The sequence below is a fragment of the Phodopus roborovskii genome, unplaced genomic scaffold (genome assembly GCF_943737965.1).
Source record: "Phodopus roborovskii unplaced genomic scaffold, PHOROB, whole genome shotgun sequence".
Lineage (NCBI taxonomy): Eukaryota > Metazoa > Chordata > Mammalia > Rodentia > Cricetidae > Phodopus > Phodopus roborovskii.
Window position 1 is genome coordinate 87,531 of NW_026125804.1, and position 144,179 is coordinate 231,709.

Consider the following 144,179-nt stretch of genomic DNA (forward strand, 5'->3'; position numbering starts at 1 on the left):
AAGTGTTTAAAAAAGAAATAGAATAGCTGGGTGTGGTGGTACATACCTTTAATCCCAGAACTTGGGAGCAAGCAGATCTCTGTGAGTTCAAGGCCAGCCTGGTATATAGAGTAAATTCCAGGACAAGCAAAAGTACACAGAGAAACCCTGTCTCAATAAATGAAAAAATAAAAGTAAAAGAAATAGAGTAATAAAAAAGCCACAGAGTCTGGATACTGTAGCTTATTGTGTTGTCTTTGAATCGTTTAATTGCTGAGGAAGGAGCAACAACTGCTAAAAGACATTTGATTATAAAAGCTGCTGGTTTAATCTAACTTATATGTTTTAAAAATGCTTTGACTTCAAAATTTAAGTCTAAGAACATGTTACTTTGGAAAAGAGATTTTTTTTTTTCTTGTTTCCACAGAAAATAAAAAGCTGTGGATTCCTTCCAGATTTATATGGTTTGATGAAGCAAGACTCCCTTGAAGCAATGGCCCAGGTGATCCAACATCTAAAACAGCTGAGACAAGGCAGCCTTGCAGATTACTACAGCCAGGATTTGGCCAGGTTTCTGGGTTTTCTTAGGATCCCATAGTATTAACAGCACCCCCAAACAGCAGGAAGCAGTTTGGAATGACATCCAAATTCCCAAATATTGTTTATAAATGTTTATTTTCATTTAAATGGGGTTGGTTATAAATGGTTAATGATCACAGCCGATCTCTTTATTTCAAAAAAGTGATTATGAGAAACTCTGTCTCCAAAAAACAAAAACAAAAAAGGGGGGGGATATGATATAGAGACGAATACTTTTGTAATGGTTTGGGTTTTGATTTATTGATACAAATATAAGGGCAAATTTGTTATAGATATATTTCTGCTCTTGTTTAGGTATAATGTTTATACAGCTCTTTTAAAAATGTAATGTATAATTAAATACAGATTGTAGTCACATATATGAGTCAAAACTTATGTTAATAAGTTTTCTAGATAAAAAAGAGATATATTTCAAATAGATATCTCCCAAACCTTTCAAAGACCTTCAGAATATGGCAGTTAAAATACTTGGTTAGGGTTTTTCATGATGGTGAGACACAACTGCTCTTTGCAAAACCAATTACTTCAGAGAGGAAGATCGGCATTGAAGAAACTGGTTATGGAGATCACATTTGATACAGCAACACTAGCCATTTGGGCAAGAAACTGCTCTTGCCTGGAACCTTTGACTGTATGTTAGTCATCTGAGAAGGAACTTCAATTAATAAATTGCCTTCATCAGATTAGCCTGTGGGGGAGACTTAGGGCATTTTCTTGATTAATGTGTAAGTAAGCCACGAGGAGCAAGCTAGTAAGCAGCACTACTCCATAGCCTCTGCTTCATCAGTCTTATAATGTGTGCTTATCAGGGTTGAGATCCTGGGTTTATCCCTAGCGCGCGCGCACACACACACACACACACCAAAATCAAAAACAAAAACAAAAACAAAACAAAAAACTCCATGGCACTGGCATATTGCTCTTTCAGGGAACCCGAGTTTAATTCCCAACAAACACATTAGATAGTTCACAACCACCTATAAGTTCAACTGTGGGGGGAGCTCTGACACCTCTGACCATTGCAGGCACCTGCACTCATAAGCATATACACAAAGACATAATTAAAATTTTTAAAAAAAATCTTAAATATTCCAAATATGACTTTTGATATTCAGCCAGTGTTGAGCACCATTGGAATAATAATAATGATTTTAGCAATCTGTAATGACCATACACAACAGAGAGAAGAAAGGGTTTTTATCTGATAACGTGTAGTTCATTATCCAGGGAAGACAGGGCAGGAACCTGGAGCGAGGAGCTGACATGGTGGCCATGGGAGAGTGCTGTTTACTCACTTGCTCTCCATGGCATGCTCAGCCAGCTTTCTTAGAGTATGCACCACCACCATCCCTGGTGTGGCACCAGCTATAATGGGCTGAGCCTGCCCACATCAACCATCAATCAAGAAAATGCACCACAGGCATGCCCACAAACCAATCTAGTGGGTGCATTTTATCAAATAAGGTTCCCTCTTCCAAAATGACTCTGGCCTCTGCCAAGTTGACATAAAACTAGCAGCACACCATCATCTACTCATTCAATCTTAAATAGTGTAGAAAAACATACTGATTGAAATAATTATTTAGATGGAAATCTTAATGTTAAGACAACTAGCTCTCCTTTCAGACAAAACTAGTTATATGTCTGTATCACATTTGTATTAGACGTTCATTGACACTAGACATTTCATTAGACGTTCATGACAAAATACTCAACATAAACAACTTATGAGAAAGATTTGTTTGGCTCATGGTTCAGGTTTCGCACATGGTCAGCTGGCCCCACTGCTTCTAGGTTCATGATGAGGTTGAACATCATGATGGAGAGCATGAGGTGGAGCAAAGCTGCTCACATCACACTAGCCAGGAAAGATAAACCCTTGATCAGGAGGCAGAGGTAGGCAGATAACTGTGAGTTCGAGGCCAGCCTGGTGTACGGTGTGAGTTCCACAACAGCCAAGGCTATTATACAGAGAAACCTTGTCTCAAAAAAAGAGGATAAACCCTTGAAAAGTAAATATCCAAGGACTTACTTCCTACTAGATCCTACCTCTTACTATCCACGACCATTCAACAATGCCATCAAATTATATGTGATAAATCAGTGGATTGATACACTGACTTTGTTAATATCCTCATGAACCAGAAATCCTCATGGGCAAACAAGCTCTCAAAGGCCTTTTCAAACTCAAACTGTAACAATATTAAATTCACTAAAGTAAACTTGAGAGATGATCCCTGATGAAAATAAATCTGAGTAATAAAATACAACACATCCTAGAGCAGTATGAGGATGCATGGTGTCCAGAACATGACCCCAATACACAAACAGACACATACCACCCAGCAAAAAAACAGAGTTAATCTGTGAAGTTAGTAGCTATAAGAAGATCTAGGGGATGCCGGGCAGAGGTGGCTCACACTTTTAACACTCAGGAGGCAGGTGGATCTCTGTGAGTTCGAGGCCAGCCTGGTCTACAGCTCAAATTCCAGGACAACCGCCAAAGCAATACAGAGAAACCCTGTCTCGAAAAACCAAAAAATAAATAAAATAAAATAACAACAAAAAAGGAGAAGATCTAGTGGAAGAGAATACCAGAAATGAAAGAGGGAAAAGGTGAGTTTAAGATTAATATTAAACCAGAAAGCAATGGCACATGCCTATAATCCCAACACTCAGGAAGCAGATGTGGGTGGATGTCTGTGAATTAGAGGCCAGCCTGGTCTACAGAGCAAGTTCCAGGAAGTCAGCACTACACAGAGAATCCCCGTCTTGAAAAGTCCCCACCACCACCCCCAAAAAGAGTAAAGATTTAAATAGAAGGCACTATAACAGGAGAAAAATGATAATATAGTTGTTACTTGGGAGAAAGGAGATTTTAAAAAACAATAATCTCTATCCATTGTCTAAGACACCAGTGTACCTAAGCAGCAGACAGAACCTTTGGGGCTCTCCTGTCACCCCAAAGGCTAGCATGCATGCACAACAGAGACTCTGGGACTTACCCATTGCCCCAGAGGTCAGTACTCCTTCAACACAGAGAGCTTGGCCCCTACCTGTTGACCCAGAGGTCAGCACACCCCAAGCTATTGCTCCAGATGTTAAAATCCACCCATCATCCTGCCATTATCTAGCCAAGGCTGGAGTTCTTCACCCACCCTAATTAGGAATCAACTTCAGTAGTTTCATTTCCACAGCTTAACTTCACACATACCAGAATCCCCTCCTGCTATATGGATGCACATCCCCTCCTACTTCGAGCACACAGTCATGCCAAATTGCATTCATTCTAGCTTGTGAAAACAGAGACCATGTGCCCCCAATCCCAGCACAAACTCTGCTTTGCTGCTAAGACCTAGTTCATGAGAATGCTCAACTACTAATTGCTGTTCTTGGCCCACACTCCAGCCTTGTGTGCAAAGAGGTTCATGAGGTGAGAGGGCACCCCTCGACTTGCTACAAGCTCATGAGACCCGAGAATGAGCAACTCCTCAACCCCACCTCCTGCACACTTCCTTGCTGTACTGTGTAATCAGAAACCATGCCACCCCCTAGCCGTGTGGAGATAATCTTAGCTATCTCATCCACAGATCAGCAACAAGTCTCTCCACAATTGAAGTTCAAGCATCACCAAGCTGAGAGAATACCAAACATCAATCAAAAGGCTCACGCAACACAGGAGTGACAGAGTTAACAAACAACTTACTCCAGATGTGCAAGTCCCAGTGCAAAAACAAGTTCATGAAAAGCCAAGACAACTTGTCTCCCTCAAAAATTACCAGTACCGCCAGGTGGTGGTGGCACGTGTCTTTAATTCCAGCTCTCGGGAGGCAGAGGCAGGCAGATCTTAGTGAGTTCCAGGCCAGCCTATTCTACAGAGTGAGTTCCAGTAGAGCCAGGGCTGTTATACAGAGAAACCCTGTCTCAAAAAATAAAACAACAACAAAAAAATTACCATTACTGTAGTAATGGCCACCAATGAGAGTGACTTAGACAAAATTGCAAAAAAATAATTAAGAAAAAATGATTACAAATATGTTCAGAGAACTCAAAGAAATCAGTAATAAATTCATGAATGAATTAAAAGACTATACCAATAATCTCCTGAGTGAATTCTATAACACAAATAGCTGAATGAAATTAGGAAGCCGATTCTGGATACAAAAAGGTATTCAATACTGAGATAGAATTCCTGGAGAAAAACTAAACAGAAAGAAATCTATAAGTGAAAAATGTAATTAAATAAAATTAAAAGTGCAATCGAGCCAGACAGTGGTAAATACATGCCTTCTTTAATCCCAGCACTAGGGAAGCAGAGGCAGGTGCATCTCTATGAGTTTGAGGCCAGCCTGGTCTACAGAGCAAGTTCCAGGAGAGCCAGAGCTATACAAATAAACCACGCCTTTAAAAAGCCAAAATCTTAGAAGTTCCCTCTCCCTCCCATGCTCCCCGACCCCCCATCCAATCCCATCCCCCCCCCCCATACTCCACAGGGATGGTGATGCCTCCCAGGAGGGATCGACAAAATCTGTCAAGTCATTTGGAGTAGAGACTAGGCCCTCCCTCCTGCCCCTAGGTTAAGGGAGTATCCCTCCATGGAAAATGTTCTCCCAAAGTCCTTTTGTGCACCAGGAATACATCCTGGTTCCACTGTCAAAGGTTCCTTAGACTGCCCAGGCCTTCTAACTGAGACCCATATTCAGGGTGTCTGAGTTGGTCCAATGCTGGTTCCCCAGCTATCAGTTGGGGCCCCTGAGCTCCCACTTGTTCAGATCAGCTGTCTCTGTGGATTTCTGTAGCCTGGTCTTGCCCCCATTTTCTTATCACTCCTCCCTCTCTGCGTCTGCATTCCAGGAGTTCGGTTCAGTGTTTAGCTGTGGGTGTATGTCAAAAGCAAACCAAACCAAAATATCAAACAAAACCCAAAAAACAAACAAACAAACAAAACCCTCAGTGGAAAACCTTACTAATAGAATGGAACATGTAGAGATAGAATATCAAGGCCTTAAGGTAAAGAAAGTGGATTGAGCTGTGCAGTGGGGGTAAATACCTTTAAGGCCAGCACTTAGAAGGCAGAGGTAGGCACTCTTTAAAGATTGAGAGAGAGAGACAGAGACAGAAAGAGAGAGAGAAAGAGAGAGAGAGAAGAAGAAAAGGAAGGAAGGAAGGAAGGAAGGAAAGAAGGAGGAGAAGAAAGAAACTGGTGGCTCAAAGTCAGTGATACATTTAAGAAAACATGTGAGACACCTTTGGCAGTTGGGTGCTGTGGGAAAAAGAGTCAGTTTTACTCCACAGTGTAGAAGGTGGTGGTTACCCATGTTCCAGCGGATGGTGCTCTACACTCGTGCACATATAGGAAGCACTAATTGAACTCAGTGAATTATTACAATTCTAGACAGAAATGCACTGAACACCCAATTTCATAAAACAAAGACTACTAAATCACTGATTAATCTCAACACAGATGTTGAAGTGGGTGACTTCAATATGTCACCCTCACCACCCAAACATAAAAACAAGAAACACTAGTGTTAAATGATACACATAAATCAAATGCACCTAACACACATCTACTGAACATTCTACAGAATACACATCCTAAATTAGATCATATATTAAGAAGCAAAGCAACTTCCAAGAAATACAAGAAAATAGAAATAATTCCTCATATTCTGTCTGATCACACTGGAATAAATATAGAATCACCAGCAAATGAAACAACAGGCATACCCACACCGATGGATATTAAGCAACTCACTTGAATAGCATGTGGGAGCAATTACTTCTCTGGCAAGATGAATGAGTGGATAAAACCACTTCCCCAACTAGCCAGGACATATGAGTTTGATCCCCCAGAACTCACAATGGAAGGAGAGAACCAACTTCTGAAAATTGTCTTCTGACCTCCACACATGCACTATGGCACACAAGGGCCTGTATTTTGTTTGCCCCCCACAACACACACACACACACACACACACACACACACACACACAGAGAGAGAGAGAGAGAGAGAGAGAGAGAGAGAGAGAGAGAGAGAAGCACAGTAATCACAGCAAGAAAGTGATGGTAAAATAATAATAATGGGGCTAGAGAGATGGCTCAGAGATTATAAAAGCACTGGCTGTTTTTCCTGAGGTGCTCATTTCTAGTCCCAGCAACCACATGATGGCTCACAACCATCTATAATGATATCTGGTGCCTTCTTCCAGTGTATAGGCATACATGCAGGCAGAACACTATACATATAAGTAAATAACTTTTAAATAATAATTATAGATGGAACCAATAAATAAACAAATGAGGAAATAAAAATTTTCTGGAAGTGAATGAAAGTGAAAATAAACCCTACCTAAATCCATACATTGGACATAATGAAGGCAGACACAAGTGTGAATGATATAGCTCTAAATGAATGCACTACAGAATAGCTAACTTGAAGATTCATCTTAAGAAATTGCACAAACGATAACCAAAGGGCCCTAAGAGAGACATACATGGATTTGCCTAGGAAGGGGAAAATGACAAGATTTTCTGAGTAAATTGGGATTGTGAGGGGCAGGGAGGAAAGTAGAAAGGGAAAGGGGTAAAGGGAAGGGGAGTGGGGAAAAATGTATAGCTCAATAAAATTGGCAAGGAAAAGAACATGAACCAAAAAAAAAAAAAAAAAAAAAAAAAAAAAAAACAGTACCCAAACTAGTAGTAGAAAGAAAAATTAAAGTCAGAGCAGAAATCAATGAAATAGAAATAAACAACAAAAAATAAGTAACAAAAACTAATGAAATGAACGGCTGGCTCTTTGAAAAGATAAACAAACTGACAAACTCTTACCCAAATTCACGAGAGAGAGAGAGAGAGAGGGGGGGGGGAGAGACAGAGAGACAGAGGGAGAAAAGACCAAATCAATAAGATTAGAGATGTAAAGGGAGAGATTACAACAGATATCAATGAAATTTAGAACATATCATTACACCTTAAAAACATATATTCCTTCAAATTAGAAAGTCCAAAAGAAGTAGATGAATTCATAAATACTTATTATATACCAAAGTTAAGCCAAGATGAGATCATTTAAATTACTCCATAATGAGCAACAAGATTGATGCAGTAGTTAAAAAAAAAAAAAAACAAAACAAAACAAAAAACTCTCAGCTTACAAAAAAGAAGCCTACATACAGATGGATTCAAAGCAAAGTTCTAACCAAGCCTTTAACAAAGAATGAAATACAATACTTGTCAAATTATTTCATAAAATAGAAAAGAAGGAATGTGTCCCAATTCTTTTTAATGAAGCCAATAAAAAAAAAAAAAGGAGTAATTTCAAGCTGTGGTGGCGCACACCTTTAATCTCAACACTGAGGGAGGCAGAGGCAGGTGGATCTCTGTGAGTTTGAGGCCAACCTGGTCTAGAAAGAAAGTTCCAAGACAGGCTCCAAAGATACACAAAAAAAAAAATTAAAAATAAAAAGGAATGATTTCTCTGATTAAACATTTCTCAATAATAGATGTAAACATTTCTCAATAATAAAATACAACAATTCTAATCCTAGAATACCTCAAAAAGAACCATGACCAAGTTGACTTCATTCCAGAGGTTCAGGGATTATTTCCATATGTAAATCAATAAATGTAATTCATTATACAAATGGAATCAAAGACAAAAGTCACATATTCAACTCAATAAATGTAGAAAAGGCCTTTGACAAAACATAATGTTCCTTCATGATAAAAGCTCTAAAGAGACTAAGGATGGGGAGGAGGAAGGGATATGGGGAGAAGAAGAAGGTCTGAGTATGTGAAGACTTTAGTGAATGAGTGTTGTTAGCCTGTGCACAGCCAAGTCAAGGCCCAGAGCCTCAGACCCATGAGAAAGTAGCAATGCCTTCCTCCCACAGTGAGGCTCAGAGAGATGGCAAAGCTGCCTTCTGGCCCATGTGTGAACGTAGATAGTGTGTACAGAAAATGTCCACCAAACATTTATATTTATATTTATATTTATATTTCCCCTGAAGATTGCTCCCCTAAAGAAACTGCTCCTATCAAAATAAATTAAGCCTGACTCCTTTTCCAGCCATATATAATAGCCTTGCCTCCTTGTTTATTTGCATATAACCCCACCCCTTGTTCACCTGTATGCAATAACCCCGCCTCTCTGTTTAACTGTATAATAAACACTCTGAGATTCTGGGGTGCTGTTGTTTCTCCATCAGAGAGCCCAGTCCACCTGATTCCAACTTTACTGCGTGCCTGTGTATGTCTTTCATCCCTTCACTGCCCTGATCCTGGAGCTATGCAAACGTATTTCATCATAACAAAGGCTATGTATGACAAAACTATAGCCAAAATTATGCTAAAGTCAAAGAACAAGGGTGATCACTCCTATTCAATATAGTGCTTGAAGTCTTAGCAACAGGAGTAAGAAAAGAGAAGGAAATAAAAAGATAACAAATAAAAAAAGAACTTAAAATACTCAAAGCTTGTACCAGAAAACTCCTGGGGCCGATAAACACCTTTAGGAATGTGGCAGGCCACAAAATTAACATAAAAATCAGTAATTGAAGAAATCAGAGAAACAGCCCCACTCACAGTAACATTTAAAAAAAATCTTCAAATAAACCCAAACAGGAATCGAAAGACTTCTACAATGAAATTTTTAAAACACTGAAGAAATTGAGGAAGATCTCTGTATTGACTAGCTTTTATTTATTTATTTTTCTTTCAACTTGACACAAGCCTGGGCCATCTGGGAAATTTGGGAAGAGGGACACGCAATTAAGAAAAAAAAGTCTCCATCAGATGTGCCTGTAGGCAAGACAGTTAGGCATTTTCTTGAGTAGTTATTCATATTGGGAGGACCCAGCCCACTGTTATCAGTGCTACTCCTGGGCAGGTGGTCTTGAGTTGTATAAAAGGCTAGATGAGTGAGCCATGGGAAACAGTCCAGAGCTCAGCATTCCTCTGTGGTCTTTACTTCAGTTCCTGACTCCAGGTTTCTGTCTTGACTTCCCTCAGTGGTGGACTGAGATGTGACAATGTAAGCTAAAACAAACACTTTCTTCCTCGAGTTGCTTTTGGTCATGGTCTTTATCACAGAAAAAAAAAAAAAAGCCCAGACACCCTCCAATGTTCACATAGTGAGACAATTGATGTTGTGAAAATGGCCATCCTACCAAAAACAATCTACAAATGTAATAGAAACTCAATAAAAGAATTCCAGCTGCATTCTTCACAGAAATAGAACAAAAATCTGAAAAATTCATATGGGAGCACAAAAGACCCAGATAGCCAAAGCAATCCTGAACAAAAAGAATATTGCACAATGCCTGATTTTAAGTTAAACAACAGAGGCATAGTCATCACCAGAACAGCGTGGTACTGTACAAAACCAAACATAGAGATCAATGGAATAGACAACCCAGAGCCAGGTGTGATGGCACACACCTTTAATCCCAGCAGGCAGATCTCTGTGAGCTTGAGGCCAGTTTGGTCTACAGATTGAGTTCCAGGACAGCCAGGGCTGTTACACAAATAAATCCTGTCTTGAAAAACAAACAAAAACAAAACAAAACAAACAAAAAACCCAGACAGCCCACATAGCAGCTCACACAACCATAGCCCCTTTATCTTTGCCAGAGACCAAAACATATGCACCATAGAAATGACAACATATTCACCAAAGAGTGCTGCGAAAACTGGATATCAAGGAACAGAAGTACGAAATAGAGCCTTATGTCTCACCCTGGATAAAAATCAACTCCAAATGGATCAGGACCTTAACAATTTAGTCTGATTCCCTGAAACTATTAGAGGAGAGAGCAGAGATTAAGCATCAATTTACAAGGCACTGGTAAAGACTTTCTGAACAGGACTCTGGCCGCTCAGGAAATAATATCAACAATCAATAAATAGGAATAAACAAAAAGGCTCCTGTACATCAGAAGAAACATTCAGCTGGGTGAAGGGGCAGGCTACAGAATAGGAGAAAACCTTTGCAGCCTATACATTGGGAAGGAGATTCATATCTATAATATACAAAGGACACCCTAAGTGGTCAGCACTGAAATCATATACTTACAGGTAACATATGGTCTATACATGGATTTACATACTTAGGTATATACACACATATAAATATCAAAAATTTTTTTAAAAAAGACTGAATCTGGGAGAGAGCGATGGAGCACATGAGACGGTTTGGGGGAGGGAAGGAAGGGGGAAATAATACAATTATTACTTGGAAAACTGAATTATGATAGAAAAGAACTGAACAATGATAGAAAAACTGAACATCAAGAAAACAACCTAGTTTTATAAAATGTACTCTTGGGCTGGGTGGTGGTGGTGCACAACATGAAAATGAATAGAAGTGAATGGAATTCCTTGTAGAAATATAAAGATTTGGGGAATCATTTTGTTTTTGGGTTTTTTTTTTTTTTTTTTTTTTTTTTGAGCGGGTTTTTCTCTGTGTAGCTTTGGAGTCTGTCCTGGAACTTGCTCTGTAGACCAGGCTGGCCTTGAACTCATAGAGATCTGCCTTTCTCTGCCTCCTGTGTACTGAGATGAAAGGTGTGCACAACCTCCACCATCACCACCCCTATCCCCACCCAGCTTTGGGAATCGTTTTTATTAAAAGGTCTCTGAGTAATTTTGTCAAGTGATAAAAGCAGCTGGCCACATAACCCAATATAATTCTGTTTGTAAAATTGACAAACAGCCACATTAGTCTCCTCATTTGTGTTATTATACTGCATCCAGTCTCCCCCACACCCACTCTCAGTGGAGGGTGTTTGGTTAGAAGAGGGAAGCTATCTGGATCACTATAATCTAACTCACAAGAACCATCAAGCATGAGTGGGAACCACTAATTTTGTGGGGGCATGAGCAAATTGAAAATGAAGTACTTCTCATTCAAAAGGCAGGGAAACAGAAAGGAAGTGCATTCAAGATTCTTAAATAAGACATTTTTAAAGAATATTTTATTACCTATACAACATATTAGCAGCAATAATGATAAATAACAATGCACAAACCAACCAATACTAAAACATTTCGTCATAATTTTGCATAATAAAATGTTATTAATCTGACTTCTTAATCACAAGATATTTTCGCTTGATTTTCTACAGATTCAATAATTTTGTCACCGACATGTATACTTTTAGCAACTTTTGCTTTTTGTTTCTTTGCAGTGCTGGGTAAATAAATGCTCTACTACTGAGCTACACCCTCAGTCCACAACTTCAATTTTTATGTAATTGAAAACAATATCAGCTATAAAACCACAATAATATTTTATGATTTTCACTTTTATTACTTCCCTGTTAGTATCATTATTACTAAGAGAAGTTTGTTCACCTGCCCCAGACCTGCACAGAAAATCAAGCCAAGAACATCTGTCCTGGGGCGGTGGTGGCACTGGGGAACCAGAGGCAGGCGGATCTCTGTGAATTCGAGGCCATCCTGGTCTATAGAGTGAGTTCCAGAACAGCCAGGGTTACATAGTGAGACCCTGTCTCAAAAAACCAAAAGAAGAAGGAGGAGGAAGAAGAAAAGAGTGGTTTATAGGGCTAGGGATGTTATTTAATGACAGAGTGCATGACCAATATGTACCAGGCTGTGGCTTCCATCATATGACAACATTTTGATATGCTCCTCCTTTCCCAACACTTCCCCTCTTACTCTTTAGATGCTGGAATGAAACCCAGGACCTTGTACATGCTTGGCAAGTCTCTACAACTGAGCCACATTTGCCAGTGCAGTCCATTGGGATCCATTTCTGTTTTTTTTTTTTTTTTTTTTTTTTTTTTGTGTTTTTTTTTTTAAAGCAGGGTTTCACTGTATGACCTTGACTGGCCTGGAACTTGCAGCAGCAACCTTCTTCTACCTCTTAAAAGCTGGGATTACAAGTGTGAACCACCAATTCTAGCCTAAATAAACCTGTCTTTTTTCAGTGCTGGAAATTGAATCTAAAGCCTATTGTATGCTAATTAAGTATTTAGCCATTGAGCTACCCCCCCCCAGTTTATTGGGTTGATGTTTTGATACATTATTTCAAAATGTAAAACTTCAGTATATCTACATCTGATGATTCTTAGACATCTTTCCCCCAAGGACTGAATTCTTCATACAAATCAGTTTCCATTGGATTCAGTATGAGTTAAGTTTTAAATATAAACCCATACAATGTTATTTTACCATTTCCCCTGTCTGCTGGTGGGAATGCAAACTTGTACAGCCACTTTGGAAATCAGTATGGCTACCTCTCAAAAAAATTTGGAATTAACCTACCTCAAGATCCACTCTTGGGCATTTACCCAAAGGACGCTCAATCATACCACAAGGACACTTGTTCAACTATGTTCATAGCAGCATTATTCATAATACAAAGAACTTGGAAACAACATAGATGCTCCTCAATTGAAAAATGGATAAAGAAAATATGGTACATTTACACAATGGACTATTACTCAGCTGTAAAAAAAAATAATGACATCATGAAATTAGTAGGCGAATGGATGGAACTAGAATAAAAAATCATCCTGAGTGAGGTAACTCGGACTCAGAAATACAATCACAGCGTGTTCTCACTCATAAGTGGATACTAGGTGTACTCATGAACTCTAGACAGACAGTTATGGAGCTTGTATGGGACCGAGATGGAGCCACACAACTTGCTCTGTCTGGAGGACCCCTGGCAGTGGGACCAGGATTTGTCCCTGGTGCATGAGTTGGCTTTTCAGAGCCCATTACCTATGGTGGGATGTCCTGGATGCAGGGCGAAAGGGCTTGGTCCTGCTTCAATTTGATGTACCAGGCTTTGTTGACTCCCCACGGGAGGCCTTACCCTTTTGGAGGGGTTGATGAGGGGTGGGCTTGGGGGAGGATGAAGCTAGAGGAGGGGGGAGGCAAAACTGTGGTTGGTATGTAAGATAAGAATATAAATAAAATTAAGAAAATCCAAAAAACATTTTCCTTGTCATATCCTGTAAAATACAGAGATCATATAATGAATTGGGAAGTGGCTTTATTAATTCTATATAATTTAAAAATTCAGCCTATGTTTTCCTAGCTGTCTGGTCTGGTAATTGGGCCATTATCCTGAAGGTTTTATATTCCCCAAGAGTGTGGAAACCATACTTGATCTCTGTGACTTAAATTATGCAAGCAACTGCTGATTACCCTTTTTCATTACATCTATACACAAGTTGCTGTTATAGCCACACCAGTGACTGCGTGTTGGTGGTACATGCCTTTAATCCCAGCACCCAGGAGTCAGAGGCAGGTGGATGTCTGTAAGTTCAAGGCCAACCTGGTGTACAGAGCGAGTTCCAGGATGGGGGCGGGGCAGGGTACACAGTGAAACTCTTGTTTCATAAAACCAAAAAAAAGAAAATCCACACAAGTGGTACAGCTGAGTAGATAAGAACCTGGAGCTGTGTGTTGGTTAATTTTTCTCATCACTGTGACAAAATACTTGGAAACAGCTACTTTAGGAAGGGTGGGTTGCTCTTGACTCACGGTTTGAGGGTACACTCTATAATTGCTGGGAAGTCATGGCAAATGTAATGTGAGGTGGCTGATCACATTTCATCCATTGTCTGAAGCTGATGCTCAGTTTGTAATGCCCTTGTTTACCCTAGAACCCCGGGCCATGGAATGGCAATACCCACAATTCAGAATGGTCTTCACACCTCAATTAATTCAGTCTAGAAATTCCCTCACAGGCATGGCTAGAGGTTTATTCTTAATTGATTCTAGTTATTGTCACATTGATAATCAATATTAACCATTACAACCTAATCATAAGGAAAGTCAGCTTGTTGGATACATACTAGTTATGTGACCTTGAGTAAGTGAATTAGAAAGTGGTTATAGTCAGTTTCCCCATCCATAAAATGGAAATGCCACTGGTACCTACCACAAGGGGTTGCTGTGAGAACTAGATTAATATTTGAAGTGTTTATATGATTGCTTATTCATTTACTTCTTTATTATGGACTGGGAATTGATTACAGGGCCTTTCACATGCTGGTCAAACAACGTACAAGAGCTACGTCCACTGACCTTTATATGTTTTATTTTGAAGCATGGTGATTTTGAGGCATCTTGGTCTACATAGGGAGTTCCAGGACAGCTAGGACTACATAGAGAGACCCTGTCCCAAAAAAGTAGTTTTGAGGGACTTCCAGAGGACCCAGATTCAACTCCCAACACCTACATGGCAGCTCACAACTGTCTGTAACTCCAGTTCCAGGGGATCTGACATCTTCATACAGGCATGCATGTAGGCAAAATACCAATGTATATAAAATAAAATATAAATGTAAAAGTAGTTCTGAGACAGGGTCTCACTAAGTTGTCCCAGCTGGCCTTAAACTCATTCTGTTAAGCCTTAAACATATAACCCTCCTTCATCAGCCTCCTAAGAAACTGGGGTTACAGAACAGTACCACCCTGCTGGGGCTATATGCAAGCCTATGGTTTGGAGCAGTGCTAATCACATAGTAATTCTCAGCTAATGTCATTATTTGCTCTTTTGTATTCATCATGCTTTTAAGTCTGTTTTGAAACAAAACCAGTCTTTCTTATCTTATCCTTTTCTTTTCTTCCATTCTGTCCCTGTCTCTTTTCATGTATTTTGTAGTTCACTTTAGCTCTCCTCACTTTTTTGTCTCAACAGTTACATGTATATTTATGAAGAGAAATGAGTTGGAAAGATCCCATTGAGGTTCTCCCTAGCAGGGTATTAATAGATGGATGAATCACCTAGGTTAGCAGTGGTATGATTGAATGCATTCAATTATCTGGTTGATTAAGTGTATAGTGGACATGTATGTGTGGGAGGAAGGCTTCCAGAGCAACCTTGGGCTATAAGAGCCAACTCAAATCACATATTGATTTTGAGAGAGACCAGACCACACACTTCCTGGGCAGTAGCAGGCTGACTCCCAACTTTGATAGCGACAAGAGTCCTTTATCAGCAACCCAGACTTGCCTTGGGTTCAGTTTCTTACAAACAGATTCTTTAATTAATTAATATCCTTTAGCTTCCCCTTCCCACTTCTCAAGAACAATGCAGAGGAATTTTCTGGGGAGAGGAATTGCATACCACTGTAAGTTAACTATGATTCTTTGTTATTGCACAAGTTGCTCACACCTCTAGGTAGCACTTGGGCTTTGTCATATTCCACCCTTTATTTTGTTAATGTTGACCCACATTACTCCTGGAGAGTACATGTATGGTATTCAGGTCTACAGATTCTACCCTAATCCTTACCTGTACCACACCAGGTCGTCCCACTATCATCTTAGGGTCTTTAGATTTTGATTCTGTCTTGTTTTTAGTTAGGTCTTATTATTTATGTCTAAACTCACAAGTCACATTCTCAGAGATGCCTTTTTCAGCTCCACTATCTAAAGTAGCTTTCTCTCTGGATCATTCTCTATTTTGTACCTTGTCATGTTTTCCTGATAGCATACACTACAATTAGCAACTGTCTTACTTGACTCTATGGTCTGTCTCCCTTACTGGAATGTGAGTCACAAGAGGACATGGATTTTGTCTGTTTTATCCATTCTAGAATCCCTGGTGTCTAGAACAGCAGGTGCTGTTTTTATTTTTTTATTTTATTTTACTCTTCACTAACATCCCCAGCACCCAGTACAGTGCCTGGTGCTGGTTAATAAAGAATTGTTGGTTGTGTCCTATAACAATACTTGACGGAAAGTAGGAGCATGGGTTTGAAGCTAGCCTGGGCTACAAGTGAGTTTGAGGCTATGATGGTTATGCAATGAAACCCTGTGTCAAAACAAACAAACAAACAAAAAACCAAAAAAAAAAAAACCCCAAAAACAAAAACAAAGCAAAACAATAGAATGGAAGAAGGGTTAAAAATAAAGGAAGAAGAGAATGATCATTGGATGAGTTTTTGTCTCATATAATGTCTTAATATACTCTAAGTTAAAACTATATTTTATTTTCCCCACAAAAGCTGTTTTCCTGTATACACTGGCTGATACACTCTGACACTCAACTCAGATATGAACTCCTATCTCTTTCCCTCATTCACCTAAGGATTTCAATTAATCTTAAGGGGTCCTGGGTGGTGGTGGCACACACTTTTAGTCCCAGCCCTTGGGAGGCCGAGGCAGGTGGATCTCTGTGAGTTTGAGACCAGCCTGGTCTTCAAGACCTAGTTCCAGGACAAGCTCCAAAGCAAACAGAGAAACCCTGTTTTGAAAAAAAAAATTAGTCTTAAAGGTCTGCCTATTCAGCTTCCCAAATATCCAGATTAGCAGATGATTTTCTGGCCTCATTCACTCCCTTTATTCCCCTTTTTTTCTCCAGCCTAGTGCAACATTATGTCCCTTACTGATTCTTTGTAAAGAAAAAAAAACCAACAACAACTTAATCCGCAAATATTGTCATCTTGCTATACTATCACATACTAATATGTTTTATAAAGCCGACACTTGATTTAAACTGCTGTTTGTTTTCACAGAGAGCCTTGTCACAATTTTCCTTATGTTAAGGGGATATTAGAGCTATCTTAGAAATTTTGAGGTACAGCTGGGCATAGTGGTCTACACCTTTAATCCCAGATCTTAGGAGATAGAGGCAGGCAGATCTCTGAATTTCAGGACAGCCAGAGTTACAAAATGAGATCCTGTCTCCAAACAAACAAAAGAAAATTTCAGGTTCACCTAGTAAGTTCATTTGGGGGTTATGCTTAGTTTGTGTTTCACAGGACTTTTTTATTTGTAGTTTGTATTATTTCTAGCCAGTTATTACCCAGCTGCTGAATTTATTACTAAAAAATATTCTAACTGTACTTCTTTGAAGCTAATTTTAGTATTTATTGGTCTATAGTCTTTTCTAAGAAGTCCTTCAGTTCCTTCATCTAGAAGTATGTAAACTTCAGGTTTCAATAAAGTTTCACACTACTCTGGCTAAGATAAATATGACTCATATGACTCAGTTATTAGAGAGAAGATTCAGTGGTTAAGAGTGCTTACTGCTGTTGCAGAGGATCCAGGTTCAATTGCCAGGAACCATGGCAGTTCATATCCTCCTATAACTGGGATCCAGTGCCCACTTCTGACCTTCATAAAGTCCTGCACACATGTGCTTCACATACATACACTCAGGCACACACACACACACACACACACACACACACACACACACACACACATTTTGTAAAACAGTCAGTAGTTTCTTATTAAAGAACACAATTGAAACTTTTGCATTTTTGTATTGTAATATCTCTTGATCTAATTCCTTACAGTCCGACTCCCCACGTGCCTCTATGCATTTGTGCATCTTATTTTTGTGTACAATGTTATTAAACTTTTTTTGAGCAGTGATCTCATGTACCTGAGGCTGGGCTGGAACTTATGTAGCTAAGGATGACTTTGAACTTCTGATCTTCCTGAGTACAAAGGCTACTAGGTTTATGAAGTGCTGGGGATTGAACACTGGGGCTTTGTGTATGCTAAACAAGTATTCTACCAACCAAGATGCATCCTATGCCTTAGTAACTCTATACATTCACTTAGTGTACCTGAAGTACATCTTACAATAGTGAGCAGCCCTTGAGGCTCTTAGGTTATTTTACTCTCCTTTTTTTTTCTATTTCTCTTTCTTTTCATCTTAAACTTGTGATTCTCCTGCTCAATCCTCTCAGATTCTTTTAGAGTTCTCCACCAGCTGGTAATCACAACACTCAAGAACCAGGGACTGAGGTGGAGAGGAGAAATGGGGGAGCAAGGAGAGGTAAATTATTTTTCAGTTGTGAGGATCTTTTCGTCTTTATATTTCTGTTCACCAGTCAGAAAAAAACATTGTACACACATTCTCTTTTCCATTCCACTTTCCCTCTTTTATTAAGAAAACAATTTTTAACACACTTTCTTTTATAAAGTAATGAGATTCTCTAGGAAAGTGATAACCGTAAAAGAACTAGAGCTATTTCGTTAATGTTTGAGGGGGAAAAAAAGAAAGAAAGAAAACAGCGCCATCTTGAAACATAGTACATTCAGTCAGGAAAATCCTGGTATAGGTGTATGGAAATCCTTGAACTGCATCCACTCCTTACGGATTGAACCTGCAGGGTCGGTGAAGAGAACTTGGGAAGAGAAAGGGAGACTGACAACTCGATGTGGGGGGAAATGAGAAGCTGTTTTCAATTTTCAGGCTCTCAAATCATTTGCTTTCTCTAAACCTGTTTTTTCATTCGGTTGCAATCACCGACTTTCCTCTCACAGACCGAAGATGAAACGATACACCGGCCATGGGAAAAAGACCCAGCCGGCTAAAAGCGCTGGGTGGACGGGAGCTGCAGGGAGTATTCCGCCCCTTCCAAGGCTCAAGCCCGCCCCCGCAGCCCTACCTATCAATTCTGCAGTTTGGAGTCAGAGTTCACCTCCCCTCATAGGAGGAGACGAGGGAGGGGCAGTGTGTGTTAGGAGGGAGGGAGGAGGAAGGTGCCGGGTTTCTTTAACTCCCAGTTTGCCCAGGGGTAGGGAAGACTTGGGTTCCAGGCCCCACTCAAAATGGAGCCAAACTACTGCCTCGCCTAAGATGGCGGCTTCTCCGCCTATCAACTCAAGGTCTCGAGCGGCAATTGGGCCACCCCGAGGAGGAGCAAGGCCTCGGACTTACTGGGCACCGCCCCGCTCTCTCAAGGTGTCGCCCCGCCCCATGACGTCACGCGAGAGCCGCCGGCTTGACGCTCTGGGCTCCACCTTCACCTCGCATGCCCGGGCCTCATAAGATGGCGGCGAGCTTGTCTCCTCACGGCACGCCGCCACTCTCAATATGGTAGCTGTTTACCATATCTCTCCTCCCCTCTCCGCCTCAACTTCCTCGTTATTTTGAATAAACTTTATTGATTGCTTTGGATTTACTGCCACTATTGCTGGCTTCTCCTGGCGACGTCTCTGGCAATCTATTCCAGACCTGGCGGCCGGTTCATCACATCAAAGCTAGCGCCCGACGGCCGCGCGACAAAGCCACTAGCCAGTTCGCCCGGCGTTCCCCACCCCCGGATTTGGCCTCGGTCTCAGCAAGGCCCTAAACCGGCCAGACTGTGGGAGTGCGGAGATGAACATGGCTCTAAAGCCCCGTCAGACTACAGGCACTGCGTGACGCGGCATGTGGTTTCTAGGAGAAGGCAAGTAAGGTTCCCACTTTTACAGCGGCAATCCCAGAATGCCTCGCGCGCTGCCTCCGGGGCCGGAACTGCCCGAATAGCCTCTGCTTAGCATAGCGCTGTGTTGCCCCGGAGCGAGCCCAGCCGCTGGCGAGTCTCTGGGGCTGAGCTCTGCGTCTCGAGGAGTCCGTGCAGCCTTGGACATGAAGAGGTTCCTGTAGGGTTTGGGACCGAGGACATTCTTGTCAGGTTTGGGGCGTGAAAAGGTTCCTGTCAGTCGGGGAGGCGCCAAGAGATCCTCGTAAGTTTTGGGGGCTACAGACGAGATAATCTTGTCTAAGATGAAACCTCTGTCAGCTGAGAGGTACGGCAGAGCTCTCGGGCGTTCTGAGGGGACCGCAAGGAAATGCCTGCCGTTTGGAATTGGTGGGAAACAAAATCTTTGCTTAGTTTTCCCGGTGTGAGGAAATTCTAGTCTGTTTACGGGGGCTTCCAAGAGATCCTTTTTAGTGTCAGGGGCGAGAGGAGATTCCTGTCAGCTTTGAAGTAGAGGACAACATTGCGATTAATTTTATTTTGGACCATAATGAGACCCTTCGCTGGTCGGGAAGGGATGATATTGAGAATGACGAAAAGGAGGAGCATTTGAACTCTGCAAATGCACCCCCAGAACTGTGATTTGAGTTGGGTGTCTAGTCTTGTTCCTGAAGGCTTTGGGGGTAATTTGGGGATAACCTGCGCAGACTTTGAGGGGTTTCTGCATCTCTGGTGCTTCCTATTTGGGGGGCTAGAGAGGGTCTCTCCCTCAGCCTCCCTCCTCCCAGCCTCATCCTTTATGTCGTGGTTTGCGTCATAATAAAAGGAGCTGGGAGTCCTGGGAAGCAAGAGGCCAGCGAAGAGAGGGTTCGGTAAGGGATTAAAGAAGCTTCCCGAAAGCTTTCAGATATTTACATGAAACCCGGAAAGAAGTTGTCACTGACTTCAGGGCCAAAGAAGGTACAGGGCTGGGGAAGGTGTTTGAAGCAAGGCAGAGCAGAACGGAGCGCAGTACGTTCTTTCTGTTCTTTCCAAGTGAAAGAAATGCCTAAGGGTGGGTGGGTGGGTGGACTTTCTCCACTTAACTCCTTTGCACTCTCACCAGCTGTGTTGAGTCCTGGCTTGGTTACTCCCTATTTCAGAACTGGAGGTTGGTACCCAGGGGGTGGAGTGGGGGCGGGGACACGGGACGATTTGGAAACCCGGGCTGGATTCACCTTGTAACAAGTGTTGTTTGTGTCCAGCCTTCGTCTAGGGAAGGTGCTTGCCGCTGCCTTCTGACCCCTTAAAGCCCCAAACCTGGCACGACGCAAAACGATCCACCCCCCAGTGAAGATGGCCTCGGTGCCTGTGTATTGCCTCTGCCGACTGCCTTATGATGTGACCCGCTTCATGATCGAGTGTGACATGTGCCAGGACTGGTTTCACGGCAGGTAAGAAGGGCCGGCCAGGCTGGTTAGGGTGCACTGGCCAAGTGTGTAGTGTGTGTATTCACTTGCCCTCTCTTCTCAGCCTGGTTTTCCACTCTTGCACAGAAACTAACCCCTCCCTCAGTTTACTTTCAGTTCCCCACTACTAGACCCCACTACTAGTCTTAGGTTTTTCTATCCTTCCTTGCAGTCTAGAGCCGTGCATGCATATTTGATTTTGTAGCTGCCTTCTAGCCACGAAGAAAGTTATCAGCTTTGTATCCTGGCTGCTGTGTTTTCCCTCATACTCTGGCTTTGGGGGAGGCAGTACTGCATTTTTGAGATATCTGAGTCCAAGAACATGGGTTTCTTTGTAACTTACTATCAGTGGCCTTGGACTAGTTGCTTTTGCTTCTGTGAGCCTCCCTTACAAATCAATACCCCTTTCATAGCTGTAAAGCAGTTTGCATGCATTCAATTAATGGAGGAAGAACTGAAATAGTATTTTATTTCTGTGCTGTCTGCAGGACAAGCTAACTAAATTAAATTTCAGAGATACAGGGCAAAACAATAGACTGAATAGAATGCACCTGTCATGAGTTTCTAGTGAGGTTAGTGTATGTAATAAAAAACTCATAATTTTATCCTATTACTTACTGGGAGGATTTGCATACTGGATTATAATAAAAGCAGTATATGGTACCTTTCTGGTATATTATATAATACATTATATTTGATTCTAGAATTTTTAGTTGTCATCTTAACTTTCAGAGGAGCTGTTCCTATTATGCTCAAAAGCAAAGTAAAGGCACTGGTGTTATCAAAATTCTGACCTAAGGTGGGACTGCCTTGATGCAGTAATCCAGGTTCACATTTAATTTACTTTTACTGATTATTATATCCTGAGAGTTCTATGTTCTGCCTCATGTTATTTTGTGTAATGGGGAGAAACTTAGGGGTGTGGCCTTTTTCCTTCACTCTGGAAATGTGAGAATTAAGATGTATTTCATAAGGGCTGGGAAATGTAGTTCACTTTTTAAAATGTTTGTCTGGCACACAGGAAGATCTGAGTTCAGTCCCTATCACTGCATAGACTGTGTGTGATGTAATGTCATTACTTGGGAGTGACATAGTTCCATGCCAGCTTGGCACACATGAGATCTTGTCTCAAAAAAAAAAAAAATCTTTCATAGCCATGCATGGTGGTACATACTTGTAATCCCAGTCCTGTCTAATTTGGAATCCTATATAATGTACTGGCTGAGGCTACTGGGTCTCATGATCAAGACCTGCCTGAGCTATAAAGCCAGTTCAAGGCCAGCATAGCCAATTTAGCAAAATGAATAATGTAAAGAGCTTGGGGTATACTTTAGTGGTAAGCTCGTATCTAGCATATGTAAGGGACTGGGCTCAATTCCCAGTATCACACGCACCTAAAGGAAGTCAACTTCCCTGGTTGTTTTTAACAGTGTTAATCAGGTGTCACTCCTCAGCTTAAATTATTCTCTCAATGGTTCCCCTACAAAGTAAACTTCAATTTTTTTCTGTGATAGACAAACATATTTTGATCTACTTAATCTAATTTCTTGCCATACCTGTCCCCCTGTTTTTTAGATATAGGGTTTAATTACTTAGCCTGGCTGGTCTGGAACTTGAAATGTAAGTCAGGCTGGCCTTGGCTTCACAGAGATCCACATGCCTCTAATTCTCAAGTGTGAGAATTAAAAGTGTGAGCCTCTATGCCAGCCTTGTTTTTATGACCCAGCAAAGCTAAATTATCTCCAATTCTGGGACACTATCCTCCTTTATGCTTTTGTTTTTGCACATACTATTCCTTTTGATGCTACTCCTGTACAGCTCACAGAATTCTGCTTTATAAAATGCCTTCTTTGTCTGGCTTCCTCTTGTCCTTTGTATACATCTTTATTAAAAAATAGCTATTTCATCTTATAGTTATACTATGTCTGTGTCACTGTGCCTAGTATTTCTAGAGTCCGGTTCAATGCTAAATATGCAATAGATGGTGAGTATATTTTGAATAAATGAAGGAGTCTTCATGAAAAAAAGCTATTGCACTGTGGCCCTTAGTTTGTATCGGTAGTGCGTAAGTTTAGTATCTGGAAAACCTCTTTTGCTCACAGTTTAGAGATCTTGGAGCAGAGAACAGGGATGAATGCTTCCTAAGTACTTACTCTGTGTCCAACTCCATAACTGACATTCCATAAATTATTTTGTCTATACCTAGGTCTGAAAGTTAAATTTTTTCTGCTTGTGTGTGTGTTTATGTATGTGGGTGGGTACACATGGGTGTGTGCGTGGAGGCCAGAGGTCAAGCTCAGGCTTCTTAGCTTAGGAGCCACCCACCTTGTTTTTTTGAGATAAGATTTCCCACTGGTCTGGTATGTTATAAGTAGGGTAGGCTGGCTGACCAGAGAGCCAGAGAGCTCCAGGAATCTTCCCATCTCTGTCTCCCCACCACTGGGATTACATGTACGGATTACATGTACTCCAAGCTTTTTTACATATCTTCTGGAGGTTGAACTGAGGTCCTTGTGTTTTTCTAGTAAGCATTTTGCTCACTGAGCCTTGTCCCCAGCCTGAAAGTTGAGTTGTAAGATTGTGATCCTCTGAGTATGGTGTATATTCATCCATGTGTGCACATGCAGGGGCTTGAAGAGGATGTCAACCGAAAACTTGGTTTAGACTAGCTGGCTAGTGAGCTCCAGAAATCCACTTGTCTGTTTCCCCTCAGTGTTAAGTAATGCAGCTTGTGGTCATACACAGTTTTATGTTGGCTTGGGGGGGGGGGATTTAAACTTAGGTCCTCTTGCTTTTCATAGCAAACATTCCTTACTCACTGAGCCAGCATCACTCTAATTCTTGAAAGTTATATTTTAAAATTACCTTATTTTTCATGTGTACAAGGCTTGCTTGTGCACACATGTGGCATGATAAACATGTGGAAATCGCAGGAGTCAATTTTCTCCTTCCACCAAGTGAGACCAGGAATGAACTCAGGTTGTCAGGCTTGATGACAAGTACCACCTGCTGAGCCATCTCATCAGCCCCAACCCACATTTTTAAAAGAATGATATTTTTTAAACTGGGTTTTGGGACACATCCCTGTAATTACAGCTACTTTGGAGACTGAGAAAGAGATATTGCAAGTTCAACACTGGCCTTCGGAAAAAAATATTTTTTTTTTCTGATTGTATAGGTGAGACATGTCCTTTATAGAAAATACTAGAAGGAAATAAAAAAATCATCTGTAAGTCTGTTTATTTTGTTGCTATTACATTGATTCTTGTCTTTTGATTTATAACATGTTTTTATAGGTTAGGATTATATCGTAAATACCATTTTGTAACCCCCCCACACACACACCTAACATTATAATGTGAGTATTTACCAGGGTGTAAAATATTCATCTAAAACCTGTTTCTGATATCTTGTAGTGTATATGTTTGGTACCAGTTACTTGGTCATTCCCTTTATGTTTGTAAACTTAAATTATTTGGGTTTTTTGTTTGTTTGTTTGAGATATGATTTCTCTGTGTTATAACCCTAGCTGTCCTAGAACTAGCTCTGTAGATGAGGCTGGCTTCAAACTCACTGAGATCCGCCTGCCTCTGACTCCTGACTGCTGGGACTAAAGGCGTGTGCTACAACCACCCACCTGAAACTTAAGAACTTTAAACTTAGAAATGTTTATGGGTTTATGGGTCAGATCTATCCTTAATCACAATTCTAAGGTGTATTCTGGTTTTGTTTGTACATTCTGACACATGTTTCATGAAAGCATCCAGTTTTAAAAATCTCTTCTGCTGCTTTCTATGGGCTGCCAAAGAACAAGGAACCTAACTGAAAACCAGATCCTTTATGGGTGGCTGGCAGCTCTTGCTTACTCAGTATACTCTTATCCCACCATGCTCACTGTACTCTTAAGTTTTTATTTTAGCTCAATTGGAAATTACTTATTGTGGTGTTTTCATGATTGCTTATAATAGTTGTGTGTGTTGTACAATTATGTGTGTGCTTGTATGGGTATGAGTATGAGCATATACTTGTGAACTCACAGAAACCAGAGGAGGACATTTAAGTATTTCGCTGTGTCCTTCTCTATTTTATTTCCTTGAGACAGTCTCTCACTGAATTTTGAGTTAATCTGGTGGCTAGAAAGTCCCAGTGATTTTTTTTTTCTGCCTTTGCCCCTCACAGGACTGGGGTTACTGGTCACACCTGACTTTCACATGGGTGCTAGGATCTGTGTCCTAAGGTCCTCAAACTTGCAAAGCAAGGCCTTTTACCACTGAGACATTTCTCATGCCTCAATCTCACAGGTTTATTTTCTACAAATGCCTACCTTCATTCCCAGCATTTGTGAGGCAGAGGCAGAGGCAGGCAGGTCTCAGAGTTTGAGTCCAGCCTGGTCTATGGAATGGTTTCCAAGATAGCCAAGGCTACACAGAGAAACCCCATGTCCAGAAGCCAAAAAAAAAAAAAAAAAAAAAAAAAGAGAAGAATCCTGTGGAGGTTAAAGGTTAAGTGACTTTCTGAGTGTGGACTTTCTGACTTTAGAGACAATGTTCTCAAAATTAGAAAAAATGCCAAATAATGTCATTCTTTTTGTTAGGTAGTTGAGTTGTGCAGTGCCCTTTAAACTTTAGTTAAACTTTAAACTTTATTTGAAAGACCCATTAAAAAAAGATTTCCATCTCAGTTTCTGATTTAGTAAGTAAATGGGACCTATATTTGAGAAACATACATTTAAAGCAGACTCAATTTCTTCTCCTTGCATAGAGTATATAACATCTGATATTGGAGGATGGATGAGATAACATTATCTTTACTATATACCAATTATTCTCAAAGTATTTCATCTCTGTGAGGCCTTAGTTTTCCTGATAATAGTTATGATACTTTAAATAGAAATGAAATATACATGCTAATTTTTGTTTTTATTAGTATGTAATAATGGATCTTATGACATTTATTTATTTACTTATTTATTTTGGTTTTTTGAGGAAGGATTTTTCTGTGTAGTCTTGGCTGTCCTGGAACAAACTAGCTGGTTGTGATCTTCTGGGCAACACTCCTTTTTCCACCTTCCATATTTTTGTAGGAGAGCTGGGTTACAGATGTGAACCACTGCATCTGATTTTTATGTGGGTTCCAGGGATTGAATTTGCATCTTAAATGGCAAGCAATTTTTACCATTGAGCCATATCACCAGGAAAACCTATTCATACATGTATTTTGATCATCCTCATCACCTATTATCCTGTCACCTCCCTCCAAATGATCTCCTTCTTGACAACTACTTTCTTCTACTTTTATGTCTTTTTTTGAATTTAGGGATGCTTACTTACGCACAGGATTATTTACCAGGGTGTGAGCACTTACCAGTGGCTGTACCACTGAAGAAGATCCCCCCCACTTCCCTATTAATATTAACTGCCTATATATCCTCAGGGATGGTTGGAGCCTTGTGAACACCTCCCTTTTCCAGGACAGAATGTTAGCAAACTCAGTCTTGTGCAAATATACAGATAATCAGCTGCTGTACATTCAGGAGTTTAACAGCTATGTCATTCCCAGAACTTGGTGCTCCCCTACCTTCTGTTTCTTCTTCCATGATGTTCTAAGGGCCTTGGAGGGAATGCTATGTAGATGTTCTATTTATGGATAGTAAATAATCATTTATTCTTTGTTCTTTGACCTGTTATGAGTCTGGATTCACCACCACTAACCACTACAAAGAAAAGTGTTTTTTTTTTTCCAGACAGGATCTGGCTGTCCTGGAACTCACTATAGACCAGGCTGGCCTTGACTTCACAGAGATCTGCCTGCCACTGCTTCTTGAGTGCTAGAATTAAAGGCATGTGCACAGTTGTTTTGTTTTCTAACTATGTAGCCTTGGATGACCTGGAATTTATTCTATAAACCAGGCTGAACTCAAACACAGATATCCTCTTATCTCTGCCTCCCAAGTACTGAGATTAAAAGCAATAAAGGCATTAAATTAACCATGATCTTCAAGGGAAGTTGCTTTTGCTAAATCTAAGAGCAGTAATATTCTATAGTCAGGAATATAGTTGTTTAGATGGCATTTTTTTTGAGACAGGATTTCCCTGTCTAGCCTTGGCTGTCTTGGAGCTCTGTAGACCAGGCTGGCCTTGACCTCACAGAGATCTGCCTGCCTCTGCCTCTCGAGTGCTGGCTTGATCTAATGCAGGTTTTATGCTGTGCTGACTACCATATCTGTTGTGTGTTTATAAGTACAATGACTCCATCCTGTCCAGAAGACATTGTTTCACAGCAGTCTTCACCATTCTTAAAATTTTTCTGTCCCTTCTTCCACAATGCTTTTTAAGCCTTTAGGGGCAAGGGTGTGATCCCTATTCTTACAATCTTTCTCCCCCTCCCACTGCGTTTCCTGAGCCTCAGGTATGTGTGTGATATAGATGTCTCATTTAAGGCTGAACACTCCACAGTTGACTTATTCTCTGCATTTTGATCAGTTGTGAGTCTCTGTATTAAACATCATCCACTATGTAAAGAAACTTCTCTGATGAGGGACATTTAGAAACATTTAGAAGGCTGTATAATGGAGGAAAAGGTTTAAGTGGGGACTGGGACATGAGGGTAGAGTTTGGGAGGTAGAGGAATAACCAACACTAAATATATTTTTAAAAGCCACATAAAAATGCTGTTTTATAAGCTTCCTAGTATATATTCGTGTATGCATACAGATATGTTTAATTGACGTTACCCTACATAGAGGGATAATGCTCCTCCCCAGAGCTATAGATTATTTTAAAAAACCCAGTGCCAGGTGTGAAATATCCCATTTTGGTCCTAGAACTCCCCCCCTCCAAAGTCCAATACAAGGTATTGTCATTGCTCTTGTTTACTCATTACAACTTGCTGGTAAGAGCCTATTGCTTGATCATAGGACATGGAAAATTCAAGCTGCCTCTGACCTGAGAGCAGTTATCCTACTAGCTCGCTTGCAGAGCATCAGAAGGTGTTTTTGTAGTCTTCTGGGGGAATAAAAACCATCAACAGTTTTTGCCAGCTGTGAATCCCGTTAGCTGTGTTGCCCGTTGTTCTGGCAAAACCTAAGCTCATTGGTTCAGTAGTAGTATGAATGCTGTGGAGGTAACCAACAGCTTTCTAATTGGACTTAAGGCCTGATCCACAATGAGAAACTCATGCCTTGTTTTATAAACTTGGCCAAGAACCTGTAGCTAAGGAAATTATAGGCCCTGTTAGTATTATTTTGCTAAAGGGACATGCCTTCTGAATTCATCTTTAATATTTTTTTTGTTTTATTCCTTCTTTCCCTCTCCCTGCCTCCTCTCCTTTCCCCCTCTTTCCCTCCCTCTGTGTGTGTTCATTTGTGCATGTGTGTGCCATGGTACTCATGTGGCGGTCAAAGGACAACTTGCTCGAGTCAGTTCACTCTTTCTACCATGTGGGTCCCTGGGATCAAACTCAGGTCATCAGGTTTGCAGAACAAACACTTTTACCCTGTTTAGCTGTTTGCCAATCCTTTTTTTTTTTTTTTTTTTGTTTCTCCATTTTTAAAAATTTTACTTTTATTAGTGTGTCCATATTTTGATGTATATGTAATGGTGAGGACATACATGTGTCTTGCATATGTGTGTAGGTCAGAGGACAACTTTCAGAAGATAATTCTCTCCTTCAGCCATGTTGAGGCAGGGTGTCTCTTGTTTCTGTCTTGCTGTGTACTCTGGGCTACCTGGCCTGTGAACTTCTAGGCAATTCTACCATCCCCACTTCATCTCCCTGTAGGAGACACTGCTAGTATTACAGATGTGTACCACTTTAAACCCGATTTTTACATTGAATCTGGAGGTCAGACTCAGGTTGTCAGGCTTGCATGGCAAGTACTTTTAAGTCACTGACCAATCTTGCTGGTCTCCTTTCATAGGTTTTTATTTGATATTAATATACCCAGTCCTATTTTCTTTTGATTAAGGGTAACATTGTATATATTTCATCCCCTTTTCTTTTTGCAGTCCTCAAACCCAGGCAATACAATGCAAGCAAGCATTCTGTTATTGAACTATTCCCAGCCTTCTTTCAGCCTGCATGTACATGAAATGAGATTTTGTTTTTAAATTTTTAGTGTGTAGCTCATGTCATATATTGTGGGCAGGGAGGCATGCATGTGGAGGTTAGAGAACAACTTTATAAAGTTGATTCTCCTGCCTCTACATGAATTCTAGGGACTGAACTCAGGTCTTCAGGCACACTTTTACCTGCTGAGTCATCTTGCCAGCCCTTGTTTTGGTTTTGGAGAGAGGGTCTTACATAGCTCAACTGGCCTCAAACTTGACTGTGTAGCTGAGGGTGACCTTGAACTCCTGATCCACCTGCCACAACCTAACTCTTGAGCTCTGATTATGGGCCTGAGATAACATACCTGGTTTTATTCAGTGCTGGAAATTGAACCCAGGGCTTTGTGTGTGCTAGGCAATCATGGTACCAACTGAACTATATCTTCAGTCTTTCCTCTGATCTGCATGCCTCTTTATATTCTCCTGTTTTTCTGTGGGTCACTAGTATATGTTTTATAATTTAATTTTGGTTTTTTTCTATAGTATATTTGAATGTATACACTCTGTGTGTGTATACATGTATATATTATATAAATATATATTTTAACATCTATATGTGTGTATATATGTAAACACACACATACATACATACATATCACCTGGTATTTATATTTTCTGAGTGAGGAGTAAAACTTTCTCTTTTAACTTCCTTTTACATTTCCTTGTATAAGTCACCTTTAATATGTGTTCTGTGTACATTGAGGACCATATCAGAGTGCCCTAATTTTTGTTTCTGTATTTTAACAGGCCCCCTAGATGTTTCTAATGTTGCTTAAAAATTGAGAAACATGAGTTGGGGGTGTAACTCAGTTGCTAGAGTTAGCCTAGCATTTGTGAAAACTAGTGTTGGATCCCAGCATTTAATAAACCTGGCATGGTTATACATGTTTGTAATCCCAACACTCAGGATGTGGAAGCAAGAAGATCAGAAATTCATGGTCATCCTTGCTACATAGTGAGTTCGAGGCCAGCCTGGGATATATGAGATCCTGTCTCAAAAACAAACAAAAAACCTTGGGAAATACTTGATTAGTTAGTGATTTACACCAGAGTCTGTGTTGATGAGAAGTGGTTTTATTTTGACTATATAAGATTTAGTGATAGATTGGATTGTGTGGTTGTGAAAGAAAGAGGTCAGGAATTACTTCACTTTGAGTTTTAATGCAAATGGTATAGAGTAATGGGGCAGTGACTGAGAATCTCACAAGAGATGCAAAGAATGACCTATTTTGTCTGTAACATCAAATTATTCTTCAATGTAGTGAGGTCTTTTAAATGACAAACTCATGTGCCAGGTACTAAACAGATAAAGCAGGAACTTCTCAGGTACATGGGAGCTGTTTAGTTTTTTTACACTAACCCAAGTCCTTTGTTCCTGGAGGCACTGGAGCCAGTGGTGGGAACTTTGCTTCTGATTTGTAGATTATGTTATGTCTGATAAAGGTTGTTGCAAGAAACCAAAAATTGGATTTTTTTTTCTGAAAATAAATTTTGAATGAAGGTAAAATATGCTCTTTCCCATCTTCATTTATGGATGAAGATGTTGGTTTTCCATGGTACAGGTTGGTGACAAGACCTGGCTCCTTGGGCAACCCCAGAGACCAGAGGCTAAGTAGATAGGAAATAAGGTAAAATCTTGGACAAAACTTGCTACTACTGTTCTGGCACCTCTGATATTGAGTCCCACTTGGTTTCATAGCCCTGAATGAAGCAATCAAGTGCCTGATTTTGTATTCTTGAAGCATTTGGTTCTTCTAACTAGCCCATTCTAGCTATATACTTGGTTATATATTATAGTCTCATAACAATCAAAAAATTTATATCTGCTACTTAAATAATTTTGTAATTGATTCATATTTCCCATCTGATATAGATATTTATCATGTATTGACACTTGAGTACTTTATTTAAGTTCATTGAATTCTTACAACAACTCTATAAGGTATACTAATTTTTCTGTTTCAGAGTATAGAAACTGGAGCACAAAGAATTTATATAAAATGCCTATGTTCACAGAGCTGTATATGGAAGAGGTGAAATTCAAACCCAGATAGTTTGGCTCCCATATCTTTATATCTTTTAACCTCTGTGTTTTAGTGTCTCAATGCTGTACAGATTGACCTGATTTGTTATAGGGATCAAATATAATATATTTAAAGTCTGTAGCTCATTTTTCTTCTTGGTTACTTTTATGTAGGCTTTACATTTACTAATCCACTTAGCAATCATTATTCTACTTTACTTAATTTATAGCACTTAATGAAACTGTTCTGACACTGCCCGTATCTTTCCCTCTATAATGAGCATTTTATAGGTGTCTATATACAATTAATATTTATTTATGTACTCATTCATTCAGTAAATATTTGTTGAGTGTCTGTAGTGAGCCCAGCTTAATTTCTATGCTGCGTACTGTAGTTATTCTCTTTACCAAGGAAGCTACCCAGAGCAATACAACGTTTACTATCCTTGGCATCAGTGATAATTATTGAGAGAGTGCATCTAAGATTAATTTTGGTTTATCTGCCTCCCTTGTCTGAGGAGTTTTCTAGGCCATTGGATGTTTGCTGAATTAGGCTGGATAGTAAGTAAATGAAGCAAGATTGGGAGATGGAGGAGCTGAGGACTTTTGGTGAATACCAGAATTTCTATGTGCTAAATGTAGTAGGCACAAATGGCAAGTAAATGAACAATTGCTGTAGGTCAGTATAGGTAGAGCTGAAATAGTAGGGAAGAGGAAGAGCAGTAGAGGACATCATTGGCTGGCACTAAGAATCTAGTGGGCTTTTTATTCTTTTTTCTTTTGCTCATTTTTGTGGTACCTTAGATCAAACACTTATGGACTCACTCATGTTAGGCAAGTGTTCAACCTCTAAGCCATATCCCTAGCCTATTTTTTAGATAAAGGGTGACTTCATGAGCATGTGAATGCTGTTGTTACATGGAGCTCCACAGTTAAGGTTAAATGCACTGCTTCTGTTATACCAAAAGTCTTAATATATTGTACTTTGGAATATTTGTATGTGATATGTGTGGGATGTGTGCTGAGAACTTAGAACTTTGAATTCTTTGGTTCTAAATCTTCCTTCTTGCCTCCCTAAGTAGGTTCCTGGCTAATTGCCTGGGACCGTGTGCCTAGGTGGAGATATGGAGAATCTCAGGGTTCAGAGCATGTACTCTGTTTACTGAGTGATGTGCCCTCACACCTAGGGGAGTGTGACAGAAAAAAATAAAGAAAAAATCTCATATTGACAAGTTTTGTGTGTGAACTTGACATAAACTAGAGTCATCAGAGAAGAAGGGGCCTCAGTTGAGGAAATAACCTTGATGAGATCTAGCTATAAGGTATTTTCTTAATTAGTGATTGATGTGGGGAGGGCCCAGCTCATGGTGGGTGGTGCCATGCCTGGGCTGGTGGTCCTGGGTTCTATAAGAATGCAGGCTGAGCAAGCCATGGGGAGAAGGCTAGTAAGCAACACCCCTCCATAGCCTCTGCATCAGCTCCTGCTTCCAGGATCCTGTCCTTTTTGAGTTCCTTCAGTGATGAACAGCAATGTGGAAATATAAACCAAATAAACCCTTTCCTCCCCAACTTGGTTTTTGCTCATGGTGTTTTATCAAATCAATAGAAACCCTAACTAAGGCAGTCATTATAGTTACTCAGTAAGCTGAGGCAGGAGAATCATGAAGCCAGCTTAGTGAGACCCTATTTTAAGGATTTTTGTTTGTTTTGAGACAGGATCTCACTGTGTATAACTGTGGCTGTCCTGGAACTCACTCTGCAGACCAGCCTAGCCTTGAATTCACAGAGATCCAGCTGCCTCTGTCTCCTAAGTGCTAGGATTAAAGACATGCACCACCATGTCTTTAATGGTGGACTGGAGACTCTACCTCAAGAAGTAGAAATAGACCTAGAGTTTTAACTAAGTGACAGAGCATTTTGCCTAGCATGTATGACCCTGGGTTCAGTCTTTAGCCACAAAACAAACGAAACTCATGTGTATTAGTTACTTTTCTGTTTTCTGTGATAAAACACCATGACTGAAGCAACTTATAGAAGGCAGGGTTTATTTCAGATTATGGTTCCAGAGGGATAAGAATCCATTACCATCATGATAGGGAGGCATGGAAGAAAGCACCATGAATGGTAGCAGGAATAGCAGCAAGCAGAAAAAGCACTTGACTTTTGAAATCTCAGAGCCCACTCCCAGTGACATAATTTCTCCAGCCAGACCACACCTCCTAAGCTTACCCAAGCAGTGTAACCAATTGTGGACTAAGTATTTAGATGCTCAGGAACATGGATTCAGATCACCACACTATGGTAACATGAGTGGGCACAGAAAGGCTAAAGCTCTTTTTTATGTTTCTGAAGAAGGAATACTTACTTTTCATTTGCACTAAACATTTTCATTTATATAACTGGTGCTATGTGTTAGGGATAAAAGGTGAGGCCAAAGAGGTGAGGCCTTTATAGGCCATGGTCAATTCTTTTTTGTTTGTTTGTTTGTTTTGTTTTTAAGCAGGGTTTCTTATGTTTCTGACTGTTCTGGAATTCATTTTGTAGACCAGGCTGGCCTTGAACACACAGGGATCTGTCTGCCTCTGCCTCCCAAGCACTGGGATTAATGATGTGTGCCATTATCACTTAGCTTGGTCAATTCATTATTTAAGAAAAATAGAGAGGTACTAGAGAGATGGCTCAGTGGCTAAGAGCATTTGCCACTGCTATTTCAGAGGACCTGGGTTCAAATCCCAGGACCCATTTCAGGCACTTCACAACTACTTGTAACTTCAGCTTCAGGGTTCCAATGCCAATGCCCTCTTCTAGCTTCCAAGGGCAGCCTCCAACACATACACTTGTACATAAAAAGTTAAAAAAAGAAAAACAGGGAGTTTTTAAAGGGTTTTAGGTATGCAATAATAAGCTCACATTTGTGTTTTTAACTAATTAATTGATTTTTATGTGATTTTTATGTGTGTCTGAGTGTATGTATGTACACCATATGTGTGCAGTGGCCAGAGGTGGTCAGAAGAGGGTGTTGGATCTTGAATTGGAGTTTCTGGATTCTCTGCAAAAGCAGTAAGCACTCTTAATTGCTGAGCCATCTCTCTAACTCGCACTTTTTTTTAAAATTGCTGTTTTAATATGTAGAATCATTTTGTGTGGAGACAGAGCAAAGGCTTGGAATCTAGTTGGGTGAGTAGGACAATACTTCTAGTTAGAGATTATAACAACCTTTATTAGTGCAGTAACAATAGGAATGACAGAAGAACATAACTGATAGGTAAAAATTTAGGATCTTTTGAGTTTTGTACCTTGTTTAACTGTCACCTATTCAAAGAAAGTGGTCATTTTGAACTATATAAGGTATATAAGTGTAGAAAGATCTTTGGCTTTGAACTTTCAGAGAGGGCCAGACAAGAGGGGATGAAAGAAAAGTAGAAGAATGAGGGTTTTTTGTTGTTGCTCATTGAGTTCAGTGTACTTGTTTAAATGGCACTGCAAAGAAAGGGGAGAAAGCAACAGGGTGAGAGATTGAAGATACTTTAGAAAGAAGGAACAATTAACCGAGAAAGTTAAAAAAAAGTGACCTAGATGCAAACACTTGACTTTAGGGGGAAGGAAAGATAGCACTTTTGTTGTAATAGGAGGAAAGGATGGGTGAAGGAAATACAGTTGGTACTAGGAAGTCAAATTAGTTCTTGTCTGATTATTTGTTTTTTTCCCAAGAAGGAAGTGAGTCATTTGCATGGAGAAAAGGAAGAGATCAAAGATTTAATGTTTACTTTGCATTGTGGAAGGAAAGAGCGAAATAGGAAATTGTAGGGTGATTATCAAGCAATATAATCTATGTACTTTAGACAGTGAATTTATTTTGCCACCAGCCCAATGGGTGATTATGTTTTCTCTAGCACTCCCAGTGGTCTAATGTTAGGTAGTAGGATTGAGCTAGGAATAGGTTTGTAAATGTGATGAAAGGTAATAGGGCAAGTGAAGAATGCTGAAATTTAAGCTAGATAATAAATAGGTTGAAGTCAAGAATAGTGGATTTGGCAGGAGTTTGGTGTCACAGGCCTATAATCCCAGTGCTTGTTTGTAATCCCATTATTTTGGAGGCTGAGGCATAAGGATTATGAGTACAAGGTCAGCCTAAACTACACAGTAAAACCTTGCCTGAAAACAAAGCATAAAGTTAAAGAATGCGCAGAATGTAATGTGATGGCACAGGCCTTTAATTCTGGTGCTGGAGGCAGAAAGTTAGATCTCTGAGTTTCAGGCCAGTTAGCACTACACAGTGCGATATTGTTTTAAGCAACAACAAAACAAATTAAAGAATGGGTGAAAAATAGGAGCGGCTAGGGTTTTTTGAGAGCAGGTGTTGTGAGAGCTGGATGGATATACTTATGGTCAAAGAAATGGTGCATGTATTTCATATTCCAGAAGTGAAACAATGCTGGACAGAGTCTAGGGGGTGATCATGAGTGTAGCTGAAATGAGAGTGAGCTGACTATTTGAAGATGATACAATCAAAGAAGAGTGAACCTAGGAAGTTGGATCCTCATGTTAATACTTTATACCATGAAGAATATTGAAAAGCCTTGGGGTGGAGAAGAATTTGTGAACAGGTTCTTAGATGAGTGAAGGGAAGTGTTGGCGAGAAGGGTAACTGGAAGTAAAGAGGAGCAGGAAGTGGTATATCTGCATGGTATGAAACTCAAAGAGGAATGAGTCATCATCGCACACAAGGCCTGATGGCTAATGTCAGTTGTTAACTTGATGAAATCTAGAATCACTGGGAGTTGGGCCTTTGAGCATGCCTGTGGGAAATTATCTTAATTGTATTTTAATTGAGGTGGGAAGACCCACCCACTGTGAGTGGCACTTTTCTGAATTGTGTAAACAGAAAAGGAACTGAGCAGCAGCAGATTTCTTCTTCCTGACTGTGGACTCAGTGTGACCAGATGTTTCAGGTACCTGCTGCCTTGATTTTCCTACTGAGATGTACCTTTTTGGATTGTGAACTATGGGCTAAAATAAACACCTCTATCCTTAAGTTGCTTTTGTTTTTGACATTCTATTATGGCAATAGGAAAATAAACTAAGTCACAGAGTAGAGATAATCTCAAATCCACACTGGAGAATTAAAAGTGTCATCTACTGAACTTGAGTTGTCAGTGCCTGGAAATATTCGAGGCTTCTATCTGATAGAACTCTTAATACAGTGCTCCTTAGACTCTATGGTAAAGAACAAGGACATAGTTTTCTTTATTTTTAGTCTATAATGGATTTTATAAAAAGTGACTAGAAAAATAATGTGAATAAAAAGCAATATAACAAACCCTAGTTTTTCATTATTAGATTCAATGGCAATTAAAACATCCTGCCAGGCAGTGCTAGTGTACACCTTTAATCCCAGTACTTAGGAGTACTTAGGAGGTAGAGGCAGGCAGATCTCTGTCAGTTTGAGGCCAGCTTGGTCTACAGAGCTATTTCCAGAACAGTTAGGGCTGTTACACAGAGAAACCCTGTCTTGAAAAACAAACACACAAACAAACTTCCTGCCAGATTGCTGAGAAGTAATACCTATTCTCATTTTCTGTATTTAACATAGGTCTGAAAGCAACAGTTCACATATCAGTCTTAGACTATGGATTACACCTTGAATGGTACTAGTATAGAAAAAAATAGTTAACCTTGTAGAGAAACTGTATCTGGTTAAACTTGGAAAGTAAAGCAGGGTTCTTTTTGCATTATATTATTTTTAAATGGGTTTCATCTAGCCAAAGCTGGCCTCCTGATCCCCTGCTTCCATCTCTGAAGTTCTGAGATTACTGGTTAGTTACTTTTCTATTACTGTAATAAAATACCATGACCAAATCAATTTATAAAAGAAAGCATTGAATTGGATTAATGGTTCCAGAGGATTAGCATCATTGATGGCAAAGAGAAGGCCTGGCAGCAGAAATACCTGAGAGCTCACATCTTGAACATTAAGTAAGAGTTAGTGAGCACACTGGGGATAATAGGAGTCTGTTGAAACATCAAAGTCTGCCCCCAGAGACATACCCCATCCAACAAGGTCACACCCCATCCTTCCTAAATAGTTCCACCATCTGGGGAACAAGTATCCAAACATATGAGCCTATGGGGGGCATTCTTATTCAAACCACCACAGAATGCATGTACCACCAAGCCTGGTTAGTGTTTCTTAAAGGAGAAAAACAACAAAAAGCTTTAGGCTAGTGAGGGGCGATATCTGGATTTGGCAAAAAACAGTATAATTTATTCTATACCAGTCTCTATTTTCATTGTTCTATATCCTTTATATATATATTATCTGCTTGACTCCTTTAACCTCTACAAAGTTGATAATGATGTTCTGATTTCTTGACATGCTACAGGTTTATAGACAGAGTTGTTGGAAAGATGAAAGTAAGGGAGGGGCTTAATTTCAGGAAATTTATTAACATAATCTTGGGTGAAATAATTTGAGTTCTACCATGTTTTTATGCACCTTGCTATATGTGGTTTCTGAAAAAATTTTTAAACATTTCACCATATTTGAAGGGAGGGTTTAATATGTAAAATTACTGCTTTATACACACACATACAAAATTAAATCTCTTTTAAACTTTAAAATATAAAAACACATGGTCATTGAAGCAAGTAGAAAATACAATGAAGCTGCAAAAAAAATGATTGCCTATAATTGTTCACACAGTAGTTATTGGCTATAAAATATTCCTAGTAATTTTATTTAATAAAAAGTATCTCACAAAGTTCTAAGTTTGGGTTCTATATTGAAATAGTTTGGAGCCAGGTGTGGTTGTGTACACCTTTAATCCCAGCACTCAGAAAACAGAGGCAGGTAGATCTCTGTGAGTTCAAGGCCAGCCTGGTCTACAGTGTGAGTTCAAGGACAGGATGGTTACACCGAAACCCTGTCTTGGAAAAAAAACACAGAAAGAGATAGTATTTCGGATGTGTAAAGCAAAATAAAATGTCATTAAATAAGACCTGTCTTCCCTATATAGCCCAGGCTGGTCTAATACTTGAGGGTAACCAGAAACACATGGTAATCCTCCTGCCTCTGCCTCTAGAATGCTAGAATTAGAAGTATGGACTAGAACATTGGCTTTTTTTGCCTTTTAAATGTGGATATTTGGAACATTTAATATTACTTAATTTGGTTTACATATTTCTATTCATTCACACATATGAATGTTCTAGGTTCTTTCAGCTTTGACCATTCCGAATCCTAATGAAGATTTTGTTTATTTGTTTTCAAAACAAGCTTTCTCTGTGTAATAGCTCTGGCTGTCCTAGAACTGACTTTGTAGAACAGGCTGGTCTGGAACTCACAGAGATCCACCTGCCTCTACCTCCTGAGTGCTGGGATTAAAGGTGTGTGTCATCACTGCCCAGCCCTAATGAAGTTTTAATGACATTTTCGTCATCATTGTTTTAGACTAGTAGAATTTGCATTGATGAAAATGTTTTATAATCTACATAATATGGTAAACTGCATGTGGCTGATGAAATATAGCTAGTGTGATAGAGGAACTACATTTAAATTTTACTTAACAATTAAAAATATTATTTTTGTATGTATGAATGTTTTGCCCACATGTATGTATGTCTGTGTACCATGTACCTGGTGTTGGTGGAGGCCAGAAGAGGGAATCAGATTCCCTGAAATTTGAGTTAGAGAGGATTGTGAATTGTCCTCTGGGTGCTAGGAATCAAACCCAGGTATTTTGGAAGAGCAGCCAGTGCTCTTTACTGATGAGCTGTCTATCCAGCCCCCAATTGTACTTAATTTTAATTAATATAAATATAAATAACCACATGCATTGTTCTAGAACTTTTAAAAGTAAAAATCTTATAAACCCTGACTTTTTTTTCTTTTCCAGTTGTGTTGGTGTTGAAGAGGAGAAGGCTGCTGATATCGACCTATACCATTGCCCCAACTGTGAGGTCTTACATGGGCCCTCAATTAGTAAGTAGATTTTAGGGTTTTCATCAGGAAGTGATCAAGGAGAGAAATAAGTCAAAGGTAGTTTTGGAGAGCCTTTGCCTTTGTGCAGATTGCCTTTGCCTAAGTGCCTCAGATGCGTCTTCCTTAGGAAACAGCAGAAGCTTACGCAAGTTCAGCAGCCTGCAGCTATTGCACTGAGAGGGCAGAAGTGCATAGCTTTATCTTCCTCCCTTTTTTAGCAACTGCCTGGAGGAAGCACACTCTTCTTCACCAGGAACTTTTCTGAGTGTAAGATAGTCTCTTTAACTCTAGATGCCCCCTGGTGTTTTTAGATTAGAAAATAAGAGTATTGAAAATAACTATTGAGTATTGAGGACTTTGTTCTTGGAATCTTTGCTCTTGGCTATTCTAACTCATGACCTCTTTTTTTTTCTCCCCCTGGTTTAGTGAAAAAACGCCGTGGATCTTCCAAAGGGCATGATACTCACAAGGGGAAACCAGTGAAGACTGGGAGCTCCATGTTTATCCGAGAACTCCGGAGTAGGACTTTTGACAGGTGAGGACTCATAGTCCAAAGAAATTTTAAGCATGAGGGCTATGGGAATCTGGACATAATTCCCTTCAGTTTCTCCATTGACTGTGTCTCTTTCTCACGCCTGGATATCTTCTAAGGCCCTGCAAAATCTCCTCTGGGTGGGAACTTCTGTTTTGGTCAGTTTCTAAATAACAGTGGCCAGAGTTTTACTTGATGTTTAGAGTACATTATGACCTATTTACAAAAATATGCAGTACTTGGGAAGCAGCATTTGTCTTAGTGAATTTATAAGCATCTAAGTAATGCTAGAATTGGGAGAATTCATTTTGTTTTTCCCTGTGTATACTAATTATGCAAAGTAATACATTTTGTTAGGACATTTTATATATATTCTAAAATGTACTTTGATCATAGTTACCTATTCTATGACCTCTTCTTATTTCCTCCCCTTTCCTCTTCCATATTCATAACAGTCTTCCATTTAATGTCTGAAAGATTTTGTTTTATTTTGTCATTTGTTTTTTTTGGGGGGGGGGTTCGAGGTAGGGTTTCTCTGTATTGCTTTGGTGCCTGTTCTGGAACTACCTCTGTAGACCAGGCTGGCCCCAAACTCCCAGAAACCCAGGCAGATTAAAGGCGTATGCCACCAATGCCCAGCTGTCTGAAAGATTTTTAATGATCAGCAAATTTAATTCTCTCATTGTAGAAGAGAGAAAACTTTAAAATTAAAAAGAAATTCTTTTTCAGTCAAAAAATATGTTTTCTCTGTTTCTTTCAGTTAACCTGGATTTATTAAAAAATCAAGTTAGGCACTTTCTGAACTGAACAAAAATAATGAGTTGGAAATTAACAAGTATTATGTGGTTTTAAATTCAGTGTTTTCAGGTTTCTTATACTTCAAGTGTTATTTGGTTGATTTTTCCAATTTATTGGTTTTAAAAGTTTTTAAAGGCTGTCAGTTCCCTTTCTACATAAGACCCCCTCAGATCCTTTCTTCTACCTATGTTAGCTATTTTCTTTCATATTCTTTCAAAAATATCTTTGTATCCATATATATGTATTTGTGTATCCTTTTTATTTTTTGAAGCAAGTGGAAACACTATATTTTATATATATATTACTTTTGTTTTTACATGCTATTGTGGATTGATGTCTTAGAAATCAATCCACAATAGCATATACAGATTATTCTTTATTCCTATTTATGGTCATTTAGCATTTCATTGAATGGATACACATTTTATTTAACCAGTTTTCTATTGATGACTATTTAAATTGATTCCAGTATTTTTCTGTTATTAAGAAAATTCTTTATTTTCTAGTGATGAGTATTGAACCTAGGCCTTTATAACCATGCTAGGCAAGTACTCTACTACTGGACTATATTTGAAGCCTCAGTGAATATCTTTTTGTATTTAAGTTATTGCATATGTGATAAATACAGTTGTAGATTTAATTGTAAAAGTGAAATTGTTAGGGCAAAGGATTTTGTCTTGACAATCTGTAAATATTGCCAATTGTTTACATAAAGGTTGTACAATTTTACATACATTTTGTCAAGGCTCTGATTTTACTATATTCTCACCAATAATTTTTTTATTATTAAACTTTTCGTTCTAATCAAAATTTAGTGAGATCTTTTAATTTTAACTTTTATTATGTTTTTAACTTTTATTACTTTAATTATGAAAGAGATTGATTTTTGTATATAAGTTTTTCTTCTGGTTTTGGGTTTTTGAGACAGGGCTTCTGAATGTTGCCCTGGCTATTAGAAAGCAAACATAATGCAAAAACAAGCAACCCCATAAGAAACTCTCTCTTTCTCTCTCATTCTTTCCCCTCTCTCTCTCTCTCTCTCTCTCGCTCTCTCTCTCTCTCTCTCTCTTACACACACACACACACAAATACCACAAAACATCAAATCAAAAAAAGCCAAGTAAGACCAATGAAAAAGCCCTAACAAAGCAATGTGAAACAAAATGCCTGCAAAAATATCTTTGGATTTATTTGGTGTTGACCATATACTGCTGGGCATGGAGCTTACCTGCCCTTAAGTGTGGTTAGTACACCCAGTGAGAGTCTGTTGTAGAAAACTGATATTTAACAGCTTTTCTTGCAATTTTAGTTTTTAATGCAAATCAGTTCTTTTATTAACCATTTTAGTAACAACTGGGTCTTATCTCTTAAAAGTTTTTTTTTCCCTAGTACCTTTTTGCAGTTTAATTTTTGGGCTATCTAGAACTACATAAAGAGTGAAACAGATACTGAGTTGAATAAGTTTGTTTTAATTCAACTCATTTTCTTCATAATCCATTTTTTTGATTCTAGAGATTGAAATCATAGCCAATGCAAGCTAAGCAAATGCTCTGGTATTATCTATACCTTCATCTATCTACTCTCTTGTCTCCATCATGACTAGGAGTTAAGAGAAGGGAAAGAATATGATCAAAATTTTATTATATGAAAAATTTAAAAATTCTATTCCCATTTTATAAAAGTACATGTATTGAGGAAGTAGTATATACTGTTTTTTTTTTTTTTAAACTCAATCTTTGCTCTCTTCACTAACATTTTAAATTGGATGTTGCTATTCTAGGTTAGAACAAATGAGTCAAAATAATTAGTTATATCTCCTCCTAGGTAAGCTATTGACTAGTTTCCTTTGTTGTTCAGAGAAGAGCAGTCTGTTCACTATACATTCCCACCTTTGTAAGTGACCTTGTCTCCTACTTTGGAGAGGCTATTTCTTTCCTGAGGTTTATGTCATAAGACTCCCTCAGGACTATGTGCCTTGAGTGAGAGGCCATTAGGCCTTCAGTGAGCAAAATCTCAAAGTCAGGGTTCCTCTCTTATGACTCACACAGCTCAGATGAAGTGATTCTGAAGCCCACTGGAAGTCAGCTGACGGTGGAATTCCTGGAAGAGAACAGTTTCAGTGTGCCTATCCTCGTCTTGAAGAAGGATGGGTTGGGGATGACTCTACCCTCTCCATCATTTACTGTGAGGGATGTGGAACACTATGTTGGTAAGACATCACAGATCCTTTTAACTGTAACATTACCTATTCCCATCAAGACTTGAGTCATGCTTGGTGTGGTGGCATACACTACCTATGATCCCAACACTCAGAAAGCAGAGTTAGTCATATCTTTGTGAATCTGATGCCAGCCACATAATTTTCAGGAATACCTAAGGCTACATGGAGAGATTCTGTCTCACATAAAACAGAAACAAAAAGACAAGAGTCACTTTTCTAATCTACTTTTTTATATTTACTTTCTAGCTTTTTTGAGAATATGATGTGAAGTACCTTACCCAAAGTCATTCTTTGGCAAGGCAAAGAGACAAAATACTAATCTTTCCTTCTTAATTTGTGAGGGATGGGAGGGGTGTGGTTAATGACAGTATTTGTTTGACTCTCTTAATATACCACACAAAACTAAGTTGACCCTTCCCTCCCCCCTCCTTTAACCTGGCAGATTTTCTCTGACACATGCTGTTACATACTATGTCTTACTGGAGCATGAGTTGTGGGGAGAGTGGAAGAGAAGAAATAAAGAAGCAGATCCATGGCAGATAGACTATATGAGAATCTCTGTCAGGTAGCTTCAGAGCTCTAACAGGCCTCCATCCAGATCTTGAGAGGGTGTGATAGATTCCTACTCTGTGCCCTGAACACTAACAGTATCTGAAGACAGAATTCCTGAGTAAAAGGCCATTCATTCTAAGTACTAGTGAGGGGACAAGATTTTTTTTTCCCTGACATCGATTGGTACAGAACTTGTTTCTTTACTTCAGGTTCTGACAAAGAGATCGATGTTATTGATGTGGCTCGCCAGGCTGACTGCAAGATGAAACTCGGAGATTTCGTGAAATATTATTACAGTGGAAAGAGAGAAAAAGTCCTCAATGTCATTAGTTTGGAATTCTCTGATACCAGGTAGGAGGGGAAGGTAACAAAAAAGCCTGACCACATGTCTAAAACTTGTAGATATACTTGAATTTTTATTTTGGTTTGTTTTCTTCTAATGGTTTCTTCCTTTGTAGTAGAGAGGTGGTGTATACTTTGTAGGGTATTGATTCAACTTTATAATAACTTAACTTAGCCAATTTCTTCTTTAGTTTCTTTCCTTTGCTGTTTTTTTGTTACGTAGTTTTGTTTGCTTATTTTTTTGTTTGTTTGAGGCAGGGTTTCTCTGTGTAACAATCCTGGCTGTACTGGAATTCACTCTGTAGACCAGGCTGGCCTTGAACTCACAGAGATTTGCTTGCCTCTGCCTCCTGAGTGCTGGGATTAAAGATGTGTGCCACCACCACCTGGCTCTTCTCCAGTTTCTAACATCAGGTGGATTGTGCAGTATCTATTTTACTTAATTTGCCTCCTTCATTCTAGGGTGTCTTTCTTTGAACTTTTCCTAGTATTTACATTTTTACCTCATAACTGTCCTCAGTCTCTGGAAGTAGATTCTAAAATTAAGCATAAGTAGTTTTTCTAAAGGTAGGTTCACTATGATTTTAAAGAGAAAGAATATATTTAAAATATTCTATCTATGCTTATATACTTAGAACTGTGGTGAATAGCAAGGAATCATAACATATCCTTTTGTTATTAGTATACCTACTGATTATTGGCATTTTAAGCTGTGAAATAATTAATAAAAAGTTAGATTTTCAAAAAGATGCAAAAACAGTGTACAGCAAGGTCCTGTGAATTTTTCAGTTTCCCACATAGTAATAAGATTATAATGTTAAAACCCTTGCTGATGCTTTTAAGATTAAAGACCCTAAGGGTATTTAAAAGATATAGTTGCTTTATATATCACTTTATCCAGAAAGCCTGTGAGATAGCTTTGAGACATGCAGAAAAGAGAAAAAGACTGGAATAGGAAATAAAAGTGGGGGACTAGGATGCATATGAATAGGTACTATACACATGAATGCATAATTCTTTGTTTAAATTGTTGATAGAGATGGACCATAGAGTTTTCATTGAATTTCCTGAAAGTTAAAACAAAGAGGAGAGTATATTGTAATAAGATTTGTGGGTTTATATGGTATAAAAAAAGATAGATATATGGAACTGATCTTCTGGAGGTTATCATAAAGAAGATATCAAGATAGGGATAAGACAACTGTTATAAACTACATGCTGAATGAGTAGACAGGAAATTATAGTTACGATAATTTAGTAGGAGAAATGATCACTTCCTACTGGGGAAGGACTTGGAGCTAGGATTTAGAACTTTGGAAGCTGGGTGGAAGAAGGCTCCTGATCAGGACTGGAGAGATGGCTTAGCCGTTAAGAGCACTGGCTGCTCTTGCAGAGGACCCAGGTTCAATTCCCAGCACCTACATGGTAGCTCACAAGTGTCTGCAATTCTAGTTCTAGGGGACCTGACACCCTCACCTAGACATACATGCAGGTGAAACACCAATGTACATAAAATAAAAATAAAAAATAAATATTCATCAAACTTGTAGGAATAAGTGTTGTATATATTTCTGTGGAGAAAATGATATTTTTAAATTGTCTTATCTGATTAGAGTATTTTATTCAGACTTAAACTTTCAATTTTCAGTCAGCTTACATTTCTTTTTACCTTCTTTACTAGGCTTTCAAACCTTGTAGAAACACCCAAGATTGTTCGAAAGTTGTCATGGGTGGAGAACTTGTGGCCAGAGGAATGTGTCTTTGAGAGACCCAATGTACAGAAGTACTGCCTCATGAGCGTGCGGGATAGCTATACAGATTTTCACATTGACTTTGGTGGGACCTCAGTCTGGTACCATGTGCTTAAGGTAGGAATGAATATGACTTCTTGGGGTAGCCAGACATATCTGCCTCTCATATTCTGTTTGTCATACTTTGACATAATTAACTCCATTGAAGGTTCTTACTTAGGGTCTCTATGTTGATGCTTAAGCAAAAAGTTTTAGAACGTAGGCATGGTGGCTTATGCTTATAATCCCAACACTTGGAAGGTTGAGCCAGGAAGGTTACAAAGAGTTAGAGCTCAGCCTCAGCTACATGATAAGTTTCAGATCAGCTTGAGCTAAAGAATGAGACACTGTCTCAAAAAACCTAAACAAAGACCAAAAAATAGATACATGGGGAGGGAGGCATGCATAAGAAGGCCCTAGGCAAGCCTAGTATTGGTGGTAGCACACACCTTTAATCCCACCACTCACAGGAGGCAGAGACAGGTGGATCTCTGTGAGTCCAAGAACAGCCAGGACTGTTATACAGAGAAACTATTTCTCAAAAAAAGCAAGCAAAACATCTCTAGGCTGTACCCTAGCACTAACACAATTCTTTTTTGAGGCTTGGGAATATAACTCAATGGTATAGTTTTTACTTAGCATGTGGGAGTCCCTGGTTTTTATGTATCTCTAGCACAGCAGAAGTTTTTTTTATTATAATAGATCTGATTTATTATAATCTGTTAACTTCTTCAATAAACTGATTTCTATTTTTTATTATTTGACATTTCTAATACTTCTATCAGTATGTATGAAAATGCCAATATTTATTGTAGAAATTCTTGATAACTTTAATATAATATATACCACAGAATTATTTATATGTGTAAATTTTGACAATTATAGTCACTTAATTGTCACCACAGATAAAACAGATATATTACAATTCCTTTCAAATTAATAATTCCTATGATTGTCTGTTAGTGGCTGTTATAATTTTGTAATTACTATATGGTGGCGATTAAGGATTTTTTTTTCAGTTGGAAAACAATTTCTTAAGTAATATTGATTGTCTTCACCACTGTTTGTCTTATCAGAAGTACTGAGGAAGGAACAGAAAACTAGCTTTATGGTTGTTGTGCAAATTGATCATACATCTTCAATTATTTATTTTCATTGGTTTATCATGGGGAATTGGAGCGTGTAAATGAAAATGCTGTTATGCAAATGCATGCTTTAATATTTTTATGGAAAAAAGGGAAGAATAATGAGATGATTTTCTGTATGTTCTTTATTCAGATTCATAAATGCTTCCTTTTTTTCTCCAAAGCAAACAAAATAAAGTGTGTTTATTTTTTTCCCTAAGACATTTGGGAAGAGTTCTAGACATAGTGTCTCCTTATCTCTAATCATTCATCATATAGTTCTTAATGACAAAGGTATTAGACAGAAACAAGTCCTCTGCATGTGGGTGCCGGTTAGGAGGCCAGGGCAGTCTATGGGGCCTCTAACAGTGGAACCCGTGTTTATCCCTAGTGCACAAATGGAATTTGCAAGCCCATTCCCTATAGAAGGATGCCATTTCAGTCCAAATACACGGAGGACCTCCTCCAAATGATGTAACAGACTTTGATGATCCCCCATGGAAGGCCTCAATATCTGTGGGGAGAGAGTGGGGATGGGTTGGGGGGGGGTCAGTGGAGAGCATGGGGGGGAGAAGGAAGAAGGGGGAACTGATATGTAAAATAATATTGTTTCTAAACTAAATTTATAAAAGGGAATGAAGGTATTCTCTTAAGATACTATAGAACAGTTGTCAAAATCAGGAAATTGATATAATACTATTGTTAGCTAATCTATGAAGGCTGTCAGTTTCTTCCAGCTGTACAGTATGCATATTTAGTTTTGTAATACATATTATAGTTTTCTATGTTTAAATTTATAATATATTAGCTAAGCTACCAGAGTTATCCTTATGTTAGTGTATGGTTCTTTTTCACTAAATTGTCTATCAGATGATTATCCAATCAAAACACAATTAAGAAATATTCTTCTAAAAGATAATCATCTAATGAAAAGTAAACTTCTAGAAGTCCTTGGGCAGTTACTGAACTTTTAAAGTTAATTAACTTTGATTGCAGGTGTGAAAAGGAACACTGTGTAGCTGGCATTTAAAGGCAGATTTAATTTTCTTCTCATTAGTAACATGGCCTTAAATTCTATGGCCTAGTATTATTTCTCTTAGCTATAGAGGTCATTTCTCATTTGGTATTACATCTAAAATCAGAGCATTTGGTATATATTTCTCCTAATTTAAACAGTTTTAATTTAAATACCTCCTTCAAGTTATTTTTGTAAAATTTGAAGAAAATTTTAGTAGTTGATTAAAAAAATGATATAAAATTTGGGAAACAGCTCTGACACACTGCTCTAGTTGTGGAGCATGGGAAAGAGGTTTGGTCCTTTGGAACACCCCTTTCCTCAGAAGGACATTTTTTGAAACCTTTGGTATGGTATCCTTTTTCTTTCAGGGTGAGAAGATCTTCTACTTGATCCGCCCAACCAATGCTAATCTGACTCTCTTTGAATGCTGGAGCAGCTCCTCTAATCAGAACGAGATGTTCTTTGGTGACCAGGTGGAAAAATGCTACAAGTGTTCTGTGAAGCAAGGACAAACACTTTTCATTCCTACAGGTTATTCCTGAGTCCCTCTAGAGGGAAGGATGGGAGGATGGGAAAGGCAAAAAGAAGGGAGATAGTATCACTGAACCAGATTCTGCCTATAATTTATTAATTTCCTTATGTGACATCTCTTTATTATCAGCTGAGAGGTTAAGAACTAGACCTCAAGAAAATGTATATGGTGGCCAGTAGGTAGTATGGTTGTTTGTGGAGGCTGCAGATGGCAGAGCAGGCAGGAGGAGGCTGACTGACCAGTTTATACTGGGTTGATGTCAACTGGTATACAGATAGAGGACAGGAATTAGTTCCATGACTCTAAGGATAATAACTGGGAGGCTGATGTTCTAGTCTTATGATGTTGAATGACCCAGGATGGAAACATTCTTTCTTAATGGTTCATGCTTGGGTTTTACTTCTAGAATTCTTAGGTCTCATGTAGAGTCTGAATTTGTGTATTTTGCTAGGCTAGTGTTCTTCCACTGAGCTATATCCTGAACTGAGTATGTGCATTTTTAAAAAAAGAACCCTGTTGTCTCAATCTGAGAAGGGTTGATATCTGGAATCTAATTGAGCCTCCTCTAAACAAGGTATCTTCTATCCAATTTAAATATTCCTTGATTATTTAATCAAAATTAACATTAAATTTTCTTGAAATGTATAGTGAAATAATCTTATTGAATGTGGCATAGTGAAACACCTGGAATCTTAGGTACTAAGGCAGGAGGATTGTGTTTTCAGGGCCAGCCTGGGCAACTTGGTGAAACTGCATTTAATAACAAAACAAAATAAAGATTTTAAATATTTTCTGAAACAAGGTCTCACTGTGTAGATATGGTTGACCTTGAACTTGCAGAGCTCTACTTGCATCTGCCTCCCAGCTGTTGGGATTAAAAGCATGAGCCAGCTCAGCTCAAAAATAAGCAAATAAATAAATAAATAAATAAATAAATAAATAAATAAATAAATAAATAAATGGGTTTATCTTGTGAAGTCACATGGACCTGAAAAGTTGGGGGAAGGTCAAAACAAGCAAACAAATAAATGGAATTCTCTTGTGAAATCATGTAAACCTGAAAACTTGGGGGGAGTTTTAATTTAGCATTCAGTTTCCTTAATCTTTGTAAGGTTCTTTGCATTATTTAGCCCATGTTGCTTTTACCAACAAGGCTATCTTGCCAGCCCATCTATTCTATATTAGATGGGTTGTTGTCTTCTATTTTCAAAGAATTCCTTTATGTCCATTTATTCTCATTTATTTTTATTTTCTCTTTCCCCCCTTCCCCTTCTATTTCATTCCTGATGCTAATTACCTGTGTCTTTCACTTCTGTCAGTTTTACTAGAGATTTATGAATTATACTGATCTTTTACAAGAAGTATTTTTGTCTAGTTTTTTCTCTTTATATTTTCAATTTTGATTTCTGTTTTTATTTTGAGTTCATTTTATTCTGAGTTCATTTTATATTTTTCTAGTCTTGAGAAGGATTTTAGATTATTGATTTCAGACATTTCTTTCTTTTGTAATGTGAGTATTTAGTGCTAAAAATTCCAGCACTAGGGGCTGCAGAGATGGTTTAGTGGTAAAAAGCACTGGCTGCTCTTCCTAGAGGCCCTATGTTTAATTCCTAGCACCCACATAGTAGCTCACAATTGTCTATAACTCCAGTTCCAGAGTACCTGACACCCTCATGCAGACATACAGGCAAAACACCAGTGCACATAAATAAAAAAATTATAAAAATTTCCAGCACCAATTTAGTTCTTAGATTTTTATGTTATCTTTTTCTTTTGGTTAAGTGTACCTTTGTAGAAAATGAGATGGAATTTACATATTGTAAAAATTATCAGTTTAACTTTTTTTTAGTATATTTATAAGGCAGTGTAATCAGGGATATGATCATCACTTTAAAAAGAAACACTTTCCCATTAACAGTTAGTTTTTACTCTGCTCTCCTCCTAGCCTGTGAAAATGAATGTTTTACCTCTTTTTTTGAGTATTCCATAAAATTTACTTGTGTTCCATATAAATGTTGTTGTCTTTTGCTTCTGTTTTTCCCCCACTCAGCAGGTTTTCAGAGTTCATCCATGTCACAGCATTTGTTGTCACTTTAATAGTTTATGAAATAGGATCTCATGAAGCCCAGGCTGGCCTTGAACTCAACTGTGTAGCTGAAGTTGGCCCAGTACTATTGATCCTCCTGCCTCCACCTTCTGAGTGGAGCAATTACTAGTGTGCACCACCTCACTTTGTTTTCTCTTTCAACAGATTCATGTGATCTTGGAATTTGCTCTGTAGCTCAGCCTTGCCTCAAACTTGCAATATTTTGTCAGCTTCATGAGCATGTGGTTACAAGCATGTGACACCTTATTTACTTTGTTCTTTCTAAATGACAAAATAGTCCCTCCCACCCCACCCCTTGTAACAGGGTATAAGGTACTGATATTTGCTGTGTAGTTAACGATAATCTTGAACTTCTACTCCTCCTGCCTCCATCTCCTGAGTACTATAGTTAAGGTTTGCACCACCATGCCTAATTTTTGTGTTTATCAAGCATAAGAAATCAAACATGTTGATTATGCTAAGCAAGCCCTCTACCAGCTTAGCTACAACTCCAGCCCCTGCAAAATAGTATTTCATAATGTAAATATGCCACATACTTCCCTTTTCTCTCTTTCTTTCTTTTCCTTCCTTCCTTCCTTCCTTCCTTCCTTCCTTCCTTCCTTCCTTCCTTCCTTCCTTCCTTCTGTCTTTTCTTCTCTCTCTCTCTCTTGTATTTCTAGACAGTTTGTTTAATAACTCTGGCTGTTTTGACTTGACTTGCTTTGTAGTCCTGGAACTCACAGAGCTCCGCCTGCCTCTTCCTCCTGAGTGCTGGAATTAAAGGTGTGCATTACCACCGCCCATCTTAAAAGTGTTTTATTAGCATATATTATCCATAATAGTGGATCTCAATATGACATTTCTATGTATGTATATAATATATTTCATATTCACTACTCCCTTCTGTCCCCCACCATACCTACTAACTAACCTTCTTAATCATCTAGCTCCCTTTCTACTTTCATATCTTTTTTTTTTTTTTTTTTTTTTTTGGTTTCTTTTTTTTTTTTGGAGACAGGATTTCTTTATATAGCCCTGGCTGTCCTGGAACTCACTCTGTAGACCAGGGGCTAGCCTCAAACCCACAGAAATTAGACTCCCTCTGTCTCCTGATTGCTGGACTTAAAGGTATGCACCACCAATGCTCAGCTTACTTTTCTTAAGAGTTGTGAGTAGGAGCATATTAGGAACCTTACCAGTGGCTATACTGCTGAAGAAAATCTCATCTTCCCTATCAACCATTAATTGCATATTAACCTTCAGAGAAGGATGGCCCCATGAACCCTTGATCCTTCTATGACTGGGTGTTGGAGAGTTCAGTCATATGATCACAGCTTCTGTGAGTTGGAGTAGGGGGAAAAAATAAAACAGCCATGTCATACCTTGACATACCATTTCACACTGCTTCCTCCAGCCACATTTGGTTTGATTTTACTTGAAAGCTGATAGACATTTGACTTGTTTCTATTTTTTTTTTCTTGATACTGGGGATTGAATGCAAAGTCTTGTGAATGCTGTGTAAGTGCACCACCAGTGAGCTATTTCTACAGCCCCTATTATTTATTTTATCTTGCTAATTTAATCATGTTTGTTTTGAGACAGGTTCTCACAAAATTGCCCAAGTTGGCATTGAGTTCACTATGTATTCCAGTCAGACCTTAGCTTCTCGAGTAGCTGGGGTTATACAAACAATACAAGCATATCAGACAACTTAGGTTGGAATAATTTTTGGCTATTATGAAAAATGCTACTATGAGTATTCAATACAAGTTATTGTACCAGCATAATGATTTGAATATTCTTAATTAAAAATCTGGAATCCAGCTGGGCGGTGATGGCACACACTTTTAATTCCAGCACTCAGAGTTAGAGACAGGTGGATTTCTATGAGTTTAAGGCCAGCTTGGTCTACAGAGCAAGTTCCAGGACAGCTAGGCCTGTTACACAGTCTTGAAAAAGAAACAAACAAAAATAAATTTCTGGAATCTAGAAGTATCTAATAATCTGAATCCTTTTCTCCCAAATCATGTTTTATTGAGTTTATTTCCTATGGGCAGTCCATATACATAGTTCTCTGTATGTGCACATGTGCGTCTTGGTGTGTATACACATGGAAATCTAGAATTTGACATGATATGTCTTCTGTAGTTCTTCACCCTATTTTTTTAATTTGTGTTTTTCATATAAGTAAATATATGCATCAAGTGCTTTCCTTGTTCCCCTGGAGGCCCCAAAAAAGCAATTGAATCAGTTGTGAGCTGCAATGTGGGTATTGGAGATCAAAGCCGGATCCCCTGGAAGAGCAGACAATGCTCTTAATCCTCAAGCCATGTATCTCTAGCCCATCACCTTATTTTTTTATATATAATTTCTCATTAAACTTGACCAGCTGTATCAACCCTGATCCTCCTTTCTCTAAGCTCCGCAGTACTGGAGTTACAGATACATGTTGCCATGATCAGATCTTACATAGGTGATGGCAAGTAGTTTATTGACTGAGACCTTTTAAGAGTCAAAGCAACTCTGCAAATAGAGAATTTCACATCTGACTAATGTGATGGGAACATGCTCAAAGACATAAGTGCACTGAAGTATGTAAAATTTCCTTCAGGCTGTTTGTATAAAGTACATTTGAATCATAAATGAGTGCTTTATTTAGACTTGGATTCCATTCCCAGAATAACTCTTTTTCTCAAGATATCTGTGTATTTGCAAATATTACAAAATTTTAAAAATGTCTTGCATCTGAAATACTTCTGATCTGAAGTATTTTAGATAAGGGGTATTCAGCTTGTATTTTCAATTTTTTGTTTATCTGTTTGGGTGAGGAATGCCTCTATCATGCGCTAACTCCATAGTTTGCCCTGTTGAGCAACTGCCAAGCTGTTATCAAAGTACATATGTGCACTATTTTACATTCCAGATAGCAAAGTATAAGGGTTCCAATTTCTTCATATTTTCTCCAGTACTTGTCATTTCTGTCTTTATGATGATAGTAATCCTTGCGTGAGTAAAGTGGTATAACACTTAGGTTCTAGTTTGTGTTTTCCCTAATGACTATTACTATTGACCATTTTGAAAAAACTTTCTGCACTTTATAGATCTGTGTTCTTTGTTATTTTTGTAAAATCCTTACTTATTTAATTAAATAGTATTTTTATTACAAGAGTTCATTATGTTTTTGTGCTATGTCTTTATCAGATATAGTGTTCAAAAATACTTTTCTCAGTTTTGAATTTGTCTTTTGACATTATTTTCAATACATAAAACTGATTGACAGTTATATATATATGTACCTTATTCATGTCCCCCATTATCTTCTCTTATCCTTCTCTCCCTGCTGCTGAAACCTTCTTCCAAACAAGTATCCCTGCTACTTTCACATCTGTGTGTGCTCCACTGTGTTTATTAGGTTGCTTACATGAGCATAGATGGGGATTATCTTACTATTGACCATGACTCCCTCTTTCCCAGCACCCCTTAACTGTAACTCCTCAGAGAGAGTTTTCTTTTGACATTCTTTGATAGTGTATCGTAAAACATGAAACTTATTAATTCTGTCCAATTTAATTTGTTTTTCTTGTCCCATTTGTCTGTTTTTCTTTGATTGCTTGTGTTACTGGTATCCTATGTATTGTCATAATGTTTTACAGGATTTGGGTTTTTTTTTCTTTCTTTTTTGTTTGTCTCACTCAGCCTGTGTTCAATCTTACTGTATAGATTGAACCACCAGGCCTCAAACCTGTGACCTTGCTGCCTTAGTTTTTTTTATAGATAGGATTATAGATATTTCTGTAAGTATTGGTAAGTCAAGGTCATGAATACTTATATTTTATAGAGTTCTTTTTGAGACATTGTCTTACTCAGACTATTCTCTGCCTTACTTTGTTGTCCAGATAGCCTCAAACCTGTCATCCTCCTGCTTAGCTTTCTGAGAATGTGTCAGTCTCCAGTTTAGTTTTGGCTTTTATATTTAGATCTTTCATTAATTCTTAGTTCTGTTTTTATATATAGCTTGAGGTGAGGACCCAGTTTCGTTTTTCAGCATGTTGACATCTAATTGTTCCAAACTATCCTGATACATGATTCCTTCACTGAATTGTCTTGATATCTCTCTCAAAAATTGGTTGATCTGAGATTAATTTGTAGTTCAGTGGTAGAGTGCTTGCCTAGTATATCCAAGGCCCTGGGCATGCTTTACAGTATTGAAAAACCAATAATCAAATGGAAAAAAAAAAACAGGAAAAGTCAGCTGACCATGTGAGTTATTTTTTTTGGATCTTATATCTTCCATTGATTTATATGTCTGTCCTTATTATAATGCACACTTTTTTATTACTATACATTTGTAATACATTTTGAAGTTTGGAATTGTCATTCCTCTCACTTTGTACATCTTTTACAAGGATTGTTTATTAGGATCCTTTGAATTTTCTTATGAATTTTTAGGTTTAGAATTTGTGTTGGTTTTTGGTGGTTCTAGTTGTTTATCTGTTCTAGTTTTTTGTTTGTTCTAGTGGTTGTTATATATGGAACATATCACAGATTATTAGTGTTGATGTTTTACCAGTTTGAAGGGTTTTAGTCTTACCTAGAGGTATAAAAGAACAAGTTTGAATCCAATGGCTCTCCGCTGACAACTAGGGTAGTCATCAATCCAATCACAGAGGATGGCCAGTTCAGGCTGTGCATCCACTACTGCTGGGGCCATCTTTGTAGACTCATGAGAGTTTCTCTTGCATCAGGCTTCTACTCAATCCTGAAAAGCCTCCCTTTCCAGTCATCTGTCTCAGCACTCTCTTCCTTCAACCCCCCCCCCCAAACTAACCCTTCAAGTTCCCATGTCCACTTGCCCTCAGTCAACCCAGCAGATCATCTATTTACCCTTCCCAGGGAGATCCATGTATTCCTCCACCCCCATTCTCCACTCTTGAGCCCTCTTTGTTACCTAGCCTCTCTGGAACTGTGGATTATAGAATAGTTAACCTTTACTTTATAGTTAATATTCACGTTTGAATGAATACATACTGTTTGTCTTTCTGGGTCTGGGTTACCTCATTCAAGATGATTTTTTTTGTAGTTCTATCCATTTGCCTTCAAATTTTGTGATATCATTTTTTTAACAGCTCAGTAATACTCCATTGTGTTAAATGTACCACATTTTCTTTATCCATTCTTTGATTGAGGGACATCTAGGTTGTTTTCAGGATCTGGCTATTAAAAATAAGCTGTTTTGAACATAGTTGAGTCCTTGTGGTATAATTGAGCATCCTTTTGAGTATATGCCCAAGATTATTATAACTGGATCTTGAGGTAGATTGATTTCCTATTTCCTAAGAAACCACTATATTGATTTCCAAAATGGCTGTACAAATTTGAACTCCCACCAGCAATGAGGGAATGTTCTGCTTGTGCCACATTCTATATACCATAAGCTATTATTGGTGTTTTTTATCTTATCTATTCTGAGAGGTATCAGATGGAATCTTGGAATAATTTTGATTTGCACTTCCCTGGTAGCTAAGGATAAGTGTTTCTCTGCTATTTGAGATTCTGCTGTTGAGAATTTTCTGTTTAGATGTATACCCCATTTTTTATTTTTGGTTTTTTGTTTGTTTAGTTGGTTTGTTTTTTCCAAGACAGGGTTTCTCTGTTTAACAACTCTGGTTGTCCTGGAACTAGCTTTGTAGACCATGATGGCCTCAAACTTAAAGAAATTCCCCATCTCTGACTCCTAAGTGCTGGGGTTAAAGGCATGCACTACCATCGACTGGTTATGCCCTATATTTTAATTGGGTTATTTATATTTTGATGTCTTATTTCTTGAGTTCTTTTTATATTTTGGAGTTTAGACTTCTGTCTGATGTGGGATTTGGTGAAGATCTTTTCCCATTCTGTAGGTTGCCATTTTGTCCTATTAATGGTGTATTTTTTCCACCTGCCTGGTCCCACAGCCATGCTAGCCCCAAATAAAACACCAGTACTCTGTATTAGATATAAAGCTGTTGGCCAGTTACTGATTTCTTATCGGCTACATCTGTCTTAAATATTAACCCATTTCTAGTAATCTAAGTATTTCCATGTGGTTGCATCTTACTGGAGAGAGGCCCTGGCATTCTTCTCTTTCAGTCCTCCATCTTGAATCACCTCCCTCTTGTTCCTCTCTCCTCCTTGTCTCCTAGTCCTGCTTATCTTGCTTTCCTATTGGCCAACAGTGTTTTATTTATTAACCAATAAGAGAAACATATTTACAGAATGACATCTCCCATCATCACCTCTTTTCTGTCTAAAATAAAAAGAAGGGTTTTAACTTAGTAAAATATATAGAAAATATTTATCAAATAAGAACCACAGTTAACAATATTTAGTCCATTAACATTTAACAAGATTTAAAGAAAACATTGCATTATCTATCCTATCTTTGTGAGTCTAAAGTCTTATATGTAACTTATCTTTAATCCTAACTAAGGAAAACATAACCATAAATATCTGTCTTCAACTGCATCAAAGACCAAAGAAGGATAATATATAAACTCTAGAAATGACAGAGACATCTTGCTACCTGATCAGTCACCTGAAGTTCTTCTGTAATGTTCCATTTTCAGCCTATAGGCCATAATGTGTCTGGCAGACTCCTCAGCAAAGCATGAAATGAAACTGTCCACCTGTATAGGCAGTTTGTCAGTTATTTTTCTCTGTGTCCTGCAGAATGTCTGGCAGACTCTTCTTCCATGAAGCAGGAACTCTGTAGCAATATCCATCTTGTATCAGCAGTCACTTTCCTGAGGGTCCTGCATGTCCAGTTTATACAACATAAAGTCAAACAGTCCAGATGAGCAGTATCTTGCCCAAATGGCTTTGCCATATTGAAAGCAAACTCCATAACGAGTTTCTTCAATGTCCATCTTCCTTTCTGACACAGGTGGTGTTTCCAGGAGCAGTTGTGCCTCATTGTCAAGAAAAACCCTAAACCATTTTAAATGCCATATTCTGTAAGTCTTTGAAAGGTTTGAAGAATGCCTAGTCATCTCAAATACATCTCTATATGTCTAAAAATCTAACTTAACTGTAAGTTTTGCCTATCATAGGTAACTACCTATAATTTGTGCTAAATTATACATTATATTTCTAAATGCGCTAAATAAACACAATACCTAAACAAGAGGAGAAATATACAAATCACAAAATTGACCTTAAATTTTTATCAATAAATAAAAATCCATTCCAAAGAAAAGTATTCATATCAATACCATAACCCCTTTTTACCTTTAAAAAGGTTAGTTGTGGTCATTAACCATTTATAATCAACTCCAGTTAAATGAAAACAAATATTTATAGACAATATTTGGGAATTTGGGCATTGTTCTTTCCAAACTGCTTCCTGCTGGTAGAGGCACTGTCATGGGGATCCTAAGAACACTAAGAAATCTTGGCTGTAGCAGTCTGTAAGACTGCATTGTCCCAGGGACAATGCTTCGGGGGGGGGGGTCTTGCTTGATCAAACCATGTTAATCAGGAAGGAATCCACTGGTTTTCTTTTTCTGTGGAAACAAAAATAGAAATCCTTTCCTCCAGTAACCTGTCCTTAGACTTAAATTTTGAAGTCAATGCATTTTAAAAATATATAAATTGAATTAATCCAGCAGCATTTGTTTTAACAGTTGTTCTTTCCTCAGCATTCAAACAATTTAAAGGTAACAGAACAATATATAGTACCCAAAGTATCTCTGTGCTTTCCAACTTTACCTGGCTTTTTTATCATTCTATTTCTTCTACTTGTATTTTTTTCATTTTTTGAGACAGGGTTTCTCTTTGTAACTTTTATCTGTCCTGGAATTAACTCTGTATACCAGGTTTACTTTGAAATCACAGAGATCTGCTTGCCTCTATCTCCCGAGTGCTGGAATTAAAGGCGTGTGCCACCACACTCAGCTACTCTCTGTCTTTTTATTTATTTTTTTTGAACCATTTTATCCTGTTTTGTTTTCTCTCCCAAGCCTACATACATTTTAAAACACACTGTAAACCTTCAGAGGTTTTTCTTAATCTGAATCTGTCTTTACTGTAAATCTTTATCTTTTTGTGGCTGCTAGTCTTTTATCTGGTAAACAACATTGCTAAAATGAAAGCCATAGCTGTATTAGCCACAGTCTATCCAAGATGGTGGCAGGTACTTTTACCGCCAGAACTGAGAGCTGTGCTCACTGCCTTGGTCTACGCTGCCATCCAGCAGCATGCTGCCGGCTTGGAGATGTGGTCACTGCCATTGCCAGCTCTCATACACACCATTCAGATGTTTGCCTTCAACATGGCTAACAAGAAATCCCACTTCTGACAGCAGATATCGTGATTTAATAAGGATCAGGATAAATAAATAGACCGAACAGATATTTATTCAGGGAGAAATAACTTACAACATAAACAGTTGAACACCAGCAGGTTCCACCGGATGCTCTCCTATCCTTGTCCCACCAGCAAGCTAGCACTCTTAGGCTCTTCCTCAGACCTAGTTCCCCAGGTCACTTCCGCTCCTGTCTCCACCTCCCAATGGGCGTGGTCAGTGCCACCGATGTGGACAAAGTGACTATCTCACTACAATGGTGTCCTTTGCCTTATAGAAGCTCTTTTATTATACAGGACTGTTTTAGCTATCCTGGGTTTTTCCATATGAAGTTGAGTTTTGTTCTTTCTTTCCCTCTTCCTCTTTCTTCCTCTCTTTCTTTCTTTCTTTCTTTCTTTCTTTCTTTCTTTCTTTTGTTTTTGTAAGACAGTGTTTCTCTGTGGCTTTGGAGGCTGTCTTGTAGCTAGCTCTTGTAAACCAGGCTGGTCTTGAACTCACAGAGATCCTCCTGCTTCTGCCTCCCGTGTGCTGGGATTAAAAGCATGTGCCACCATTGCCCGGTGAGTATATTTCTTGAGGTCTGTAAAGTATTGTATTGGGGATTTCATTGAATCTAGATTGCTTTTGGTAAGATGGTCATTTTTACAAGGTTAATCCTATGGATCCATGAGTATGGGAAGTCTTTCCCTCTTCTGCTATCTTCTCTAGTTTTTTTCTTCAAAGTCTTAAAATTCTTGTCATATAGATGTTTCATTTGTTTGGTTAGAGTTACCCCAAGATGTATTATTTGTGGCTATTGTGAAGGGTATTGTTTCTCTGCTCATTCTTCATTTGTATATAGAAGGGCTACAGATTTTGGTTTGGTTTGGTTTATTTATTTATTTATTTATTTATTTGAGTTAATCTTGTATCCTGCCACTTTGCCGAAGGTGTTTATTAGCTGTAGGAGTTCTTTGGTAGAAATTTTCAGGTCACATATATACTATCATCTGCAAATAGTAGAAGTTTGACTTTTTCCTTTCCAATTTGTATCCCCTTGATCTCCTTTTGTTGTCTTATTGCTCTAGCTAGAACTTCAAGTATTATATTGAATAGATATGTGTTAGGAGCAGGTTTTTCCCTGCTGGTCTGGTCCCTTAGCCGCACCAGCCACAAATAACACACAATCTGTTCTCTCCAGTCTCTACATCTTGATTCCTCCCTACTACTTCCTCGAATCCTTCTTGTCTCCTAGTCCTGCCTATCTTGCTTTCCTATTGGCCAACAGTGCTTTATTCATTAACCAATAAGAGAAACATGTTTACAGAATGACATCTCCCATCAGATATGGAGAGAGTGGACAGCCTTGACTTGTTCCTGATTTTACTTGAATTGCTTTGAATTTCTGTCCATCTAATTTGATGTTGACTGTTGCTGTATGTTGTTTTTATTATGGTTAGGTATGTTCCTTTTGTCCCTGATCTCTCCAATACCTTTATCATGAAGGGGTTTTGGATTTTGTCAAAGGCTTTTTCAGCATCTAATGAGATGATCAAACATTGGATCGAGCTCAGGGAGTCCTAAGGAGAGTGCTGAGGGACTGTAGGAGCCAGAAGGATCCAGGGATGCTGCAGGGAAATTCACAGAAAAAGCTAGCCTGGCTCTTGGGAACTCAGTCTGAACCAACAACCAGGGAGCCTGCATGGGACCAACCTTGGCCCTCTGCATATATGTGACAGTTATGTACCTTAGTCTGTTTGTGGGATTCCTGGCAATGGGAGCAGGGGCTGTCCCTGGTGCTTTGATTGGCTCAAGGGAACCCATTCCTCATTCTGGATTGCCTTGCCCAGCCTAAATACAGGGAGAGGTGTTGGTCTTAATGGCAGCTCGATATGCTGTGCTTTGCTGATGCCCATGGGAGGCCTGTCCTTTTCTGGGTAGATACAGAAGAGGGGTGGATTGAGGTGGTGGAAGAGGAAAGGTAGAAGGAAGGAGTGTGAAGAGAGGAGGGAGGCTGTGGTCAGTATGTAACATAAATAAATAAATTAAATAAATGCATACAGTTTGGAGGAGTAGCCATTATGAGAGATAAGATGGGACATGAACCTTCTGGAGTAAGGTGTGGCAAAGGGAGATGAATATGAAACAGACTTAAGGAAAAACATAATGTGAAATTAGGTCACAGTCAAGGGGAATGAACAATTGTATTCTAGTGGTGTGCATTTTAGAAAGAATAGTTCTAGCAAAAGTGTAATTTCTTTTAGCTAAGAAAAGGTAGGTAAAACAATGGAAAGATTTTTGAAGTGGAGAAAGAAGTAGAAGTGTAGTAGCTTCATAAGTTGATTTTATTATTAGCTTTATAAGTTGATTTTTTTTAGGGTTACAATAATGATAGAGTAGACAAGGTTGAAGTATTTTGAATTCAGTTCTACACTGTTTTTTATGGAGTCAAGATTAAACAGACTAGGCAGTGAGGTGTCCAAAGAAAGAAAGGCCTTCTTCTAGCTGTGATCTTTGCCTTATTATATACTACAGGATGGATCCATGCTGTGCTGACTCCTGTGGACTGCCTAGCATTTGGAGGAAACTTCTTACATAGCCTTAACATTGAAATGCAGCTCAAGTGAGTTCTGAAATTGTTCCTTTTTACGGGCTATAGTTCCTGTGCTTTCCAGTGTGTAAAGAATGCAGTATAGTAAAATAAAGACAACTAGAAAGGAAAATATCTTGGTTGTTCTTGTGTGTGTGTGTGTGTGTGTGTGTGTGTGTGTGTGTGTGTGTGTGTGTGTGTGTGTGTGTGTTTTAGACAGGGTTTCTCTGTGTAGCCCTGACTGTCCTGAAACTTGCTTTATAGACCAGGCTGGCCTCAGACTCAGAGATCTGCCTGCCTCTGCCTCCCAAGTGCTGGGGCTGGGATTAAAGGCATTCACTGCTGCTGCTGCCGCCACCACCACTACCGCCACCACCAAGCTGTATCTTGGTTCTTGATGACACTCAGTTTGACAAAGTTAATACCGTTTCTTCACTTGGCTGTTAATGTGTCTTTGGGCAAGTCACATAATCTTTGGGCCCAATGTTTCTAAGTAGGGCTTTACAGGGTCACCGTGAGGATTAAATATAGCAGATACATATCACCAAGAATAATACTTGGTACATAATAGGTTCTCAGTAATAGATCCTTTTTATATTCATTATGTTTCCTTACAGAGCCTATGAAATTGAGAAGCGGCTGAGCACAGCAGACCTCTTCAAGTTTCCCAACTTTGAGACCATCTGTTGGTATGTGGGAAAACACATTTTGGACATCTTTCGAGGTATGATTCTCCTTATGAGCTATAATTTTTGCTAAGAGAGAAAGGAAGAAGAAGGAGTGTGAAAATTGTGGAGAGGAAGAATGAGAGAAGAAAGCTTGCTACTGCTGGTGCCTTGCTGTGTATGTCAAAACAGCATTAATACCTTAAATATTTACAATAAAAAGTCCCAATAACTGAGATATAGAACCAGCCTAGAGGTCCATAAACAGATGGTAGATAAAGAAAATGGGCTGTGTAGGCATATTGGAACTTTATTCAGCTATAGTTAAAAACTGAAATTTTGGTATTTGGAGAAAATGGATGTACTGGAAATCATTATGTTAAATGAAATAACCAGACTGAGAAATATTTTGTTTGTGCGTGCGTGATCAAAGTAGAAGGGGATTATAAGTATGGAGAAGGAGGTCTAGCAATTGTGTCAAACCGGTGGTCTAAAAGCTGCATCCAGCTGCATGTGGCCAAGGACAGCAGAAAATGGGACCCAGCATAAAATTGTAAACTACTTAAGATGTTATGAAGTGCTTTTGCAGTTTGTTTTGGTAACTTACTTGCAGGGTTATCTAGTATGAACTTTAAGGTAACTGCATTGGGTTGCAATGTCAGAAGGTTGGGCACACTTGGTGAGGGATGGGCAGGACAAAGGGTAATGGAATATGTGTAACATGGAAGCAGATGCCAGGACTCTGGGGTAAGGAAGGGGTAGAAGAGGGCAGTGGGTTGAGTTAATAAGAATAAAATACACTGATTTATATGTATAAAAACCTCTGTATTTTTCTGTACCTAACTAAAAAATAAAAATGTGACCTAAAAAGGTGCTACAACCATTAGACTTCACTCTCTTTGTCCCCCTACATCATCCCTAACTTATAGAAACTACAAATCTGTTTTCCATGCCTATAATTTTGTCATTTGAAGAATATTATATACATGGAATCAAATAGTGTCTATTAGGATTTGCTCTTTTATTAGTATCCTGGATGTGCTTCCCTCAGGGATAAGGCCCAGTTCTGGCATCCTGGCCTCATCATACATATTCTTGGGTATCAGCCCACAAGGAAGCATACTTGCTGAATTTCCTCTTTCTTTGTCTTGTCTGACACAATGTGAGTCCCTTGTTTGGATCTGAGATTGATTCTTCAAGGTAACTTGATCATAAGGAATCAGTATTTCAGTTACAAAGGACCTCATGGCTCAGTGGGTACATCCTCATACCCAATACTTGAAGCCCTTAACTCTGCCACTTTGACAGACTGTCATGTAAGTGTTCAAATGTGGAATAACTAATGGCTCATTTATCTATTTTGGACAGTTTAGTTCCATAGAAAAATCTTACATAAAGCCTAAAACTGGGTGTTAATAGCTTCCTCATGAAGTAAGGCATAGCATAGTCAATTTTGAGACCTAAAAGGCAGAATAATTTCATAGAAGGAATATAGACCTCCCTCATATTCAAATAGACAGGATTTAGTCTGAGCTTTGGTGCTTATTATGTGTATATCCTTAATTCAAGACTCTCTCAGACCTTTAACTTCCTGAGCTATCTATAAAATGAACTTTGCTTGCAAGGTGGATATCAGGATTAAATGACAGCTGCCTAGTATATAATATGTTCTTAGTAACTGAACACTATTAGTGTAACAGAGCTGAAGGTATGCTCAGAATCTTCAGCATTTTCTTTGGTAGCAAGTCCTTCATCCCTTTGAATGACTATATTGATATTCTTCTTTTTCCTTTTTTTCCCCTGTTTAAGGTTTGCGAGAGAACAGGAGACACCCTGCCTCCTACTTGGTCCATGGTGGTAAAGCTTTGAACTTGGCCTTTAGAGCCTGGACAAGGAAAGAAGTAAATATGCTTAGTTTTATATCTACTCAGTAGTTTTCCTTACGTAAAGGGTAGCTATTGATAGATGTTTGGGGAGACATAAAGAATCACAGAGGCAAGTAGGCTCCTGTGCTGGAGTGGAATACTGGGCTAGGAGCCTTTATTTCTGATTTTAAGAAGCAACACATGCGTATTCTTCAAAATTAGAAACATATAAAAGGTTGTAAAGAAGAAAAATATCACTTGTAATATTAACTGAAAGGAATTGACATTTAGTTACATTTCCATTTTATCTTTTTGTGTGCATTACATTTTTTCCATTTTATTTTATGTGTGTGTGGTTTGTCCAAATGTAAGTGCATGGTATGCACACAGTACCTTCAGAGGTCAGAAGAGGGTGTCAGAAACCCTGGAACTGGAGTTGTACACTTAATGTGGGTGTTAGATTAACTTAATGTTTTTGTGTTGCTCAAGTTCTCATGAATTCTTAATTGCTACCTGCTATTCTTTTACAGGAATATGTTATCTTTATCTAATTACTTGTTTATAGTTGCTTTCTATTTCTTTCTTACTTGGGGGGGATGTAGTTACAGTGAATCATATAGTAAATGTCTGTATGCATGAGTCCTTGCCCTTATCTCTTCTTAATTCCTTCAGGATAGATTCCTGAAAGATTAATATAAGGCTCTTGATGCACACTGCCAAAATGGCTTTTTAAGAAATGTACTCTCTGACTATAAAACAACTATAAAAGACAATTTTTATATCTTTCTTAAACTCTGTGTATTAACTTAGAAATATCTCCAGAATTTTGTCAAATGAAGGTGCACAGCCATGTATAGAAGCAACCATTTATGTAAAAGGAGAGGAAATAAGAATTGTGTTTGTGTATATTATTTGCCTGAAGACATAATCTTTAGGCATGTTTCAAAAGTTAATGAAAAAGTAGTTACCTATGGGAGAGGGTAGAATGAGGTATGCTATGGACAGGGTAGTGGTGAGGGTTTTCAACATAATATTTTTAATTATTTATTTTTTGAACCATGTAAATATATTAATTTCCAAATGTTCATTTTAAAATGTCAACCTTAAGAAATGCAAAAGTAGCATTGAGTTTGTTTTATGTTGGTCAACTACTTGCCCTGAGGTATGGTTAATATACCCAGTGAGACTATATTGGAGAAAACTGACTTCTTCTCTGTCAACAGATATCAATCACAGATAGTTTATATTGGCTAGGGGTGAGAGTCCATGTTTATTTCTGGTTTTGCATGTGTGTGGGTGTATTTCTTGTTTGTTGTTTTAAAGTGATAAAAAAAGACATGAAGTTGGATGGGTAGTATTTGGTTAGAATTAGAGAAGGGGAAATACATGATCAAAATATATATGAGAAAATTGTTTCAAAGAGTTAAAAACAAAGAAATGCAAAATATAGAAGAAATATTAATGCTGTCCCAGGTTTCAGACACTGTAGGTTTAACCTGTGCAATCTCTTCATCTTATGTTGCCAGCATTCCCCTGATATTTTTGAACTTCATGTTTTGGACTTTCCCTTGTTCCCTGATCTCAGTACACCTCTCTGTAGTCTGTAGTTCTATTTTTCCATCCTTCTCCAGTGTGGCTACCTTAAGTGTTTAGTGTTATCTCTGATCCTTCCTACCGAATATACTTCAGACAGACTCTTCAAGGAACACCAAAAGAAAGAGAGTGAGTAGTAGTTCTTAAGCACTCATTCATCAAAGTCAAGATGGAACCAGGAACCAAAGAATGGCTCCAAATAGCATGGTCAAAGGGAGCTAAAGAGTAGGATACTTTTAAGGAGCACAGAACGGCTCATGGAAGAAGACTTTGAATAATAGATGATTTGCATGGAAGCACTTGCTCCCTTCACTCCAGTTCTCCTCTTTTCCTGGAAGGGAGGGAACCATTAAAGTGATCCAACTGGGTTACATGGGTTCTCATTGCCCTATGTAGCCTCACCCTCAAATTCCAGATTAATTAGCTGTTAAGGGGATAAAGAATTGAACCATGAGAAATAAGAAAAGTACTGGGGAACTGTATTCATCTTCTGTATTCATTTTTTGCCTACTGAATACAGAAACAAAATGAAAAGTGGTAGAAGAAATAACAACAAAGAGATTGATCTCAATATATAAAAACCTAAATCTCAATACTAAAAAAGTTGACAAGCAAAAGACACAGCTGGCAGGTATCTCCCTGCTATTGAGGTGCTATTGGGCTAGCTATGGACCTGTAGCTGCTGGTACTGAGGTCTCTTCTCCAAAGTTGATTTCCCTAAGTTTACATCTTAATTCTTGACACTTCTTGATATTGTTCTTTATTAGATATGTGATTTTTTTAGACAGATTTTTCACAATATAGCCCAACATGCCTCAAATGGAATCCTCCTGCCTCAACGTCCTAATCACTGGAATTATAGATATGTACACAGATATATGTTCTATAAAAGTTTTCTCTCAGTCCTTGGTTTTTCTTGAAGTAACAGAGGTTTTTCAAAGACAGGTGTTTGTCTTCTGTGAGTCAATTTTATTTATTATTTAATTTTTTGTAGTTTATGCTATTTTTGTCTTATGATATAGTTGCTTAGCAAAAGTTCACAAAAATTTTCTCCTTAATTATATAGGGTTTATATTTTTAAGTTCTAAATTTAGGTTTGTAATCCTCTCTATTTCAAGAAATGTATTAAAGTTTTTGTTTTTGTTTTGCCTATGGATATCCAGTATCTAATTGATTCCCTATCGGTTATTGAAAAGACTATCCTTTCTTCATTGCTTGCCATTGGCATGTTTACAAGAAATCAGTTATCTCATGCTTCTTATTTGACAGGCTCTACCAGACCATGAGGATGAGATCCCGGAGACAGTGCGGACTGTACAGCTCATTAAAGATCTGGCTAGGGAGATCCGCTTGGTGGAAGTAAGATGCATGGGAGGAAGGAAGGCATGTGGGAAGGGCTGGAGACTCAAGTGGCAGGTCAGGACTTTGTAGTTGGTGTAAAGCCCAGGAAAGGAATGGAAAAATTCTATCAAGGGCCTTATTCATTCATTTAATCATTCATTTAAATAATTATGTTCTCTGCATGCATGCCACATGCTGGGATAGGTCCTTGAGATACATGAATGATGTTGTGTCTACCCACAAACTGATGTAGTTAACCTCTCTGAAATTCAGTTTCCTTATATCTTAACTGAGAATAATGATACCATTCAAGGTTGTTAAGAAGATTAAATAAGGTAATGTGAATTGAATGTTAAGTATAGTGCTTGACATGCAGTTGGCACATAATAAATTCTAGTGCTGAACCATAGTGATAGTTATACTTGTTCTGTTTAATTTAGTCTCTGAATTCTACAAAATGACAACCTCAGGTTGAAAATTATCACAAAGGCATGTTTTAACAGGTGGCATATATCATGAGACAGGAGATATAGTAGTAAGAAACTCAGAAAAGCCTGGGTTCTGGTTCTTTCATTTGAGAGCCTTTCAAAGTCTCAGTTTCCTGATCTCTAAAGTGAGGAATAACTTTACCAACCTTTAAGATCTTTGGTAGAATTGAGAGGTAATATAGAGCCCCTCACACAGTGCCTGGCAGAGTAAATACTCAATAAATGTGAGTCACTGTTATTAATAGACTTTGTAGTAAAGAGAAAACTCAGTGTGGGCTGGTGAAGTAGCAGAGGCACCAGAGGAGAATTGGACTTGAGGATGTTAAAGTTGTCTAGGATCTATACAATTGTATTTAGTGCCTAAGAGATGTAGTCTATGTGTCTGTCTGTCCTTCCCTCCCTTCTTCCTTCCCTCTTTTTTCTTCCTTTCCCTGTGGATATATGTATGCATGTATGTGTATGCATGCTACCGGGTCATTTGCTTTTAGAAGTTGGACTTCTGGCCCCACTGCTTGTAGCATCTTTCACTATCTACTCCATAGTCTTCAGTGTCTACATCCTACCTCATTTTCTCCTATTTCACCTACTAAAACCTTTCAGGAGTCAGTCAAAGGACTGGCAGTTTACAGTACATGCTTAACCCAATTTTCTACATACAGAACTTTAGGCTGGTTAGAAGAAAACTCATGAGACAGACCACTGGTATCCTTTTTTCCCCAGATAAGATCTTCTATGGAAGGAAGCCAGTTTGTATAACAAATCAAAGCATAACTGCTTTGAATAGGACAAAGGTCAGAGACCTAGAGCTCCCCTTGTTCCTCTCATCTGCCTTCCACATACCACCAGTCCCCAAGATTTCTCCCAGGAATCTGAAAGTAACCACAGAACATCTTTGAAAATACCTCTTGACTATTGACTTTTAATTATACATCTGAGCAAACAAGCACTAGAGCTTGTTCGGTCAGATAACTTCCCAAGGTCACAGGGATAGCTGGTAGCAAAATTAGGACTAGAATCTTTCTTCAAAAGTCCTATAGTCCATAGAGTTTGAACCACACAGATAAGTACTTGATTATTTTTTTATTTTGTGTCAGCTAATCTTGGAGTCTTTTCTCTCCAGTTTTGACAGTAATGCTGGGCTTTTTCTTTGCTCGTCTTCTCTTTACTTGTCAATGGCTGGGTAAAGAAATGCCACCCAATACATTTATCATGACTCACTGTATAGGAACCAGGGGTGTGCATATGTGGAGCACCTGTGTAAGCCACTTCATGGCAGTAACATTAGTGCTGGGAACAGACCTCTGCTCTTAAAATAGAGAGAACCCTTGACTAAGCTCTAACACCCTCGTGTACTAATACTCTTGTAGGACATCTTCCAACAGAACGTTGGGAAGACGAGCAATATCTTTGGGCTGCAGAGGATCTTCCCAGCTGGCTCCATCCCCTTAACCAGGCCAGCCCATTCCACTTCAGTATCCATGTCCAGGCTGTCACTGCCCTCCAAAAGTGGTTCAAAGAAGAAAGGCCTGAAGCCCAAGGATATCTTCAAGAAGGCAGAGCGAAAGGGCAAGGAGAGTTCAGCCTTGGGGCCTGCTGGCCAGTTGAGCTATAATCTCATGGACCCATACAGTCATCAGGCACTGAAGACAGGCTCTTCCCAGAAAGCAAAGGTGGGTGCTGGCCCATGGGTTCAGCCCAACCCTTTTGGGTCCCTTGGAAGAGCAGTATTTCAAAAGAACAGGCTATCCTGTTCTGTTTCCATCTCTTAGGGCCCCTGGTGTTTGGCTACCAGATCCACTCATTTAACACGCATTTATTGAGACGTTTTCTGTGCTGGGCACTGTGATAGGTGCTGTGACTGGAACTCAAGAGGCTGATAGGCTAATAATGACAGGCATAAAAACAAATGAGTGAAATGAAGTATGGATGCCACAATAAAGGGTCTGTGTGGGATTTTTTTTCACACACAGAAGGGGGTTGATTCTATCTAGGTAGGGCTCAGCTCTTTTCTAGGTACAAGACACTTGAGTTGAATCCTGATATACTGAGGTGAGAATGAGATTTGAGAATGTTGTGTGTTGGGTTAGAATTTTGAACAGGTCCTTGTCTCCTTCTTCAGGATTTTACTTTGTCTCAAGATCATGTTGTCCTCTGTGGGTATCTAATAATGGTACCCTCTTCCTTTTTAGGGAATATGTTTCAGAAGCTATGATATGTTTTCCCCAAGCAAACTATATATTCTCAACCTCCTACTCCTGTAATTGTTGGAGGTGGGGGGTTGGGGATAGGCATATTAGAAGGCCTGGGTTCAGAGGGTTTTTGACAGTTTTGCAGTAAAACCAGAGGGAACTGGCCATCTTGATTTACCTGGGAGTCTCAGACTGGTGACAACTGAGCCTCCTCCTTCTACAGTTCAACATCACTGGTACCTGCTTGAATGAATCAGATGATGACTCACAAGACATGGACCTTCATGGCAGTGAGAACCCACTGGCTCTGTTGATGGCCAATGGCAGGTAAGATTGGAAAAGAAACAGAGATAACTGAGATTGCCAGTGACAAAATGTGGACCTGGAGGTTGGGACATGGGTGAAAGAAGGGCAATATTTGAACTATGTTAGTAGATATTAACTTTGTTCAGAAGTCATGGTGGATGGGGGGAGAGGTCTAGAATCTAGCTGGCAATTTGAAAAAGATCTTATATAGGCTCCAGAATTTTAGCAAATTATTATGGTAGAACTGCTAGTAGAAATAATTAGTGATAGTACTAAGTATGCAGGTTAAGAACACAGGGTTTTGGCTGCAGAGCTGGCTCAGCTGTTAAGAGCATTTATTGCTCTTATAGAGAACCCCAGTTCTATTTCCAGTGCCCACATGGTGATTCACAAACATCCATAACTCCAGTTCCAGGGAATCTGATGTTCCCTTTTGATCTCCATGGGCACCAGGCTCACATGTGATGCACATACACACATGCAAGCCAAACATTCATATATATATATATATATAAAATAAAAATAACTAAATCTTTAACAAAAGAACAAAGGGGGTTTTGGTTAATTTTTATTCACTATGTGTATGGAGAGCTGGGGGTCACGGGAAGTACATACAGGGATGCCATGGCATGGTGTGATGGTCAGGCAACAACTTTTGGAAATCCATTTTCTTCTGATGTGGGTTTCAGGAATCAAACTCACGTCATCAGGCTTTATGTACCTAGGCCCTTAACCTGCTTTGCCATCTTGCTAGCTCAAGAACATACTTTATAAAAAATATGCTTTTATAACTGAATGCATAGGAATTCAGTTTATAGAGATCTTTCATACAAATGTGTAAGAAAAATTGTTCAATGCATCCTGCATCCTTGCAATGATATGTGCCTGAAATCATTCATATGTTCACTAGCATAGGTTAAATAAATTATAGCATATATCATCTTTAGAATGGAATCCATGTATTAGAGAATTGAAAAGAATGTACCACTTTAATATCTGTTAACACAGAAAAATGACCAAAATAGTGTCTTTTTTTCAGTTGAGGTAGGTGTCTCGCTATGTTATTCAGGCTAGTCTTGAACTCCTGAACTCAAGTAATGCTCCAGCCTCCGAAATAGTTGTAGACATACCCAGCTTCAAGATAGATTTTTAAGTTTTTTAAATTCATGACAGGGACTGAATTTAAGGCTTTATATATGCTAGGCAAGCACTCTGCCACTGTACTACATTCCCCCAGTTATCCCCCCAACCAAACACACACAGGGTCTACCGGCATATTTCAGGTTGATCATAAATTCACTTATATAGGCCAAATTCTTGAAATCATGATTTTCCTGCCTTTATATCCTAATTGCAGGATTTGTAGGCATGTTCTACCACCATTTCTGCCTTGATGTATATATGCACACATGTATGTGCATGTGTGTTTTAATGGCAATATTCATTTTAAGATTTCCTTTTGTTTGTATAAGTGTTTTTGCCTGTATGTATGTATGTGCATCAGGTGCATTTAGTGCCCAAGGAGGCCCACAGAGGCAGTCATATTCCCCAGAACTGAGTCACAGACAGTTGTGGGCTTCATCAGAGTGCTAATAATCGAATCTGGATGCTTTGGAAGAGCAGCCAGTGAATAATCATTGAGCTATCTCTCTAGCCCTAAGATATGTTTTTCAGTGAAACAAATCAGGTTGTAAAATAACATGCAATTCTGCCTTTACTTTTAAAAAGGCATACATGTAATTGTGTGGGGGAGTGAAAAGCAATATATGGGCTTTTATTTATATTTTTAATTTTTAGAAGATACTTAAAATTCAGTTTATATCGTTTTAAAATTCAAAAGGGTCAGTACAGGGAAATGGCTCAGTGGTTGAAGACACTTGTCACCAATTCTGATGAGACCTGTTTGTTCTCTGGAACCCACAAAGTGGAAGGAGAGAGCCAACTCACTTGAGTCAGCCTCTGACTTCCATATGTGCACTGAGAAATGTTAGTGAAAATCCTGTTCCCATCTCACATTCCTTGTTCTCTCCATGGACAACCAATGTTGGTGTTTTCTCCCAGATAGTATTTTAAAGTTTTATTATTTTTTAGCAAGCTCGTGTAAACAGTAGATTTTATTATGGTATTTTTTTTAAAATTGTATTTTCGTGGGAGCTGGAGAGATGGCTCAGCACTTAAGAGCACTAAGAGGACCCTGGTTCAATTCCTAGCACCTACATGGCAGCTAACAACTGTATGTAACTCCAAGATCTGACATCCTCACACAGACATACATGCATATATTAAAAATAAAGTACTAATTTTTTTTAAACAATATATTTTGATCATGTTTTCTCCTCCCAGGTCACCTCCCTACCCATCCAGTTTCATGTGTACATACATGTATATTCTCTCTTGCTTGCTTATTTTTCTCTGTAAAGAAAACAAAAACAAAAAATGAAAATCCAGACAAAACTTCTAAGACAAAATAATAATAATAACTCAAAATAAGCCACCCACCAAAAAATAACATGAAGTTTGCTTTGTGTTAGTTATCTACTCCTGGGCCTGAGGCCTGCCCTGGAGTGTAGTTGACATTCCAATGGAAAGAACTGATTTTCTTTTTGCTAGCAGGTATCAGTTGCAAATAGCTTTTGGGTTAGGAGTTGGAACCTATGTCCACTTCCCTGTTTAAAATGCTGGGACCTCTTCTGGTTTGAACCTGTGTCAGTATTGTGCACACCGCCAAAGTCTCTTTGAATTAATATGTGCATCAATCTTGTTGTGTCTAGAAGACACTGTTCTCTTGGAGTCATCCATTACCATACACTCTTACATTCTTTTTGTTTCCTCTTCTGCATAGATCCCTAAGTTCTGAGGGGTGGGGTTTGATGAAGACATCCCATTTAAGACTGAGTGTTCCAAAGTTTCTCATTCTCTGTACATGGGTCAGTTGTGGGTCTTTTAGTTAATTCTTACCTATTGCAAGAAGAAGCTTCTCTGATCCATTAGGAGTCATTTTTTGCTATGTTCCTTTAACAGAAATCATTATGATATTTTTGTGTATACACATAAATTGTATTTGGTTTATGTTTACTTCCCTACTACCATCCTCTATCCTCCTTAACCTCTGCTACTGATCTGCTTTTCCTCACAAATATTACTCTTTATGCTTAAATGTATACATATATACATATTTGTGTGCATTTGTATAGATACATATGTGTATATAGCTAAATATAGATTCTACATGAAACATGCAATATTTTTTCCTCATTATCCCCTATTGTTCTACCTCTTCCTCTAAATCACTTCTTTCCAGAGATATGTCTATTATACATTCAAACAAGGATATATATTTATTATACATATTATACTTGCTATTCTAAACCTTTGATAGTGGTTATTTCTAGAAAGTAGGATAAAGGGAAAGTACAAAAATTCTTTCACATAGGATTTTCTTTGGTTTTGATTTTGTTTTTCAAGACAAGGTTTCTCTGTGATTTTTGTTTTGTTTTGTTTTGTTTTGTTTTTTTGAGACAGGGTTTCTCTGTATTGCTTTGGAGCATGTCTCGGAACTAGATCTGTAGACCAGGCTGGCCTAGAAATCATAGAGATCCTTTTACCTCTGCCTCTCGAGTGCTGGGATTAAAGGCATATGCCACCAATGCCCAGCTATCTGTGCAGTTTTTGGATCCTGTCCTGCAACTTACTCTGTAGAGTAGGCTGGCCTAGTAGGTTATCCAGTCACGTGTGTTCAGCTCTAAACACATAAACATACAAACAGCACTAAATGGACTCAGGTTGATTTTACATGTATATATTTGTATGTTATTATTGCAACACATGAGTGACAATAATAAGAGGCTATGAATTTTAAAGAGTAGTGGGGCGTGGGAGGAGCTGGAGAGGGAAGAGGGACAGTAGAAATGATGTAAATATGGTGTTTATACACATGTCGGTTTTTTATGAAAATAAATGGTAGATTTTGATGAGTATTACACTTGGGGCAAATTGCCTTTCTGGGAGAGTAATGAGTAGGGACTGGAGCCAGAGATTTGCATTTGTTAGGCATGCATTCTATCATTGACCCATATTCTTAGCCCTACCATGGTAATATTTCACATGACTCATTTGATGCTCTTTTCACTGTTTTCCTAGTACCAAGAGGGTAAAGAGCTTATCCAAGTCTCGGAGAGCCAAAATTGCAAAGAAGGTAGACAATGCAAGGCTGGTATCAGAACAGGTCATGGGAGATGAATTTGACTTGGATTCAGATGATGAGCTGCAGATTGATGAGCGACTGGGAAAGGAAAAGGCGAGCCTGATAATAAGATCAAGTACGTTTCTGTTCTATTTCTTCCCTGCATTGGCATTTCATGGTAGTTTTAGGTTTGAGCTTGTTGGCTTTCTGATTTACCAGGTTATATACCTACATTTTTTTGTTGTTGTTTAGAGATTTATTTTTCAGTTAATTCCTCACCTCTTTTAATTATGTGTTGGTTCTTATTACTTCAGAGAAAATCTCATTTATTTATTTGTTTGTTTGTTTGTTTGTTTGTTTGTTTGTTTATTTGAGACAAGAGTTTCATGGTTTAGCCCTGGCTGTCCTGGAACTATCTCTGCACAACAGGTTGGCCTTAAACTCACAGAGATCCACCTGCTTCTGCGTCCTGAGAGGTGGAATTAAAGGCATGTGCCACCACTACCTGGCCAGAATTACATTCTTATCTTCTTTCCTTTGCGTGTTTGGCTCAGATGCATCATAATCTTAGCCTCATACTAATACATTGCATTGTGTTTTAGAATTTCCCCGGAAGTTGCCCCGAGCAAAACCTTGCTCTGACCCCAACCGAATTCGTGAACCTGGAGAAGTTGAGTTTGACATTGAGGTAGGAGCATGCCCTGCATCTAGTCAAGGGACAAAGATATTATACATTTACTTTCTGAAATATTTACAAAATAAAAGATTGCATGCTAGGTTGGGAATATTCTTCACTCTAGAGCACTTGCTTAGCATATATAAAGCCCTGGATTCAATTCCAGCCCTACAGAATTTTAAATGGCATGCTAAGTTGAGACCAGCCAATAAATGGAGGATTATAATTTATTTAATTTTTTTAAAAATCCTTTAATGAACAAAATAAAAGGCAGTATCACTTAACAAAAAGTATATACCTGATTTGCAGTTTATGATATATCCTTTCACAAATTGTTTTACTTCATTGCTCCCTAGATTGCTCACCTGTCAAATAGGTATTATGGTGCTTTTACAAAGATACTGTAAAGATTATAATGAAATAAAAATATTCTGCATAATAAATGGTCTACATTTAGGATGTTGGAACTCACACTGTCAACCCTATATTGGAAACTTACTAGACCTGCCTTGTACAACTGAGGCAGTATGCTCTTTTCTTAACAGGAGGACTATACAACAGATGAGGACATGGTGGAAGGGGTTGAAAGCAAGCTTGGGAATGGGAGTGGAGCTGGTGGAATTCTTGATCTACTTAAGGCCAGCAGGCAGGTGGGGGGACCTGACTATGCTGCCCTCACGTGAGTAATCTCCATTTTCCAGGCTATTGAAGAGTACCACCCAAAGGGCTAAGCCATTTATTCAGCATTTTTTGTTTTGGGTTTTTGAGACAGGGTCTCTTTATTTAGCCTAGGCTGGTCTGGGACTCCTAGTCCTCTGCCTTGACTCCCAGTGAGTGCTGGTATTATAGGATGTACCACCATACCCAACGTACTGAACCAAGTAAACAGATAATTAGCAAGGAGATTTATGCTTAAAGAATGATGTGGATGCAAAAATATCCTGGGATATCTGGCAGTGAGAAGATATGTAGACTTGAAGTGAAATCAATTTTAAGTGCATTGGAAATAGACCAGGAAGAGTCATAGAAAGAGAATTGTTAAAAAAGGAAATAATGCAGCATAGATTGAAGATAAAAAAGAGGATTCTGACTCCCCCTCATTGCTTGTCTTTAAAGAAATTTGAGGCAAAACTAGCTTTTCATGAAAACAGTTTTTAAAATTATCTTCATTCTTAACCACGGATGGTTCTCACCTTTGTAACACCTTGATTGTCATAGCTGTTCTTCCTCCCTGTATGCTCTTACAACTGCTTTCTTCTGATTAGAATAACTTTCCCAGTGTTTCTCCTCTGTCCTTTACAGTGAGGCTCCAGCCTCCCCCAGCACTCAAGAGGCCATCCAGGGCATGCTGTGTATGGCCAACCTGCAGTCCTCATCATCCTCACCAGCTACCTCCAGCCTGCAGGCTTGGTGGACCGGGGGGCAAGACCGAAGCAGTGGGAGCTCCAGCAGTGGGCTGGGCACTGTGTCTAACAGTCCTGCTTCCCAGCGTACCCCAGGGAAGCGGCCCATCAAGAGGCCAGCATACTGGAGAAACGAAAGCGAGGAGGAGGAGAATGCCAGTCTCGATGAGCAAGACAGCTTGGGAGCATGCTTCAAGGATGCTGAGTATAGTAAGAATGTGTTAGCATATGGGGCTAGATTGAAAGGGTTCCCAATCTCAGTCCTAACTCTAAAAGAAGATAGTCTAGTGAACACAGGCCTGACCTTAAGCTAGACACTTATTTTTTTTTCTATGCTATGTTTTCTTGTTCTGTGAAAGGGGGATATCTCTAGGTTGTTGTAATAATTAGAAATTATGCTTACTCAGTACACTAGGCTTACTCATAGGAAATCCTCCAATATAGTACAATTCTCTTATAATTAGCTGTCATCTGATTTTGGTGCTATTCATCTTTCTTCCACTCTTGCTTATTTGATTATCACCATCTGTGTTGTTAATGTTCTGTGGTAACCACTTCATTTTTTTAAGGTATATACCACCAGCTGACTGTAGCTGAGCATTCCACATCTCTATAGTTTTATCCATAGATCAAAAATAATGTTGGAAAAAAATACATCTGTACTGAACATGTACAGACTCTTTTCTTTCCATTTTCCTCTAACTTGTACAGTACAACTGTTTACATTGGAAGTGTACATGATAAAGAACACAGAGTGTATGAAAATACCATACTATTTTCTATAAGGAACTTAAGCACATGTGAGTTTTGGTTGGTGGGAGAGGACATTCTGGAATCAGTTTCTTTCAGGTATTGATAGAAAACTAAAATGGCCTTCATTAAACTTTGTATATTTAAGAAGTAAGTCCTAAAAATGATGAATCATTGAAAGGATGATTTTGGAGTAATATAATGAATAAAGTACTGGTTTATATAATGTAGGTAACAATAATGTATATTTTTATTTTACTATTTTTAAAATTATATAAATATAGTTAATTTTCATTGACTGAGACCAAAAAACTAGAAAAATACACAATTCCTTAGGCTTAATACTCTCCTTTCTGAGTCAAGTTTCCTTTATTTTTTGTTCATATAACTTAAATGGAGACAGAGTATTTGTTTAATGTATGTCACTCTACAGTTTGGTATGCTATCTTTCAACATCAGTACATGGAGATAATCTGCTTCATCAATGCATAGAGGCTTGCTTGCTGCAAAGTATTCTGTAGCATTGTATGTTTAATCATTTCTCTATTTGACATTTAGGTTGTCCTTAAGTTTTTTTTATTGCATTGAAAATCCTTGCAATAATCTTTTATGACATTTACTAGTAAATGTCTCTCTAGGATTGAAAAACTTGTTGGTTTAAAGATTGTGTACGAGATACAAATTAATAATGTCAAAAGGATCAGTTTATGAATAGTATATGAGAAACACCTTTTTTCCATACATTCTTACCAGCATTGTAGGTAGTGTTTGCTTCTTTGTTTTATATGTTTGTAGACCCTCTTTGTTCATTTTCTGTTAGCTGTTCATCTCTTGCCTTCTGGTCTTCTGGTCCTCTCATTTACTACCTAAGCCCAGAGCCATAGTTACAAGACTCACTTGGGGAATATGATGGCTATATCAGTTTGCATTCCTAGCAGCGTTGAGTAAGTGTTCCTTTTCCCAGATCCACATTAGCATTTGTCATCATTTTTCTGTTTTGTCTTGATGTTTTTGTTTTTCGAGACAGGATTTCTTTGTGTAGCCTGACTGTCCTGGAACTCACTTTGTAGACCAGGCTGGCCTCGAACTCACAGAGAATCTGCCTGCCTCTGACACATGCTGTGATTAAAGATATGCACCACCACCACCTAGCCTCAGGGTTTTTTTTTGGGGGGGAGGGTTGTAGTATTTCATTTATATGATGTGGACAGGTATTTTACCTGCATGTTTAGTTATATACCGTGTATGTACATAGTGCCTGCAGAGGTCAGAAGAGGGCACTGGATAAAATTACAGACAGTTGTGAGTTGCCATGTGGGTGCTGAGAAATCAAACCCAGGTCCTCTGGAAGAACAGCCAGTGCTCTTAGCCCTTGAGCCATCTCTCCATACTTTGGAAGAGTTTTATTTTGTATTTTAAAGTGTTTTCAACCATTTTCATTTCATATTTTAATTGGGTTGTTCATTTTATTTTTAATTCTTTGTTTTTATTATATTCTAAATACTAACCTCCTGTTGGTTGCTGTGTTAATTACTTTTCTATTGCTGTGATAAATCACCATGACCAACACAAATTATAGAGTGTTTGATTGGGCTTAGGTTTCTAGGGGGTTAATATCCATGATGGTGGGGCATCCAGGAACAGCTGGAATCCCACATCTAAAACTATAATCAGGAGACAAAAAGTGTACTGGACATGGCATAAATCTGTTGAAATCTGAGAGCCCACCCATCAGTGACACACATCCCCTAACAAGGCCACACCTCCTAAGCCTTCACAACAATTCTTCCAATTGGTTATCCAAGAGTCAAATGTGTGGAAATACAGGACATTCTCATACAAATTGCCATAGGCACATCTCTGATAAAATTGCTTCCCATTCTGTGGGCTGCCTTTTCACTGGATTGTATCCTTTGTTGTATAAAAACTGTTTAGTTTCATGAGGTCCCATTTATTAAGGTTTGTTTTTAATGCCTGTACTGTCATGGTCTTGTTCAGAAAGTCCTTTCCTATACCAGTGAATTCAAACATACTCCCTACTACCTACTGTATCAGAGTCAGGGTATCAGGTATTATGTTAATTAAGGTCCTAAATCCATTTCTATTTGACTTTTGTTCAGGGTGAAAGATGAAGATCAAATTTCATTCTTCTACATGTAGCTGTCTAGTTTGACCAGCTGTCTTTTCTCTTGAGTATTATTAGATTCTTTGTCAGAACTCAGCTGTATTTATGAGTCCAAAATTCTATTCTATTGATCAACATGTCTGTTTTTTATGTCATTGCCATGCTGTTTTCATTGCTACAGCTCTGCAGTACGATTTATAATATAGCAGTTTTGCTGTTGTTATTCAGGACTTTTTGGCTATCCTGGAATTTTTATGTTTCTTTGTGAAATTTAAGATTGTTTTTTCAGTTTCTGTGTAGAATTGTATTGAATCTGTGTAGAATTGTATTGGAATTTTGATGGGGATTGTATTGAATCTGTAGCTTGCTTTTTGACAGGATGGCCATCTTCACAGTATTTATTCTGCCATTTCATGAGTGTAGGAAATATTTCCATCTTCTGATGTCCTTTTCAATGTCTTAAAATTTTCATTGTACTAGATTTCATTTCTTATTCCAAGATGTTTTTTGTGGCTATTGTGAAAGGTACTGTTTTCTCTGAATCCTTTCTCAGTTTGTTTGTCATTTGCATACAGAAAGACTACCAATTTTATATGCTTATTTTGTATCTTGCTACTTTACTGAATGTATTTATCAACTGTAGGAGGTTTCTGGTGGCTTCTTTATGGTCTTTTACATCTAGAACCATATCATATGATGTTATGAGTTGTTTTACCCCCCCCCCCCGCCACCGGTCTGATCCCAGAGCCGCACCTGCCCCAAATAACACACAGAGATGCTGTATTTGATATAATTCTGTTGTCCAGTTACTAGTTTCTTATCGGCTAGCTCTGTCTTAAATATTAACTCATTTCTATTAATCTAAGTACTTCCACGTGGTCTCATCTTACCTGAGAGAGGCCCCAGCATTCTTCTCTCTCAGTCCACCATCTTGAAATTCCTCCCTCCTACTTCCTCTCTCCTCCTAGTCTCCTTGTCCTACCTATCTTGTTTTCCTATTGGCCAACAGTGCTTTATTCATTAACCAATAAGAGAAATATGCTTACAGAATGACATCTCCCATCAATATGAAAATAACTATACCTTGGAGTCTTCCTTTCCAATTTGTATCCATTGATCTCCATCACTAGTCATTGCTCTAACTAAGACTTCAAGTATTCTGTTGGACAGGGATTGGGAGAGTGTACTACCAAGTCTTCTTCCTGATTTTAGTGGAAATGCTTTGAGTTTCTCATCATTTAGGTTGATGTTGGCTATGAACTTCTTGTATATTGCCTTTATTATTTTTGAGATATATCTTCTATATCCTTAGATTCTCCAGATCTTTTGTCATGAAGGGGTGTTGGATTTTTGTCACAGGCCTTTTCTGCATCTAAATAGAGTGATCCTGTGGTTCCTGTCCTTTAGTCTACTCACGTTGTAGATTATGTTTATTGAATTTTGTGTATTGAACCATCTTTGTGTCTCTGGATTAAAGCCAGCTTGATCACAGAGGATAATCTTTTTTATATGTTATTGAATTCTATTTGCAATTGTTTTTGTTACTAAGGATTCATTGTGTTTCATTCAAACTTTAGAACCAACTTTTCCACTTCTGAAAAATTGTTTTGAAAGGGATAAGATGGAATATGTAGATCATTCTTTTGAATATTATTGTCTTAACAGTATTAGACATCCAATTTAGTATTAAATATCTTTTCATTTATTTTTGTCTTTGTATATTTTCACCTTTTATACTTCCTTTGTTAGATTTATTCCTTCTCATTTTTATATTACTTTCCTATACTTGCAATTTTCTTAATTTCCTTTATGAATTTTTTTATTGCTAATGTATAGAAGCACAAACAATTCTTGTATGTGGACCACATATATTTCAAGGTTGTAGAATTCTGTTAGCTGTAATAGTCTTACTCCCAACAAAATTCTTTAGAATTCTGTATACATGGGGATTTTATTTTTCTCCATTTTCCTATTTGGTTTTCCCTTTTAAAGTTTAATGTTGATGTTTAATTAGTTTTGTTTACAAGCAAGAATTTTGTATTTCCAGTGATAATTATATAACATCATTAGGTAAGGATGTCAGTTTAAAAGAAATCCTAAAAAGTAGTAGATGTTAGTACCCTGTAAAATGAAACAAGCTTGACTATTAGCATCTCTCTGTGCCTGTTACTCAGAAATAGTTCTATTTTTGTACCCATATCCCATGATTTTTTTAAATAAGGCCTTTATTTCTGTATTCCTATCAAAGTCTTAACACATAGGCTTTCTGATTTATTCTTTTGCTGTATTCTGACCTAGAGATGTCATAGATGTGTACACAAAGTCAAGGTATTTGTTGTATCATTTCAGTACTTTGGTTTTACTAATTTGGTACTATTGCATTGTGTGGTTCATCCTTTTCTTCTACTGCTAGAAGTGCTTATAATAACAATAATACTATAAGGAGAGTCATTACTGCCACTTATTTATCTTTCAGGATATCCAAGGAACTAGCTCCCCCCTGTAACATAACTATTTATTAGGGTACCTTATTTTAGTGATAAAGCAGACTTTAGAGAGAGAAAATGAATGTATTTCAGGTGTATTTTGCTTTTAGTGTTTTTGATTTTGGTGTCTTGCTGTTTGTTTGGTTTGGGTTGGGTTTTGGGTTTTCTAGACAGGGTTGTCTGTATAACAGTCCTGGCTATCCTGTGTAGTAGACGTTGGTAGTAGCCCCACATTGTGGTACCAATCTGTAGTAGCCTGTCAATGTGGGGCTTCAGTCAGATCTAGTCAACTTGCCTGGTTTGTACCTGAGAGGAGGAATGTGGATTGAGAAACAACAAGTAAAGATACTAAGGAAGATAGACACACAGTAAATTCAGGAGGGCAATCCAGTGAATACTGAATACCCTAACTTTATTCTTTAACATTCTTAAATATTCCAACAAAAAAGGAAAATGGTAAAAGACTTGTTTATCAAGATACAAGTTAGAAACAAACATTCTTCCTTAATTCTCCAAACATTTGGTAACTTCTCGTTATGTGGCCTAAAGGGTTAAGAGTAGCCACACTTCAGACCAAGTGCTGTTATTTAGATAAGACATCCAGGCCTAAAATCAAACATCCTACAGTAGCCACACCTTAGACCTTTAGGTTTTATGACTTTAACCTTGGAAGAGTAAGGATAATTTTGAATTCTGACTTTAAGCCAAGATGAAGTAAAGCCATTTTTATGGTCCTCAACAGTACTAGAATTCACTTTGTACACTAATCTGGCCTTGAACTCACTGAGATTCATCTGCCTCTGCCTCCCAAGTGCTGGGATTAAAGATGTGCACCACCACTGCCAGGCTGGTTGTTTTGTTTTTGAGACAGAAGCTGGCCTTGAACTTACCATATAGCTGATGACAGCTTAGATTCTTGATCTTTTGTCTTAGGGTTTCTAAGGATGTGACAAAACACCATAACTGAAAAGCAAATTGTAGAAGAAGGGGTTTATTTGGTTTACACTTCCACATTGCTGTACATCACTGAAAGAAGTGAGGACAGGAACTCAAACAGGGCTGGAACCTGGAGGCAGGAGCTGATGCAGAGGCCATGGTGGGATGTTGCTTAATGGCTTGTTCAGACTGCTTTATTATTAGCACCCAGGACCACCAGCCCAGGGATGACGCCACCCACAATGGGCTTGGTTTTTACTCATCAATCACTAGGAAAATGCCCTACACATACTCCAGTCTTATAGAGGCATTTCCTTAATTAAGGTCCCCACCTCTCAGATTTTAGCTTGTATCAAAATTCTTGCCTCAGTTTCTGAGTGTCAGAATTATAGGTATGCACTACCACATCTGATTTTGTTCCTGATTTTCATCTCCAGCTGCTATTTTCTTCCTTTATATTGTATATTTGAAAATCTTGATATATCTCATCTCCATTCTATAAAATTCTCATCTGCTTGATCTACTTTAGACTTTACTCATCTGTCCTTATTTATGTATACTCCAAATTATAATTCAAAGACAAAAACAGATTGCTTTTTCTTACTCTAGAGAAATATACTAATTATTTTTTTTATTTCTATGCCTAAGTACCTAACCAAATGTAACTTAAAGGAAGAACAGTTTAGTTTACAATTTAAAAAAAGAATACAGTCCATTATAGTGGGGAAAGATTGGCAACAGGAATGTGAGACAGCTGATCATATTGTGACTATAAACAAAAAGCACAAAGCAGACAGGAAGTGGGGCCAGGCCACAAGACCTCAATACCTTCCTCCATCAACCCACTTTTCCAGTAAGGGTCCTCCAACTGAAGGTTCCACAACCTGCCAGAACAGTGCCATGTAGTCAGACTTTTTCTGCCCCACCTGCCAGCTCCCAAGTCACAACATGGAGACGTTATTAACAAAGAAAGCATGGCCAATAGCTACCAATCTACTTTTTGTCTTGTGGCTTTATTACCTTTGTTGTGTACTGCCCATGCTGCTTCCTCTCTGCTGGCTGGCAACTCTCCACATCTCCAACCTTCTTCTCAGTGTCCTCACTGCCCTAAAAATCCTACCTGGTTTTTGGCCATTTAGCTTTTTATTAAACCAATCCGAAGGTGTGTTGGCAAAGACACATCTTCTCAGTGTACAAAATGATTATTCCACAACAGTGCCACCAGCTAAGGACTAAATATTTAGACATATGAGTCTAAGTGGGACATTTCACTTTCAAGCCATAATTTTCTGCCCTGACCCCATTCCAATTTGTTTATGGCCATCTCATAATGTAAAACTATTCATTACAACCTCAAGCTGGGCTGTAGTGGTGCCTGCCTTTAATCCCAGCACTTGGGAGGCAGAGGCAGGCTGATTTCTGGAAGTTCGAGACCAGCCTGGTCTACAGATTTCAGTGCCAGGACAGGATCCAAAGCTACACAGAGAAGTTCTGTCTCAAAAAAACCACAACCAAAAATCAGCCTAAAAAGTTCCTATAGTCTTCAATAATTCTAACACTCCGAAAGTTGTAAGATTCAAGTCAGGAAAGTACACACTTCCAATGTACAGGTACATACAGTAAACATTTCCATTTCACAATGGAGAAATGGGGTTATAGCAATGAATGATCAAACCAGTGTAATATTGAAAGCCAGCAGGGTAAGCACCAAATGCTACAGCTTTCCATGCTGAGCATCTGGGGCTTGTGATGGAATCATCTGAGTTCCAAGGGACTGCCCCACTCCTCCTCCAGCTTTACTCCCTGCTGCACACATAACCTCTGTGCCAGGTATACTTCTTGGCAGATAACATCTTATGGTTCTAGATTCTCCAGTCTCTATTGTAACTTGAACTTTACTTTCATAGCTTCACACACTGACATATTGTGACTCCATGCAGGAACTCCAACCCTGCCACACAGTGCCTGGATTCAACAACTCTGTGGAACCGTGGGGCAAAACTTGATTACTTCCTCAATTCTGAATCTTTTATGCCTGCAAAACCAGTATCATGTGGGTGATGCTGCCATGTTCAGCTGCCAGCTCAAGATATATATTGTCCATCTTAGATCAAAGACATAGTGTCCTATGTGTGCTTTGGCAACTGAATCTAGGAAAATGCTCTATTTTTTTTTTCTTTTTTGGCTGAGTTGCTTTTAAGCCAGGAACCCCTTCAGTGATATTCTCTTAAAATGAATTTGCAGCTGGGTAGTGGTAGCACACACCCTTAATCCCAGCACTTGAGAGACATAGGCAGGCTTATCTCAGAACAACTTCTAGGACAGGCTCCAAAACTACACAGAGAAACCCTGTCTCGAAAAACCAAAACGAAAAGAAAAATTTGCATATTCACTAGTTGGAGCCTTTAAGAGATGAGTTTCACCCTTAAGATACCTTGCCTGTCATCCCAGTTCAGAGCACTAGGTTACTCTTTAATAGTGCTAATTACCTCTTTAACAATTACACCTACTTTTGTACCTTACACAGCCATCTTTTTAAACTAAATCAAGCTATTTTCTTCACCACACTGCACACTTTTCATATCTTTGTGCACTATCGGATAAGAAGAGCAAAGAATAACCAAGACCCATCCTAACCTAAATGCTCTCCTGTCTTGAGATTTCTTTCACACACAAAAGAAGTCTATTACTTTTATTTCAAACTCATTAAATTTCTCAGGACACTGCCAGAATACAGCTAGATGAATTGCTAGAATATAATTGGCTTCTATGCCAGGTTCTGATAGAGATCTTGTTCCCTTCTGAAGCCTCAAGAACTACACCTCCGTGATCCATATTTCTTTTGGCATTCTAGTCTCCTAAATCCTATTCGAATATTTCATTTTGTTTTGCTTGCTGTATTTAAGGGCTTTTCTAGCCTGTATCACCAAATTCTTTTACATTCCTCCTATAAACTAGTTCTAAAGGCCTATGAACCACAGGGCTGGACAGATAGCTCTGTAATAAAGAACACAGGCTACTCTTCCAGAGAATGTAGTTTAATTCCCAGCACCCACATGGTGGCTCACAACCAACTGTAACTCCAATTCCAGGGAGTTTGACATCCTCTTCTAGTCTCTAGGCATTTTGAACACATGTGATATACAGATGTACATGCAGGCAAAAGATCTATCCACAAAAAAATAAAAAATTTAAAAAATCCTGTTAACCCATAGGCAGGTTTATCACAGCAAATAGCACTACTTCTCAGTACCAGTTTCCTTTATATTATTTTATTTTATTTTATTTGCATGACCTGATGCTTGTTGAGAAGCAACTTAAGGAAGGAAGGGTTTATTATGACTTAATGATTTGAAAAGGAGTACAGTACATCAGAGTAAAGAAGGGAAGCAGCCCGGTGGTGATGGAAATCATCTTTAATCCCAGCACCTGGGAGGCAGACACAGGCCTATCTCTGAGTTCGAGGCCAGTCTGGTCTACAGAGCAAGTTCCAGGACAACCTCCAGAAGTACAGAGAAACCTTTTCTCGAAATAATAAATGAATAAAAATAAAAAAGAAGGAGGAGGGAAGGCAGCAGGAACCTGAGGCAGTTCGTCACATAGCATCCTAAGTCAGGAAGCAGATAGCCTTATGGTTTTGAAATATTTTTCTTCCAATTATGTTCTGTCTAGGGCTTTTATTAAGAAGGCATGCTAGATTTTATCAAAGGTTTTTAATGCATCTATTGAGCTGATCCTGTGATTTTTGTCTAGAAGTCCATTTATGCAATATATTACCTTTATTGACGTTTTTTTTTATTTTGAACCATCGTTGCATCTCTGTGACAAAGTCATCTTGGCCTTGATGGATAATCTTTTGATCAATGTATGTGTTGGTTTATAAGTCTGTCTTGCTGATGATCTTTGAACCTATTATGTTCATCAGATATTGGCCTGTCATTTTTTGTTTTGTTCTCATTGTTGTGTCTTTACCTGGTATTGGTATTGTATTAGAATACTACTGGCTTCATAAAAGGAGCTTAAAAGTGGTCTTTCTATGTCTACTTTTTAAATAATGAGGATTGGCTCTAGTTCTTTGCAAATCTGTTAGAAATCTTCTGTGAATACATCTGGACCTGGACTTTTATAGTTACAATGATTTTTTTTTAATTGAGAGAATTTTTTTAATTGAAACAAGGTTGTTTTACATGTCAATTCCAGTTCCCTCACCCTCCCATCCTCCCTTGTCTCCACCACCAACCCCCATCCCATCCTCTTTCTGCTCCCCAAGGAGGGTTAGGCCTTCCATAGGGAGTCTTCAAAGTTTGTCATATCATTTGGGGCAGTGCCTAGGCCCTCCCCTATGTGTCTAGTCTGAGAGAGTATCCCTCTATGTAGGAAGGTCTCCCAAAGTCCATTCGTATACTAGGGATACATACTGATTTTTTTATTACCCTTTCAATTTCCTGTTATAGCTCTGTTTAGGTTATTGACCAGTTCTTGATTTAACTTTGTGTGGTTTGTGTGAAATTTGTCCTTTTCTTTTAGATTTTTCAAGTTACTGAACTACAAGTTTTTAAATATAATCCATTATAATCTGAATTCCCTTGTGTCTATTATAAATGGCCCTGTTCATTTCTGATTCTGTTAATTTGGGTCACTGTTTCTTTCTTTGGTTTAGTTGGGCCAAGAGTGTCAACTTTTGTTCATCTTCTTATAGAAACAGATTTGTTGTTTCTTTATATTGTGTTCTTTGTTTCTATTTTATTAGTTTCTGCTGTGAATTTTTTATTTCCTCCAATACACTGGAATTGAATTTGTTTTGTTCTTGCTATGCAAATTCTTGAGATGAATCATTAAGTCACATATTTGTGTTCTTTCTGATTTAAGTTTGTTTTGAGACAGGGTCTTGCTGTGTATCGATGGAGATAAGACTGGACTGGAACTTAAAGAGATCTGCCTGCTTCTGACTCCCCAGCACTGACATGGGTCTTTCTGATTTTTAAAAAAGATTTATTTATTTATACATGAGCCCTATCCACATGTACACATTTGTGGCAGAAGAGGGCAGCAGATCCCACTAGAGATGGTTGTGAGCCGTCTGTAGTAGCTGGGAATTGAACTCATGACCTCTGGAAGATTAGCCAATGCTCCATATTTGCAGCCCCAGGGTCTTTCTGATTTTTTAATCTAGGCACTTAGAGCCATACTTTTCCCTCCAGAGGCTTTATTGTGCTGTGTTTTTATTTTCATTAAGTAGTATTTTTTTCTTTTATTTTTTTCTTGATTCTTTCTCCCATTCATCATTCAGTAATGAGTTGTTTTATTTCCTTACCTCCATGAATTTGTGTATTTACTAGAGATTTGTTTCCTTTGATTTTTAAGTTTTATTATCTTATAGTAAGACAGGATGTGTGAAGTCTTTCTGAATTTATAAAGGTTTTTTTTTTTTTTTGGTGTATCCTATTATGTAGTCTATTTTATAGAAGTATTCTGATCTCCCCTAACTCCTTCCAGATCCTCTCCAACTCCCCACCCACCCAACTAAATTCCCTTTCTGTCTCTTTAGAAAACAAGCAAGCAAGCAAAAGAAAAAACACAAACAAGAATAGAGAAAAACACAATAAATACAAATACACAAAAACAAAAATTGTAAACCATAACATACAACCAAAAGATTGCTTTAGCCTATATCATGGAATGTTTTCCTTTCTCCTTAACTATGTCATTTTCCTGAGTACAACAGTCTGGGTTGGCAGTTGTGATCTTTTAGAACTTGAAGTGCATTGCTCCAGGCTCTTCTGGCTTTCAGATTTTCCATAAAGAAATCAGGTGTTACTCTGATGGGTTTTCCTTTAATGCGACTTATGGTTTAGGTCCTTAATCCATTTGAAGTAGAGTTTTACAGGCACAGGATAGAGACTGACTCTGGAAGTCTCTCTCTTTTTTTTAAATATAAATATGTTGTATTTAAAATGCTTAATACAGAACATTGCAGGTAAAATATTTTAATAAGTCAGTTTAAAAGTAAAACAAAAATACAGAGCTTAACTATAGAGAAAAAGCAAATATAATTAATGTTAAACTTCTCATCAGAAAATATACAAGTCAGAAGAAAGTGGGTCAAAATAGTAAATGATCAAAGTAAAGATTATATCACCAAAAAACAATTCTGTAGTTAATAACAGTCATTAAAGTGAAAAAGATATAATCTGGAAGTCTTATCACCAAAATGGAAATTACTCACTACCAACCAGCTATGAAGAAATATTTTTAAACACCTTACAACTTATCAAATATATCTCAAAATTTATATCTATTATACATGTATAATTTTAAAGATGTAGTTGAAATATATTTTTCTCCGTAAACTTATCTATTACACACATACACATACAACACACACACACAATGTTAAGGAGCTAAACATGTATTTTTTTTCTTAATTTCAATTGTCTAAAGGCAATTTTATTCTTAACAGAATAATGGTAACAATGTTTTTCTGATAATGGTTAAGGGCATGAATGAGTGATATTAAAGAGCAACTCACAGAGACTGTGGGAAGATGGGAAGAAGTTACATTCCCTATAGTGTAAGATACCTTCACTTCATTACTTATAGTGTGTGATGACTTTTTTTATTTATTTTATATAACCAAGTCCATTTAAATGAAAACAAACATTTATTGACAATCTTTGGGAATTTGGGCGTCGTTCTTTCCAAACTACTTCCTGCTGGTAAGGGACGCTGTCATGGGGGATTCTAAGAAAATGCAGAAATCCTGGCTGTAGTCTGCAAGGCTGCTTTGTCCAGCTGTTTTGAATGTAGGATCACCTGGTACTCTGTTTCAGGCAGTCTGGCGAGATCAAACCACAGCTTTTCCCCCCAGTAACTTGTCCTTGAACTTAAATTTTGGAGTCAAAGCATTTTTATTTATTTACTTTATTATTTTACATGTCGATCCCAGTTCTCCCTCCCTTTTACCCTCTCTGCCCTCTCACATGCACCCTAACCACCCTCCCCTCCCATCCCCCCACCCCAATTCCATATGTAGGGAAATGCCATCCAGTTGGGGTCATGTAGCTCTGACAGGTCATGTGAAGTAGGGACTAGGGCTTCTCTCCTGTCTCTAGATTAAGGCAGTTATCCCTCCATGGGGGATGTGTCCACAAGGTCCTTTTGTGCATCAGGGATACATCCTGGTTCCACTGTCTGAGGTCCCTTAGACTGCTCAGTCCTTCTGGCTGAGACCCATATTCAGGGGACCCTGAGTCAGTCCCATGCTGGCTTCCCAGCTGTCAGTCTGGTGGCCCATTAGCTCCTCCTTGTTCAGGTAAGCTGTCTCTATGTGTTTCTGCCACCTGGTCTTGTCCTCTCCATCTGCATCTGGGTTCTACTTCGACTCAGTGTTTATGTATGGATGTTTCCTCCTATTTCCAACAGGCATTAGATGAGGGCTCCATGGATAAGTTAGTTGTTGATCTCACTATCCGGGAAGGACATTTATGGTAGCCTTTCCACGGATCTGGAAGTCTCTTAATTAGGACTTGGGGTCTGGCTTCTCAAAGGGTGGCAGAAGCAGAACTAAGGATACTCTGAATCTGTCTACAGATGGTCACAGGTCTGAGGGGAATGGAGATGAACTGGAAGGAGGGAGCTAAGCACAGGAGAAGGAATAGAAATGGTGGAGGGGAAAGAATAGTCTACTGGTGGTCTACCTGGGTCACAGCCAAGTGTGGTGCCTTTGGTGTTCCTAGTAGAAAGGGTTCTGAGGGTTATCAGTGAGTTACAAAGGAATAGAGCTGGGCTAGGAATAGTGACTGAGTATTAAGGGTCAGGTCATTGAGTTTGTCAATTCCATTTTCATTTCAGCTTGAGTTGTCTCCAACGCTTCTATCTCATTACTCAATTTAGTTTTTAAATCCTGAATTGTCTTCATCATTTCATTCAGTTTTCTATTTGTATTTTGTTGAACATCACTCAAGTATGTGTTGTTATTCTCTTGAAGTTCATTGAGGTGTTTGTATCTTCTTTTACACTTCTTGAATTCCTTAATGATGTTATTATTGTTTTTTAATTCTATGCCCTAGGATTTAACTAAATAGTTCTCTATGGAGAACATTTGACTAGTGTGTTCTATGGGACATATATTGTTTTGGTCTTTCATGTTGTTTTTCAGTGTGAACTGGACTTGTGAACTTCTTTGATTGTGTGTGAGAGTTTAGCTTTCCTTAGATTTGTCCAGTTCAGGAACTATGTGTTCAGAACTAGGTTAGGAAAAACTGATGTGTGTATGTATGAGCTGCTGGATTGGACATAGGCCAGGTAAAGCCGGTATTGGAGCTGTGGTTTTTGAGTTAGGCCTGTGGTTGTGGAGATGAGAGTGGAAAAGGAAGATGTTCTTAAAGGAGAGGCACTAACCTCCCCGTCACAGTCACTAGGCCTATGCAAAGGGATGGATGGGAGTGGGGGGGATGTAGTCATCAGGCAAAGAAAGCTCTTTTGTTAACTGTGGCCTGTGGGTATGAAGATGGCGGCAGTGGCTGATAGGAGACTTAATAATACTTTTTGTGTAAAGGTGGGCTATTGTTTTAGGATCTTTCATCTTTTCAAGTGTAGGTATTTGCAGGTTTAAATTGCTGTCTGTGCACTGTTTTGCAGAGTCTTATATATGTGTGAAGGTCTGAGAACAATTTGTGGGAGTTGATTTTTCTCCCTCCACAGCGTAGATCACAGAGGTTAATCTCATATCTTCAGGCTTGGTGGTAGGCATCTTTATCCACTGCCCATTTTACTGATCCCATATCAAAGTCTTTGATTATTTCTTTGATTCTTTTTGAGTACATGTAACTTCCACCTAGTTTGGAATTTTCATTTTATCTTTCTGTTATTGATTTGTAGTTTTTTGTAGTTGGAGAAGATGCTTTGTATTATTTTTGTCTTTTAGAGCTTATTGCTACTGAGAACAGCTAAGGGAGGGTAGAGAGTCATATGTGCAGTATACAGTGATATATGCATAAAATACCATAACCCATTATTTTGTATGGCAACTAAAAGTATTAATAAAAAAGAAAACAGGTACTAAAATCTTAGTGAGAGCTGGTCATGGTGGTTTATATCTGTAATCCCAACACTCAGGAGGCAGAGGTATTTGATAATTGAGGTCAGCCTTGGCAGCAAAGTGAGACCTTGTCCCAAAAAGCAAAAGAATATTATTTCTCATTGGTTCTTATACCTGTCTTTATGCCAGTTGCACACTGAGTTACTATTGTTGAGTAATTACTATTGTTTAGTAATATGTTTTAAAATCAGAAGTGGCTTCAACCTTGTATTTTAATATGCATATTTAAATATATTTTCTTTCAATGCATAGGCTTAATTTGTAATCTATACCTTATTACCTATTGATTAAAATGTGAAACTAAAAATGGAATTCCTTATGTAACTTACTTTATACATTATATATCTCTTCTTAGTAAATTTAAAAAAATATTATCATGTATGGGTAGGTGCACATGACATAGCATGTATGGAGGTCAGAGGACAACTTTATGTAGCCCTTTATGAAGAACTTCCCACCTTATGTGGGTTCTGGGAACCAAACCTAAGTGGCCAGGATGGCACAACAAGCATTTTTACCTATTGAGCCATCTTCCACATGTCATTTCTTAAATACATCTTTTGAACACAACTTTATAAGGCAAGGTTAGACATTATCTATTATTTTGATTTTATGGGTTAAGACTCTGAAACTGTTTTTAGGCCACTACTGTGTCATCCAATATTTCAAAGTAGTTTTCTGACCCTAAGGTACCAAGTCTTTCTGTTATACCATACTTATTTCCTTTGGAGTAGAAAAACTTTCAGATCTGCAAAGTAATATTGATGGCTTTTCCTAAAAAAGCTGTGTTATTAGACTCAGTCCTATCTAAGAACAACTGAATCCTCCTTTCTTGAAAGAAAATAGGGTCAGGAGGCAAAGTTTTTACCTCTTTACTGAAGGTCCAAAAAATAGACTCACTTTTCTGTAGAGAAGCCCTCTGGAAAGAAGTAGGAGGAGCATTCTTACGAGGTTCTTACTAAAATTCTCTTCTAGGCTTGGGAGTGGCATCAGAATTTTCCTTCATCAGTAGGATCTTTCTAGACCATATTCCCATTAAATCCTAATTGTCTTGCCTATGGATTATGAGGAATTGCCAATGGATTTTGTGATATTCAGCATACTTGTATTTGTTTCTGTAAAGTATACTTGTATGTGGGTATTTTATCAGTTAGATCATACAGTTCCACTAATCTTGGTCCCAGTTCAATTTAAATGTTTTTATATGTATTAAGTGTGTGCTATTTATGTTTTCCTATCATTTCACAAACAATAAATACCCATTCTTCATTGTATGGGACTGCTTTAATATAAAATCAAACACACATCCCTGGCCTCATTTGTAATTAGAGGCAGCAGATATAACAATCAGTTTCTAAGTACAATAAAGCATCTCCAGTGCGAGCATAATGCAGGTTGCTATGGAGAACTGAGAAGGAAGAATCTGAATCAGATTACAAGAGGGAGGTAAAAGCGTCTTACAGGGCTAAATCTAGGGCTAAATTTTACAAAGGTGAGCCAAGTAATGTATCCAAATAAATCAGAGTTGGGTGAATGTAGGAAAAGGACTTTGATAACATAGGAAAGACACAAAATGTGAGATATTTAGGGACCTTCTGCAGTTGACTGAGGAATAAGTAAATGAGTATACTTGAAGAGGAGTAGCGAAGGACTAAAGTATGTATCATTCTATCATTCCCATTTTAGATAAGAATTCATTTTTTCCTGCTTTCATCTCTCCCTACAGTCTATCCATCCCTGGAGTCTGATGATGATGACCCTGCTTTGAAATCGCGACCCAAAAAAAAGAAGAATTCAGATGATGCTCCATGGAGTCCAAAAGGTAATCTAGTATCTGTATCTTAAACTCTGCAGGTGCGATCAGGTGAAAAAAAAAATAAAGTATGAAATACGTACAAGGAGGTCTTATTCAGTCATTCATTTGCTTAGTCAAAAAACATCTGTTACATTTACTATCATGTTAGGTTCCAGAGCTAAAATGATTGTGTGACACAGTTTATGTAATCTACCCAGGAAACTCATAGCTGTTATTTTGATGTCATATGGCTTGAGATGAAGGAAACCAGGAAAAATTCAATAAGCCATCTAGGGCTTCTAAGAACATTCAGGTGGCCATCATCCCAACTCCCCATGGTAATTTTGTTTCCAAGGAGGAAAATTTTGCTGACTCTTGGTCTCTTTAAGAATCTCAAGATTATCACCTACTGATAAATCATCACTAAGGGAGGGAAGGAAGAGAGGGAAAATGGGTCACTGAGTTCAACATAGAATTTTGAGAGATATTTTTAAAAATAATAATTTTCTTCATCAAACTTATTGGGCTGTTTGCACCTAAGCATTTGGGAGCTTTTTAAAATTTGAATATGTATAATATATGTTTCTATGTGGGATGTTTAAGTGTATGTGTTCACTTGTGTGTGATTGTTCATATGTGCATGCAGTTGTGTTTATGTAGACTTGAAAGAACAACTTCAGGTTTGGGCCCTTGTGTTCTACCTTGTTTGAGGCAGGGTCTCTTGTTCAGTGCTGCAATACACCCTGCTTCCAGGGATTCTTCTGTTTCTGCCTCCATCTCACTGTGGGCATTCTGGGATGCTCATTACCACAGCCATTTTTACATGAGTTTGGGGATCCAAACCCAGTTCTCGTGCTTATGTGGCAAGTGCTTTAGCTATTGAATTATCTCCCCCAGCCCATGGTACTTTTGCTGCTAAACAAACTACCCAAACCTTAATGGCCTACAAGAATATTTACCATGTCTCATGATTCTGTAGCTTGGTTAAGATGCAATCTCAGACAGCTTGATTTTAGACTAGGTACCATAAAGATAGCTATGTCATTTTTCCACACACTTGTTTATCCTCCATGAGGCCAGTCCAGAATTTTTCAAAGAAAGGCAATGGAATTTCCAGCAGCAAGAAAGAATAAACCTCAATATACACATACTTTTCAAGCTTCTACTGTGTCATGTTTCCTATTGTCTACAGCAAATTGCATGGCTAAGTTTATGATCTTTGTAATTCTTGGAATGTGTTTAATGAGTGAATCAGCAGTATACAAAAATCAGGATTATTTTCTCTATTTATTCCTATAGTTGTAACCTTTAGTTTCTTCTATGAAGATAAAAACTTTTGACTAGTGTACTAGAAAAATGTGAAAAGTAGTAAAAGTAAAGAAAATTATGAAGAAGTAAGATATCCAGGATGTTACCATTCAGAAGCAGCCACTGTTAACATTTTGACATTTCCTTCTAGTGTTTTGCTTTTCTATCATTTTTTTTTCTTTTTCTTGTTGAAATAACACTATAGGGGGTGAGACTGTTGTTCAGTAGTAGAGTACTTACCTATCATGTGAGACCCTGGGTTTCATCCCCAGAACTAGGGAGGGAGGTTTAAAATAATACTGTGTATAATAAAACGTCATACTTTTTTTGCTTTTTAATCAAAAGTAGTGTGTGTAGCAAATAAAATAATATGGAGGATTTTAGGTTGAACAGCAGTGCCCATTCTGCTTTTTCTACTTTCAACTCTATTCCTCAAAGGCAGCATCATAGCTTTTATTTTTCCTGGTAGATGCTTCCCAACTCACTAGTATTTAAGTACCACAGCCTGCAGCCCTAGCCCAAGAGAAGTGGGGTAGAAGGATCAAATGCTTGAAAGTTTGGGCTTTCAAGATGGCTCAGCATGTACATACCACCAGGCTTGATAACCTCAGTTCAATCCCTAGAACCCACATGGTAGAAGAGAATTGATTTCTGCAAACTTTTCTTTGACCCCTCCACAGAATAAATAATTGTATACAGAGCTAGTTCCAGGACAGCTAGATGTTACACAGAGAAACCCTGTCTTGAAAAACCAAAACTAAATAAATAAATCAAAAAAATTATTTTTGCCAGGCATATGTCTTTAATCTCAGCATTGGGAAGTAGTGGCAGGCATATTGAGTTTGAGGCTGCTTGATCTGTATAGTAGTTTTCAAGCCAGCCAAGTCTATATAGTAAGGCTTTTTGTCTCAGAAAATAAAGTATTGCAGATTTAGGGTTACCCTGGATTACATGGTGAGATTGAAGTCAGTCTGGTCTACATAGTGAGACCTTGTCTCAAAGAATTTTTACCACATTTCTCAATTCATCAACCCAATTTCTATTTCTCCTTTCACCAATTTCTGATGTAATTCCTACTATTTTCCATTTTTTCTCAGTTGTATTATCAAAGAAATGCTATCTCTAGTAGCTAGCTAAATAATATGTAAAGGCAGTGGGGAAAATAAAAATTGTTCATTCTCCGTCTGCAATTACCCTATTTCTAGGTCCCTGTGATGCCTATGCCTGTGCTGGCCAAGGCTCAATCAAATAAAAAATAGAAACACTATAAAAGTTCATGCCCAGATCTCCCCTGTATGGACAGTATCTCGGATTTAGAGACAAATGTTTCAAAAGATGTGTGGGTTTTTTTTTTTTTTTTTTTGGAGGCTGAGCATCTTGTTTCCCAGGGTAGCTGTGAACTCATTATATAGCTATGGATGACCTTGAATTTATAATGTTCCTGCCTCTACCTCTTGAGTGCTAGAATTAGAGGCTGTACAACCACACCTGGTTTTAGGAGGTATTAGAGGACCCAGGGCCTTATGCATTCTAGGCAGTCACTCTTCCAACTGAGCCACATCCCTAACTATGGTCATATTTTAAAAGCACTACTGTAGACTGTAGAGGAATATTTAAGATGCCCCAATATCTGTAAAACACAGTTATGTGTTAGTATTTTTGCTGGCTTTGCTTTTAGATCATGTTTTAAACAGACAAAATATCACCCTTAAAGAATTAATTTCAGCTGTTGGTGGTAGTGCACGTCTTTAATCCTAGCACTCGGGAGGCAGAGGCACATGCATCTCTGTGAATTTGAGGCCAGCCTGATCTACATAGTGAGTTCCAGAACAGACTCCAAAGCTACACAGAGAAACAAAAAAAATTAATTTCAATCTCCTGCATAACCAGCTTAACAAAGTGCATGTGGCAGTAACTAACCAACCAAGGACTTTTATAACACATCCCAGAAATTGTCATTTCCTCCTGTACTTTTCTCACATAACCATAGTCCTGCTATATATAACAAAATCAATGATTATTCATTAATTACATGACAGCTTCTAATTCCAAGCACATGAACAACTTGTGAGTGTTGTTTGATCAAAACATTGTGTATTTAATGGATCTAAAATGGAGTCTAAACAAAATCCATATGGCATTTGACTGTCATGTTTTTTAAATCACTCTAACCAATATAATCATCTAGATCCATCTATTTGTTTTTGTGTGACATTGCTGCTTTTTGAGAGACTGGGTTATTTGTGTAAAATATTCCTTTTTCTCTTGGCATCATTTCTGTCCTTGTCTTTTTTAAACTCTCAAAATACTATGAATAGTTTGCTTGCTTATAATTTCTTAACAACTCAGATAATGCTGTGAATTGGCTATTTCCACATGGTTTTATGTTGTTTCACTATATTTGTCACTAATAATATGAAAATTCATACTTGGAGTTGGGTGTGGAGGATTTTGCCTTTAATATCCATACACAGAGAGAGACAGGTGGCTTTTTGTGAGTTTGAGCATAGCCTGCCAGGTCTACATAGCAAGTTCCAGGGCTACGTTTGTAAACAAACAAACAAAAACCCAAAAGTTGGTGCTCTCTCAATCTCAAAAGTGTAGCTTTTTTATTTTTTTTTTTGGGGGGGGTGGGCATGCTTTTTGAGACAGGGTTTCTCTGTGTAACAGTCCTGACTGTTTGGAACTCACTTTGTAGATCAGGCTGGCCTCAAGTTCACAGAGAACTTCCTGGCTTCTGCCTCCCAAGTGCTGGGATTAAAGGCATATGCCAACATTTTTGGGAGTAGCTTAATACTTAGTACTATGCAAATATCCAATTCTCTAGAACCAAATGTTTCATTAGGACTTGCAAACTTCGGATTTTTTAGGTCTATCATTCATTCTACATTTGTAAACTGGCATTCTTGTGTGTATGTGTGCCTGCCTGCCTGACTTCCTGCCTGTGTATGTTCATATGTGTTTGGGTACATGTTTTAATGGTTGTTTCCTTTTGTCTGGCTATTCAAAACATGCTTATCTTTCAAAAGTATGTTATAGGACCATTTGGGATGACTCATCAGATAAAGGTTCTTGGCACCACACCTAACAACCTTAGTTTGCTCTCCAGGACCCACATATTGGAAGGAAAGAACTGGCTCCCACAAATTATCCTCTGACCTTCACAAATATACCATGGTATATATGCATAGCATAAGTGTGAATGTCAAGAGAACTTCAGCATGAATGAGGAAATTGCTAAGTCTATGCAAGAATAAGGACCAGAGCTCAACAACCAGCACCCACATAAATTAAAGAACAAAAGCAAGCATTAATGATGCATACTAATAATCCCAGTGCTGGGGAGACACTTGGTCATTCATACTGGGCTATGTCCGTCATTGCTTTCCACTTTGTGGGAGGCAAAAATCTTTTGTCATTTGCTGCTGCGTACCCCAGAACACTTGACCTATCTTTCTCTAAGAGCACTGGAATCAAGGACAAACACTACTCCATCTGACCCTATGTGGGTTCTGAGAATTTGAACTCTGGTCTTCACACTTGAGGAGTTAGTTATCTCCTTTCACCTTTATATGGGTTCTAGGGACAGAACTCAGGTTGTCAAGTTTGTGTTGCAAGTGCTTTTTCCTGAAGAGCCAACCTCCTAATCATCTTTTTAGATAGGCTCTCTCACTAGTACCTGGGGCTTGCTGATTGAATCCTCCTTATTCTGCCTCCCCAGCACTGAGGCTACAAGTATTCATTATCAATGCTTATTTTTCTGTTTGTTTGTTTGTTCTTTAATTTATGTGGTGCTGGTGATTGAGTCTGGTCCCCAGGCTTGCACAACAAGCACTTTACTGAACTATCTCTTCAGCCCCAGATGGGATTTGTTTGTAAAGAAAATCTTTCTTTCTTACCTGAGGATATTTGTTTCTCCTAGAATATGCTTATTGAAAAGCATAAACAGGTAACAGTTTCTTTTTAAATATTATTTTAAATATTATTTTAAAAAGTTTTGCCATGATCTTTAAGAACTCATTTTTTGGTTGGTATATATAAAATAATAATCCCCAATAGGTAGTATGTACTACATATCAAGTTACTTGCCCAGATTATAAATTCTGAGAGAGAAAAGATTATTGAGATCTCCTTTCCTATGAGAGATTTTATATCATACTTTTGAGGGGTAGATTACTTTCAAATGGGAAAAAAGAAAAATATATTCTCTACGCAGTTCAGAAGGTAAGTATGAGTATGGAAGGAAGGAAGGTGTAGTATCATCCTATGGGAGTGTAATAAGGAAGCCATCAGTCTGGAGTAACAGAAAATATGGGTGTTTAGTCTGTTTTCTGCTGCTATAATAGAGTATCACAACTGGGAAATTCTAAATAAAAGTTTATTTTTCTCATGTTTCTGGAAGCCGGAAAATCTATGAGCATGATGCTGACATGGTTCAAAGCCTCCATGCTAAATTGTCCTATAGGTAGAAGAAATCACATGGTAAAAGGGTGGGGGAAGAACATAATTCACTCCTACAGTGATATCATGACCTAATTGCCTCTTAAAGGTTCTTCCTTCTAGCCTGGCAGTGGTTGTGCACACCTCTAATCCCAGCTCTTGGGAGACAGAGACAGGGTGATCTCCGTGAGTTCTAGGCCAGCCTGGTTTACAGAGTGAGTTCCAGGACTGACTCCATAGCTACTGAGAAACCCTGTCTCAAAAAACCGACAAAAAAGGTTCTCCCTTTAAATGATAACTAAATTTCCACATGAATTTGGAGAGGCCATTCAAACCATAGCAGTAGGTACAGAAACAAGGTTGGGAAAGTAGGCAAGCCAGGAACAACAAGAACATAAAAAGCACATGAACAACTATAAATGGCAGTTCAAGGGGATTAATTTGTATTCGTGTGTGCCTTGGTCATTAAATAGGATTTTGTGAAAAGCTAGAAGCAAGAAGATCAATCAATACAACCACCTTTGGGGGTAGTCAGAAGTTGGGGGATATATTTGACAAATAGATAACATCCTGTTTTCCTTGCAGCCCGTGTGACTCCAACTCTGCCCAAGCAGGATCGTCCTGTTCGTGAGGGCACCCGAGTGGCCTCTATTGAGACAGGTTTGGCTGCAGCAGCTGCAAAGCTTGCCCAGCAGGTAAGTGTTGATACCCAACCTGTGACCTTGCTACTGATAACTTAGAGCCTCACAATTCAGACCTTTAGGTGGTAGGATCCTGCTGGCAGTATCCCAGCCCCTCTTATATCCTTTACATCACAGCTCTATGACAAGCTACTTTCATAGGCTACATACTTGACATGACTTAGGATGAAAAGGGGGGCCAGAGAAGTGTCCTTGTTGATATGACTTACTCTTCTAAGTATATAAAATCCCCACAGATGGAGAGGGAGGGTCAGGGTTTTTTGTTTTGTTTTTTTTTACAGGTGTGGTCCGTGGTAGGCCATGCATGCCCCATACCCATGTATAATGGACAGCATTAATTTGAATCGGTGGCTTATTTAAAAGATAAAGAGGATATGAAGTTGGGAGGGAAACATGATTGGGGAAAATCTGAGGCTTTGAGGGTAGGGGAGTTAGGGGTGAATATGATCAAAATACATTGCATTATCTTCAGATAAAAAAGACTAGATCGTCATTTGCCATTAAATTTAGTCCTGAGGAAGTGACTCAGTTGAGTACATTTAAGTTTTGAGTCACCCACCAGTAGTGGAATTTGGCCTTTTATAAACATTATTACCGGATCTTCATCCCCTGCTTCTCAAGAGAACAGTATTCACCATTTTTCTTCCAAAAAGGTCACCTTCACTGAATCATTTTTACCTCCTAGCATTAGTTTACAATGTGTTTTAACATGTAGAAACCCTAGGAACATTTGGAGATGAAGTTTTTGGTTCTTCAGTAGTGTCCACATAGCACCTCATACCACACTCCTTATAGCTTAGAGCACTATTGAGCATTTGCTTAATGTTAGACATACCTATGTACAATGTCTATATAATATGTCCAGTAGTCTTGAGTCTATGAGGCTCACTCCAGGATAAGACAGCCAGTAATTGGAGGAGACAAGATTCAAACTCATATCCTCTAACTTCTGGTTTCATGCTACTTGATTTTTCAGTAAAGTGGAATAGCTAAATGTTTATATCTATTATTAATTATATCCAATATAAGTAAACTTTAAGAATTACTTTTCATATGGTTATATAGAGCTATAAAGTTTCTAAAAATGTCCTAGAGACTATTAACTGGGAGCCAGCAGAAATCAAGCAAGTCAAGTGGCTCCTCCTTGACTAAAATTTTTCCATGTCATTTATCAGTGCCACATAAGATGTAACTAATAAATAAAGGTTTTCTATTACTTTAAGCAAAAGTGTGAAACTACTCTTAGTGCTTTTTAAGGAGGAACTAATATTTGGGTTGATGGAATTACTTCAAAGAGACTTTAAAGTTGGGGGTGGTATTAGAGACATTTGGGGAGGATTGGGGAACAGGGAAGCATTCCAGGAAAAATATTACTCCTTGCCCACTTTTGTGTATTCTATAGTGACTTCTCTCTAATCACCCCTGACTTGCCATCAAGTATACATCCTTTGTCAACTGTACTCCACTACAGTGTTCATGATTTAACCTATGTACCACATGCCTTCATGGGTTTAGCATAAGCCATTTCTTCTGCCCATTCACATCAGCATTTTATTTCTTTGATCTTCATCTATACTTCTGTATTGCATTATCTCATAGTGCATTATCTCATAGTACTTAGGATCATAAGGACATTTTACATCCTTTATTAGTATGAATGTATTTCATTTGTTATCCTCATTTTAATAACCACACATGCTAAATCAATGTTGGAGTGGGTGGGTGAGTGAATGAGATTTTTCCGGATTGGAGACTTCATGTTCTGACATGAGTATAATAAGTAATAGTTAAGAAGTGAAGCCAATGTGAGCGAGGCTGGAGAGTGCCCCAGAGGTTAAGAGCACTGGCTGCTCTTCCAGAGATCCTGAGTTCAATTCCCAGTGACCACATGATGGCTGACAATCTTCTGTAATGAGATCTGGTGCCCTCTTCTGGCCTGCAGAGAATACATGCAGATAGAGCATTGCATGCATAATAAATAAATCTTTAAAAAAGAAGAAGAGAAGGAGCCAAGCGTTGGTGACACATGCCTTTAAATCCAGCACTTGGGAGGCAGAGGTAGTAACTCTGTGAGTTCGAGACCGACCTGGTCTACAGAGTGAGTGCCAGAATAGGTTCCAAAGCTACACAGAGAAACCCTGACTCGAAAACAAAAAAGTTGATTCTGGGGCCTGAAAGATGTATCTGCAAGTAAAGGCACTTGCTACCAAGCATGATGACCTAATTTTGATTCCAGGATACTCAGGGTACAAGAAGAGAACCTAAACCTGCAAGTTGTCCTCTGACCTTAACACTTGTGTCATGGCACCACACCTCCCATACTCACTCGAATAACTTAGGACTGGAGAGATCTTCCAAAGGACCTGGGTTAAATTTTCAATGCCTACATGGTAGTTCATAACTATAACTCCAGTTCTAGAGGATCTTGCACACACACACACACATACATATACATTCAGGCAAACACAAATGCACGTAAACCAGAGGAAAATAACTTAGAATTGTTGCTGTAGTCTTATCCTTAGAATGGGAGTATAATTCTTCTCATCCCTAAAAGTATTAAGTGAATAATTAAAGAACAGTGCCTGACATGCATTACTAATGGCATTATTCTCTTCCTCGAGAAATTTCTCTGATAGCCATAGCATAACAGATCTTCTGAAGGCAGGTTTAGGCTTTTGTTACCAAGAGAAAGCTAAGAAATATAGTCATAGAATTTGGTATGTATGGCTTAGTGGCATTTCAGAAAGTAAATTTATTCACATGGTCCCAGGACCAAGGAACTCAGGTTTTACATGCCCATTATCCAGGTACCTACTACACAATGGATAGTAGATCCATAGAGCAATAAGTGGATGAAATACAAGATACTAGAAGAAGTGACACAACTTCATATTCATGTATTCCATTCAAATTGAGATGTTTAGATTCAGTGATTAAAAGAATGGCAAGTCCCCTGTTTAAAGAACAAGATCAGTAAAAGGAAAAAGGATACAATAAGAAATAGAGAATAATAATTTAACTACTTGCTGAGTTCCTTTCATGAGTTATATATTTTTGTCATTATTTAAGCTTTCTAACAACTGTGAAAAGCAGGCAAGGTTAGTAACTTTAACCAAAGTCATCCAATTTAGGAAACAGAACCCTGGGTTTGAACTCAAATTTGTCTTATTCCAAAGCTAACACTTTACACTCCCAGTTGATTTTGAGAACTTTAGCAAGCTGGTTAGATACTAGATCTAACTACTTTTCCATGAGGGTTTGGGCTTAAGTTACTTAATGGCCTTGCACTTTATTTGTAAAATAAAGCGTTCTTTTCCCTTAGGACTGTTACAAGAATTAAATAAGAAGATAAAGTAAATAGAGTCCTTAAGCTGCTAGTGTAAATTTAGTTATTAGAAATGCCCATAGTTCACCAAAACCCAAGTCAAAATCATTTACAGTTTTCTTGCTATGGTACTATTAAGTGGTAGTGATGAGTTAAGAATAGATGACACCAAGAAATTACCATAGGCTTTGGAAAGGCCTTTGTTGTAGGTCCATACAAAGCAGATTTAGAAGGATTGGGGAAAGAAGTGGCAGAAACTTACTGACCATTATCTCCTTACTTTCTGGGAAGTTTTTTTTTTTTTTTTTTCTTTTCTTCACTCTTTAATCTCCCTTCTAATTTGGCTTGTATTTTAGGAGCTGCAAAAGGCTCAAAAGAAGAAATATATCAAGAAGAAGCCTTTGCTAAAGGAGGCAGAACAGCCTCGCCCTCAAGATTCCAATGCCGTCGTTACCGTGTCTGCACCAACACTGGCTACTACTACACCCCAACCTGTCACCTCTTCCTCCTCACCCCAGCCACCTCCTGAGCCTAAACAAGAGGCTCTGTCAGGAAGTCTTGCTGACCATGAGTATACTGCTCGTCCCAATGCCTTTGGCATGGCTCAGGCAAATCGAAGCACCACACCCATGGCCCCTGGAGTCTTCTTGACCCAGAGACGTCCTTCAGTTGGTTCCCAGAGCAGTCAGGCAGGACAAGGTACATGACCCAAATGGGAATTAAAATGAGCAATCTTAAAGCTCCCTGATCTAATTCTTAAGTGCTCTAGTAGATGAGGACACCAAGAAGGAACACTGAAAGCCAAACTTCAGGTGCTTGTATTTGAGCTCAATAGGACATGAAGAGGTGGTCATAGTGGAGGATGGATTAGAAGTAGGTAGTGTGTACTTCCATAGATTCAGGAAGAACTGGAGAAACACAAACATAGCACATCTGATCAGAGTAATGAGAGAGATGATAAACAGAAATAATGGTTTTGATCATGTAGGATGTGAGAAATGACTTGATGTGGGGAGACAGAGGCATGGAGGAGAGAATTCATACCCTCCTTTTCTACTCATTGGCCAATCCCTGGAGTATGGATATAGTCAAGAACACTAAGTTTGGTGTAATGTTTAGGATTGACTAGCGTGGGAGTTTCTAATGAAAGAAGACCCTGAGGATAGCACCCTTAGGGAACTGAAATGTAGTCACTAACTCTGGTGGCCAGGATAACATGAATGACATAGAAGCATATTGACCTCCTTACAGAATTTTCTAAGGAAACTGATTAAACTCAAAGAAACCAGTGGGGAAAAAGAGCCATAAAACTACAACTATAGTGTTACAGTTATCAAAGAAGGAAGAACAAAGCATGTGACATTGAATAGAAGTGGTTAAGGAGGGTTCCTGGCCCTAGGAATAAGGATGAAGAACCTTTGTTGGGACAAACAAAGGAGGGGGTTGTGCAAGCACAGTTGGCACTAAAGTTGCTCTTAAAGCCTCTGCTTACTTTGCCCTTCCTTTACAGGAAAGCGTCCTAAAAAGGGCCTGGCCACAGCAAAACAGAGACTTGGCCGCATCCTGAAAATCCACAGAAATGGCAAGTTACTTCTGTGAGCCAAGCCCCACCGTGTCCTACTTCACCCCCTTCACCCCCATTGCCTTCTTCGTTGTCAACTCGGGGCACTTGTGGATCCTATAAGCCCCGGACAAGGTGCATTGTCCTGCTTTCTTGGGACTGACCAAAGGCACGGACTATCCCCAACTCCCCTTCTCACTTCCACTATGAGTACCCTGCCTTCCTTTTCCTGCTCCTCCCACATATTTCCCTCCCACCTTGTCTGTACTCTTTCCCGTCCTTCCTCCATATTGAAATGAATGATGAGGAGCAGCATAAAGGGAGTCTGGGCCCTTCAATTTCCTCGTCATGAAGTGAGAGGTCCAATGCTCAACATTTGCTCCAAATCCAACCCTGTCTCTAAGCCTGACCACCTCCGCCCATTTTCCTATCCTTTCCTCCCAATCTGGTGGATATGCCCTGCCTTCAGTCTTGTTCCTGAAAGAAGATTGTGGTCTTTATCTCCTTTTGCCTCTTTTCATGAGGAAAATGAAGAGGGCCTTTACTGTCCTATTATGGGCCATCTCCAGAGCTGGCCTAGAAAAGCTGACTTTGTCTTTTGGGGAAAAAAGGAGATTCCTGTTACCTTTCAAGGTGGGAAGGAAAACAGACCATGACTGTTGCCTAGCCCACCAGAGGAGACTACTTTTGTCTGACTGCACATGAAGCCCCATGATGATCTTCAAGAATTTATCTGTATTTTGAGGACCTGTGGGACATTATCACCATAGCTATAACTGGGTTCCAGCAGGTACAAACCCATTTCCTAGAAATCCAAAGTACCTGCCACATTGATAACTCTGGCTCTATAGCCTTCTCCTGCCACCTGTACCACAAAGCACAGCCTGGACCTAATGGAGAGGGTGTGGTGAGACAACCTAACCCTGCAGGGTCATTTATCAGGAATCTCCATGCTTCTTTCCCCATCTGAGGTCTTAGTCTAAAGAAGACTTCAGGACTCAAATCTTCACCTTTGGACCTTTACTCTTCCAGACCACAGGCCAACATTCAAGCCTAGTGCAGATACGAGTCTGAATTTAGAAACGATGCCCATCTGGGAAGTAGATCTTCTGATCTACTTTTTTTCTCCTTTCCTTCGTGATTGTCACCATTTTCCAGACAGTGCCCCCACTTCCCTTTTGTCTTGCCTTACTGGCAATCTGGACTTGATGGAGACTGCCCCCTCCAAAAAAACCCATTTTGGCACTGCCCAAGTGGGAGTGTCTTCTACCTTCCACTCGTCCTCACCCCAGCTTGCCTAGTGCTTTTGGGGAATTTAACAGCTATGATGCAGACCACAGGGAATTTGTGAGGCCTCTGTGTTATCTTTATGTTTGTGCTTCTTTCTTCCTTTCTTTCTTTCTTTCTTTTTTTTTTTTTTCTATAGATCCACCCTTTCCATCCTTCTTGGAAACAGGGGTACTTTAGTATATTGCTTTTTCTACCTTGGGGACCCCAGGGGCCAAGCAGTTCTCCTTTAGTCACACCAAAGGCAAAAGGCCTGGCTACCTCCCCCTTAGCATGTGAGGTCCCTACTCCCCTCCTTTCTACTCAGCTTTGCTTATCTTGGAGATTTCAAGGCAGTAGTGGGGAAATATGGAGGAAGCAGGAGAAGCCTCTGACCCTATGTAGACTAAAGCCTGACTGTTGTCAGCAAAAACAGGTCCCCAGCCCTTTCACCCATTGAAACTCCATCTTGATCTTTCAAAGGCAGCTAATTGCTAGCACCCTCTCCCCACCCATTCCAGGCCTCGTTTTCCCTCTGTTTCTTTGTTAGAAGGTTCTGTGGAGCTGAAACCCAGCCTCTGATGAGGCTTGTTTAGTTTAGTTGGGTTCTCAGAGTCTCCTGTTGTTTTGTGTTGTTTCCAATGAAAAGCAAGTTTACCCTCAGAGTTATGCTTTTCCAAAGAAGCTAGTGTGTTTGTTGTTATTGTTGTTGTTGTGTTGTTTTGTTTTTATGTTTCAGGTTCTAAGTGAAGTGAGGTGGAGAGGAGTTGGGAATAACCAAGGTTTAGAACATGGTGAGATAGTTACCTCTAATCTGCAATCCCCAGCAGAGAGCTGGGATACGATAGGAGGGCAGAGAGGATTTCTATTCACCTTTAATATATTTTTACAAAAAAAGCAAACAATTTAAAAACAAACCCACCGCTTCTGTACATGTCTAAATATATTTTTAGAAGTGGGTAGGATTGTGATTTCTGATGCAGGGCCTTTTTATAAATAGGGTAGAATAGCATCCAGATTTTTCTGTTGTTTGTTCCCCTTGTTTTTTCTTATGTTGTGTTACTAATGTAATTTATATATTTTTTAGATCTCCCTTTCCTGTAGAGATAAAAGTGATTTATCTTGACAGTTTTGTTGCTTGAGATTATTATTATCGGTGGTGGTGGTGGTGGTGGTGGTGGTGGTGGTGGTGGTGGTGGTGGTGGTGGTGGTGGTGGTGGTGGTGAGGTATGGGGTTCAAGAAGTTACTTGACTTTTGTCTCTCATTCAGCACTTTATCAGTGGGCATTTCCCTGGTACACAACATACCTGAAGTATGAATTTGGCAGGATCCTGTCCTCAAAGGCACAGTTTTAAACACATGCCATACATAATTAAAAGCAAAAAAAAGCAGGAAAATAAAAGGTACAACAATTCAGTGATCCTGAGAAGTTCGATGAGAGTTTTCAGTAGTTTTCATGACATTCTTGTTCATATATATATAAAACTTTGATTATATTTATCCCATAACACTTTACTACTCCCTTCCCATTCCTGCTAGTCCCCTTCTTCCCAATCAGTCCCCCTTCCATTATCATGTCTTTTCTTTCTTTGGTAGCTACTGAGTTTAATTAGGACTGCTTACAGAAGCATGGGAGGGAGGTTATTTACTGGAACGCGAGTACCTTACCAGTAAAGAAAACATCTCTTCCCCAGCAACTATCAACTAACTGCATTCATATCCTTAGTGATGGGTGAAGCTTTGTAATCCCCTCCCTCTCCATGCCAGAAGGCTGACCCTACCTTGTGTCAAGCATAATTGACCCCATGTCGGGTTGACACACAAATGTATCATTAAACCATAACCATTCCCTTTTGTTTATTCCCAAGATCTCATGTTTATCATAATATAAAAATGAATCTAACCTTAAAAATCCCATAGTCTTTAAATTTTCAACACTTTAAAAGCCTAAGTTCTCTTTAAAATATATTCTCTCAACCTTGGACTTATGTAAAATTAAGTTGAAATTAACAGGGAAGAACCACAGTAGTCACAATAAAAATCAAAGCAAAACCATCCAGCAGTATAATCAAATTCTGTAGCCTAGTGTTCCATATCTGTGATTCAGTCACAATCTTCTGGGCCCCAAAGGGATTGTGCAGCTTCACTTACCTGCTTCTGTCATCCATGGCATACTTAGCATGTCTCATAAGTTCAGGTCAGCTCCAACCCACTCCTAGTATCTATTTTTGTGCTAGTTTGCCCTCTATTGCTGTGATTAAGACTATGACCAAAGCAACTTGAGGAATAAAGAGTTCATTTCAGCTTACATCACTGAGGGATGTCAAAGTGGGAACACAATGCAGAATAAAGCAGAGGCCATGGAGGAATACTGCTTATGGATTGCTCCTCGTGATTTACTCAGCCTGACTTCTTATTACAGCTTAGGACCACATGGAGGCAGGCGCTGAGGCAGTGTCAACCACAGTAAGCTGGACCATCCACATCAATTTTTAATTAAGAAGATGCTCCACAGATTTGCCCACAGGCCATTCTAATGGACACAATTCCTCATTTGAGATTCCCTCTTTCCAGATGTCTAGGTATCTTGTCAAGTTGACAAACACTAGCAGACTTAACCAATTTCCTCAATATGGAAATAACAAAGTAACTTTTAATGTAGTGAGTTTTGGTACCAGCCTAGTTCTAGAACCTGTATTCCTAACAACCTGTTATAACACCTCTTACAGCCATTTTTTAAGTGTTTGGTGTCATTGAGTTAGTGTACCTAGTACATCTCATTTACTTTTCTTAACAATGTGATAATTAGCCCTATTTTTCATAACATTAATATTTATTGCTTTATATGAACACATTGCAGTCTACAAAATCTACTTTACAGAAATTTAAAAACTCTAAATATCAAAAGGTACAGCTGAAGAAACAGGTATAAATTTGACAGCCAGTAATTTTGACAGGGAAGTTGCAGCTTGCATGACTTTAAATATGTGAATTTGAAAATATTTAGAGTAGTAACCATTGTGCTTTGTGTTGATCTGAAAAAATATAACACTGGCTGTCTAAGACGCATGTTCAAAAATATTGATTCACTTCACAATTTTGTAGAAATCATGATGGTCTGTGTCCCCTAAAGCTTTAGTCATTTTAGCTCAGGTACATTACTGAAATAATTACTAATTCTCCCATGTTTCACACCAATGCCATGTGCATAGAGCATAATTCAGAAAGAAAGGTGGAATGTTCAGAAAAGCAAGTGAAACGTTAGGGCACCTGTGGGCTCTTCTGAGACGGTTTCCTGTCAACCTCCTAAGCACTCCTTACACCAACAGTGAGCTAATAATTAGCCCTAGTTTTTAGTTAACAATACTGAAATCAGCTGGTGGTCTTCCACAGCAGGATCTGCCTGGTTCCAAAACCCATCCTTCTCCTTCAGTGTGTTAGAAAATCATTTTGAACCTCAAATCCAATAGATTTATTGATTACCTGTTGTGTGTCCACCGTGTAACACAGACAGTTGTATCCTGAGGAATACCTCCAGAGTGATCAGAGGTAGGTGTTCTCTGTGAGTTTAAGGCCACCCTGGTCTACAGATTTGAGTTCCAGGATAGCCAGGGCTATACAGAAAAACCCTGTCTTAAAAAAGGAAGGGAGGGAGAGAGGAAGGGAGGAAGGAAGGAAGGAAGGAAGGAAGGAAAGAAGGAAGGAAGGAGAAGAACCTTACTTCCAAATCACCAACACCCTGACTGAGTTCTGTGGCCTGGGCAGGCTTATTGGTATCTGTCCATCATCTGTTAAGGAAAATTTTGAGCATAATATAATCCCCACACTTGGAAGGCAGAGGTAAGCAGATTTGTGTGCATTCAAGGCCAACCTGGGTTTACATATCTAGTTCCAGAGCAAACACAGCTACATAGAGAGGCCCTGTCTCAAGAATCTAATATAAATTTGAACCCAATTTAAGATTTTTTTTTCTCTTCAAGGTTTCACATCTATTTCATCCAAATGACTACTACTAGGATCTCACTATCAGATTCTTACTATCAGAACAGTTTGGATAGAGAAAAATGTCTGGCACACAGGGAATGATGTCTTCTGATAGAAAATGAGACAGTGGAGGATTTTAGAATCTCTGCAGGAATAGTGGGCTAGTTTATTTTTGCTACTGATTCCCACCATCTCTGAAAGGGTAAAGCACTGTTACCAGCTTCAAGTCAGAGAATAGAAATGAGATTTGATCTGCTTACTACCCAGTATAAGCAGGAGATCCCATCAGTTCAGAGGCTTCTGTCTAAAAATGGAAGGTAACAATTTCCTTAATTTCAGTCTACTCTCTTTCCAGAACTTAGTTGAAGTGTAAGTCTTGCTCAATGACTAAGTAATTTTGTGGAGTGTCTTAGGGATAGGTGTATGTGGAGAAAAGTTTAAGGAATTTAACTGTAGCTATAACTTCAGGGATAAGCAGAATTTCTGTAAATATGTAGTTTGAGAAGGTATGCAATCATAATTAGTTTTAGGACATAATACTTAATTTAAAACATGAGATAATGGAAGATAAGTAATTTTAACATTTGTCAAAAGACCTGATAATCCCATCAATGACAGCCATTGAAAGATGGAATGACCCTATAATTACTAAAGAAAATTAATTCAAACTCCTTCCCCCAAATCTTCAGGCTCAGATGGTTTTACTAGATAATTGTAAGAAGTCTTTCAAAAATTAACATTTCTACACAAGTTCTTTTGAAAATAGAAGAGTAGTAGGTGGTGGTTTTCCAGTAAATCCTGTTCAGCTAATATTGCAGTTACCAATATCAGATAGTACAAAGAAATCAATGTGAGCATATATGTAAATATCCTTCATAAAATATTAGCAAATAGAATTCGCCAATATATTAAAAATAAATTATGAATAAGTGGAATACATTTAAAAGGTGCTTAGTTGTTTTTTTTTCAAAATCATTCTAATATGCCATATAACTAAGTAAATTTAGAAAAGGAAAATCACAGTAGCAAGGTTCTGTAGGCCAGGAAGACAGAAGAGTTTCAGCATGATTGTTTTCTGGTGAGGACCATTGTTTGTTTTTGTTGTTTTAAATCATTGATTTTAATTACAGAAAACAAACATTTTAGTCACATAAACTGTTACTTTGACATTTTTACCATCTCTTAATTCTGTACAATAATGAAAAAATATCAAGATTCTATATCCATGCATATTCAAACAAAGTAGTGTGGAGAAATGACTCAGTGGTTATGAGTACTTGTTCTCTCTGAGGACCTAGATTCAATGCCCAGCAACCACACTACATTTTAACACCCATCCATAACTCCAGTTTCAGGGAATCCTATGCCCCCTTCTGACCTTCATGAGCACCAGGTATGCACATAGTACACAGATTGACGCATAGGTAAAAGTAAAGATAAATATGAGCTACACATAATGTATTTCTCAATTTCCACTGGCAGCTATAATGAATACTGTGCCAACTGTAAACTGGAAGAAAAGAAAATTGATAACCTAACACCATAAGGAAACCATATACTTACTCAAGAATCAGCTGCAATGGGGCTGGAGAGATGGCTTAGCCATTAAAGGCTAGGCTCGCAACCAAAAACGTAAGAATCAGCTGCAATGCTAAGTAGCATGGGACCTGCCGTGAAGTGTAGTTGATAACACTCAGTTTACAAAAAGCTTCTTGGCTAGGGGTAGAAATTTGTGAGAATGTCTCCTTAAAGCTGGGATTTTGTCTGGATTGAGCTTGTGCAGGACTTCTGCATGTTGTCACAGTCTGTTTTTAATAGAGAGGGCATGAAGTTAGGGGAGTATGGAGCAGGGAGGAGTTGGGAAAGAATATGATAAAAAAATATAGTATATGCAATTCATATAAATGGGAATGTATTAATGAAGATACTTCATATCTATATACTCTATAATCATACATAAATATTTCATCTTAGAGAATCCGCTGCTTGGTACTGGAAAAATGGCTCAGGAGTTGAGTTCTTACTGCTTTTGCACAAGTTTAGGCTTGTTTTCCAGCACCCATGACATCTGGTGGCTCGCATCACATATAACTCCAGCTCCAGGGGATCCTAAGGGCATCTTCTGGCTTCTGGGAATGGACACACAAATTAAAAATTATTTTTAAAAATTGTTGGCATGAGCTAAATGTGGTGGCACATGCCTTTAATCCAAGCATTTCGGAGGCAGAGGCAGGTGGGTCTCTGAGTTTGAAGCCAGCCTGGTCTACAAAGTGAATTCCAGGACAGCCAAGGCTTTTACACAAGAAACCCTGTCTCAAAAAAACAATACAAAAAAAATTGTTGGCATGCATGCTGACAGGAACCTGACAAACGCTCATACACACACATAAAATATTTTAAGGGAATCTGTTGCATGAATGCTTACAGGCAGGATCTGGCAAGTTAATGAGAATCACCTCAACAAACCAAGCACCTGTGCTGTTCAAATTTTGTATTCCAGAGCAACAGAGTATCTTTTTGTTGTTTAGCTTGCAAACTACTTTTCTTACTGTATCCTCATTTGATGGTTTGATGGGTAGAGGTGAGGCAAGAACATGTGAGAGATTTCTTATAAAGGTAGTAATCTTATCTGGAGGGCCCCACCTTCATAACTTTATCTAATCCTGGACATCTGACAATCTCACCTTCTAAAAATCCCTTACAGTATTTGGGACTTTAACAAATGTATTTGGAGTAGGGGTACATAAATATTCAGTCTGTGACAACTTGCTAAATTTGGTGTCTACAAAGGTATCTCATTTAATATTCCCGAGATTAGAAATAAGAATGGTTCCTATCACTATTCAGCTGCTATTGGGGTTCAAGCTTTAAGCTGAAGATCAGAAAAACAAAGCAGGTGGCCACTAGCTCTTACCTATGCTCAGACCAAAGGGATGATCCACAGACTGCTCCCAACTCACTGCTCCTCAGATTCACTCTTCAACATAACTAGAGACTAGCTCTCAGACTGGATGCCTCTACCTTTTATACCTCTCAAATCCTAGGATTAATTCACTCTCTGGTAGCCCAGGGTGGTCTTGGACTCAGAGATAAATCTACCTCTTAATCCCGAGTCCTGGGATTAAAGGTGTTTACCACTGCCCCCTGGCTTCCATAGCTAACTATAGCTTTCTGTACCCTCAGGCAAGCTTTAATAAATCATAAACGATATATAACTCACCATAGATGCTCAACCAATTAGCAAAGCATAGTAAGTAAAAGGAAACAATAAAGTTTTTATTTGCATATATAATGATGGTTGCATGCAGTATTCCACAAAACTTACAGGATTTCAGAAAGGCTGCAGTATACAAGGTCACATATAAAAGAACTGTAGTTCTCTTAACTAGAACTCTATACTCTGAAGATGAAATTTAAGAAGTATATAAAATGTGTAAATTGAACACAAAAAAATTCAAAATGTAGTGCTTAAGTGTATACTAAATCATAATCAGATCTTATATGATGAAAAATACTGATGAAAGATTTTTAAAGTTCTAAAAAAAATGTTCGTTGTTTAGAAATAAGGATAGCAGTTCTTCCAAGTTCATATATAAGCATAATGTAATTCTAATAAAAACTTCCATCATATCTTGATATTCACAAGATTATTCTAATGACTGGAAAAGCAAAGGAACTATAGTAGCTATAGTGTGTTGAATGTTGATCTTCAAAAAGATGTGTCTATATTTGAATCCCTGAAGCCATCATATGGCATTCATTTTGTTTAGAAAAATTGTCTTTGCAAGTATAACTAAGCAAAAGATCAGAAGAGGAAATCTGGATCATCTGAATGACCCCCAAATCTAATGAAAATGCTTTACTAAGCAGAGAAAAGAGGCACAAACGACATACCCATGTGAAAATGGAGTCAGAGATTGGAATTATGCAGCCACAAGTCAAGGAACACCTGCGACCTCAGTGATCAAGACTGATACTAAAGGGAAAAGAAAGGAAAAAGGACAAAAGTATAAAAGCAACAAAGAACACCATTTTAAAGGTGGGGGGTGCTAGAGTTACTGAGTAGGGAGAAAGTGAACCCTGAATGTGATGACTTGAGTTTGATCCCCAGAACCCATATGGTAGAAGAAGCTAACCAACCTACACAAGTTGTGAAGATTTCAAACATAATTAATACTCCTAGCAAGTTTTTTTTCATACATTTTGATCGAATTTTCTCCAATCTCTCCCATCTACCCAACCTAATGTTCTTTCTCTAACAACAACAAAAAACAAGCACACATAAATATGGAGTTTGTTTTGTGTTGGCCAATTATTCATTCTTGAGCATGAGGTCTGCACTGGAGAGTAGTTGATATACCCAGTGTCACCCCATTGAAGAAAACTGACTTCCCTCTCCTAGGAGGTATCCATTGCAAATGGCTTCTTGTCTGAGGGGGAAGATTTTGTGTCCATGTGGGATGTTTGGTTTGATTTTGTGCAAGTTTTATGTATGCTGCATTAGTCTGTAACTTCACATGTGTATCAACCCCATTGTGTCTGAAAAATGTCATTTCCTTGGGGATGTCCACCACTCCTTGCTCTTAGAATCTTTCTACCGCTCTCTTACACACAGATCCTTGCATCTTGTGGGGAGGAGTGTGATAAAGATAATTTAGGGCTAAGTGCTCAAAAATCTCAGTCTACACATTGCCCAGTTATTATTTCACCTATTCTGAAATAGGTTAGCCAGATGGCTTGGTGTAAAGTGCTTGACACCAAGCCTGATGATCTGATTTCCAGAACCCATGTGGTGGAAAGAGTAAACTTATTTCCACAAGTTGTACTCTGACTTCCACTTTATGGACAATTTCAAACATATCTAGTACTTAATACGTTTTTCATATCTGATAATGTTTAAGTTCTAAGAGTACATTTCTTTAAAATTAGACCATCATTGTCTTGTTTCTATTTTTAGAAGGATTGATTTCTGGTGTGTGTGTATGAGTGTTGTGTGGTGTGTGGTGTGTGTGTGTGTGTGTGTGTGTGTGTGTGTGTGTGTTTACATATATGTATATGTACCACATGCATGCCTAATATCTGTGGAGTCCAGAAGTCCTCAGATTTTTACAATGGTTGCAAGCCACAATTTTGGTGCTGGGAACGAAACTATGATTCTCTGCAAGAGCACTAAGCCATATGCTGAGCTCTCTCTCTATCCATTCTTGTTCCTTTTTAAAGTAAATGTTGATAGCTTTTTGTGGATATTACTATGCTGTGGATAGAACCCAACAAACACTAGTCAGATGCACTACCTACCACTGGACTTCACCACCACCCCAGGTTAGTAGCTATTTTAAAAAGTTATTTCTTAGTGCAGTTTCCTGAAAGTTTCTTTGCATCTCTCCATTTTTCATGTTAGGTATTTTCCCCAGATGCCTGATAATCTATTTGAATATGCTCAATTTCTTGTACTAAGGTATTCATAACTTCATTTATGCTTGATGGCCTCCATTCTATAGATTATCTGTTTTCCCTCTTGTAAGAATATTACTTTTTCTTCTAGGGCCTAGGAAATAAACAAACCACCCATTTCACAAAGTAAGGAGGGGATCTGGAAATCTAAGTGCTTCTTAAGCACACCTTCACTTGATATTTGCATGTAACTCTGCATTTACTGATCCTTTTAGGGGTAGCAGAAGTTCACTGACCGTTTTAGGGGTAGCAGAAGTATCCCAGTGGCATTCTCTCTTTAAATGGAAAAATTCTAAAACTCATATGAAATAACAAAAAAAAAATAATTTTGAAAAGAACAAGTGAATGACTCACACTTTCTTATTTTAAGAAATAATTCAAAGCTACACTAATGACAAACTAGGTGTGGTAGCTCACACATGGAATTCCAGTACTTGGAAGGTGAAAGCAGAGTGATCATAATTTCAAGGTCAGCCTGGCTACCTAGTCACTTCCAGGTCAGACTAAGTGACAGAGTGAGTTCTTGCCTCAATAACCAAACAACAAAAAAATCCTAGAGTAAACATAGTGTTGTGAAGGCATAAAATAAATATATAGACTGACTCTCAAAAGGAATTGAACATTGACATCTTTGTCAAGTGCTTTGATAACTAGATAAGACAGGTTGGACCCCGTCTTAGCAGTTTTTGTTGCTGTATTAAAATACCATGATCATAAGCAATTTAGGAAGTAAAGGGTTTGTTTTAGCTTTTAACCAAAAGGTCTCCCTCTATCATTAAGGAAGCCAGGCCAGGAACTAAAAAGAGGCCACATAGGAGTGCTGCTTACTATCTTGCTCCCATGGATTCAACAGCCCAGGAGTGGCAGACTCCCCACACTGATCTGGGCTCTCCCACATTTAATCATAAATCAAGAAAATATACCACAAGCCAATCTAGTGGGGTTATATTCTCAATTGAAGTTCTTTCTTCCTAAATGACTCTAGCTTGTCAAGTTAACATAAAACTAGCCATCACAAACCTCTACCTCAAACTATATACAAAAGTTAACTAAAATAAATCACATAGTCCAATATAGGACCTAAAAATAGTCAAGTCTTGTCTGTTTACTTTGGTTTTTTGCAATGGATTCTCGTGCTATAGAAATAACAAAGTTAATAAATTGGACTTCATCAAAGAATGTTATTAACAAAAGTGAAAAAATACAACTTAAAAAGAATTTGCAAGTAATATATGTGAAAATGTCATAATACACAAGATATGTAAAGACCTTTTACGATTTGAGAAGGAACTTTTTCAGTTAAAAGATGAACAAATTAAGACCCATTTCCCAAAGATATAGTCTACAAGGATATGAAAACATGCTCAACATCATTAGCTAGTATTATTTCTATACTTTTATTTCTAAAGTAAAAACTGCAATGGCTTGCCACTTCACACTGTATCAGATCAAGTAGACAAGATCAGTTAACATTCCAGTAGGAAACACAAATTGGATACAGTTACCAAACAAAAAACAAAACAAAACAAAAAAAGGTATAGGACAAAAGGGTGGAAGAGGGAATGCAGTTAAGAGTTGAAAGAATACTGTTCTTCTATCATCGCCATTCATGCACTTCTCAACCCAATTCAGTATGGTTTGTGCATGCAGTAATGCCAAAAGTGCTTCTGCTAATGTCACAGATGATGAGTTAATATTGTTCATGGAAACCTCATCAGCATTTGATAAACTTTTTGTCTGGTTTTCAACACATGGCCTTACATTCTTTCACAACCTATTCTAGGCTTTTGCTCAGAAACACTTAGCATCATTTTATATGTAAAACTCACATATTTCTTCTTTTCTTCCTAATCTTTTTACCTAAGCAATCTCACAGGCACATGCAAAACTAAGAACAACTTGTGAATTGATGAAATAGTGCTCATACGAAATTTAAGTAATACAGAAAAGTAGGCTGGAAAGATGGATCAGCCAATAAAGGTTAGGCTCATAAACTAAAGTAATACATAAAGGAAGAAAGCAAAATGATTACCTTAAAATATTGTAGTCCAAGATAGTAATTATTCAAATTAACTGAACACTCCAGACATCTCACAGTGAGTTAATCAATACAAGTAAGTTTTTCTATAGAATGACAGACTAGTAGGCAATTTTTCTCTTTCCTTTAGATTACATTTTCCTTTAACCTGTCTAGATATATTTTTTTCCTTTTCTGTGTTTACATGTCTTGCTGTACCTCTAGAATTCATGGACTTGCAGCACTAGTGGTGATGGTCAATAGTTACTTTTTTACTTTCCAAATTTATGGTACAATGTATTTCTAATTTAGTTTGTTGTGACTTACCTGATTTTTTTCTTTTGATTTTCAAGACCGTTTCTCTGTGAAACAGTCCTGGCTGTCCTGAACCTTACTGTGTAGATCAGGCTACCAGGCTAGCCTCAAACTCACAGAGATCTGCCTGCCTCTGCCTCCTGAGTGCTGGGATTAAATGTGCGCACCACTACTGCCTGCCTTTAACTATGATTTTTTTTCCTTTTCTCAGGAAGTAGTGGTGGTGGAAATTCTGATGTTCGACCATAATGTCTTTCCCTGGCAGCTGATAGATCAATTTAAATTTTCAATATAGACTTGTCCTTTGCTCTCTAGGTGCATACAACCAATAGGGCCATAAGTATCTATACTCCTATATATTGTAGCAACCAAAGTCCTTGACCTACTTAGTTAACATTTTCTGCCCCACATTTCCTAGTTAGGTAGTTTACAGTCACTCAGTTGACTTTAGGAAAGGAGTTTTAACTGATATAAATAACTGATAGTGTTCTTAATGCTCTTGGTTATTGATCTACCTAAGCATGGATGTGCAAAGAAAGCTAATATGATACAAGAGGAGTGCCACTGATGAGAAGTTTCACTACCTGAACATTATGTGTCAATTACATTTTATGGGGAACTCCTGAACATCAACTGTGAAATTATTCCAGAAAACCCAAAATTTCATTGTGACCTTCCAGTCTAAGTCTTTCTCTCCCATATTTAAATGAAAAACTCAGGTGGTTTGGGGGGTGTATGTGAGAGAGAGGGGGAGAGGATGGATGAATATTCCCATAGTCATCTAAACTGAAGGCACTTTGCTCTCTTCTTGGGACAACATTTTAAAGCTATACCTCAAGGATTTGTGGTCTTGTAGCACTAGTAGTTATTTGCCCACTTCTGTAAAGTATGATCAAAATAAGCATGCTCAGCAGCTGGCAGATTCCATTCCCATAATGGCTCCCTGGCCTCTAGACTGGGGGAGACTGTGGTAGGAAGGACCATGTGGAAGCCACCAAAAATTTGCCTTCTGAAAAGTCAGTTTTCTCCATCTTCCATTCCTAAATATAATCTTCCTGTCTTGGAATTGAATGTGTTGTGCAACATTTGTGATCCCAAAGAAAAGGTTGAATGAATTTGGGGAATGTCAGCAGTGCAATTTTAAGTCATGGAAACAACTTCATACAGCATTTTTGTGTGTGTGCATGGGAATTTAAACCCTGCTTGTTCAAATTACTCTAACTTGGGTTACTTCTTCGCATCTACATTTATCTGCTGTCAAAAGAGCTACACCTCAAAATGAACAGAAACAAGCATATGGTCCTTATGTCTTTGATATTCTGTCCCAACTCAGTCATTTGTACATTGTCCACTCATTTATGTCATAACACATGGTATTTCCTGAATTCTCCATTCACATCGCAATAGGACTATTGTACTTTAAATATTTCCATATCTGCTGCCACTATATTTGACCACTCTTTGCCTGGACCACTTAAATAGTTCTTGTATTAGTTATTTTTCTGTAGCTGTGATAAAACACCATGACCCGGAGCAACTTATTGAAGAAAGGGCTTACAGTTTCAGAGGTAGGGTCCATAATGTAAGGGGAGGCATGGCAAAAGGTGGCCAGAGCAGAAAACTGGGAGAACACATCTCTAACCATAAACACACATTAAAGAGAGTGAACTGGACGTGGGGTGAGACCATAAGTGGGGTGCTCCTGTGACATCCTCCAGCAAGGACATACCCCCCAAACATATCTCCATAACCTTCCCAAACTAACTGGGAACCAAGTATTCAAATACCTGAGCTTATGGGAGACATTTCTCATTCAAACCACTGCAGCTCTTATTACATTTCCTCCGGTCTATCTCTAATACATTTGTCTTAAGTAATAGTTTTTACTAATTATGTCTGTTCTGTGTTTGGAAATAGCTAATGGGAATCCTGTGAGCTGGCCCTGTCAGGTTAGTCACACTTTCACCTTTCACAACCCCACTGCATATCCTCTCCCATCTATGGTTCCTAGTTCCAAATCTTCAGCTATAACTACAGATTTTGTTAGTCCATGGCAGAAACATCACGTGCAGAAAAGAAAAAAAATACATAACCAGAATCAGTATGTAATCCAGTAAGGACAAAGAGTTGTCCTTTCCATGAAGGAACTGGTCCAAACCTGCCACCAGTCACTGGCTACTCAACCATGGGAATGGTGCCATATCTGGGACTCAGTGTTGTTCTCTGCTCAACAGCAGCTGTAGCCAGGTCAGCCTTGGTGAGTGGAAGTCCATATTGATGTGCCCATGCATACCCCCGCATCTCTGTCACAGTGACCACTTTGTTCATGGGCCCATTGGACAATGTCATAAATAGCTGATGGGAAAGCCTGAGGGTCACAAGGTCATCCTATCTACTTGATTATTGAACTTCTCCTCTGATGAAGCCACCTTTTATGAGCATTTACATGGAACATAAGCATCTTCACATCCTTTGCCCACTTGGAGAGATCTATCCACATATCAGTTGTCTTTTTCACCAATTTTCCAATCATGCTCTTTGCAAGTCCCTGACCATTGAGCCAGTCTGTTGGCTACAACACATGAATCAATGAACAATCACACATCTATCCATTTCTCCTTCCAAGCAAAATATACAACCATGTGTACTTCCTGAAGTTTCATGGTTGTCCCAGAAAGGGGTTGTAATGTTGCAACTGGCCACTTTTGGGTAGTGCCTGCATAACACACAGCAGAACTATTTGTCACCCAGGCACTAATGTCTTCCACAGGCAACCAATCATAGGGCATACCCCCATAAAGCTATAAGTACATGCTAAGCAGCAGACAACATTGTAATGGGAGTAGAAACAACAGGCATTTGAGAAACTTCTTTATGTAACTTGCTTTTGCCTTCTGGACCTGCTCAGGCCTGATCATATATGTACCTTTGAAAATAGATTGCTACTATGGATGTCTTTATGACTTGGTGAGCCAGATAACACCCAGCTCATGATGGGCAGCTCAGGTCTCATAGTAACTGGTGGTCCATTGTCAGATGTTCAGTTTCCACTAAGGCTCAGTTGCAGGCTAAGAGCTGTCTCTCAAAGGGGAAAATAGTTGTCTGTAGATGATGGTAGAGTCTTGCTCCAAAACCCAAAGGTCTCTTTTTTGAAACACATCTAAGGACCTATCAAGGACTCAGACAGCATCCCTATCTGCTACTGACACCTTAAATACCATCAGACCTGCTATATCATATGGTCCAAGTGGCAAAGCATCCTACATAGCAACCCAGATTTGTTGAAAAGCCTTCTGATCCAGGCTCAGCTAGGAGCATTCTGAGTCTCTTGATATATGGATCAAAGTTAACACAACTAAGTGTGAAATGTGCCATCTCCAGAATCCAAATAGGACCACTAAATATTGTGCCCCTTTCTTAGTGGTGGGCCAGGTGCAATAACTTACCCTTTGCCTTATAAAGAATTTCTCCACATGCCCCATGCCATTCGATGCCTAAGAATTTTACTGAGGTAAATTATTATATTTATTTCCCATCCTCTGATAGACATATGTGTTACCAATGAGTCCAAAGTGATAGCTACCTCCTGCAATTTGGTCCAATCAGCATAATGTTGTCAATATAGTGAACTACTATCATATTTTGTGGAAGAGACAATCAAGATCTCTTCTAAATTATGACACAGGGCTGGAGAGTTAATATATCCTTGAGGCAAAACTGTTAAGGTATACTTCTGGCCTTGCCAATTGAAAGCAAATTGCTTCTGTTGGTCCTTATGGGCAGGTACTGAGAAAAAGGCATTTACTAGATCAATAGCTGCATACCATGTACAGGAAACGTGTTAATCTGCTCAAGTAAGGACACCACATCTGGTACAGCAGCTGCAACTGGAGTCACTACTTGATTGAGTTTTGAAAGTCAAATGTCATTCTCCATAATCCATCTGTTTTCTGTACTGGCCAGATAGAAGTTAAAGGGAAACTTCTACAATCCCTCCAGGTATATGATATTGTTTTTTATTCACTATTTTTCTTGGCAGAGGCAACTCTTAAAGCTTCCATTTAGCATTTCCAACCAGGGAGCCAATGTAGGACTTCTGCCAACTTCTAAGTATATCTATTCCAATTATACATTCTGGGATTGGGGAAATAACAACAGAAAAAGTTTGGGGCCTGACTGGACCTACTGTGAGTCAGACTTTAGCACCTGACCTGCATAAGCCCCTACTTTAACTGGGGGAGGGGCTTCAGTGCTTCTTGGGGTCTCCTGGATCAGTATCAATTATGAAACATTATTCAACATACCCAGAAATCTGATTGTTTCTTTTCCCCCAGTGTACAGTTGCTCTTTTAATAGGCTGTAGATCCCTCTGGGGAAGGATTATAGAAAAGATAACAGCAGAACTTTAAGGTGATGTATCAAGGTCCTTCCTCAGGAGAACCTGGTCATCCCTTCATTCAAGGAGTTCTGGGTATGCAAACTGGCTCAAAGTTGGAAATTGGATCACAGCCTGAGATTCCCTTTTGCTGTGATGCAATGTAGCCTTTCATTTGTTTGAGAATTTTTGTACTTACACAGATCAAACAAAAATTCAGTGGGCTTTGTATCTATTTCATGCCTGGAAACACCATGATTGATTAGCCAGTACCAAAGGCCATACAACTCAAGTCACCATGAAATGTTCTCTACCAATACTGAACATTACAGGTAAGGACATTGTGGACATTCCTTTGTTTATGCTGCCCATCATGTTAACTACAATCACCTTGCCTTTGGTGATTCAGTTCTGCCACCTGGCCCCTGCTATTTCAGGGCCCAATTAAACCCAGTGCATTTAATTCTTGAAACTGAGCAGTAGCATCTCCAAACCTAAGGTCTGGCTGGCACAAGGTAAAGGACAACAACAAAACTCTTCAGATGTGCTGGTGCTCCTCTCACCATTTTGTCTTACAAGATTATTGAAGGGCTTGTCTTCTGGGCCTTCCCATTCATTGTGGACGATTAAGTTTTACAAAATGTATCCACTCTAGCATTACAATTTCCCTGTATCTGAACATCCCTGAATCATACTAAGACAATGGATAGCAGGCATCTCCAACTCCTTTTCATAAGGCCAGCTTTTGACAAATGCTTCAGCCAACCAATCAAACAAACTTTAGAGACTGTTTTAACTGTGTGAGCTTCCATATTGAAGCTAGAATCTCCATTCAGAGGGCCCATATCAGTAAATGCAGCCTAATCCAGTTTTTCATTCCTTCCAGTATTATCCTCCTCCCTTAAATCCATTCCCACACATAATCGCCAGACTTCTGCTTGAATGAATTAGAAACTCATTAAGCTCTTTAGTAGTATAGTGCACCTCCTCATTGACTATACTTTCTATCAGCCCTCTAGGAGCCTCATTTGCATTAAGCCTGGTTATAGGTCTAGAGGGAACTATTTATGGGCCCTGAGGGACATCAGTATTGTCTTGTTTGGCATCTACTTCAGAGAAAGTCACTGCTGGTTTAGCAGACAATGAAGGATTAATTTCCTCAGTCAAAGTAGAAAAGGCAATATTTCAGGAGGTGGGGTACATCTGCTGAGAATGGAGAGACTACTTCCCCAGGTGAGATAAACCCTGGAATATCTGAGGGTTTAAAGTTCTCAGCTTCAGTAGGGTCTTCCCATACCTCCCCATCCCAAGTTATCCCAAGTTATTGGAGGAAGCCCATTCTTTACCAATTAACATGCTGACTTTAATCACCAACACCCTCACAGACTGAGACTTGGATTTTTGCTGTAATTCAGCCAACCTTATAATGAGTGCTTTGGTTTGATTTTCCACAACTTGAGCTCTGGGTGCTGGAGAGTGATTCTCTTCCAGGACACACTTAGAAACCTTTAGACTGTTTATGAGCATCTGGAGCCAGTCATTTTTATCACTGAGTTCATTGTCCTTCACCATATTCTGAGATGCTAGAAGTCGGTTAATTTTATCACAGAGATCATTCATTTCTTTGTCAATTTATCCAGAGATGGTAGGAGCAACCAACCAGCATCATAATTTTCCTTATTTTTCCACAAATTGTCAAAAATTTCATATACAGAGTCAGCAAATCTATTGCCTCTCACAATTGGTGAATCAACATAATCAAATGCATTTGATCAAGTTTGTTTATAAAAGAGTCCACAACGTGGGATTCCAGGACTTCTCTGAGCTCCCACGAGAAGCTTCAGTTACTGTAGGTTGCCTATCCCAGATACTTAAAATATTCATCCTTATACTTCTATTAATCTAGAGTTTCTAGAGCAACAGAACACACACACACACACAAACACACACACACATCATACAAGCTATGGTCCATCTATTATCCAATAATAGCTGCCTATGTATAGAAGATCCAATAATCCAGTAGTTAGTTGTTCAGTTCACAAAGCTGGATGTCTCAGCTGATCTTCAGCATTTGCTTGAATCACAAAGAAGTAGGATCTAATGCCAGTGAAGGAATGGACTTGCCAGTGAGTGTACGGAACTAAACCTACCTTGCCAGGCAGGTAGGGAACTAAAGCTTCCTTCTTCTATGTCCTTTATATAGGCTGCCAGCAGAAGATATGGTGTAAAGATGGATCTTCCCACCTCAAAGGATCTTCCCATGTCAAAGATCCAGATTCCCACTTCAAATGATTTAATTAATAAAACTGTCCTGCCAGTCGGTGGCAGTGCATATCTTTAATCCCAGCACTCAGGAGGCAGAGGCAGGCAGATCTCCATGAGTTTGAGGATATTCTGATCTACGGAGCTAGTTCCAGGACAGCCAGGACTACACAGAGAAACCCTGTCTTGAAAAAAGAAGAAGAAGAAGAAGAAGAAGAAGAAGAAGAAGAAGAAGAAGAAGAAGAAGAAGAAGAAGAAGAAGAAGAAGAAGAAAAGAAAACTATCCCTCACAGGTATGCATTCATTCAGGTTTCAGTTAATTCCAGATGTAATCAAGTTGACAACCAAGAATAACCATCACAACATATAAATGCATATGTATACATGTGTATATAGCTTAAGTGCGGTTACTCCATTTGGGGTGATAATATGCTCCCACAAGAGCTATAGTCTATCTAACAAAACCCCCAGTACCAGGAATGACAAACCTCCTTTTGAGTTGTCTCTCAAAACAATATAGGCTGTTGCCATTGCTCTTGGTTGTCTCACAGAAGTAGAAGGTAAGTCCCTATTGCTGAAGACAACACATACTTCAGACACATGACTTACAGGCCTTGGAGGAATCAAGTTGGAACTGATTCAAAAGCCTCTTCCATGAAGACTAGTTTTTATAGTATTCAAACGTGCTAGGGAGAAAAACAATATATGCTCCTACATAGCTGTAAGCCTATGAACCACAATAATGACCAGTCCACCAAGATAGCCCCAAAGGTGCAATAGTGGAGCTTATTTATTTTAGGACTAATTAACAGTTGCCTAATTGGACTGAAGGCATGCTCAACAGGAAGAAAATATTTCTTGGCACTCTAAACACAGACAATTACCCATGGTTAAAGAGGCTGTAAACCCTAGAAAAGAACTTACTGCTGCCAACTTCGTAAACCACTATAATTCCTAACTGCATTCTAAATACTTATCCTTATATTCACAGATAAGAGTAGTTCTCACACTGCACTAAAGAAGCTTCTTTTTGCAACAGACAGAGAGTGTGGTAGTTTGAATGTAATTGGCCCCCATAATCTCACAGGGAATGCCACTATTGGGAGGTGTGGACTTGTTGGAGTAGGCCTTTCTGAAGGAAGTATGTCACATGGGGATGGACTTTGAGGTTTCCTATTCTCAGGATACAACCCAGGGTCTCAGTTATGGACTTCCTGTCCATAACTGAATGACTCTCAGCTGTTCCTTCAACACTACATCAGCCTGCACATCACCATAGGTTCATAAACCTATGAAACTGTAAGTGAGCCACCCCAATTAAATGTTTTCCTAATAAGAGTTTCTATGGAGCTGGGCGGTGGTGCTGCCGGCCTTTAATCCCAGCACTGGAGAGGCAGACACAGGAGGATCTCTGTGAGTTCCAGGCCAGCCTGGTGTACTGAGTGAGTTCTAGGACAACCTCCAAAGCTAAAGGGAAATCCTGTTTCAGAAAAAAAAGTTGCTATGGTCATGGTGTGTCTTGACAGCAATAGAAACCCTAAGACAGAGACCATTACAGAAAGGCACATTTGGTCAGTAATTCAGAGAACCACTGATCATGGGTATCCAGGCCAAATGGATGCATAACCCCTACACCTAAGGTTCAGAGAACATTGAGGAAGATGGGGTGGAAATATCATAAAAGCCATAGAACCAGGAAGTCTGTTGCAAGATTATGTCTTCTAGATATGACAGAAAAGCTGCCTGAACAAGACCTAAACAATGAGAACACCAATTAACATGCCAATGTGAATGGTGGAAATCACATGAGGCCTTACTCTTAAATGAGTTTCAGGCAACTGATGGCTGCTGAGAGAGGAATAATTAGTCTTCCTCAAGAATGAACCCCTCCTTTACCCAATACCAAGTGGTTCATCATTTTCTATATGTAACTAATAATTCAATATTAAGAGACCATGAATTTGAGAGGGGTTGGTGAAACATGGGAAGGATTGAGGGGATTGAAAGGGATGACGTAATGAATTATATTTTTATTAAAAATTAAAAACTCTATTGCTTGTTTGAAAAACACCTAATGACAGACTATGTTTAATGATGCATACCTGTAACCCCAGCCCTCCAAAGGCTGAGGTAGAAGTGTGGGAGTTCAATTCTGGCCTGGACTACAAGGTAATACCCTGTCTCAACAACCAACAAATCAAGCAAGCAAACAGATTTCTAATGACTTTCCACTTAACAGAGCATGAAGTCTGAACTTTGTACAGGGCTTATGAGATTTTATATGATATGAACCTTCACCACTTCTCAAGCTTTCTGTCAACTTGGTGCTTCTCAACCTCTAGAGTCTAGAGTCTAGACAATAGTGCTAATTTTCCTCTTGTTCTAGTCATTCATTTACTACCTCTTTATCAGTTTAGTTCATGTTTTTCCTGGCTTTTGCACCAATACCTTCCCCATCATCATCCAGATAACAGCCTAAATGCTTCCTCAATTGTTTTTCTATAGACCCCTGATACCTGATACTAAGTCAAGTCCTTCATCATTGCTACCTTAGCAACATGCAATTTTTGCCCTTTTAACTAGTGTGTGTGTGTGTGTGTGTGTGTGTGTGTGTGTGTGTGTGTGTGTTCTATTCTGATCTGTAACAGCCTGAGCATAGTCATTATGTGTGTTTTGAAACAAAAACTCTCATTTCTCTGCCATCAAAATTTTAAACCTACATTAATTATAAACCAATTTCCTCCTGTTACAAGAGGACTGTTTTACTTAGGGTTTCTATTGTTGGGAAGAGACATCATGATCATGGAAACTCCTGTAGTTCAGAGGTTTAGTCTATTATTATCATGGCAGCATGCAGGCAGACATAATACTGGAGAGGTAGCTGAGAGTTCTACATCTGGGTCCGCAGGCAGCAAGAAGAAAGCTAGGTAAAAAGACAGACCTTAAGAGGGCCCTAGGAAAGGAAAACAGTTAATATTTCCTGCGTAAACTGGGAGAAGTAGAAGGGAGAGGATGGGGGGATGGAAACATGAGGGACTAAGAAGGTTGAGTTGAGGGAGGAACAGAGTAGAAGAGCAATGAAAGAGAAATCTTGATAGAGGGAACCATAATGGGGTTAGGGAGAAACCTGGTGCTAGAAAAATTCCAAGAAATATACAAGAATGACTCCAGCTAAGATTCCTAGCAATAGTGAAGAAGGTGTCTGAACCAGCTTTCCCCCATGATCAGATTAGTAACAACCCTAATTGTCATCATAGAACCTGCAGCAAGTAGTTGATGGAAGCAATGCAGTGACCCACAGCCAAGCACTGGGCTGAGCTCCTGGAGTTCAGTTGAAGAGAGGGAGGAGGTATCATGACGGTCAAGATCAAGATGGGGAAAATCACAGAGATAGCTCATGGTTAGCTGGGGAACCTACATGGGACTGAACTAGGCCCTCTGAATGTGGGTGACAGTTGTGTGGCTTGATCTATTGGGGCTGGCAGTGACACCAGGACCTATCCCAGGTGCATGAACTGGCCTTTTGGAGCCCATTCCCTATGATGGGATACCTTGCTTAGCCTTGATACAGGGAGGAGGGGCTTGGTCCTGCCTCAACTTAGTATGCCAGACTTTGTTGACTCCACAAGGAAGGCCTTACCCTCTCTGAGGAGTGGATGGGGGTGAGTGGGGAGGCAGGACAGGAGAAGGAGGGGGAACTGGGTTTAGCATGTAAAATGAAAAAAAAATTAAATAAAAAAGAAAGTGAACTGGGGTTAGTATGTAAAGTAAGATTGTCTTTAATTTAAATAAAAGTTAATTTTAAAAATAGAAAGAGAGAGACTGGGCCTGGCTTGAGCATTGTTGACCTCAAAGCTCACCCCTGGTGACACACTTCCTCCAACAAGCCATAACTACTCTAACAAGGCCACACTCCTAATAATGTTCCTCCCTATGTGCCTGTGGGGGCCATTTTCATTCAAACCATAATAGTAACTAATGTTTTGCTTCTTGATACACTTTGGATTCCATTCCACTTCAACTTCTAAATTATTTTCAGCCATTAACACTCTTTTCTCAAACATATACCTTTCAGATTCATTAGTAGTTCCCTTACTTCAATCTCATTAGAGTAAAAATTTAGCCATAGTCTAGATTCTAGACTCTAGAAGATATTATCTTAAAAATAACCACAAAACAGAAAGACATCCACGTTTGACTATTTATTCCACTCTTCCTCATCTTATACTATAATATGCATTATTATTTGGTAACAGTAGGTAATAATATTTCACATAATAATACAATATTTTACCAAAGAAATAGATTCATTTTAGATATAGAAAACACCATGTTATTAATAATATGGAGGTAAGGAAAAAAATCATTATACAGAGTGGAATTTTGATAGATACTTAGAACATCTGAGTTAAAAAAAAAAAAAAAAAAAAAAAGAGCTGTCACGCTGGGTGTGGTGACATGTGCCTTTAATCCCAGCACTCAGGAGATAGAGGTCAAATTCTGTGAGTTTGAGGCCCGGCATGGTCTACAGAGTGAGTTCTAGGACAGCCAGGGCTACACAGAGAAATCCTGTCTTGAAAAAACAAAACAACAAAGAGTTGTTCACTGCAGTATTGGTCAAATCCTACAAACAAGCTTTACCAGAATCTTGTCTAACTTGTCAGCTCTTTGAGCCTTCTTCGCATTGCTTGCATTTTGGTTAGCATTCACATGGAACACAGATGTTCTCAAATCCTGCACCCATCCATTGAGGTCTATCCATGTGTCTCCTCTTCAAACCTTGTCAACAATCTTCCTATCCCATTTGTGTTGCAGCCTAATCATAAGCATAGTCCATACATTAGTGTATGTTTTGACTTCAGGCTCTGTATCTCCTGGGAAAATGGACAGTATATTTACCATCATTCCATTTCTTTACCCCACCAATGTCAGAGCCATGACAGATTAGAAATGTATTGGCACAGCAGTTTATTTCCACATAATTCGACATTTTCCGTACAGCTCTTCAAAGTTTTTCTCCCAAGTCTCAAGAAATTCCTAACAAATCCAAATATGCAAATTGAAGAATAGATGACAGCATAGAGAAGAATAAAAACCCTGGCTTGCCTTTGGTGACAGAACCCTGGTTACACCATGCTTTTACTTTATCCTGGAGGAAATTAGTCAACATCTACTATGATGCACAGTTGAGATCACATGACCATCTGGTTATTCATGACCAGCATCTACCTTGGCAAGCTACAAATGCTATAGTTGTATGCCAATGAATATACAGATTTGCTCCAATCCTAGGTGCCACTAACATTTTTCTCTCAGAGGTTACAGTAGACTCCATATGGAATTATCCCTTACAAAATACCTCAAGCACCATCAGCTCTCTTATATCAAAAAGACTGGATAGTAGTCTGAGTGTTTTGAAGCTTGGGACAATAGGGAAGCCTTTGTCCCCATTGGTCACATGTAGCACACATATAATAGACTTTCCCACACTGTCCTGCTGTATGAACTCTGTTCCCATAGAACATTGTTTATTTCCCTGAGAGGAATGCCTCTGCCAGCCCCAATAATGCTTCCTCTCCCCTCCTTGGAGATGCAACTAAGTACATTCAAGATTGGTGTGGAAACATCCCCCCTTCTGCCATAAGATCTTCTGTCTTCTGAGAACATTTGATGATAATGACAAGAAACACTCTCTATGCGTCTGTCCCTGCTTTGAACTCTGTACACTGAGCTATCTAAAGAAGAGCTCTGAAGAATGTCACTAAAAGCACTCTTGTGCCACATAGTCTTGAGTCTCCTGTTCTGTTGAATTCTGAGTTGGACTATAGTTTCTCTACATAGGTCTTAGGTGGGTCTTGGTTCTCATTTTTCTTTGCACCTACAAAACGTGTTGAACAAGTCAGTTGAATTCCTGATGCCTACAAAATGTAGCACTCTCACCTCCAGCACCATGTCTGCCTGCATATCTCCATGCTCCCTGTCATGATGATAATGGACTGAACTTCTGAACTGTAAGTGAACCACCCCAATTAAATTTTTTTCCTTTATAAGAAAAAAAAAATGAATTGGAACAGGACACTCACTATGGCTTTTGGGGAGGGGGTGTTCAGAGATGGGTTTCTCTGTGTAGCCCTGGCTGTTCTGGAACCACCTATGTAGACCAGGCTGGCCTTGAACTCACAAAGCTCCAATTGCCTCTGCCTCCTGAGTGCTGGGATTAAAGGTGTGTGCCACTACTGCCTGGATCACTCTGAAAAATTTTACCTTCATTGTCCAAATAAATGCACTAAGCATTGGGGATAATTAGAAATAGATAAAAACCCAACGAACCTTCCCCTCTCAGTTGAGATAAACTTTTCTTTCTCTTTTTTCTCTTTTTATTGAGATAGGATATTATTGTTTATCCCAGGCTACACTGTAACTCATTATCTTCAGGCTTGAACTCTCCTCGTGTTGGGATTACAAGTGTGTATCACAAAACATGGCTTAGATGAAATATCTTGATATGCCTCACACCACGGCTTCTTCAATATCAAATAGTTTGACTCCAAACCTCTGGAATGTCAAAGTCTTTCCAGGAACTATAGGGTCTTCGCTAGAGTCTATCAGAACCTGTGATGTGATATTTTGTGATCTAACAAATAAAGCTTGCCTGAAGATCAGAGTGTGGAGCTAGCCACACTAGTTAGCCATAGAGGTCAGGCAGTGGTGGCACACTCCTTTAGTCCCAGCACTTGGGAGACAGAGGCAGGAAGGTCTCTGTGAGTTCAAGGCCACCTTGGGCTACATAAGATTGATCCGGTCTAAAAGAAAAACAAAGCCAGGCAGTGGTGACTCATACCTTTAGTCCTTGGGAGCCTCATGCCTTTAATCCCAGCACTAGGGAGGTGGAAACAGGAGTGATATGGCTGGGCAGAGAGAGGAATATAAGACAGCAGGAGACAGGAGCTTACTTCATTCAATCTGAAGATTCTTAGAGACAGGATCACCCCTTTGGTCTAAGGAGTCAGTAGAGGTAATAACTATTTGCTGGCTGTCTGCTTCTCTGTTCTTTCAGCATTATCCCCTATATCTGACTCAGGTTTTTATTATTATGACCAATTAGAACTCTTGCTACAAAAAACATGTCACCAAAAGAACAGACTAGAGTAATTTGTGTTGAATGGTGGTATGATTAAAATCTCCAAAGACTAAACTAGAGCACAGAATTGGAAATAAGACAGTAACTTGCTATGAGATCATTGCTCGATTCTATTTATGATAAGTCATGCATGTGTTTCAAGGTCCAACTACCTCTTATAGTAGTTATCACTGGATTGAGAATGACATATGCATGAATTGACTAAACACTGCATCTTTAAAAAAAAAAAACAATATTTTCTTATTTTACGTACCAATCCCAATCCCCCCTCTCTCCCATCCTCCCATGACCCCTGCTGACCCCCCATCCCATCCCCTATCCACTCCTCAGGGAGGGTGAGGCCTCACATGGGGAGTCAGCAAAGTCTGTCACATCACTTTGAGACAGGACCAAAGCCCTCCCAGTGTATCTAGGCTGAGCAAGATATCCCTCCTTAGGGAATGGGCTCCAAAAAGTCAGTTCGTGCACTAGGGATAAATACTGGTTCCACTACCAGTGGCCCCATAGACTGCCCAAGCCACAACTGTCACTTACACTCAGAGGGCCTAGTTTGGTCCTATGTTGGTTCCCCTGCTATCAATCTGGAGCCAGTGAACTCTCATTAGCTCAGGACAGATTTCATGCATACACCCACAGTTCCATGCTTGGACATTTTCCTGCCTTGAGTATTTGCTGATTTTTTACATGCTATCACAATCATCATGAGTTTATAAATACAGCTACCCTATTGTGTTCAGAACACAGTTTTTGTTGAAGTCGTCCATTACCTTTGGCTCCTTCAGTCTTTCTGTCCTCTCTCCCAAATAGATCCCTGAGCCTTAATAGAAGGGCTGTGATTGAGAGGTCCCATTTAAAGATATCTTATATCTGATTCTCTGCACATTGAACAGTTATGGATCTCTGTGTTTATTGCCTTCACTGCAAAAATAAGCTTCTCTAGTGATAACTGAGAGATTTAATGACCTATGCATAGAACTATAAGTCATTAGGAATCATTTTAATATTATGTACAAATAGCAGAATAATAGTTTCTTCTCTAAGACCTATGACATACCTGTTTTTTGTTGTTGTTGTTGTTTGTGTGGGGTTTTTTAAACCTCATTAATGGTATCAGGTATGGGTTCAATTTCATGGAGAGAACCTCAAGTTCAATAAAGAAGTGGTTGGTTAACAACAATTACATTCATGCCACTATTGCACCAGTGGGAATGTCTTATCTGGCAGGTTGTTATTGTAGCTTACAAGGTTTACAATGATTTCATTTTTCTTGATGATGAATAATATTCCATTATGTAAATATACAACATTTTCATTTTGTTTTATCCATTTAAATGACATCCATGCTGTTTTTATATCCTGGATATTGTGAACAGAAGAACAATGAACATGGGTGAAGAAGTATCTCCATAATAAGATATAGAGTCCTTTAGGTTTATACCCAAGAGTATGACTAGATCTTGTGGTATATCTATTTCTAGCTCTTTGGGGAAACCTCCACATTGTTTTCCATAGTCGTTGTAACAGTTTTTACTCCCCATCAGCAGTGAATAAGTGATTCCCTTTTCACAAATCTATACCAACACCTGCTGTTATTTGTTGTTATGATCTTGGCCATTCTAACTGGGGTAAGATGAAATTGCAAAGTACTTTAAATTTGCATTTCCTTGATAGCCAAAAATGTTGAACATTTTAAAATGTTTTTCAAACATTTGTATTTCATCTTTTGAAAATTCTGTTTAGTTTCATGATCCATTTTTAATTTGTTTTGTTTTCTTTTGGTAGGTATATTCTAGATACAAACTCTCTATTCTCTATCATATGTACAGCTGATAAAGTCTTTCCTATTCTATAGGATACCTCTTTGTGTGAATGATGGTGTCCTTTGTTACATGGAAGCTTTTCAGTTTCGTGTGGTCCCATCAATCGTTGGGCTTAATGCCAATGTTCCCAGGGTGTTCACAATATCCCTTCTTGTACCTATAAGTTCAAACATATTCCCTACTTTCTTCTCTATCAGACTCAGTGTGTTATGTCTTATGTAGAGGTCCCTGAATCTTTCAGAATTTAGTTTGTTGTTTTTGAGATAGGTTATTGCTATGTAGCCCTAGCTTGACTGGAACTTCCTGTGTAGAACAGACTGTCCACAAAGACCCTGTCTTTGCCTCCTTAGTGCTGGGATTAAAGGTGTGGAGTACCACATCCAGGATAGAGTTGAGTTTTGTACAGAATGAGAAATAAGAATCTAGTTTCATTCTTCTATATCCAACTACCCAGCAGGACCAGTGCCAGTTGTTGAAGATGCTATCTTTTCTCAGTACGTATCTTAGGTTCTTTATTTTAGAAAAACCTGGTGATCATAGGTTCATGGACTTAAATCCAAGTCCTCAGTTGTATTCTGTTTTGTCTATTTTTATATTAATACTATATTATTTTTATTACTACAGCTTTGTATATAACTTAAAACTAGACATTTAATACTAACAGCACATCTTTTGTTGTTCAGGATTATTTATTGTTAACCCCCCCATCTCTCTGTGTGTTTGTCTCTGTGTGTTTCCATATGGAATTTAAGATTATTTTTTCAGTTCATGTGGGGAATTGCATTAGAATTTCGATGAGGATTGTGTAGTCTGTTGATTGCTTTTGGTAGGATGGCCATTTTCACAATAGTAATCCTACCAAAGTGAGAGCATGTGAGATCTTTCGATCTTTTGTTGTCTTCTTCAATGCCTTATGTTTTTGTTACAGAAATCTGTCTTAGTTATGGTTTCTAGCATTGTGATAAAACACAAAAGCAACTTGGGTAGGAAAGACTTTATTTTGGCTTTCAGCCTTCAGGTCATCCTCTATCACTAAGGGAAGTCAGAGACCTGGAGGCAGAAACAGGAGGCCATGAAAGAATACTGTTTACTACCTTCATCCCATGGCTTGTTTAATCTTTTTTGTAGCACCCAGGGCCACTAGCCTGGGAGATGACACTGTCCAGAGTGATCTAGGCTCTTCTACATCAATCATCAGTCGAGAAAATGCACAATAAAAAAAAGAAGGAAAGAAAGAAAATGCACCGCAAAGCTTGCCCACGGCCAGTCTAGTGGGGACATTTTCTCAATTGGGGTTTCCTCTTCCCAAATGACTGTAGCTTTATAAAGGTAGCATAAACTAGGCAACACAAACAATTTTAATTCATTTGCTGGATTTATTTCAAGACTTTTTTGAAGTTATTGTGAATAGGATTGTCTTACTGTTTTTTGTTTAGTTTTATTGTCAGTGCATTTTTCATTTGTTACATGTAGGAAGTCTACTTTTTTGTTAATAATGTCCTGCTCTTTGCCAAATGTTTTTTATCAGCTGATGGAGATTTTTGGTGGAGTCTTTAGAGTATTTTAGTTATAGAAACATCACATCTGCAAGTATGGATACTTTGAATTTCTTCATATCCTATTTGTAATCCCTTGATTTCCTTCATGAGTCTTATTGTTGTTAAGACTTTAAGTACTGTATTGAACAGGAGTGGAGTGAGGGAAAATCTTTGTCTTGTTTCCGATTTTATTGTAAATGGTTTGTTTTTCTTTATTTTGCATGATATTGGATGTGAGCTCGTTGTATATTGCCTTCATTACATTGATATATGTCCCCTGTATCCCTAGATTTTCTAGAACTTTTATTATGAAGGGATGTTGGACTTTGTTAAATGGCTTTTCTGCATCTGTTGAGATGGTGTGGTTTCTGACCTTGTCTTCTGTTTATATTGTGGATTACATTTATTGAGTTATGTACATTGAACTATTTTTGTATCTAGGATGAAGTCAACTGGATCATGGTGGATAATCTTTTTCATGTGTTTTTTAATTTGGTTAGAAATTATTTTGTTGGGAATTTTTATACCTGTATTCATCAGAGATATTTGCCTATAATTTTCATTTTTTGGAGGATCTTTGTTTGGTTTTGGTATAAGGGTAATTGTGGCTTCATAAAATTATTTAGAAATATTCCTTTGTTTACATTTTATGGAATAATTTGAGCAATATTAATATTCTCTAGAGGTCTATTAGAATTCTATGTGAATCTATCTGGCTCTGTGATATTTTCTGTTGGGAAGTTAAAAATTATTCAAAGGAAAGCCTTACAAGTAGAATGAGTCAAGCAGAAGAAAGATAAAATATGAGGAGTCAAAATTACAGAATCTAAAACCTATAAAAAATATCATAACAAAATTTAAACACAGGAAAGAAATATGCATTAAATGTGGGATACCATGAAAAGACTGAATTTTCAAATCATAGGCATAGATAAGGGAGAAGAATCCCAGGTCAATGGCATAGACTGTCTTCAACCAAGTTATAGAAGATAACATCCCCAAATCAAGTGAAAGGCAGATGCAAGAAGTACGTAAAACACCAAACACATAGGAGTAGGAAATACCCCCAAGGCATATAATACATAATAATAAACACTAAGTACATATAACATTGGAAAGCTGAAAGGGAAAAAAAACACAAACCACAAATAAAGGAAAACCCATAAGAATAACATCTGATTTCTCAATGGGAACTCAAAGGGCCTGAACAATGCACTTCAAGTCCCAAAAGACCATGATAGCCAACCTAGACTAGTATACTCAGAAGAATTCTCTTCCATAGTTAAAGGAGAAAAAGTCTTTCTGTTATATAAACAGCTTAAAACTTTAAATCCATTAGAACAAACCTAAAGAAAACACGGGAAGTAGTATTTCAGGCTGAAGAGAGGAATTAGCATAGCCAAGAGAATGTAGAAAGAAAACAAATGAAGTTATAATTACTGAAACTCAAAGTATCACACAAAGAACATCATCAAAAATCAACAACCAATAACTATTACCAACTCACACCTTTCAATAATAACTTTACTTTTTAACAGCTGAGAGCTGGAAAGATGGCTCACAACCAAAAATTAGGCCTCAGTTCTTCAATTGAAAGACACAGACTAGCTAAATAGGTCAAGGAATAAAATCCAACTATCCATTGTCTTAAAAAAAAATAGGGAAAAGCACCCCAAATAAACACGACTGTGAACCTGAAAGCAAGCAGATGTTGCTATCCTAATAGCTCACAAAAGAGCCTTCAAATTAAAACTAATCAGGAGATAAAGATGGACACTTCATTCTGATCAAAGGAACAGTTAACAAAAAGAGTATAAACCTAACCATATTGCACCAAACTGTCTGTGTACTTAAATTTAGAAAATTGTACTACTGAATTTAAAGATACAGGTTTACATGAACCCATTTAAAGTGAGTCATTTCTACAATAGACGGGCATCTTGCATTTCTACAATAGACGGGCATCTTGACAAAAAAAAAAAAAATAAGCAGAGAAACATCAGAATTAAGTGAAATCAGATATCTAATGTGCTTAACAGACATCTATAGAATATTTTATCCTAACACCAAAGAATATATATTTTACTCAGCAGTCTATGGAAGTGTCTCTCATCCAATTTAATCATAATGTAAGTAAACTTAAAATTGACAACAAACATATCTTTAGTAAGGAAACAAACTCACAGAGACTAGACCACTAATTATTGAATGAAAGAAGAAATCAAAAGAAAGAAATAAAAAGTTTCCTGGAACAAATGCACATGAAAACACAGCACAGGAAAAAAAAAAAAAAACCTCCCAGAACATTATGAGGGAAATTTATAATTGTGTGTGCCTATATTAAAAAAAAAAATCACAAGAACACAAATAAATGACTTAATGATGCAACTCATGAAGAACAAACCAAGTCCAGAACCAGCTGATGACAAAGAGATACTAAATATCAGTGCAAAAAAAACAATGAAAAATAAGAAGGAAAATAATACAAAGAACCAGTGAGTCAGCTGGGCGGTGGTGGTGCACACTTTTAATCCCAACACTTGGGAGGCAGATTCAGGTGGATCTCTGTGAGTTCAAGGCCAACCTGGTTTACAGAGAGAGTCCCAGGACAACTAGGGCTGTTACACAGAGAAATCTTGTCTCAAAAAACAAAGAAATCTAAGAGCGTGTTTTTTGGAAAAGATAAACTAGAGTAATAAATTCTTGGCCCAGTTAACCAAAAGAAAGAGAGGACCCAACTTAACAGAATCAGAAATTAACAAAGAAACATTACAACAGATACCAAAGAAATTCAGAATATTACATGTTAATATGTTAAGAAACTGTACTTTTACATTTTCAAACCTAAGAGAAATGGATGATTCTCTAGATTCAACCAAACCACAACAATTAAACCTAGAAAAGATCAACAAACTAAATGGACCCATCACAAATGAAGAAACTGGAATACTAAGAAAAAGAATAAAATAATATCTAGGCCCAAATGGATTCAGAGCAGAATTCTGCTTGACATTCAGAGAAGATCTACATCCATCTATCCTTAAACTATTAAAAAATTGAAATAAAAGTAACACTCCCAAACTCCTTCTATGAAGCCAGTATCACTCTAATACAGAAATCAGGTAAAGACAAAAATCAAAACGGAAAACTACAGGCAACATCCCTGATGAACATAGATTTTTTTTTTTAAAAAAAAAAAAGTGATCAGTAAAATATTTACAAACAGAATACAAGCATCAAGAAGTTTACCCACCATGACCAAGTTGGCTTTATCCCTGAAGAGCAGGGATGATTCCACATACAAAAATCAATAAATATACTAAACCACATAAATGGACATAAAGACTTTAATAGATGGCAAAATCAAACATGCCTTTGTGATAAAAAGTCCTAGAGAGACTAGAACCAGAAGGAATACATCTCAATATAATAAAAGTTATCTATGAGAAATCCTTAGCTAATACCTTAAATAGAGAAAAACTTGAAGCAATCCCATGAGACAGGGACATCCACTATTAAAACTCTTTTGTAATATTATCCTCAAAGCACTAGATGGTACAAAGCAAGAAAATGAAATTAAAGAGATACAAACAAGAAAGAATAAATAAAATTATGCTTATTTGTAGATGATATGATATCACAATAAGAGACCGAAAGACCTGCAGAGTGTGGACCCTCAAGCCCTGACTCAGGAAAGGCGCCTCCCCCCAAATCACTCACGAGAAGCGGTCTTGGTGTAAAAGCATGAGGTCTTTTATATTCCAAGTGCACTGGGGTCCACAGTCATGCGCCACGCAGGGGTAGGGGGCTGAGGACCCTGAGTACATAATTGAGGCAGTTTTTATAGGGTTACAACAAAGCCTACACATTGTAAACCAATCATCTCATAGCATCCAGAACCCGAGATATTTGGACCAATCAATTTAAATCCTCCAAGCCCGGGCTTTATAGACCAATCAGTTTACTATAGCCCTGTGCACAGGCTCCTGGGTGGGGTGACAAAGCTCATTTCCTGTACTCAGGTACTCACAGGCCCTATCGTAAACAGCAAAGAGTGTGACCTTTGGCCTATTTACTGGCTGAGGGCAGGGTCTGGAATTTAAGGTTTAAACTTCTAGCTTCCTGGGGTCATTGGAGAGTTAGGCTGTAGTTTTCCATCCTTACAAGACCCCCCCAAAAAAATTATCAGAAAACTTCTAGAAAGGATAAACAAATCAGCAACTTGACAGTATACAGAATTGCCAAAAAATATCTTCTTCTATTATACCACCAACAAGCATACATAGAAAGAGACCATTGACACACTCCCATTCATAATAACCTCAAAGAAAACAAGATGTCTAGGAATAAAAACCTAACCAGGAGGGTGAAGACAATGAAAACTTTGAAATTGAAGAGAGAGAGAAGGTGTTAAAAAATGGAAAGACATCCATGGTCGTGGATTGGGAGAGAAGAATCAGCTGTGTATCGAACAGAGAATTAACATCCAGAATATGATAAAGAATTCAAAAACTAAGGAGTCAAAAAAACAAACAACCCATTGAAAAATGGGTTTGGATCTGAACAGAGAGTTGCCAAAGGAAGAAATAAAAATGGCTATGAAATTCCTCAAAAAAATTTTCATGGTCCTTAGCAATTAGGGAAATGTGGGTGCCCATAAAGATGGCCAAGCTCCATCTTGGCACAAGGACAGAGTTCAAAGATGTCAGCAAGTCACAAGACCTAAAGGTCAAAGGTGTGGCTACAGAAGGATGTTTCAGCCATCTTAGTCTAAATAACAACAGACCTGTTCTGAGGTGTGGCTACTCCTGACTTCAAGGCTAGGGAAGGAGAAATTGAATCTGAGGTGTGGCTACTCCTGAACTCAAGGCTAGGGAACAAGAAGTTAGAGCTAAGGTGTGGTTATTGAACCCATGTAATGAGTGAGGAAGAAAAATCTGTTTGTTCCTCATACATGATACTGTGTTCCCCTTTTTGGTTATAAGAGTGGTGAAAAATGAACTTGTGGCATTTCAGTATTGACTGATCTGCCCTCCTGACCTTTATTATCTCTCTCTTTATTATCTATAGCTAGCTTTTCCTTCATCCACATTCCCCCACTCTGGTACAGATTTGGGGCTGCTCAACTGGCTCCAATTGCAGCCCAGCAAAGACCGCTCCCAACAGGGAAATAAAAACTAAAACAGTTTTGAGCTTTCATCTTATTCTAATAACAACAGCAAAAATCAATAAAACCAACAACAAATGCTGGAGGGGATTTTGGGGAAAAGAATTTCTTTTGTAATAATTTAGTTTGATTTTATGTGTGTTGTTGTTTTACCTAGATGTATATCTGTGTGTGTCAGATCTGCAGACAATTGTGAGCTGAGAATTGAACCTGGGTCCTCTGGGAGAGCAGACAGTGTCCTTAACTGTTAAGTTGCATCTTTCCATCCCAAAAAGAAATTCTTCTTCATTGTTGATGGGATTGCAAACTGGCCCAGCCACTCTGGTAATTAATTAGTGTGGAGAATCCTCAAAAAGCTCCAAAATCAATCTACCATACAGCTCAGCTATACCACTTCTTGGCATATGCCCAAAGGACTCTACATCATATTTCATAGATACTTACTCAGCCATGTTCGTTGCTGCACAACTCACAATAACTAGGAAATGGAAACAACCTAAATGTTCTTCAACTGATGAATGAATAATGAAAATGTAGTACATATACACTATGGCATACTATCCAGCTGTAAAGAAAAACAAAATCATGAATTTTGCAGGTAAATGAATGGAACCAGAAAAAAAGTCCTATTGAATGAGATAACCCAGACCCAGAAAACAGTGAATGTTCTCTCTCACCTCTGGATTCTAGTTCCTAAACTTCAGATGTGAGTGCATATCCTAGAGTAAGTGTAGAAACCAGTGGAGTAAAAAGGGACCATTGTAAGAGGGGTTGCAATAGAGAGGGAAATAGCAGATACAGGTAATATGAAGAGGAAATTGGAAAAGGGGGGCTCTATCTAGAGATGATGGGAGAGCTAAAAATAAAAGGAGGGTAAAGTAACAGTAAGAATGTCTGGAAAAGTCGTAAGGGATGATAATGCTATTAAACTATCTAAAATATATATGTCAGCATATAAATATACATATTTAGTTTAAATGATTTTTTCCCATCTGGACTGACATTCTGCCCCCAAAATTTATGGACCGTGAGAGAAAACTCCAACACCAAGCATGAAAAGCCCCCCTTTGAGTTGTTCAGAATTGTTCAAGAGACTCCCAAAATAAACTATTACTACTGCCCTTGATTGCTCTCCTATTGCTGAAGACTTCATGCACTTCAGGTCCAGGGCCCAGAAGCCCCTGATATGGAAATGAGCTTAGTGGCCCTTCCATGAGGACTAGCTTTCATTGTACCAAAAGGTTCCATGCAAGCTTCCAAAGGAGGAAGCAACCAACAATTCTACCCACTTATGTTGCCTGCGAACCACAATAGTCATCACCATGACACAATAACTCTAAGGGTTCAATAGTGTCACACATACCTGGTAGTGACCAACAGCTCTCTAGAGAATGGTAGAGAAAGCCTAACCTGAGGCTAGTGAAGTCATGGTTCTTGGAAGAGAACCTACAACCACTACTTTTTAAAAATTTGTTTTTTTTTTTTTTTTTTTGTTGTTGTTGTTGTTGTTTTGCTTTAGTTTTTGAGACAGAGTCTCTCTATGTAACCCTGAATTTCCTGGAAATCTGATAACTCAGTCTGGCCTTGAACTAATAGAGTTCACCTCCCTCTGTAATGAGGTCCTTCAGGCACCAACCCCTTAGACTTCTTCTAGTTCTAGTCCAGATGCTACAGTCGGTGAGAGAACTAATTGAAAAAGGTCTGAGGGTGAAATGAATCCTCCACTATGTACTTTTCTGCATCAGTTTCTTTATTATTCTGTTTCTAACCTAATAATCCTGTCCTACTTCTAATTCCTCTTAGCTTCTTCTTCTCTAGTTTAGTCTCTAAAATCTCCCTTCCCCCTGAAGCTTGAAGCAAAAGGAGTTACAAGAATAGCTCTCATTGGTCAGAAGCATATTCCTAGGCTAGTCAATAAGGGCAGAGCTACTGCTATGGCAGCATAAGGTCCCAAGGCCATAGGAGTAAAACCACTAACATATAGGGGGCACACAGTGCCCAATGACAGCTTTGAGAAACAGATTCACAGTTAGAAAACTGGCAAGTGAATAATTGGCATGCTTTTCTTAGTAACCTTGGTTGGAAATCTGTAGCTCTGACCTGGTACATAGCTGTAAGGTTTCAAACTTACGATCTATTTACAAAAGGCCTTTAGTCTAGTTTGAACTTGCTCTGAGTTAAAGCCAGCTAATTGTGTGCAGTTAGTCTGTGTAACAGAAACTCCATCTATAAGTCTGAGCAAAAGAACAAGGCAGCCTGTTAAGTGTCCACCGTCCTTTTGGGACAAATAGATTCAGTTATGAAGCATGCCCTAGTATACTTTCTATATATCAAAACTATATAACTAAATGAAAAACCATCTTATAACTACCCACTGATGTATGTGCCCAGTAAATGATTAATACATTGTTGGGGTCTGGGGGTATGAATCCCACCATAGAAAGGGAGAGTTATGGCTTCACAAGGTACTTACAGTAAGGGCAGTGACTATTCAGAAAAATACTCCCACTTTACTACTTATGGGCCTCCTCCATTGGAATGTGTGGTCCTGGTAAGTTAGCCTTGTGATTTCTCATCTGCGCTCTCACTGCATAATCCTATGGACAGCAGCACCTCAGCCTCATGAGTGCTGGTATTAAAGATGATCCATTGTGCCTAGCTTAACAACACTTTTAAAAACCCCAACTACATTCTAATTTTTTTTAACTTTTCCAGAGCTACACAGAGAAACTTTGTCTCAAAAAAATTTAAAAACAAGCAAAAATTACTGAAAAAATCATATATTCTGATCATAATTTCTACTCTCCCAATTCCTTCCATACCCTTATACCTCTTCTATCCTCATTTCTGTTTATTTAATAACCCCACTCCAGTCTCCCTCCTATCTCTCCTTAACATACTCTATTTCCTCTGCCCTGGGAGGTCCTCCTCTCCCCCCAGTCCCTTATTTGATATATAATCTCTGTGGTATATTGATTGTAGCATGCCTATTTGAATGTTATATTACCTCACTGAGCAAGACTTTTTTTCCAGCCCCATTTCCTTGTACATTTCATAATTTCTTGCTCTAATGTATATGTATCAAGCTTTCAGTTGATGAAAATATAGGCAGTCTTCAATTTCTGACTATTATGAATAAACCATAAATGGACATGGATGTACAAGTATCTCTATAGTAGGATGTAGAACCCTTTGGGTATAAGGCCCAAGTCTGAATCTCTACTTCCAGCTTCGTGAGGAACTGCCACACTGATTTCCTGTGGAAGTTTTTACCTTTACAGGTTTGGCTGTGCACATATGTTTGGCTGCACAAGTTTGTACTACCACCAGCGATTGATAAGTGTTTTGCTTTTTGAACATACTCACCACATGAGGTTTAAGTGTTATGTTGATTTTAGCCATCCTGACAGGTGGTAATATGAAATCTCAAAGTACTTTCAATTTGCATTTTCCTAATGACTAAGAATGTTGAACATTTCTTACTGTTTCTCAACCATTTGTGTTTCATCCTTTGAGAACTCTATTTGGTTCTGTATCTCATTTTTCAATTGGATTATTTTGCTTTCTGGATGTCAATTTTTTTATCTTTATATACTTTGGATACTAGCCCTCTTATCAGATGTATAATTAGTAAAAACTTTTTCCATTCTGTAGCCTGTCACTTTGCCAGAATGGTATTGTCCTTTGTGATCCAGAAGCTTTTCCTTTTCATGAGGTCTCATTTATTAATTGTTGGTCTTGGTGTCTGTACTAATGGTATTCTGTTCAAGAAAGTCTTTACTTGTGCCAATGAGCTCAAGGCTGATCCCCACTTTTCTATCAGGTTCAGGGTATCTGGCCTTATGATGAGCTCCTTGATTTATTTGGAATTGAGTTTTATTTAGGGTGATAAACATGGACCTATTTGCAACTATTGTGATAGTATTTCTGGATATAGTAATCTGGGTTTGCATTTGTGTGTGGACTCTTGGAGTCTGCAGCATATCTGTCCGTGTGTGTGTGTGTGTGTGTGTGTGTGTGTGTGTGTGTGTGTGTGTGTGTGTGACTTGATCTTTTCTCCTTGAAGTTTTTAATATTTTTTCTTGTTCTGTGCTTTAGTATTTTGAGTATTGTGTGCCTATTCTGGTCCTATTTGATGTTCTGTATGCTTCTTGTATCTTGATAGGTACCACCTTCTTTAGATTGGGGAAATTTTCTTCTATGGTTTTGTTGAAAATATTTTCTGGGCCTTTGAGCTGGGTTTCTTGTCCTTCCTCTATTCCTATTACCCTTACATTTGATCCTTCCATAGTGTCTCAGATTTTCTGTATGTTTTGTGACAGGATTTTTTTTTTAGATTTAACATTTTCTTTGGCTGAATTAT

The 144,179-nt window shown here is 38.5% G+C and overlaps 1 protein-coding gene across 9 annotated transcripts; it reads left to right on the forward strand.

The window, feature by feature from the left end:
* The first annotated feature begins 19,608 nt into the window (after positions 1–19,608).
* On the forward strand, positions 19,609–106,865 carry Phf8 (PHD finger protein 8). 9 transcript variants are annotated; one of them, XM_051178673.1, is made up of 22 exons: positions 19,609–19,754; positions 21,014–21,202; positions 39,244–39,329; positions 39,756–39,864; positions 42,708–42,868; positions 43,642–43,783; positions 45,456–45,642; positions 48,075–48,237; positions 61,180–61,267; positions 61,852–61,958; positions 63,709–63,800; positions 66,627–66,716; positions 68,554–68,856; positions 69,599–69,702; positions 73,822–74,000; positions 74,467–74,552; positions 75,086–75,219; positions 75,843–76,153; positions 93,067–93,162; positions 99,469–99,578; positions 103,269–103,611; positions 104,423–106,865. In XM_051178673.1, the coding sequence occupies exons 2-22, from the start codon at positions 21,105–21,107 to the stop codon at positions 104,509–104,511; spliced, it is 3,078 nt and encodes a 1,025-aa protein (XP_051034630.1). In that variant the 5' UTR covers positions 19,609–19,754; positions 21,014–21,104; the 3' UTR covers positions 104,512–106,865. The 9 variants fall into 9 exon arrangements, with proteins under 9 accessions (XP_051034630.1, XP_051034633.1, XP_051034629.1 ...); XM_051178676.1 differs by having other exon boundaries at positions 19,625–19,758; XM_051178672.1 differs by lacking the exon at positions 19,609–19,754 and adding an exon at positions 19,785–19,944.
* Positions 106,866–144,179: the final 37,314 nt, after the last annotated feature.

What these genes read in the sequence shown, in the direction of transcription:
- Phf8 (XM_051178673.1), top strand. Translation starts at nt 21,105, where the DNA reads ATGGCCTCGGTGCCTGTGTATTGCCTCTGCCGACTGCCTTATGATGTG. An exon ending in CGGAGTAGGACTTTTGACAG is followed by an intron (nt 39,865 to 42,707) that starts GTGAGGACTCAT and finishes TGACTCACACAG; the next exon opens with CTCAGATGAAGTGATTCTGA. An exon ending in TGCTCCATGGAGTCCAAAAG is followed by an intron (nt 93,163 to 99,468) that starts GTAATCTAGTAT and finishes TTTTCCTTGCAG; the next exon opens with CCCGTGTGACTCCAACTCTG.